Below are 118,599 nucleotides of genomic sequence, written 5' to 3'. Positions count from 1 at the left end.
CACCAGTTTTTTTCAAACAACCCATTTGCAACAATGTTCGAACCCAGCTCAAACTCAACATGGCAAATGCATGTGACAAGCTCTCGACCAATCAAAATACAGATTCTGTGTGTGAGGCGTTGTAAACCTAATAAAACAGCGCCGCGTGATCGACGACCCACCGATGTCATGACAGAAATATATTCAGCTTTGCATAAAGTTCATTAAGTTCGGCCATGCGCAAGAAGACATCGACACAGCTGCTGATGCCATGTGACAAGCTCTTGGCCAATCAAGAATCTGAGGGTGGGCGTGTTTTTAAGTATTGCAAAGCGTGTGCGGAATTTGTATACTTTCTATAGGCTGCCAAAATGAATAAAAGCTGTGGACGGTGCGCTTTTTCTCATTTAAGGCGCTCTAACGCATCAACATTGAGTGGTATTACATCCCTGCGAAAACGTGAGTATAGGGATGGATGTATTAATGATTCATTCGCCATGACAGCACTCAACACGGGTGGACAGTTTTCTTCACTGAAGCAAAGCCTCCAGTTGTAAAGAGCCTCATAACGCCAAACCCCTTTTCATCCTTTTTATGGGATGTCAAACTTTTGGCTTCGCTAATCTACACGTCACCGGTGGAATAACCAGCTTTTACCCTTTTTTTGTCGTTGGCTTGACACAGTTTCAGATGAAGACCACGATGAAGGCCTGCCTGGTTCTTGTCGTCAGCTTGGCTTGTCTTGGCTTGACCCTTGGTGAATTCGGTAATCAACAACTTGTCTTAAGCTATGTTAGGCCTATAACCCTAAAACAGCAGGGGACACCCGGGAATCCGCCCCTCGATATTTTTTTTATATCGCAGCAGTGTATGTTTTCAGGAGTTGAGCTTTTAGAAAGTGTTAGAATAACCTCTTGCGGTCATTTGGACACCATTTGTGCAAAAATCAAACATACCGTTCTCGTACAGCGCGCATTTTCCCGAGACGGGTTAGCCAAAATGTATACTTTTTTCCCCACTGCCGTGCTCCATGCAAGCATACTGTCACGCATGTAGCCTTGAACTTGAAATGAGCGCAACAATGAACTGTCTGTCCAATTTAATTTGAATTTAATCTTTATAGTGATAAAGAATGTTTGACCATGCATGCCACGTTTCATAAGAATTGGGCATGGCACGGTTGAGTTCTTGGGGGTGAAGCACGCCCCCCCCCCACCGGCAGTGAGATGGGCCAAAATTACCCAGCTCCTTTAGGGTTAAAAGACAAGCTTTGGGGTGGCCAAATGGGTTTGTGGTAGCACAATGCAAAATGTCTCTCTTTTGGTTATGTGTGGTTCTGATAAGACCGGAGGGTATACCCAACGTTTTGAACAGTATGCTGTGTCTATCGTCAGGCGACTGCCTGGCAGTCCCCTCCGGTTCTTACCAGAACCACACATGGGGCCTACTTATGGTGCTACTGCAAACCTATTAGTCTTGGCTTGCCACCTTGACCATGAAAAACTTCCAAATCTCATAGGTTATGGATGTTTTTAACGCCCCACTTTCAGCTAAGTGTTGCCTATGTTATCGGCTGCTTGTGCTCGACAATAAACACGGGAAACAGCTGAACATCCCTCTCTGGCCAGCAAATGTCTTCACAAATATCTTGAAACCAAACCAAGCTGGCTCAATAGGCGACACTCAACATCCCAGTGAATTTCGTACGTTGTTTCGCCAGTATGTTCTCTGTTTCGATTTTAACTTCCAGATGAGAAGCGGAAACTGGCCGAACTTCTTGAAGAATTAATTGCAAGGAAGGAGGCCACAGGTACGCATTGCTGCTCGTGTTGTTAAAATTTGAGATACGTTTCTTTTACCAAGGTGCATTTAACCATGTTTCACCCACCATGACATTGTTTTTCTCATTTTGGACCCTCGTAATTCGTTTCGTTCCTTTGAAATATGTGGGTCATATCATTTTTTTTGCATTGTGACTATTTTAGATGAGTGGGCTGGACATCTTGCGCGTGAAGACACCCGTAATGGAGGTAAGGAAATTTAGTCGTTACGGTGTAAGGTGTTGAAGGACAAATTAAATTGAGTGTTGGTTGGCCAGTTTATCTGTTTTCAATTTTGCGCAATGGGTCTATGGTATGGTGGCCCTGGAGGGACATCGCAAATCGTCAATACTGACGCCAATAAACTCGCCCTCCGGTCGCCAATACTGCCCTAAATATTCACGACCAAATTCCTGACTCGTATCTCTGGTTGCAAATATTGCTGCATTTTTTTTCCCAGCAAGCCAGGTAGACTATGCCTACCCATCTTTCCGTAGCCATGGTCGCCGGTGGCGATAATAGCACGGACACTCAACTCAACCACTATTAAACTACTGACCACGAGTCGCCGACATTACACTATCGCGCCAAACATGTATCTAAATCTTTTAGACCTGGTGCCAAAACTGCCCACCCGAACGACTTGAGATCAAGCTGAAAAAATGTAGGTCATTGTGCATGCCCGTGAACACACTCCATTTCCGCCTAGCTTGCTGGAAACATATTTCTCGGCAATATTTGCGACCGGAGATACAACGCATCGTGAATTTGGGTGTAAATAGTGACGGCAAAATTTCCAACTGAAGAGCGAGTCATGAATTTTACTTGCGAATATTGGCGGCAATATTTGTGACCGGACAGCGTGTCGGGAATTTTGGTCAGGAATATATTGGCGGCAATATTCGCGACCAGAGAGCGGGCCTTGGAGCTTGGTCGTTAATATTGGCATCAATAATGACGGTTGGCGATATCCCCCCAGGGCCACCATACCATGGGCTTGAACGGTCTGGTTTCAACCATATTCCTCTATGTCCCAACTCATTCCATCTTAAAACCCCTCTACGTTCTTCCGGAAATGCTGAAAGGTTTTCAACAGCTAGGTCTACCGAAGCGAGAGAATCAAGCAATCTTGCTCTTTATTTATTTGCCTCTCCAGGAGGACTGCACCCATACGTAGATGCGCAGGGCAATTGGCACTACCCGTGAGTACCAAACCGAATCGTCATGAGTGGTCACTGGCGATTCTTTTCCCCGTCTCATGACAACAGTGTTCTTGTTTATTGTGCCCAAGCTGCGGTGTTGGGCTCTAAATGTACATCCTTGTGGGTTTAATAGCATTAAGTGTCTATGACGGACACTGAAGTCTTGCACAGATGACGAGAATAAGTGAACAGTAAAACTGAATTTACTGTCGTTCTTTTCTTCTTTAGAGCTGACCAGAATAGAGGCAGAGGTAAGCATCTTTATAATTATCACCAGTTTAATCATTCCCCTCCCTCTCATCAATCTACACACCCCGTTTCTGCGCATTTCCTCCTTATTTTTGTAGTGTACCTTCACAGTACGCCTATTTACGCCTGATGTTTACTATTAACAGCTAATTACTAACATTCTGAACCAATCAATCTCCCAGTCTGAGCAGCCTATCACGGAAGCTGTGGGAACAAATCATTCAACGTATCTTGTGAATCGGTAATCGTTAGCTCAGAGTATTGTTCTGTTAACCCAAAAGAAATGATTAGGCCTATCTGTCTGCCTGTTATGTTCTTTTGAGGTTTGTATACATTGTTTCTTTCGGTTGGCATGGTTTAATTAAGATGCCAATCATAATTTGATGTGTTTGTTGGTTGCCATATTGGTTTGTTGGCTTCAGTATTATAATTTCCATTTGTTATCTTTTTCAGCCCTGGAAACTGAAGAGAAAACACGCAATGGAGGTAAGATTACACCAGCATTTAATTATTTGTTCATTGTCTCTTTCTGGTAATGACACAAAGGATTCCTGAAAAGTATCCAAGGCACTGTAGCTTGCAAGCTTGAAGCAACTTTTAGAGAGGAGACAATGAGAAGTAGTGACAGTTGTAGAGGTGGGAAGAAAATCCCACAGGAATATTTTAGGTAAAATCCAGGGAGTCAGGTAGGGACTGGAAAACCTAATTCACGCGTTGGCCAGGTCGGGCATCAGACCCAGATCACACAGGTGGAAGGCGAGGAAAGAACCACTATACACCAACCTGACTCCCATGAGAATAAAGGTTGCTTCCATGTACACCATGACAGAGTAAGCCTGTGTGTAGGGGTAAATACCTTAGGTGTTGTATAAAAGAGTATTTGCCAGTTATTAAGTCAGATTATTCAATCTAAATGACGTCAGAAAACGCGGCTGCATCGTTGTCAATTTGATTTCAGAGGTAAGATGTTGCAAGTGCCCTCTGCTGTAAGGTTCAGGAGTGAGCTTTTTTTACTGAAAAAGAGGAAAAATAATTGAATGCTCGTGTTTCCTGGGACAAACGTTTTATCCGTATCGTCAGAAGCAATTGAAATTTTAAAAAGTGTTTTCGAAACGAAAGCGTCTCCCTTTAACCTAAAGTTTTGAATACTGCAAGTTTATATTTTGCATGCAACATTTTGTTAAAACCGTATAATATACGTTTCTGCACCTTTGCTCGAAAGACATGGTCACTATGGGACATCCTGATTTTTTTTTCACATTTATTTAACACTCCAGGAGGACTGCACCCGTACATGGATGCACAGGGGAATTGGCACTACCCGTAAGTACTACACCAAATCATCACGAGTGGTCATTAAATGACATACATGTGCATATACAATTGTTAATTCATGGACTCCTTTTGCCCGTCTCATGCCAATAGCGTTAGTCTTGATTGCATCCAGGCTACGGTGTTCAGCTCTTGCTAATTCACTATTCCATATGTGTGGGTTTAAAAGTCAACACAAACTGCCTGTGGCGTAAACAGAAGTCTTGCGCAGATAACGAGAACAAGTTGACAGTAAAACTGAATTTACTCTCGTTCTTTTCTTTTTCAGAGCTGACCAGAATAGAGGCAGAGGTAAGCATCTTTACAATTATGCATCAGTTTTACCATTTTCCTCCCTCTCAGTCTGCACTCCCCGCCTCTGCTTCTTTCCTACTTACTTTTGTCGTGTGCCTTCACGGTAGGCCTGTTTGGGTCTGATGTTTTGCTAAAATCATCTCTACCGTTTGACCTTTCAGGTAACAATCTAATCCAATCAATCTCCCATTCGGAGCAGGCTATCACCGAAGATGTGGGATCCTAATTCTTAAACCCATTCAGCTTCGGTTGTTGTTAGCTCGGAATTTTGTTCTGTTGACCCAAAAGAAATTATAGCCTGTCTGGCCGACGTGTCCTTTTAAGGCTTGTGTACGTTGTTTGTTTGGGTTGGTATGACTTATTGAGATTTTATTTTTGATTATGATTTGATGTGTTTGTTGGCTGCCATATTGGTTTGTTGGCTTCAGTATTATAATTGCCATTTGTTATCTTTTTCAGCCCTGGAAACTGAAGAGAAGACACGCAATGGAGGTAAGATTACACCAGCATTTAATTATTTTTCCACTGTTTCTCTCTGGTAATGACACCAAGGATTCCTGAAAAGTGTCCAAGGCACTGTAGCTTGCAAGCCTGAAGCCACTTTTAGTGAGCAGAAAATGAGAAGTAGTTACAGTTGTAGAGGTGGGAAGAAAATCCCAGAGCAATATTTTAGGTAAAGTCCAGGGAGTCAGGTAGGGACTGGAAAACCTAATTCACGCGTTGGCCAGGTCGGGAATCCGGCAGAGCCAGATCACACAGGTGGAAGGCGAGGAAAGAACCACTACGCCAATCTGACTGCCATGAGAATAAAGGTTGCTTCCACGTACACCATGACAGAGTAAGCCTGTGTGTAGGGGTAAACACCTTAGGTGTTGTATAAAAGAGTATTTGCCAGTTATTAAGTCAGATTATTCAATCTAAATGACGTCAGAAAACGCGGCTGCATCGTTGTCAATTTGATTTCAGAGGTAAGATGTTGCAAGTGCCCTCTGCTGTAAGGTTCAGGAGTGAGCTTTTTTTACTGAAAAAGAGGAAAAATAATTGAATGCTCGTGTTTCCTGGGACAAACGTTTTATCCGTATCGTCAGAAGCAATTGAAATTTTAAAAAGTGTTTTCGAAACGAAAGCGTCTCCCTTTAACCTAAAGTTTTGAATACTGCAAGTTTATATTTTGCATGCAACATTTTGTTAAAACCGTGTAAAATACATTTCTGCACCTTTGCTCGAAAGACATGGTCACTATGGGACATCCTGATTTTTTTTTTTTCAAATTTATTTACCACTCCAGGAGGACTGCACCCGTACATGGATGCACAGGGGAATTGGCACTACCCGTAAGTACTACACCAAATCATCACGAGTGGTCATCAAATGACATACATGTGATTATACAATTGTTAACTCGTCGACTCCTTTTGCCCGTCTCATTCCAATAACGTTTTTCTTGATTGCATTCAGGTTACGGTGTTCAGCTCTTGCTAATTCACTATTCCATATGTGTGGGTTTAAAAGTCAACACAAACTGTCTGTGGCGTAAACGGAAGTCTTCCGCAGATGACGAGAACAAGTTGACAATAAAACTGAATTTACTGTCGTTCTTTTTCAGAGCTGACCAGAATAGAGGCAGAGGTAAGTATCTTTACAATTATGCATCAGTTTTATCATTTTCCTCCCTCTCAGTCTACACACCCCGCCTCTGCTTCTTTCCTACTTACTTTTGTCGTGGGCCTTCACAGTAGGTCTGTTTACGTCTGATGTTATTGCTAAAATCATCTCTACCGTTCGGCCTGTCAGTAGTAACAATCTAATCCAATCAATCTCCCATTCGGAGCAGGCTATCACCGAAGATGTGGGATCCTAATTCTTAAACCCATCTAGCTTATCGATTGTTGTTAGCTCGGAGTTTTGTTCTGTTGACCCAAAAGAAATTATTGTCTGTCTGGCCGACGCGTCCTTTTAAGGTTCGTGTAAGTTGTTCGTTTGGGTTGGTATGACTTATTGAGATTTTATTTATGATTATGATTTGACGTGTTTGTTGGTTGCCATATTGATTTGTTGGCTTCAGCATTATAATTGCGATTTGTTATTTTCAGCCCTGGAAACTGAAGAGAAGACACGCAATGGAGGTAAGATTAGACCATTTATAGCATTTTTTTAGCATTTAATTATTTTTTCATTGTCTCTTTCTGGTAATGACACTAAGGATTCCTCAAAAGTGTCTTAGGCACTGTAACTCACAAGCTTGGAGCAACTTTTAGAGAGGAGACAATGAGAAGTAGTTACAGTTGTAGAGGTGGGAAGAAAATCCCACAGGAATATTTTAGGTAAAATCCAGGGACTCAGGTAGGGACTGGAAAACCTAACTCACGCGTTGGCCAGGTCGGGCATCAGAGCCAGATCACACAGGTGGAAGGCGAGGAAAGAACCACTACGCCAATCTGACTGCCATGAGAATAAAGGTTGCTTCCACGTACACCATGACAGAGTAAGCCTGTGTGTAGGGGTAAACACCTTAGGTGTTGTATAAAAGAGTATTTGCCAGTTATTAAGTCAGATTATTCAATCTAAATGACGTCAGAAAACGCGGCTGCATCGTTGTCAATTTGATTTCAGAGGTAAGATGTTGCAAGTGCCCTCTGCTGTAAGGTTCAGGAGTGAGCTTTTTTTTCTGAAATGGACAAATAATGGAGTGCTCGTGTTTCCTGGAACATAGGTTATATCTGTATCGTCAGAAGCAATAAAGATAATTTTTAAAAAGGGTTTTCGAACCGAAAGCGTCTCCCTTTAACCTAAAGTTTTGAATACTGCAAGTTTAAATTTTGCATGCAACATTTTGTTAAAACCGTATAATATACGTTTCTGCACCTTTGCTCGAAAGACATGGTCACTATGGGACATCCTGATTTTTTTTTCACATTTATTTAACACTCCAGGAGGACTGCACCCGTACATGGATGCACAGGGGAATTGGCACTACCCGTAAGTACTACACCAAATCATCACGAGTGGTCATCAATGACATACATGTGAATATACAATGGTTAACTCGTGGACTCCTTTTGCCTGTCTCATGCCAATAGCGTTAGTCTTGATTGCATCCATGCTACGGTGTTCAGCTCTTGCTAATTCACTATTCCATATGTGTGGGTTTAAAAGTCAACACAAACTGTCTGTGGCGTAAACTGAAGTCTTGCGCAGATGACGAGCATTAAGCATCTTCAATTTGAAATCCAGACCAGTTCGATATTACATTGGAGCCAAAAATCCTACACTGTAAACAAAAATTAATCATTTTGACTAATCAAAGTTAACCCATCTCTAGGCCTATGTCTAAAATGACCAATTGAAATTAGTCAGACAAGCCAATGACTAACATTTATTTGTCAAAGGTAAATCAAATCAGATTTGACCATTTAAAGTCAGTTACTATTATATTAGTCCTATCTTGATTTAATAAGTCATCGACACCCGACTAACCTAGAGTTGTCATTTTGAGTACAAAACGACTCATTTTTGTTTACAATGTAGTAAATCCAAACAAGCTAGTACATTATCCAAGCCAACACATTAGAGTTCAATAACAGTGAAATCAACATAGGCCTATTTAATAACCCAATTAATCTGTTGGTGGGTATATTCTTCTCAACAATAGTTTCTGCGTTTGCTGATTTTGGGATGATCGTTCAAGCAATGTTTTTAATAGTAGGTAGGGCTCGTGCATGCCTTTGAAGAATTGTTTATTAGAGACAGTGTCAAGAGAAAAACTCAACTGGAAGATTTTGCTTTTGGTACTTTGGTCGTAAAACAATGTGTTAAATTGTAAAACAATGTGTTTTTTCTTCACTCCTTTACCATTGTAGGGCGGATGAGAACAGAGGTGAGAGCGCATTTAATCTCGACAGGACTTTCTTATTCATGTAAAGCTCGACTTATAAGCCCAGAATGCTGCATTTTGGCTTCGGAGAACAACCAACATCGCCACAAAACTAGTTTGTTCATGAAATTACATTATCTCCTTTTCACTTCGAATTCTAATACAAGAGTAATCACTTTAAATATTTTAAATGTAATGAGGAATCACTCTTTTTTCCATAACTTCAGGGAGGAAGTAATTCGAACTGTGCAGTGGACCAGCCAATAAATCAACTGTAAGTGACTTTAACAGGCCTGATAACATTTATAAGAGAATTGTCGCAATATTGGCAATTTTTGATGGCTTTTATATCAGTATTGGTTAGTTAATTTGGGGAATAGTTTTGATTGAAATGTATTTCTTCTTTTCTTTGTCCTTTTCTTTTAGCGTGGCCTGATTTGAGAATGACTCATGGAATCTAACGAACGCTTGATGTCTTAGAATAATTACCGACATTTAAAACTGGAAGATTACAAATAAATGACACAATTTTTATAAAGATAATCATTTTTGAATTTTGTAAAGACAATCCAGGATGCAAAGTTGACTGCTTTCCTGCATACTTGCATTGGGTGCGTTACAAACGGGAAGCTTTCTCATCATGATTCGTGGATATTTTTTGGCATTTCATCATGCGTGCGTTCATGTTTATCACTCAGTCGTTACTTTATTATAACTCTTGGTGTGTTTCCATGGTTGTTTCTTGTACGTCACTCATTTCCTAAGGTAGATTGTTTTAAGCCGATTCTGAAGAGAAAATCCTTATCTTTCTGCACTTAATATTTGTAAACACCCTATTCAGCAAAAGTTCTAAGCTGGACTTTTGTACTGTATGAAGTTTAATAGTTCGAACAATAATTATCACTTTGATAGCACTTTTGATCTGAACCTAACTTGGTAAATGCAAATAAGCTGGCTTATTCTAAACGGACACATTAACATATTGAATTTCAGTTTATACAATGAAATTAACATATACTTACTGTCTTACTGATATTTTCTTATGTTACATGACTTGTGTCTGATCTTTAGACGGATGTTGAAACTGATATTTTGTAGGTGAGGTTCTTGGCCTTTGATCTCTGTGTATTTCTCTTGGATTATGGTCCATTAAAGGGTAATTTCAATGGAAAGTTGTTTGTGAGATAAAGGTTTATGTGCATTATTTTCTTGAAGTTTGGTTCGGAAGGCCAAATTGACTTCTTTGCTAAAAGTGTCCATAAATAATTGTTGGCTTTTCCTTGGTTTAAATGGTGTAACTCAAAGAACCTTGAGCTTGGTGCTTTGCCTATAGGGTTTGGAGCGTTTACAAAAAAGAAAAGAAAAAAAAAGCACTCTTTTGAGAACAAATACAGCCATCACTCGACTGATCCGTCCGTTAGCTGACAAATGCAAACTGTACTGTGGGTCTGCAACCATCAAGTTTCAGAATAACGGGGTAACAAATGTAAGAGGAAAAAGTCGTTGTGCTTCGCAAGGAGACCAGAATCAGAAAATGACCTCGTCATTCAATAAAGTTGTTTGGCCATTTTCGTTCGTTTGGAAGCTGTGATTACTGTGCGTGCCTGATGTCGATATTAACCTAACAATAACTTATTGACGGTATGACAAATTGTCAGTTTGGTATCCGAGGCCGCTGCGACTACTTTTGGCGATTCAGTCACGACTGTTTATGACAATAAGGTCATTCTTTTTTAAGTGATCAATAAAAAATGAATGCCAGTTTGGTTGCTCCCCTAATATCTTATAAAAAAGAAGGAACTTCAAGCCTATCAACATTTCTTCATATTGGAGAATCGACGGTTTATAGCTTAAGTTTGCAGAAAATTTCTCTTTCTGTCCCTAAACGTACAAACGCCTACAGTCCCCTAATGTGGCGCATTTCAACTTTCGCTTGACGTTCCTTTCACAGCATTTGCCAAATCGTTTTGTTGAAAAACTCAAAAGTCATTTGGTTAAATACTTGTATTTTATATATCCCTCGTGATACATGGTGTTGAACCTCTGTGAACAATTCCAGTGTCATGACATTTTGTCTGAAATCCCAAAATGTCGGCGTCCGGAAATTGGGGGTCAAATTCAGCTGAGTGTTCCCTAACGTGGCGCACTTGAAGAAATCCCAGAATATCCTAGATAAACATTTCGAAATTCTTTAGAGTAGAGTTTGTACGAAACAAATTATTTTTCGAATCGTATTTCGAATCCTTAAAAGGATCAGTAATTCACATTCATTGTAAATTCTAAACGTTGTTGTGCCGGAGAACGGTATAGCTGTAACTTAGGCAAACTTCGCCTTTGTGAAGGCGCTTGTTGTTGGAAATAAAAAAGATGAAGAGGCGAGATCTCCGTGACGTGAGGAGGTTTTGGGTGTTGCCATGCAATGACTTTACTGGTTTATTGCCATCGATTGCCAAGTATAAAAAAAACAAAAACGTTTGGACAATTAATCAAATTAATCTTTTTAAGAAATTGCACATAAGGATCCTTCCATTCTGAAAACTGATTGTACATTATACCTAAATTCAAACGTGCGGGACAATAGGTCCGACAAGCACATGCACACGAATGTGCATGTTGTTTATGTTTCATATACTAGTAACCGTGTCACCTCTGGTACAATGTGCAACGCGTTATGTTGACATTATGATTCACAATTTCTCTCCACAAAACAAGACATGTAATAAATAACGTTTCATACCAGCCAGTGCCCAAAGGTCTCCCAGAAGCTTCTCAAGTCGCTGACGGAAGTCTCTCCCTTTAGAGCCCCCACAAACCCCGCAAAAGACGCCAACAATGTAGCTCGACTGGTGACAGCTTGGGGCTCGGCAATGTGACTCCGCGAAACCCCAGGAAACCCCCTCACAACACTTCTTGTTAGTATTACATCGCGCATAATTTCTAATGATTCTCCAAAATGAACGCTTACAAACTCAATACATATAATCAAAAATACACCTTGTTAACTGCTACACTTGCTTTGATTACCGAAAACTCTATAATATAATTATTATAGCCTATTATTTAATTATGCATGAACTATTTCCCTTGACGGATGACGGATTCATAAGGTGGCGGAGGGAAGACCAGTAAAATGGAACAGCGCCCCCACATGTAAACAACTTCCTTTGCCTTGGTGTGAAACAGATAATTAAGATACTGTACATTGCGATATTTGGGATCTGGACTTTGTTTTTGGTCTTTTCCCTACAGAAGTGCCCTGTACGAGCTTTATCTGCCCAGTTCTTATTGTCCCCGTTCGTCGAGGCTGAAACTGGGTGTGGTTGCCGCGAAGTGGTGAGCTACGGGCCAGGCGGTAAACTGCCGTCAAAACGGATCGGCGTCACCGGCCTTCTAAAGCTAGACCGCTCGAGCTCGCTGACGGACGTGGGCAGCCCTGACCGGATAGCAGACTCAGAAGAAGAAGACCAGACCGCCACATTAGTTTGATGAAGTTTCATTAAATGTGTACTGTCCTCCTTGCAGTGTTTAAATTATGCGAACCGGAATATGACAGCCAGTCAAACTCCAATTCCCAATGAACACTAGCGTCAGGGATTAGCTACTTTATTAAGCTGAGCTCCGGTTTATTGTGTGTTGTTACTGAGCACGGAGTGAAACTGAAATAAAAAGAGAGAAAAACTGACTAAATTAGACTGTGTCCTGAAGTTGAATACATACATATGTAAACGCATGCATTCACATAATATGTTGCTAAACGACATGTGAAAGATTTCCATACATGTATCTCGCGTACGCGCAGGTACATAAACCGTGGGAGAAATATCACAGAAATTGTTCACAAAATAATATGGATCTAAACTGTGAGAAACATGAATACATTAGAGAGGAAAATACATGTACCTCGATATAAGTACATGAAAGTCTCCTTACCAGTTGTCAAATGTTACGGTTACAATACAGAAAGTTTCCGAGAAACTATAAGGCCCAAAATCTCTTATAAATCCTAATTTATATAAAGAACAAGATTCCAAGAAGAGCTATTTACTTACAGGCAACTTGTTACTGTAGTATTTTTGTTGAGTCCAGGGACGGACTGGAGGCTTTACACCATGTTTGGGTTGCTCGCACTGATCGCCGAAGTTTATTCCTTGTTCTACATGCAGTGGTCACGGTCAATGACGGTGGCTTATTTTACATGTTAAAAAGAAACCTATGGCAAAAGAAATAAATTCAACCACATCAATTGCTGTTGCAGAATTAAGCCCACAATAGTTTTCAGTTTATACAGGGTTTAACCCCAAATTTAACCTATGACTGATAAAGATAAACCCTTACTAACTGATCCTCTTCGTAAATCTTCAAAAGACAGTCGGCCAGCCGTTCATTCTACGGAAACATCTGTAGATGTGACCAAACGTGGAGGGAAATCCTAACAAAATGTAGACGCAGCCCGAGCACTGAGGCACTCTTACTCCGTCCCTTCTGTATGACCTTGCTTAAAATAACTGAATTGCCCCATAACATTGGACAAATATTTAATTAAAGATTACTAACTTTTTTCTTATCCTCCCCCCCTTCCATCTGTTATAAAAAGGAACTTTTTATTTAATATACTAATGCAAAACGTGCGCCCTAATACAAACTGAAATTATGTATACTTGCGCGCCTGGACCTGCAACACCGTAAAAATGAAAGAGCGCCCTCTAACGACCAAAAAAATTATTCAACAACGACACTACTACTCCCTTCATGAAACTATAATCCTAATTCACCACAATCTCCCCTACATGCTCGATCAACACCTGAGGATCAATTGAATTTTTTTTTTGGCTACTGTCAGGCTAAATCTAAAATATCCTTTGATCTCTCCAGGTCTGTGCTTAATCAGTAGTCATACAAGGTTATTTTCCTCATAGCCACATTAGTTTGATGAAGTTTCATTAAATGTGTACTGTCCTCCTTGCAGTGTTTACATTATGCGAGCCGCAATTTGATAGCCAGTCAAACTCCAATTCCCAATGAACACTAGCGTCAGGGATTAGCTTCTTTATTAAGCTGAGCTCCGGTTTATTGTGTGTTGTAATTGAGCACGGAGTGAAACTGAAATATAAAGAGAGAACAAACGGACTAAATTAGACTGTGTCCTGAAGTTAAATACATGCGTATGTAAACGCATGCATTCACATAATATGTTGCTAAACGACATGTGAAAGATTTCCATACATGTATCTCGGTACGCGCAGGTACATAAACCGTGGGAGAAATATCACAGAGAATGTTCACAAAATAATAGGGATCTAAACTGTGAGAAACATGAATACATTAGAGAGGAAAATACATGTACCTCGATATAAATACGTGAAAGTCTCCTTACCAGTTGTCAAATGTTACGGTTACAATACAGAAAGTTTCCGAGAAACTATAAGGCCCAAAATCTCTTATAAATCCTAATTTATATAAAGAACAAGATTCCAAGAAGAGCTATTTACTTACAGGCAACTTGTTACTGTAGTATTTTTGTTGAGTCCAGGGACGGACTGGAGGCTTTACACCATGTTTGGGTTGCTCGCACTGATCGCCGAAGTTTATTCCTTGTTCTACATGCAGTGGTCACGGTCAATGACGGTGGCTTATTTTACATGTTAAAAAGAAACCTATGGCAAAAGAAATAAATTCAACCACATCAATTGCTGTTGCAGAATTAAGCCCACAATAGTTTTCAGTTTATACAGGGTTTAACCCCAAATTTAACCTATGACTGATAAAGATAAACCCTTACTAACTGATCCTCTTCGTAAATCTTCAAAAGACAGTCGGCCAGCCGTTCATTCTACGGAAACATCTGTAGATGTGACCAAACGTGGAGGGAAATCCTAACAAAATGTAGGCGCAGCCCGAGCACTGAGGCACTCTTACTCCGTCCCTTCTGTATGACCTTGCTTAAAATAACTGAATTGCCCCATAACATTGGACAAATATTTAATTAAAAATTACTAACTTTTTTCTTATCCCCCCCTTCTATCTGTTATAAAAAGGAACCTTTTATTTAATATACTAATGCAAAACGTGTGCCCTAATACAAACTGAAATTATGTATACTTGCGCGCCTGGACCTGCAACACCGTAAAAATGAAAGAGCGCCCTCTAACGACCAAAAAATTATTCAACACCGACACTACTGCTCCCTCCATGAAACTATAATCCTAATTCAGCACAATCTCCCCTACATGCTCGATCAACACCTGAGGATCAATTGAATTTTTTTTTGGCTACTGTCAGGCTAAATCTAAAATATCCTTTCATCTCTCCAGGTCTGTGCTTAATCAGTAGTCATACAAGGTTATTTTCCTCATAGCCACATTAGTTTGATGAAGTTTCATTAAATGTGTACTGTCCTCCTTGCAATGTTTACATTATGCGAGCCGCAATTTGATAGCCAGTCAAACTCCAATTCCCAATGAACACTAGCGTCAGGGATTAGCTTCTTTATTAAGCTGAGCTCCGGTTTATTGTGTGTTGTTACTGAGCACGGAGTGAAACTGAAATATAAAGAGAGAACAAACGGACTAAATTAGACTGTGTCCTGAAGTTAAATACATGCGTATGTAAACGCATGCATTCACATAATATGTTGCTAAACTACATGTGAAAGATTTCCATACATGTATCTCGGTACGCGCAGGCACATAAACCGTGGGAAAATATCACAGAGAATGTTCACAAAATAATAGGGATCTAAACTGTGAGAAACATGAATACATTAGAGAGGAAAATACATGTACCTCGATATAAGTACGTGAAAGTCTCCTTAACCAGTTGTCAAATGTTACGGTTACAATACAGAAGGTTTCCGAGAAACTATAAGGCCCAAAATCTCTTATAAATCCTAATTTATATAGAGAACAAGATTCCAAGAAGAGCTATTTACTTACAGGCAACTTGTTACTGTAGTATTTTTGTTGAGTCCGGGGATGGACTGGAGGCTTTACACCATGTTTGGGTTGCTCGCACTGATCGCCGAAGTTTATTCCTTGTTCTACATGCAGTGGTCACGGTCAATGACGGTGGCTTATTTTACTTGTTAAAAAGAAACCTATGGCAGAAGAAATAAATTCAACCACATCAATTGCTGTTGCAGAATTAAGCCCACAATAGTTTTCAGTTTATACAGGGTTTTACCCCAAATTTAACCTATGACTGATAAAGATAAACCCTTACTAACTGATCTTCTTCGTAAATCTTCAAAATACAGGCGGCCAGCCGTTCATTCTACGGAAACATCTGTAGATGTGACCAAACGTGGAGGGAAATCCTAACAAAATGTAGGCGCAGCCCGAGCACTGAGGCACTCTTACTCCGCCCCTTCTGTATCACCTTGCTTAAAATAACTGAATTACCCCATAACATTGGACAAATATTTAATTAAAGGTTACTAACTTATCCCTTATCCCCCCTTCTCTCTGTCTTAGAAAGGAACTTTTTATTTAATATACTAATGCAAAAAATGTGCCCTAATACAAACTGAAATTATGTATACTTGCGCGCCTGGACCTGCAACACCGTAAAAATGAAAGAGCGCCCTCTAACGACCAAAAAAATTATTCAACACCGACACTACTACTCCCTTCATGAAACTATAATCCTAATTCAGCACAATCTCCCCTACATGCTCGATCAACACCTGAGGATCAATTGAATTTTTTTTGGCTACTGTCAGGCTAAGTCTAAAATATCCTTTTATCTCTCCAGGTCTGTGCTTAATCAGTAGTCATACAAGGTTATTTTCCTCATAGCCACATTAGTTTGATGAAGTTTCATTAAATGTGTACTGTCCTCCTTGCAGTGTTTACATTATGCGAGCCACAATTTGATAGCCAGTCAAACTCCAATTCCCAATGAACACTAGCGTCAGGGATTAGCTTCTTTATTAAGCTGAGCTCCGGTTTATTGTGTGTTGTTACTGAGCACGGAGTGAAACTGAAATATAAAGAGAGAACAAACGGACTAAATTAGACTGTGTCCTGAAGTTAAATACATACGTATGTAAACGCATGCATTCACATAATATGTTGCTAAACTACATGTGAAAGATTTCCATACATGTATCGCGGTACGCGCAGGTACATAAACTGTGGGGGAAATATCACAGAGAATGTTCACAAAATAATAGGGATCTAAACTGTGAGAAACATGAATACGTTAGAGAGGAAAAAACATGTACCTCGATATAAATATGTGAAAACCAGTTGTCAAATGTTACGGTTACACTACAGAAAGTTTCCGAGAAACTATAAGGCCCAAAATCTCTTATAAATCCTAATTTATACAAAGAACAAGATTCCAAGAAGAGTTATTTACTTACAGGCAACTTGTTACTGCAGTATTTTTGTTGAGTCCAGGGATGGACTGGAGGCTTTACACCATGTTTGGGTTGCTTGCACTGATCGCCGAAGTTTATTCCCTGTTCTACATGCAGTGGTCACGGTGGCTTATTTTACATGTTAAAAAGAAACCTATGGCAGAAGAAATAAATTCAACCACATCAATTACTGTTGCAGAATTAAGCCCACAAAGGTTTTCAGTTTATACAGGGTTTAACCCCAAATTTAACCTATGATTGATAAAGATAAACCCTTACTAACTGATCCTCTTCGTAAAGCTTCAAAATACAGTCGGCCAGCCGTTCATTCTACGGAAACATCTGTAGATGTGACCAAACGTGGAGGGAAATCCTAACAAAATGTAGGCGCAGCCCGAGCACTGAGGCACTCTTACTCCGCCCCTTCTGTATCACCTTGCTTAAAATAACTGAATTACCCCATAACATTGGACAAATATTTAATTAAAGATTACTAACTTTTTTCTTATCCCCCCCCTTCTATCTGTTATAAAAAGGAACCTTTTATTTAATATACTAATGCAAAACGTGCGCCCTAATACAAACTGAAATTATGTATACTTGCGCGCCTGGACCTGCAACACCGTAAAAATGAAAGAGCGCCCTCTAACGACCAAAAAAATTATTCAACACCGACACTACTACTCCCTTCATGAAACTATAATCCTAATTCACCACAATCTCCCCTACATGCTCGATCAGCACCTGAGGATCAATTGAATTTTTTTTTTGGCTACTGTCAGGCTAAGTCTAAAATATCCTTTAATCTCTCCAGGTCTGTGCTCAATCAGTAGTCATACAAGATTATTTTCCTGATGATGTACTCACCTTACAACCCATTTTTTTGTTTTACAAACAAGTTTAACTTTAAAAAAATTAACAACTTGCCTTTTTCACCATGTATGGTGAGAAAAATGCAACTGCACTGATTTCATACATCACTGTGTGTAAAAGACACATCCAAGCATCCATACGTATACGGATGTCAAAAATTCACATCCAAATACGAGACTCAAAGAACTTAACCAGCTGGCGCAAAGTTCTCTTTTACTGCACCATCCCGGCTGCAGTAAGGTGGACTCCATCAAGGTTATAGTGAGGACTCCTCAGCCCCCTGTGTTCCCACAGCCACCATCGATCCTTAACAAATGTTGCCCGCTGGATAAGATCATTGAACCTCCTAACCCGATCATTAAATTCTTGAAGTGAAGCCTGACCTTCCCGCAAACCTCCCGTTCGAGGCACAACATGCAAAAACACTATGACTTCTGGATTGATGCCTCTCTTAGGTAACTCATGCAAAAATTCACAAAGTAATGAGTAGATTCGATCAGAATCCATATCTTTGGAACATAAATCGTTTGTTCCTTAATCCAAAATCAAAACTGAAGGACTGGCTTGTTGCAAAGACTCAAAATACTTCCTTGGCCTTGTCTGCATTCTGGAGAAAGTGAGGCCACCCTCACCAACACACGTTACAGGGATTACTTGACGCTGCAATTTGATTTCAAAGACAAAACCATGCTTCTTCTGCAAGCGTTTTACAAAACTATGCCCAAATAGGGCATCCCTTTTTTGTCTTTCTACATTACAACAAGTGGGAGGGACACTAAGTGTCAAATCCACACCTTCTAAACCAACAAACAATGGAATAAGCAAACCTTCCTTGCAGGAATAACCAAACTGTTTAATTCCACAGGTGGCTGTGCTGTTCAGGGATCATGCTCTCGGGTCAGAGGTGCCGTTGTGGAAACTGGATGCCCCGAGTCTTTCCAGCAAAGCACCTTCCTGACCGTCTGCGATACTCTGGACAACCTTTAACCCTGAAACCAAGCAAAGAATAAACCAATCACTTAACAGTCGACTTTGGCAATCTGAACGGATTACTATGTTTGCCTTTCATTTTTTTGTAGCCCAATTGAGACCTCCTCAGATTCAAGGAAGTGGAATTATCACCAGTTTGCTTCAAATAACTGAATTGCCCCACAACATTGGACAAATATATCATTAAAGATTACTAACTTTTTGCTTACCCCCCCCCTTCTATCTGTCACAGAAAGGGACTTTTTATTTTATATACTAATGCAAAACGTGTGCCCTAATACAAACTTAAATGTGTACTTGCGCGCCTGGACCTGCAACACCGTAAAGATGAAAGAGCGCCCTCTGATGAACAAACAAAATTATTCAACACCAGACACTACTACCCCCTCCGTGAAACTAAAATCCTAATTTACCACCTTACGTTATAAAAACTATATGGATCTGAGCAAAAACGTGAGTAAAGTGGTCTATAAAATAATAAGAGTATAAACAATTTTACAATCAAGTGAGGGTGCCATACAAAAAACTTTGACAGGCGTTCCTTTATTAATAAACTGGAATTTGAAGTAAAAATATTGCTCTGGTAAGACACGAGAGGCGAAAAATGAAAGTGCGCCACGTTGGAGGTTGCGCCACGTTATAATTAGGATAGGGCCTACATCAACTATTGTTAGCACATATTGATCAGGTAAAGTGTACAGCAACTAAAATAGATTCTTGACGTGGTTTTGGAAGGAAAATTAAGGATGTTGATGTTCAAAGCCAGTTTGAATGCTTCAAAATTTCAGGAACACAGCGGATGTCATGATGAAGTTAACTTTCGTCGGGTATATTTACAACGATCGAAAGCAGTCGTTAGTTGTGGTAATACAGTAAACGTCGGAGTTTCTTACCCGAAAAGCTGGGTGGGGTTTTCCCCCAAATTCCTCAACCTTGCAATTTATTTATGAAGCCTATTATTCGGCGGGGCACAGCTTTTAAGTTTAGGCTTCAGTATTTTCATTCTTTTACTCGTTTTACCATTTGCCTTGTTAGCAATTTTGTTTGTGTCCACACATCAACCGGTTCGCATACAATTTACAAGAGATGCATAGCGAACGCAGGCGTCACCGGCGGCCATGTGCGTTTTTTGCCACTTGCTTGATACCAAGGAGTTACTACTTGGGATTTTGTGACCTTATCTCTTTTGTAAGTGTGGTTTCGCGCCCCAGCAAGTCGGCGTACTCAAACAAAGGAAGCCTTTAATCTCTCTTTTGTGTAAGGTCTGAGATTCCCAGTTCAAGTCTGATTACCCAAGAAAGGCAGTTCCGTTTTATTGTTGAATTGAGTGGGTTCACCCAGTAGGTCTGCGAGTAGGATTGTCTTCCTCACTTTGACCCAGCCAGGCACGACGGAACTGAAAACAAGAAATTCTTCAAAAAAAAAAGTGTACACATAATTCGTGAATAAGGAATAAGGAAAACCGTGTGTGTTTACACGTAATCCGGCGTGGTCCCTAGTCTGATAGAAGCCAATGGCGCTGTTCGCGTTATCTGTTACATTTCTGCAAGGGTTTCTTTGAATCTGTCTTGAGCGGAAGCACCCCCTCGTATATGTCGAAAGAACCATACGTTGGCGGGTTGTGTTCATTACATTACAATTTTTGGATACTCACCCTGCAGATTCCTCCCTTGTGGCGCAATCTGATCCACTCTTTACAGTTCATTCATATGCAAATTCTTCACAAAGAGACGCCCACGAAGCCCAGCATAACCTGGTAGTTGTCGCCTTTTGTTTATTGTGTGCAAGCTGATCCGTTTGCTTTTTCTGTGCTCCGTTTCTGTTGACAGTTTTGCTGGGGTTTTACTCTTTTTGTATTTGCACAATGCCTAAGAATTCTACGGGAAGTCGTGTTCGTTCTACAGCTCCCTCAGGGGTCTCCAGACCTCCAGAAGACGAAGCTATCGACATTTTGGCCATTACAACCAAAGAGATTGTGCGGCAGCTGAATAGACTTCATTCGCGGGGCCGGCCATGTTGAATTTTACTCTTCATTTTTGAATGTTGAGAATACAAATGAAGCAATAAAATGAAATTTCATGATAAATTTCCACCTGTTTACTCAAATGAATAATTTGAAATTTATGATTGAATACAGAGAATTCTAGATTGCCAGATTATGAAAATTATTGAAAAGGAGGCTTGGAACGTACATGTAGGTCAGTCGGCCGTACCCTGGCCCAACTCAAGACCTACCAATGGCAACCTCCTCCAACCCTTCGTCGACGGCATCTTCTGTCACTGCACCAGGGCTCCCAGGTAACTCGGTTGGTTCCCTCACGCCGTCTTCGGCTGGAACACTAATCCACCGGTTTTTCAGACTCTTTCTCTGCCTCCGCTGGCTCAGAGGGGTGCGCCTTATAATTTCTGGGGCCAAGGGGCGTGGAATTCTGTTTCCCCGTATCTCTCGACTGCAGCTGGTCAGCCTGTGCCACCTATGCCTTCAGGGCCTGTTCCTCCCTACATGTTTAATCCTTGGGGGGTTTCCTATGGTTCAGCCTCCGTCTGTGGGTCCGCAAGGTGCGAACTTTAAATTTCCCGCCACTCCATCCAGCGCAAATGTTGGTACATCCGGGAACTTTCGTAATAGTTCAACACCGCTACCGATTCAGCTGCAAAGGACGAAATCCCTCTTGGTGAGCCACCGGTCGCTCATCCCCAGTTCCCGCCACTCCATCCAGCGCAAATCTTGGTACATCCGGGAACTTCGACGTTCGTAACAGTTCAACACCGCTACCGATTCAGCTGCAGCCGTTTTGACGTATACCAGCAATCATGACGACGAAGCGTCGTCCAAATTTCAGATGTGTCATCACATGCAGTGTCTGACATATCAAGTGGTGTAAAGTTTCGCAACCCTTATCAGAAGGATTCAGTTATTCCTCTTTCTGATAATGTTATTTCTTGGTGGGAGGATCTCAGATCTCATAAATTGTCTAGTGACGAGCTGAGAGACGATCTGAGTGTTTTTGCAGTTTCGGAGGGGCAAGACAGATATTTCGCTCCCCCTGAGCTTCCGATTAGAAGGTTGTCAAACAGGCTAATCATCTCTAGTATCTATTGATGATAAGATGAAGATTTCTCATAGTCATTCTTTAAAGTCAGCTCTAGCCTTTGGTTCGCCTTTATTATGACGCTGTTGTTGATCCTGAGTGCCCAGATAACATTTTTAGGGATATGGTTATCGATCATCTTGCTGCTGGTCTTATTATGTTGGGTTCGGCTAGTCACAGTTTAGCCTCGTCGAGACAGCATACCTTTGGCGAGGTGGTTGACAAGTAGTTTGACATGCTTAACAAGAATTTTCCTTCCAGGGGCGAACTTTTTGGTGATTCTCTCATGAAGAATATTGAGGATACTGAAAAGGCCAGCACTTTAGCTGCCAAGATCACGTCCAAGGGTACCTCTTCTTTCCATAAGAAGAGGTTTAGTCCCTGTCTCAATGCTTCGCGTCCAACAAGGTTTCGGTCCTCGGGGCAGCGAGTTTCGTTTCGCTCTGGGCCGTTGAGAAGCTCCAGTCGTACATCGAAGTTAAACCCAGGGTTTACAGATCAGAGCAGGCCCGGGGCTCCGAAGCATCCAACCACTAATGCTGGTAGGCCTAATCCCTAAAAAACGTGAATTAGTGGGTATGGTATTTCTGGTTCCCCGGGTTCAGTTTTTCCGGGTGTTTGGCAGGACGCCTTCAATATTTTATATATAATTGGTTGCGTATTACTCAGGATTCAGGCCGTTTCTGGTTTAATGATTGAATTTTTGTCTGAACCTATATAGTCAGTTTTCTGTTCCGTCCACTCTCGTTCGGTTTCATCAAGAAAGTGTTAGACAAGGGAGCGATCACTATTGAACCCCCGGTTCAAGAACAGTTTATTTCTTCACTGTTTATGATCCCAAAGAAGTCTGGGGATCTCCGTCCGGTGGTACATTTATGGCTCTTGAACAAGTTCATAGCCTACGAACATTTCAAGATGGAAAACATATCTCAGGTGAGAGACCTTTTGTCTCCAAATGACGGGATGACGTCCATAGACTTGAAGGACGCCTATTTCACAGTTCCTATCAACGCAGCTCATCGAAAAATTTTTCGTTTCATACTTTCTTTCCTTCCTTTTGGCCTGTGTTGTGCACCTCAGGCTTTCACAAAGATTTTGAAGCCTGTAGCGACAACTTCGCGGGAACAAGGAGTCAGGTGTGTATTTTATCTGGACGACATCCTTATTCTAGCGGCATCGCAGCAGGAGTGTTAGGACAACACACTTCGGGCGATCAACCTCCTTCAGAAACTGGGTTTCGTTCTCAACAGGGACAGGTCTCAGCTGGTTCCTACGCAGAAAATCATATTTCTGGGTTCGTTGTAGACTCTGTTCTCATGTCGCTGTCTTTAGACTAGGGAAAAGATCGACAAGATTGCCAATTATTGCCAGCTTGTCTCACAGATGGAAATGTGTGAGTACGCGAGCTAGCAAGTCTTCTCGGTAGACTTTCGTCGACAATCCAGGTTGTTTTTTTAGCACCCCTCTTTTATCGCAGTCTTCAGTTAGACAATATTTCCCTCTCTTCGTCGAGATCTCAACTACGACAGCTTAGTCCCGCAGTCCCAAGAGGCAATAAGCGAGCTCAGCATGTTGATTGCCTATCTCCACGCATAGAACGGCAACAATATTCTCCTTCGTTGTCCAGACAGAGAGAGTGATTCAGATGGATGCTTCTTCTTCGGGTTGGGGCGCTTGAATGGGGTAGCTGACGACAGGAGGTCAATGGTCGATTCAAGAGCAACAAAATCATTAACTACCTGTAGTTGGCAGTGTTTTATGCTCTCCAGTCCCAGTTACTAGCGCAGAGAGGTCTTCATGTTCATCTTCAGGTGGACATTTCCACAGCGGTAGCATATATAAATCACAAAGGGGTGACACGTTCCAGGGAACTCACTCAACTCACAGTAAAGATCTCGTCATGGTGCCTGGAGAGGAATATCACCATTTCGGTAGAACATCTGGCAGGCTCGCATAACGTCACGGCAAACAATCTTTCGAGAATCTTCAAAGACCGGACAGAGTGGCGTCCTCTTCCGAGAATTTTTCGCAAGGTCATGCTCAGTTTGAAGTTACCCAAGTGGTAGCTTGTTTGCAACCTGGTCTGAATGCTCAGTTAGAGAAATTCGTGTCCCGGCATCCGGACCTCCTAAAGTGGAAGGTAGACGCATTTTTTCTCAACTAGAAGGCATTGAAGGTTATGTTTTTCCACTATTTCTTCTGATTTTCAAATGTCTCCGAAAGATGCAGAAGGAAAGGGCAACAGTGGTTTTGATCGCGTCAGTTTTGCCAACTCAAGCCTGGTACCCCAAACGTATGAGTCTTGCCATTGCCAGTCCGGTTCTCCTTCCCAAGAGACAAGACAAATACCACACAATCAACACAAAGTTCACCCACTGTTCCCATCTCTTCAGCTAGCCGCCTGGAAAGTATCCGGGAAAGTCTGCACACAGAAAGTGTCAAACACAATTGTTGCATCATGGAGACAGCGGTCTAATAACCAGTAGAACTCCAGTTGAAAGAAATGGGCTTGCTGGTGTTTTTCAAGGCAAATCGGTCCAGTTCAGTCATCTGTAGCAGATGTTTTTGCCTTTTTGCAGCAGCTGTGTAATGATGGCTTAGTGTATAAAACGTGTATCGTTCATCCATCTCTTCTGCCCACCAATTTGTAGGTGGCCTTCCCATTGGTCAGTACATGGTCAGTATCATCTTGTTAAGCGTTTTTTTTCAAGGGTGTTCTTAACTTAAGGCCACCCCGACCTAAGTACAACGTCACATGGGATTTTCTGTTGTACTGAACTGTATTTAAAATTGCCTGATGACTGTCGCGTGTCTATCAAACAGCTGACCTTGAAGTTAACTACGTTAGTTGCCCTAGTTTCGGCTGGTAGATGTTCTTCACTTACTGCTCTAGACATTGGTAAGATGTCTAAATGGAAGTTATATTTTTTGGCTGACGAAACCATCTTAACGAGTGTTAGTTGTAAAGCCTTTCCATGAGATCAAGTTGCCTCGTTTTTCTGGTAACGGAAATCTTTGTGTTGTTCAGGCCCTTGAACAGTACCTGGACAGGACACGTCACTACAGCGGTAGCGGACCATCTAGATGGTCTCAGCGTTTATTGTCTCATTCTAAATGTTATCATCCAGTGGTTTCATCCACAATTTCGAGATGGCTTAGAGATATTATGTCACTTGCAGGGATAGATACTTCCATCTTCAAGACACATTCTACAGGGGTTGCACATCAGCAGCAGTTAATGCATGTGTCTCTGTTGCTGATATCCTCAAAATAACTGCTTGGTCTTCGGCTTCAACTTTTACCAGATTCTACCATAGAAAGTATTCTTCAAGCGAGTTTGGACAGGCAGTGACGGCGTACACACTGTAAGCTTTGAAATCTGCAGGGTGAGTCTATCCGAAATTGTGTATTATAATTCCCTGAATACATCATGGGCACTTACTTGCAATATAACTGTGATTATTATTAACAATGAAGGATAAAATCACGCTCCCTCCCTATATTAATGTATTCTTGTATTTTACAATTTTCTACAGGTTTAACCTGCCATGCCCTCCCGTCTTACTGGTGTCTCCGAATCAGATATTTTTTCTCAAGCTTCCAATAGACCACTACTACCAGATTGTGCTGGGCTTCGTGGGAATCTTTGTGAAGAATTTGCGTATAAATGAACTTTAAAGAACGGATCAGATTGCACCACAAGGGACGAATCTGCAGGGTGAGCCGATCCTTCATTGTTAATATAATTCCAATTATATTGCAGGTAAGTACCCTTATGTAATTGTGGAATTCTGTTGGTAGCGACGCGACCGCATCGTGTCGCCTGCATTTCATGGTCCGTCGTGAACCGGCAAAATGCAATCTCAATCAATGAAGCCAATTCTAGGCTAAGAACTCACATGTCGAAATTTAGTTCATCAATCTTGAAGAGTGTTGCGATTCAACACTTCATGTGATTACGTCATTATGAAGTGGAATTATTTGGTTCCAAGTGAAATATGCTGCAAGTTTCCACTGCAAACAGAACATTTAAACATTGATTCTGTAGCAGTTACCTGAGCAAGATAACGTGGTTTGCTTACGATAATGGTGATCCTCAGAACTCTGTGATCTGCAAGGGAAATTGTTGCAGGCAAAACACCGGCATGTAACTTGACTTCAAGTGCATGGTTACGAAACGACAAGCACCTTCAATTTGTGCTGAGGCATAGGCTACACTAAACGACGGATGTTCGGATTTGGCTTTAATGGGTATCCCATGATGACCATTCTTATTTTGTGTCCAAAGGTGGATAAAGAGGGCCAACGGGGACCATGCCCCCTCCCCAAAAATAAAAATTGAAAAGTAGGGGCCTAGAGAAATGAGAGAAAAGGCGAGTGTTTGGCCTGTTTTATACCTCTTCCCTCAAACAACGTGTAAAAAACCAAAATTGTAGCCTCACCCCCCATCAGGTTGCTTGATCGTGCTGGATTAGTCCTTCTTCGTATCCATACAGGTCTGCATGTTAAAATTGGTGTTGGAAGATCATCCTGACTATGGGAAATTCAGACTGATGAAAATGTCTTTCTGGAATGCACCCCTCTAAGTGCCTTGTACGTGCGGTGCGGATAAACAAACGGTGGTTCTGCAATCGTGTCTTTCTTCTCCTTTTTGATTACATTTAAAAAGTGAACTCTTTTCCATTTAATACAAGGAGTAATATTCTTTGTCCTTGGATAATTCTCACCCACATTTGTTTTGTCATCTCTTGTAAACGACTTTCGTGAAGCATTAACATAGGTTTAAAATAAAAGTAAAAATGTATCGAATTCCTTGCGCAAAGGACGAAATCCCTCTTGGTGAGCCACCGGTCGCTCATCCCCAGTTCCCGCCACTCCATCCAGCGCAAATCTTGGTACATCCGGGAACTTCGACGTTCGTAACAGTTCAACACCGCTACCGATTCAGCTGCAGCCGTTTTGACGTATACCAGCAATCATGACGACGAAGCGTCGTCCGAATTTCAGATGTGTCATCACATGCAGTGTCTGACATATCAAGTGGTGTGAAGTTTCGCAACCCCTACCAGAGAGGATTCAGTTATTCCTCTTTCTGATAATGTTATTTCTTGATGGGAGGATCTCAGATCTCATAAATTGTCTAGTGACGAGCTGAGAGACGATCTGAGTGTTTTTGCAGTTTCGGAGGGGCAAGACAGATATTTCGCTCCCCCTGAGCTTCCGATTAGAAGGTTGTCAAACAGGCTAATTCATCTCTAGTATCTATTGATGATAAGATGAAGATTTCTCATAGTCATTATTTAAAGTCAGCTCTAGCCTTTGGTTCGCCTTTATTATGACGCTGTTGTTGATCCTGAGTGCCCAGATAACATTTTTAGGGATATGGTTATCGATCATCTTGCTGCTGGTCTTATTATGTTGGGTTCGGCTAGTCACAGTTTAGCCTCGTCGAGACATCATACCTTTGACGAGGTGGTTGACAAGAAGTTTGACATGCTTAACAAGAATTTTCCTTCCAGGGGCGAACCTCTTGGTGATTCTCTCATGAAGAATATTGAGGATACTGAAAAGGCCAACACTTTAGCTGCCAAGATCACTTCCAAGGGTACCTCTTCTTTCCACAAGAAGAGGTTTAGTCCCTGTCTTAATGCTTCGCGTCCAACAAGGTTTCGGTCCTCGGGGCAGCGAGTTCCGTTTCGCTCTGGGCCGTTGAGAAGCTCCAGTCGTACATCGAAGTTAAACCCAGGGTTTACAGATCAGAGCAGGCCCGGGGCTCCGAAGCATCCAACCACTAATGCTGGTAGGCCTAATCCCTAAAAAACTTGAATTAGTGGGTATGGTATTTCTGGTTCCCCGGGTTCAGTTTTTCCGGGTGTTTGTCAGGACGCCTTCAATATTTTTTATATGATTGGTGGCGTATTACTCAGGATTCAGGCCGTTTCTGGTTTAATGATTGAATTTTTGTCTGAACCAATGTAGTCAGTTTTCTGTTCCGTTCACTCTCGTTCGGTTTCATCAAGAAAGTGTTAGACAAGGGAGCGATCACTATTGAACCCCCGGTTCAAGAACAGTTTATTTCTTCACTGTTTATGATCCCAAAGAAGTCTGGGGATCTCCGTCCGGTGGTACATTTATGGCCCTTGAACAAGTTCATAGCCTACGAACATTTCAAGATGGAAAACATATCTCAGGTGAGAGACCTTTTGTCTCCAAATGACGGGATGACGTCCATAGACTTGAAGGACGCCTATTTCACAGTTCCTATCAACGCAGCTCATCGAAAAATTTTTCGTTTCATACTTTCTTTCCTTCTTTTTGGCCTGTGTTGTGCACCTCAGGCTTTCACAAAGATTTTGAAGCCTGTAGCGACAACTTCGAGGGAACAAGGAGTCAGATGTGTATTTTATCTGGACGACATCCTTATTCTAGCAACATCGCAGCAGGAGTGTTAGGACAACACACATCGGGCGATCAACCTCCTTCAGAAACTGGGTTTCGTTCTCAACAAGGACAGGTCTCAGCTGGTTCCTACACAGAAAATCATGTTTCTGGGTTCGTTGTAGATTCTGTTCTTGTGTCTCTGTCTTTAGACTAGGGAAAAGATCGACAAGATTGTCAATCATTGCCAGCTTGTCTCACAGATGAACAAGGTGTGAGTACGCGAGCTAGCGAGTCTTCTCGGGAGACTTTCGTCGACAATCCAGGTTGTTTTCTTAGCACCCCTCTTTTATCGCAGTCTTCAGTTAGACAATATTTCCCTCTCTTCGTCGAGACCTCAACTACGACAGCTTAGTCCCGCAGTCCCAAGAGGCAATAAGCGAGCTCAGCGTGTTGATTGCCTATATGGAACGGCAACAATATTCTCCTTCGTTCTTCAGACAGAGAGAGTGGTTCAGACGGATGCTTCTACTTCGGGTTGGGGCGCTTGAATGGGGTAGCTGACGACAGGAGGTCAATGGTCGATTCAAGAGCAACAAAATCATAAACTACCTGGAGTTGTTGGCAGTGTTTTATGCCCTCCAGTCCCAGTTACTAGCGCAGAGAGGTCTTCATGTTCATCTTCAGGTGGACATTTCCACAGCGGTAGCATATATAAATCACAAAGGGGTGACACGTTCCAGGGAACTCACTCAACTCACAGTAAAGATCTCGTCATGGTGCCTGGAGAGGAATATCACCATTTTGGTAGAACATCTGGCAGGCTCGCATAACGTCACGGCAGACAATCTTTCGAGAATCTTCAAAGACCGGACAGAGTAGCGTCCTCTTCCGAGAATTTTTCGCAAGGTCATGCTCAGTTTGAAGTTACCCAAGTGGTAGCTTGTTTGCAACCTGGTCTGAATGCTCAGAGAAATTCGTGTCCTGGCATCCGGACCTCCTAACGTGGAAAGTAGACGCATTTTTTTCTCAACTAGAAGGCATTGAAGGGTTATGTTTTTCCACTCTTTCTTCTGATTTTCAAATGTCTCCGAAAGATGCAGAAGGAAAAAGCAACAGTGGTTTTGATCGCTTCAGTTTGGCCAACTCAAGCCTGGTACCCCAAACGTATGAGTCTTGCCATTGCCAGTCCGGTTCTCCTTCCCAAGAGACAAGACAAATACCACACAATCAACACAAAGTTCACCCACTGTTCCCATCTCTTCAGCTAGCCGCCTGGAAACTATCCGGGAAAGTCTGCACACAGAAAGTGTCAAACACAGTTGTTGCATCATGGAGACAGCGGTCTAATAACCAGTAGAACTCCAATTGAAAGAAATGGGCTTGCTGGTGTTTTTCAAGGCAAATTGGTCCAGTTCAGTCATCTGTAGCAGATGTTTTTGCCTTTTTGCAGCAGCTGTGTAATGATGGCTAAGTGTATAAAACGTGTATCGTTCATCCATCTCTTCTGCCCACCAATTTGTAGGTGGCCTTCCCATTGGTCAGTATCATCTTGTTAAGCGTTTTTTCAAGGGTGTTCTTCAAGGGTGGCCACCCCGACCTAAGTACAACGTCACATGGGATTTTCTGTTGTACTGAACTGTATTTAAAATCGCCTGATGACTGTCGCGTGTCTATCAAACAGCTGACCTTGAAATTAACTACGTTAGTTGCCCTAGTTTCGGCTGGTAGATGTTCTTCACTTACTGCTCTAGACATAGGTAATATGTCTAAATGAAAGTTACATTTTTTGGCTGACGAAACCATTTTAACGAGTGTTAGTTGTAAAGCCTTTCCATGATATCGAGTTGCCTCGTTTTTCTGGTAACGGAAATCTTTGTGTTGTTCAGGCCCTTGAATAGTACCTGGACAGGACACGTCACTACAGCGGTAGCGGACCATCTAGATGGTCTCAGCGTTTATTGTCTCATTCTAAACCTCATCATCCAGTGGTTTCATCCACAATTTCGAGATGGCTTAGAGATATTATGTCACTTGCAGGGATAGATACTTCTATCTTCAAGACACATTCTACAGGGGTTGCACATCAGCAGCAGTTAATGCAGGTGTCTCTGTTGCTGATATCCTCAAAATAGCTGCTTGGTCTTCGGCTTCAACTTTTACCAGATTCTACCATAGAAAGTATTCTTCAAGCGAGTTTGGACAGGCAGTGTCGGCGTACACACTGTAAGCTTTGAAATCTGCAGGGTGAGTCTATCCGAAATTGTGTATTATAATTCCCTGAATACATCATGGGCACTTACTTGCAATATAATTGTGATTATTATTAACAATGAAGGATAAACTCACGCTCCCTCCCTATATTAATGTATTCTTGTATTTTACAATTTTCTACAGGTTTAACCTGCCATGCCCTCCCGTCTTACTGGTGTCTCCGAATCAGATATTTTTTCTCAAGCTTCCAATAGACCACTACTACCAGATTGTGCTGGGCTTCGTGGGAATCTTTGTAAAGAATTTGCATATAAATGAACTTTAAAGAACGGATCAGATTGCACCACAAGGGACGAATCTGCAGGGTGAGCCGATCCTTCTTTGTTAATATAATTCCAATTATATTGCAGGTAAGTACCCTTATGTAATTGTGGAATTCTGTTGGTAGCGACCCGACCGCATCGTGTCGCCTGCATTTCATGGTCCGTCGTGAACCGGCAAAATGCAATCTCAATCAATGAAGCCTTCTAGGCTAAGAACTCACAAGTCGAAATTTAGTTCATCAATCTTGAAGAGTGTTGCGATTCAACACTTCATGTGATTACGTCATTATGAAGTGGAATTATTTGGTTCCAAGTGAAATATGCTGCAAATTTCCACTGCAAACAGAACATTTAAACATTGATTCTGTAGCGGTTACCTGAGCAAGATAACGTGGTTTGCTTACGATAATGGTGATCCTCAGAACTCTGTGGTCTGCAAGGGAAATTGTTGCAGGCAAAACACTGGCATGTAACTTGACTTCAAGTTTGTGCTGAGGCATAGCCTACACTAAACGACGGATGTTCGGATTTCGCTTTAATGGGTATCTCATGATGACCATTCTTATTTTGTATCCAAAGGTGGATAAAGAGGGCCAACGGGGACCATGCCCCCTCCCCAAAAATAAAAATTGAAAAATAGAGAAATGAGAGAAAAGGCGAGTGTTTGGCCTGTTTTATACCTCTTCCCTCAAACAACGTGTAAAAAAACAAAATTGTAGCCTCACCCCCCATCGGGTTGCTTGATCGTGCTGGATTAGTCCTTCTTCGTATCCATACAGGTCTGCATGTTAAAATTGGTGTTGGAAGATCATCCTGACTATGGGAAATTCAGACTGATGAAAATGTCTTTCTGGAATGCACCCCTCTAAGTGCCTTGTACGTGCGGTGCGGATAAACAAACGGTGGTTCTGCAATCGTGTCTTTCTTCTCCTTTTTGATTACATTTAAAAAGTGAACTCTTTTCCATTTAATACAAGGAGTAATATTCTTTGTCCTTGGATAATTCTCACCCACATTTGTTTTGTGATCTCTAGTAAACGACTTTCGTGAAGCATTAACATAGGTTTAAAATAAAAGTAAAAATGTATCAAATTCCTTGCGCAAAGGACGAAATCCCTCTTGGTGAGCCACCGGTCGCTCATCCCCAGTTCCCGCCACTCCATCCAGCGCAAATCTTGGTACATCCGGGAACTTCGACGTTCGTAACAGTTCAACACCGCTACCGATTCAGCTGCAGCCGTTTTGACGTATACCAGCAATCATGACGACGAAGCGTCGTCTGAATTTCAGATGTGTCATCACATGCAGTGTCTGACATATCAAGTGGTGTGAAGTTTCGCAACCCTTACCAGAAGGATTCAGTTATTCCTCTTTCTGATAATGTTATTTCTTGGTGGGAGGATCTCAGATCTCATAAATTGTCTAGTGACGAGCTGAGAGACGATCTGAGTGTTTTTGCAGTTTCGGAGGGGCAAGACAGATATTTCGCTCCCCCTGAGCTTCCGATTAGAAGGTTGTCAAACAGGCTAATTCATCTCTAGTATCTATTGATGATAAGATGAAGATTTCTCATAGTCATTCTTTAAAGTCAGCTCTAGCCTTTGGTTCGCCTTTATTATGACGCTGTTGTTGATCCTGAGTGCCCAGATAACATTTTTAGGGATATGGTTATCGATCATCTTGCTGCTGGTCTTATTATGTTGGGTTCGGCTAGTCACAGTTTAGCCTCGTCGAGACAGCATACCTTTGACGAGGTGGTTGACAAGAAGTTTGACATGCTTAACAAAAATTTTCCTTCCAGGGGCGAACTTATTGGTGATTCTCTCATGAAGAATATTGAGGATACTGAAAAGGCCAACACTTTAGCTGCCAAGATCACTTCCAATGGTACCTCTTCTTTCCATAGGAAGAGGTTTAGTCCCTGTCTTAATGCTTCGCGTCCAACAAGGTTTCGGTCCTCGGGGCAGCGAGTTTCGTTTCGCTCTGGGCTGTGGAGAAGCTCCAGTCGTACATCGAAGTTAAACCCAGAGTTTACAGATCAGAGCAGGCCCGGGGCTCCGAAGCATCCAACCACTAATGCTGGTAGGCCTAATTCCTAAAAAAAACTTGAATTAGTGGGTATGGTATTTCTGGTTCCCTGGGTTCAGTTTTTCCGGGTGTTTGGCAGGACGCCTTCAATATTTTATACATAATTGGTTGCGTATTACTCAGGATTCAGGCCGTTTCTGGTTTAATGATTGAATTTTTGTCTGAACCTATATAGTCAGTTTTCTGTTCCGTCCACTCTCGTTCGGTTTCATCAAGAAAGTGTTAGACAAGGGAGCGATCACTATTGAACCCCCGGTTCAAGAACAGTTTATTTCTTCACTGTTTATGATCCCAAAGAAGTCTGGGGATCTCCGTCCGGTGGTACATTTATGGCCCTTGAACAAGTTCATAGCCTACGAACATTTCAAGATGGAAAACATATCTCAGGTGAGAGACCTTTTGTCTCCAAATGACGGGATGACGTCCATAGACTTGAAGGACGCCTATTTCACAGTTCCTATCAACGCAGCTCATCGAAAAATTTTTCGTTTCATACTTTCTTTCCTTCGTTTTGGCCTGTGTTGTGCACCTCAGGCTTTCACAAAGATTTTGAAGCCTGTAGCGACAACTTTGAGGGAACAAGGAGTCAGATGTGTATTTTATCTGGACGACATCCTTATTCTAGCAACATCGCAGCAGGAGTGTTAGGACAACACACATCGGGCGATCAACCTCCTTCAGAAACTGGGTTTCGTTCTCAACAAGGACAGGTCTCAGCTGGTTCCTACACAGAAAATCATGTTTCTGGGTTCGTTGTAGATTCTGTTCTCGTGTCTCTGTCTTTAGACTAGGGAAAAGATCGACAAGATTGTCAATCATTGCCAGCTTGTCTCACAGATGAACAAGGTGTGAGTACGCGAGCTAGCGAGTCTTCTCGGGAGACTTTCGTCGACAATCCAGGTTGTTTTCTTAGCACCCCTCTTTTATCGCAGTCTTCAGTTAGACAATATTTCCCTCTCTTCGTCGAGACCTCAACTACGACAGCTTAGTCCCGCAGTCCCAAGAGGCAATAAGCGAGCTCAGCGTGTTGATTGCCTGTATGGAACGGCAACAATATTCTCCTTCGTTCTTCAGACAGAGAGAGTGGTTCAGACGGATGCTTCTACTTCGGGTTGGGGCGCTTGAATGGGGTAGCTGACGACAGGAGGTCAATGGTCGATTCAAGAGCAACAAAATCATAAACTACCTGGAGTTGTTGGCAGTGTTTTATGCCCTCCAGTCCCAGTTACTAGCGCAGAGAGGTCTTCATGTTCATCTTCAGGTGGACATTTCCACAGCGGTAGCATATATAAATCACAAAGGGGTGACACGTTCCAGGGAACTCACTCAACTCACAGTAAAGATCTCGTCATGGTGCCTGGAGAGGAATATCACCATTTTGGTAGAACATCTGGCAGGCTCGCATAACGTCACGGCAGACAATCTTTCGAGAATCTTCAAAGACCGGACAGAGTAGCGTCCTCTTCCGAGAATTTTTCGCAAGGTCATGCTCAGTTTGAAGTTACCCAAGTGGTAGCTTGTTTGAAACCTAGTCTGAATGCTCAGAGAAATTCGTGTCCTGGCATCCGGACCTCCTAACGTGGAAAGTAGACGCATTTTTTTCTCAACTAGAAGGCATTGAAGGGTTATGTTTTTCCACTCTTTCTTCTGATTTTCAAGTGTCTCCGAAAGATGCAGAAGGAAAGGGCAACAGTGGTTTTGATCGCTTCAGTTTGGCCAACTCAAGCCTGGTACCCCAAACGTATGAGTCTTGCCATTGCCAGTCCGGTTCTCCTTCCCAAGAGACAAGACAAATACCACACAATCAACACAAAGTTCACCCACTGTTCCCATCTCTTCAGCTAGCCGCCTGGAAACTATCCGGGAAAGTCTGCACACAGAAAGTGTCAAACACAATTGTTGCATCATGGAGACAGTGGTCTAATAACCAGTAGAACTCCAATTGAAAGAAATGGGCTTGCTGGTGTTTTTCAAGGCAAATTGGTCCAGTTCAGTCATCTGTAGCAGATGTTTTTGCCTTTTTGCAGCAGCTGTGTAATGATGGCTAAGTGTATAAAACGTGTATCGTTCATCCATCTCTTCTGCCCACCAATTTGTAGGTGGCCTTCCCATTGGTCCGTATCATCTTGTTAAGCGTTTTTTTTAAGGGTGTTCTTAACTTTAGGCCACCCCGACCTAAGTACAACGTCACATGGGATTTCCTGTTGTACTGAACTGCATTTAAAATTGCCTGATGACTGTCGCGTGTCTATCAAACAGCTGACCTTGAAGTTAACTACGTTAGTTGCCCTAGTTTCGGCTGGTAGATGTTCTTCACTTACTGCTCTAGACATTGGTAATAATTATGTCTAAACGGAAGTTATATTTTTTGGCTGACGAAACCATCTTAACGAGTGTTAGTTGTAAAGCCTTTCCATGATATCGAGTTGCCTCGTTTTTCTGGTAACGGAAATCTTTGTGTTGTTCAGGCCCTTGAATAGAACCTGGACAGGACACGTCACTACAGCGGTAGCGGACCATCTAGATGGTCTCAGCGTTTATTGTCTCATTCTAAACCTCATCATCCAGTGGTTTCATCCACAATTTTGAGATGGCTTAGAGATATTATGTCACTTGCAGGGATAGATACTTCTATCTTCAAGACACATTCTACAGGGGTTGCACATCAGCAGCAGTTAATGCGGGTGTCTCTGTTGCTGATATCCTCAAAATGGCTGATTGGTCTTCGGCTTCAACCTTTACCAGATTCTACCATAGAAAGTATTCTTCAAGCGAGTTTGGACAGGCAGTGTCGGCGTACACACTGTAAGCTTTGAAATCTGCAGGGTGAGTCTATCCGAAATTGTGTATTATAATTCCCTGAATACATCATGGGCACTTACTTGCAATATAATTGTGATTATTATTAACAATGAAGGATAAACTCACGCTCCCTCCCTATATTAATGTATTCTTGTATTTTACAATTTTCTACAGGTTTAACCTGCCATGCCCTCCCGTCTTACTGGTGTCTCCGAATCAGATATTTTTTCTCAAGCTTCCAATAGACCACTACTACCAGACTGTGCTGGGCTTCGTGGGAATCTTTGTAAAGAATTTGCATATAAATGAACTTTAAAGAACGGATCAGATTGCACCACAAGGGACGAATCTGCAGGGTGAGCCGATCCTTCATTGTTAATATAATTCCAATTATATTGCAGGTAAGTACCCTTATGTAATTGTGGAATTCTGTTGGTAGCGACGCGACCGCATCGTGTCGCCTGCATTTCATGGTCCGTTGTGAACCGGCAAAATGCAATCTCAATCAATGAAGCCTTCTAGGCTAAGAACTCACAAGTCGAAATTTAGTTCATCAATCTTGAAGAGTGTTGCGATTCAACACTTCATGTGATTACGTCATTATGAAGTGGAATTATTTGGTTCCAAGTGAAATATGCTGCAAATTTCCACTGCAAACAGAACATTTAAACATTGATTCTGTAGCGGTTACCTGAGCAAGATAACGTGGTTTGCTTACGATAATGGTAATCCTCAGAACTCTGTGGTCTGCAAGGGAAATTGTTGCAGGCAAAACACTGGCATGTAACTTGACTTCAAGTGCATGGTTACGAAACGACAAGCACCTTCAATTTGTGCTGAGGCATAGGCTACACTAAACGACGGATGTTCGGATTTCGCTTTAATGGGTATCCCGTGATGACCATTCTTATTTTGTGTCCAAAGGTGGATAAAGAGGGCCAACGGGGACCATGCCCCCTCCCCAAAAATAAAAATTGAAAAATAGAGAAATGAGAGAAAAGGCGAGTGTTTGGCCTGTTTTATACCTCTTCCCTCAAACAACGTGTAAAAAACCAAAATTGTAGCCTCACCCCTCATCGGGTTGCTTGATCGTGCTGGATTAGTCCTTGTTCGTATCCATACAGGTCTGCATGTTAAAATTGGTGTTGGAAGATCATCCTGACTATGGGAAATTCAGACTGATGAAAATGTCTTTCTGGAATGCACCCCTCTAAGTGCCTTGTACGTGCGGTGCGGATAAACAAACGGTGGTTCTGCAATCGTGTCTTTCTTCTCCTTTTTGATTACATTTAAAAAGTGAACTCTTTTCCATTTAATACAAGGAGTAATATTCTTTGTCCTTGGATAATTCTCACCCACATTTGTTTTGTCATCTCTGGTAATTTACCAGAGATGAATTTACCAGTGGTAAACGACTTTCGTGAAGCATTAACATAGGTTTAAAATAAAAGTAAAAATGTATCAAATTCCTTGCGCAAAAGGCGAAATCCCTCTTGGTGAGCCACCGGTCGCTCATCCCCAGAAGGTGATGCGCTACATTTAAAGTCGCGCTAGCATTGTAATCGACGCGTATAACATTCATCTACGTGTACGGCAATGCATCATACCACGGAGCGCACACGGTTTCGTCCCATCCAGTGAGACCTCGAAGATACATCACGTGTCTGTCAAGGGACCAAGCGATGAAGTTTTCTCTCCTTCAACCTTTAACTGTGACGTAGACAAAAGTGGAATACCGTGGCACAAATTTGAGTCAGGAACTAGGGAAAGGGGATGGGGCATTGTGGAAGAGATGCTAGGCCATGGACATTTGATAAGCGTTGTGTGTGGGGGGGGAGGGGTTACACCATAATAAAAATCTCGCATGAAATGATATGGTCACTATTTTTCCATGGTGTTTGCGTGTACTGTAGGCCCTACTGATGTTTCTATAGTGTGCTTCAATATCGTATGTTACCTTTCAGTGCTTTTCTTCTCAGCTATATACCTATTGGTTTGATAAATAAACTTAAATTGTATTTGGTTAAATTACCGCATATTGGAACTGGTCTTTGGTCAGTTTTGTGAATAAATAATGTGCTTGGCCGATTTTAAACGCGCGTTCAAGTGACCGGCTCAGGAGAATAATGGACGAGACTATAATGCTTGCCCGAGCCGTGGGCGGTGGCATAAACCCTCAGGCGGTTGGCGAGTTAGTATGGAGGGATGTGAAGGATGATCCGAACATTGCCCAGAAACTAGGAAAGAAAAAATAACAAGCGGCAAGGACAAGGGACGGGCATCTGCACACACCTGCCTAATCTGCTATAAATGTTCAACTTGTACTGAAAACTTGCACTTCACATCAAAAAGGTTAATTTATCGGTGGGTGCTGTTTATGAATGGCCATTTCATTCAGTAATTTATTACCTGCAATAAACGTCTGCAATTTGTATGCCCATCGAAGACGTATTATAGTTTGAAAGTAACCTTCTACACTTAAAGACGTTAACACTGAGCGGGGTACATAGCATCATCTGTAAATCTTCGCATAATGCTTGCGAATTTCAACAGGAAAGATTTTTTTATGGACTTTAAATCAGTATGTAAACTAGTTCAGTACAGACGGGCCATAATAACTGGCTCACTGCAGATGTTGTGTGTACCCCAGGTTCACAGATCATGCACCTTGCTACAATGGTTATTAATCATAGATCACCGTAGTAACCATCTATAATTACCCAAGTCTTTCCAGTGCGCACCACCCACAATGCAATCTCTGCGTTAGTTGAGTCTCATGGGAATGTGGTAAGCCAGCCGGCCGGCTGGCCGTACAAGTATGCCTAATATAAATTCATTAAAAAAAACAACGCATCTGAAGGCTGAACTGTCTCGCTGAATACCCGTTAAAGATGTTGTCCACACCTTGAACGCACCTCGAATTTCGTTGAAGCATGGATGGTTGAAGTCAGGCGTGAAGACAGACCGGTGTTATCTTTATTTCTCAAATAAAATGTGAGTGCTGAAATCAAGTTATTGTTTGGAGGTAACGCGACGACATGCCGCATGCACATTCCAACAAGTAAAAATGATGGGGTTCGATCACTCAGACACAATAGGCCGACGTCCAGCGCAGGCCTACATTGTACATAATACATGTATACGGTCGTAAACCTTGGAGCATGGTAAATCATACTAAATCATGGTTGAGCATGCATGTGCTGCAGCAATGGGGAGGATCATGCCGTTTTTTACGCTCCTTTTTTTTATTATTTTTTTTAATTATTATTTTTTTTAGCTTATAAAACTGTTTAATAGAACCATTAGTACTTCTGCATGATATCTGGAGATGGAGTGTTGCCTCAACTCAAGCTTAACCCTGCATGGTTCTTAGGCCTACTACATGTACATCATACATGTACATGTAAGCATGCAGTTATAAAAAAGCTCCATGATGTAAGACACCAGTCTTCATTTACGTCGTTAGTATTGCCGTACTACTGCCGCTGGACTCAGAACTCAGGCTAAACTTTATCTCTATTTCAATGTTTTTTGATTGAGGGTTTCTTTTTTTTTTTTTACTTTTACTGGGTAAATTTCAAATGCCATAGGCCTACCAATGTACAGTTTGTGCGCCATGTACCTGTACACGTAATCTGATAAATTCTGACCGATGCAGTGCACGCTTAGGCCTACATACATGTACATGTAGGTGGTGACTGGCCAGCATTGGACATGTATGCAAGTTTGGAACTTACAAATGTCAGCTAGTGGCTTAAACATCAGTACATGTATATCAATAGTTACCGGTAAGTCGTGGTTACATTTATACGAAGTGAACATTTGTGCCAATTGTACAGTGTGCCATGAAATGGTCATCATTTCCATTCCCCCCCCCCCGCATGTTTCTGGGTCAGCGTATTGTAGTCGGATCATGAACAACACCCTCAATAAACCCTTGCACAACCGAGAACTAAGCATTCTGCAGTATGATCTCTACATTGTGACCAATGTTCAGGTACAAGACTTGTTCCTCTGTTTAGAGAGATGGAAGGACAAGCCCCCGTTGTACTGCTCTCAGGGTAGTTAAAAAAATGTAAACTGTCTAAAACCTTAGGTGTAAGAATCACAAGTGTATCGTCATTGTAATGGTAAATAGCAAAATATAAGAGTTTCACATGATGCTGGGATGGAGCGGGTTATAATAAATTGTGCTGGAAAACAATAATAATACTAGAAGTGAAAGGTCACGAGTTTAGATTTCTTTTTTACCCATAGCCAGAAAATTCCCAGCCCCACTTGAAAAGTTGGTTCTGGATCCGCCCTTCAGGCATACTGACAGAGCACAGGGGCCTACTGACAGGATTTATGGCTTTCTCACACAAGACAAATATTGGGATTGACTCGGGTTGTTGGAGGGTTGATGGAAAACTGTTGATGATTCACACTTGAAAAATTTCAACCCTATGCCAACCCTGCATCAACCCCAAGACTGATTTCAACTGGGTTGAATTCAACCCGCTCTGGAGCATGGTTGAGACTTTTCAACCCAAGTTGAAAATTTTTCGTGCTCATTTCTGGGTTGAATTAACCCTGAAAAGCTCAGTTCGCACGAAACAAGTGTGAAACAACACCCCATTGATGTGGGGTTGAAGAATCAAATTTTCAACCCAGGGTTGTCATGGGCTCACCTAGGGTTGAGTCCAACTCTGGTTAAGAGGCTGCACATGTAGTGTGAAAGGCTATATTGTAATTGGTAGGAAGCCTAGCCATATACAATGTAAGCCTGCCCGACTACACCATGGCAACTTTATCTGCATGCACAAGTGCAATAGAAGGACCAGCAGGTACATGTATGTTTGTGTACATACCGTTACATGTAATGTAGGCAGTGATTAGTTAGCCTTTGAACTGTTGAAGTACAATGCAGAAGGCTACGAAAGCCCTGAAGTGTCATGTATATATTTTCAAAAAGTGAAGTACATTCTTTCGAAGTTTGTATTTGTTGCGTATGTTTTTTCAACATCATTTTTTGTGAGACATTGAGCATTTTCGAAACGATTGGATTCGGCTTAGACTTTGGTTTTGCTGGTTCCAGCCATTTTGAAGCAGCGTTCAAAACTACATGTACATGTTCAAGCTCTGACTGGAACCAGCAAAACTGAAGCCAAGGCAAATCCATTTGTTTCCAAAATGCTCTATGTATTTTTTCAAAGTTTGTTTGTGGGAGATACTGTATATCCTCCAGTTTGTTTTGAGGAGATTTGCTTTTAGAAACATTGTTTCTGTATTTGGAAACAAATTGTTTTTACGAGATGTAATTTTTCAAAGTGGTTTTATGAGATACATTTTTGGAAGTTTGACAAGATGTAAAAATCCAACTTGAAATTATGCATCTATTGAACATATGGACATACGTACATAGACAGGTGTACGCTGTTCATTTACTGTACATTGACTCAGTCTTGAACTCAGTTACAAATTTAAGCAATTCATTATGCATGTGCACAGGGCAATGGCATGCAGAAAATGTTTACTGGTATGGTACACTCTACATGTTCCAGTACTGTACACGTACATTGTTTTCACAAAGATCTACTGGTATCATTGGGCAGCTCGTACAGTACAATTTGATGTGCATATGTGTGAGACATACATGTACATATGTATCGGCAACATGTTGTACATATGTGACGATTATTCGAATACCTGGATATTAAATAAATTGTATAATATGTGAATATGTACGGTATTTTTGAAAGTGAATATTTGGAGGTGAAAATCAGTAATATAAAACCGGAAAAATCAATTAATTGGTTACATAATTGCATTCCAAAAGCATCTAGGGGAAGTGATGGAAAGAGAAGACCCATGTGTACATGTACTCGTAGATGACGGAAGGCTTATGCCCAACAATAATACCAAGGCCAAAAAGTGATTTTCCTTTCATTTTTTTTTTCTTTTTGTAAAAATGTATATATGTTATTCATGCCTTTGTAGAAATGTCACAGTGTGGTACAACCAAATTTGAATATTGGATCAAATGGAAGACTGGCTATTTGATTATTCAATTATTCAAAATGACTCAGCCTTGCACAGCCTATGCCCATGTTGTGTATAGGATGACAGCTGATGTTGTTACTGTTAAAAGCAGTCGGCGGATCGAGGTGCATTAAAATAAATGAATGCTGTGAAACACTATGCCCCCTTCCCTGCACTTTTAGTAATCAGATCCATTTAAATAGGTGCAGGATTCATTATTGAATCCAGTAGGCTCAACTGTGGTGTGCAGTTTCCATCACTCCTGTATGTGAAATGCATGCTATATTTTGTGGTACTTACAGTACCTGTTTGTGGTATTAAGCTATTAGTATTTAAGTTTCTTGTGCATATTGTTTTATGGTAGATGAAATATTGGTATTCTGATGGGCTGTTCTCAGCGAGGCAATGTCTACCTCGGCAAGTGCAGTGAGTCTTAAGACTCAAGCTCATGTTGTGAAGAAGCATCGGAGGCGTCGACTGTCAGAGGGTGACTTAGCCAGTGCAGCCCTTGTAAGTAAATTTTGCATTTAACATGACTTACCAGTACATGTACAGGCCACTGTTGATTTGTTGTTGGTCATTACACAACCTTACAGCTCTTATCTTTGAAAAAATGGGAAATTGGGGGGGGGAGCCGAAAGGCTGAACATCTACTGTAAGTTGCAGCGTGTGCAGTAAAGGCCGGTTTGTACTGCAGGCAAATGTGACAGTGAAGCAAATTTGACGTCACAAAAAATTGCCGCAAAATTTTGCTCAAGATGAAATGTGTTCAAATGTTACGAATTGCCAATGTGAATATTTGATCATACGTCAGCAATTCATGCTCATACATGTAATTGCTTGCACACAAAGTACGAACCAGCCTTGTATGGGCTTGACGCACCAAGCATTCTGGTTTACATGCATATATGCTACTTATTACATGCATGTACCAGTATTCTCCTGGGTGGAGAAATTATGCACTTGAGTTGGGACAAAGTGGCTTGCCCAACAAGGGCAAGCAGCTTTACGGCCATACTTCCAACAGCTGGATCTGAACCCCTGACTCTCTGATCGTAAGTCACAAACTGTAACCACTCATAGCCATGGGCCACCCCCACTATGCATGCACAACAATAACTCATTGGCCATTATGATCCAACAAGTAAAGCCACTCTACATGTACATGTTCATACCAGTTTCGTATCAAACTCTCAGACCACTGAAGTGTACACAGAGAGCCAATCTCTGCCACTCCTCATTTGCAAAATTGATTTGGCGTTTAAAAATGGAATGATGAGGACAGTGACTGACTTCAGCACTCGAATCTCATCACGGCCACAGCGGTCGGTGCCCAATTTGCGGCGTTGCCCTGAAAATTTCCACTTTGTCCACGGCCAAAGCTGGCCATGTGCCCCATTTTTCCTGGTACTGGTACCCTTGAAACAAGACCCTATACCGGTAGATATTTCCTGTAAGTTTCTGACTTCACATTCAAGTGAATGTATTTCGTGTTGCGGACTACCGGTATACTGGGTACTATACTGATTACTGGGTTATAAAATATTTAAATTATATGATAGCTCGAGTACATAAAGAACCCCATTTTTTGTTTTTCCAGTTTCTAAACTCGTTTTGCAGAATATTTTACAGCTTGGCCTTGTTACCCCTGTTATTGGTCGCAGTGCCGTTAAAATGTCCCATTTCTTAAGATCAAAATGGCGGTGCCCCCAAAAGTCAAAATTCGATTTCTGTGACTTGAACCTATGCGTACATGTGCGTGTAATTAAGAGAGTACCCCTAAATGTGTTAGCCATATGGTACAAAATAACATGTAAATTTTGAATCTTACTTTACAGTTGTATGATCAGGGCCCAAATTGAGCTACTTAATATTTTAATGAGCATTGTTACACTTGTGTTAGCACAGCAAATATTTGCTTGTAGGAGCTACAGTAAAGCAGTTGGTTACCAGACGATCCAAAATGGTATTACATTGTAGTTCACTAGAGTACTTTTGCCAGTCATGTAAAATTACTGTGGAGTGTGCTCTGCTAGATTGCAGTGATGTTACAGGGTAGCATAGTACATGAACATGCACATGAACATGTACATGTGGCGAGAGTTCTGTTTACCAGTTGTCATGGTACTGTTAGTGTGTGGGGCGGGGCAGGACTTTCATGTGTATGCATGTATCTCATGTCAAATTCATACAACCTGCCCTCACTTCCACTGGAACCCATCTCGGTTGAACTCTGCAGTCAACCTTTCAGACATCGTTGTTGCAATGATTGTAGTTTGTACATGTGTCATGGGATTGCAGGACTACACCAAACCACACATTATTTGCATAAACTTTTTGGAGAAGTGTACCATCAATGAATAATTTTCTTCAGAATTTTTCTTAAATACCGGTACTTGTACATGTAACGCCTGCTCATCAAATCCTCAATGGATGGCAACTTAAACAATGAATACTTCTTAAGTATTATTATTTTGTTTGTTTCTTAGTTATAATTTTTAAAAGGTACCAGTCACTACATGCTGACACATGATTGCTCAGTGGGGGAATGAATGAACTCAAGTTCAAAGTTGATTATGATTGGCTAGTACTACCGGTAGCTCATTGACATTCATGAGCATAGTCCCAGACAGAAACTGATCAATGTTCATGAGAGGGACCCCAAAATCTTCTCTTTCTAGTAAATACAAAATTTGCAGTCCATTTTATTCCAAATGCTCTGTGTGAAAATAGCATGACCCGATTTCACGTTTTCAGTTAGAGGAAACCTGCTTGATTTTCAAGCATTTGGCTGGCACTCTTCTTCCATAGAATAATCATGCATAAAGTGTTTGTTATCCCATCCCTTGATGCATTGCAGATGTCGCAAAAGTAGTAGACTACATGTAGTTCAAGCAGGTGTCCATTCAGTGACAAGAGGTTGTGATGACAAGCAACTACCTGCAATAATTACATTTGTAAGAAAAAATGCAAACAGGTACTAATTGATCTGGCAAATGATACATAATGTACACGTAAATGTACGTGAATACTGGTAATTTATCCCTTGCTAGACTTTTTGAAAGTATTGACTTGCAATACTTTTGGGGAATTACATGTACATGCAACCTTTACATGTACCTTTGGGGCATTCGACCGTGAAGCCGTCTTTGTTTGGTTTTTGTTTGCTGGCCTTGGCTTGAATAGTCTGTTGTGAGAAAGGTGGTGCCAGTAGCTTGCATGCATTGTGATGTAGTCGCCCACTGATTTCCCTGGATTGGTAAAGTCTGCACTTGTCGTTGTGCCAAAATGTCCCGGTTACGGGAGGCAAGACTGAGTCGTCACGCGGCTACAGCTAGTCTCATCGCCAAGAGGCGTTCATTCCACGAGGCGCTTAATCGCACCCTGGAAGCTGATGCTGAGGAGGAACTTATTGCAAACTTGGTTCATGAAGAGCAGGTAACATGTACATGAAAAACAAATTGGGTGGAGTGTCCGTTACTGGTATGGACACGTGACCCAATACAATTATGTCAGGGAGATCACTCAGTGTACTTCGAACGAGACTTTCGGTTCTTCAGTGCTACCTTTTCAAAGCATTAACAGTACAGTCATGTATTGCATTCTCGTTTACTTCCTTGTACATGTACTGTACTTGCACTATACATGCAAGTAGTGCAGCCAGTTGCTGAAAGAGTTTGGGTCTCATACCAGCACATGAGCGTTGTTCACTCGCTGATCATACGGTTACATGTACATGTTTTTGCAAGCACCCAATTTAACCATGGCAGGGACTTTATGTTCAGTATTTGTAAACAGATCACAACATCACTTTTTACATTATTTGTTTGTAAGGGTGAACTGACGTAAGGGGGTTTCCCAGTGTGATCATTATGGCCCCCCTGCAAAACCAGTACCTTGTTATGCTGTTTATACTGTATGGGTCTCGCTTGGAAAGGGGAAGTGAAGGAATGACACCTTTTAAGTGGGGTCATGGCTCTAGTATTCCTATGGTTCAAGGCCTGTTGAAGATTTGATCTCATACTCCCAAGGCCATCTCAGAGAAGTACGACCTCTAAGTTACAGGCCCTCTGGTTCAAGTTGTTAACTCCAGTACTACATGGCAGAAACAACCACGCTGACCACTCAAAAGAAATTTACAGCATTGTATGGGGGGAAGGGAAATGTCATGAGTCAGATACTGTATGTTCTTTTAGCCACAGAAGCATGTGGACCCCTTTGATAAGAACCGTGGGCAATATTCACACCTAGGCTAGACAGTACAGTACCAGTAGCGCACCATCCATGATTGCATACACATATGGGGTACTAGTGCACCAGCATAAATTTATACAGAAGTGCACACTGGCAGTACCTGGTAATACAGTATTTGCAGACTTACATGTGCGGCTGAAGGGGAGACTAGTAACTACTGCTCCACAAGTTGCCTTTCAAACCAATGGAACCTGTTTGAATTTCCTATCAGTACATACATGTACATGTACCAGCAAACAAAATGACAACCAAATTGTAATCAATATCCACTCTAGGGGCATTTTTGTGTTAGTTTCCTTGTTCCAGTTTTCTTTTCCTTCCTCTATGACTATATTATAAACACACTCTCCACAACCAATTTCAGATTTTCAGATTCACTAATTTCAGATTTATAAAAGCAGTGCTGTTACCACATACATGCAGATAAGATCAGGATGTCCTGGTACACATTTACAGGAGTACACAAACAACACACAGCTGTCTGTAATGAGAGCCCACCTCAATACAGTCTAAAGTGCCCTTCCAAATTCTTGACAAGGGTTGTTAACCTCTGGGAAAGGTGATAGATGATTGTATCTTACCCTGAAATTTGATGCCCTGTACTCATGCAGTGACTTAGTACACCCACTGAAGTAGCCCCTCTAGTAGTCCGGTAATGTGGTACATGTACATGTGTATAGTTTAGGTATAGTTTAGGGAGTGCCACTTGGTGGTTTCAGCATCTGTGCATGGATCAAGTAACCGGTTGTGGATGGTTTGGAAATACCCATTTCCTCTTTCACTTTCCACCCATAAAGTCATTTGATTTATCACGTGCTGGGCAAAGCAGGAAATTGAACCTCTGCTGCATGTACTAAGTACCTGCCCCTGTTACTTTGTGTACTGGTATGATACACAAATGCTTAGTCTGTTGAAAACTTGTGAACGCTGAGCAGAATGTCATTCAAGGACTCGTTGACTTCACCAACTTTGACCAAGTGGGATTCGGACGAGTATCTGCAGCAACTTCTCTATGATGAAGAGTTTGAGGTACATCATTAAATGCTTGATTACTTCTGATTATGAGGATGTAACTAACTAGTGAACTGTTGTACTACATGTACATGTACATTGTACATGTACATGCAGCAACTGCTGTTTCTCTTGTGGCCGGTCAATTTTGGCTTAGTAGTAGTGCATATAGCATTGCTTAGGCTAGTTTCTGTTGAGAGTGACGATTTGTAATTTGGTCGAGTTGCATTAGGCCAAGCTGTTTTTTCTTGTACATACAGGACATGGCAACCATCATGCACACACAACACATGTTAAGAGAGTCCAATAGTGCTATCTGCTTATTGATCCTCGACCGTGTACATTTGTTGTGGCTCAATATTTGCACAACCTAAAATGTTATTAGTAATTGTACTGTACTTCAACACATGATCACTTTGATGGATTTTAGTTTTTTGAAAACTTTTGACTTACCGGGTACAGCATGTGGTGGAGACATTGTAGGCCTGTTCTTTTAGTTGTGCTTTTGTTGATGTGAATTTGTTTGAAACTCTTTAGTTGAATGGTGCAGAGTGCTGCTAAAAATTGTGTCCTGTACATGCATGCTCATGAGGCTTGTTTGTTCTGGTTGGCTAATCAAGGACGAAAAGGTAGATGTTCTCAACCAATAACTCTTGTATTCTCAATACCTGGTGGCTGTGTCTTCAGATATTCACAAGGTCAAACTGAGAGGTGAGAGTGAATGACTGCAGATTTTCACTCTTTCATTTTCGATTCAAGTTTCCAATCATCTTTTAATAATTTCGTCATAATTTCGTCATAATTTGTGATACTCGCCGCTGTAGACATGACGGAGCAATATGTGCTACATGTAGCTTCAACATGCGCCAAGAGCAGCACTGTCCAGGTTCAACAATACATGTATGTTCTTTCTACACTGATTTCCCAGACCTTCTGAGCAAATATGCAACACAAATTATGGAATGAGACGTACAGTTTATCATCATATCAAGGATGTGAGAACTCAGCCTTTTCATTTCAGCATTTTTTAGGTTCAGATTTGACCAAACATTTCAACCTTTTTTGGACTTCTCTATACAGATTTAGTGAAACTTTTTATACATATATTTCAGCTCTTTGTAGTTTTTAGCTTTTTGTTGTACGTGGCTGCTCAGCCACTCACACCCTTTTTACATGTTTCCCATTGACAGCTGTGAGAATGACATGTACATGCAATGGTTGGTGTATTATCCTGTCAACCTACATGTACACGGATGAATGAAGATTGCTCGACAGGTTTCAGCTTCCTGTATGAACTGGTTTTAAGTTCCATAAGTTCCCGAAACAGTGATAACTTAATTATACTTGAATGAACTTGTACATGTACAAATACATGTACGTACTTGAATCTACATGTACATGTACATGTACGTACCGGTACATGTACCCGTACATGTACATGTATGTTAAACAAAACCAGTTTCATGAATGTTTGAATACAGATGTAGTAAGCTATGTTGCACATGTAACTGTAAATGTACATGTACATTGTACATGTAGATTGTTGCCAATTACAAAGTCCATTCATTTGATAGGTATTTAATCTGTCGATCCACTGACTCAGTACATACTTGTTTGAACGTGCTACAAAGAGACAGTGGTAAATCATATCAGGGGTTCGTGTACAAACATACATGTGCATGTACCTGTACCTGTGTACATGTACGTTTCTACAACAGGTACATGTACATATTGTACACTGTATATGTATACTGCCCATGCGTGGTGTACATGACTGTGGACTTGTGTTTCCCCAGGGAAAATTTCCATTAGACTTTGGCATGCCAAAGGAAACAAAGTTATTAAAGTTCAGCTTGATACATATATCATGACATAACAGCTGCTTGTGCAGTTTTCCTGTTATGACTGGCAATGTATGGGTGCTGTATTAATTTTTGGCACCTGTGAATGCTTATTTGGAACTAGAAGTGCGTCAATGAAGGCGGCTGTTTTTTTTTTAAGCGTTGTGTAGTGGGGGGGGTTAGGAATGCTGAAACCTGTGATGTACATGTACAGTTGGCTACATGTACGATACATGTAATTTATGCTCATATTTTTATATTCTGTTATTCGAAATTGCTTGCATTTTCAAATATGGAAGTCCCAGTAATTGCGTACCAATTAATAATAACTACAGAATTTAGCAGACTTTTAAACCTGTACCATTTTTATACAAATTCAAAAAGATATGAAATGAAATATGCACATGTTCACATTTATATTTTGTGAAGGATGGCATGGGTCCAAGCTTGTTCAGGTTTCTTCTGTACTGTACATTTACCATGTACCTACCAGTATAGTGCCTACATGTGGGTATATTTTCCAAAGCAGTATGAGCTACATGTACATGTAGTACATGTACTTGAGTTTAGTGGCTTATCAGAGTGAACACAAGTTAGCTTTTCCGCATTCTTTATGGAAGTGGTATTCTTTTTGGTTTGTTTTGTTTTGTTGCTTTTTTTTATTGTGTCCATGTATGGTACTGGGTACGTGTATTGCTCCTCTTCATACCAGTACAAGTTCACGTCGTTTAGTCTGGTTAGCGGTCCCTGCATTACATTACAACCTGCAGGGAAGGATGGGAATGAGTCTGTTATACAAGCGCGACCATTGATGGAATTATGCACAAGTCATATCATGGGTACCATGCAAACTGATGAAGATAAATCAGCGACAGTAGTCACTCTCGAACTTCCCAAAGCTGTTTTCTCTCTTGTGCTTGTGCGTGTTATCAGTAGAATGAGATTTCTCATGGTGAATGTGATATGTGGATATATTGCCCTGTCATGTGATCATTATGGACCAATGAACACATAGTGTCCAAGATCATTGAAGACAGAGGTTCATGTTTGACAATTTGAAATATTGCATCTGCATTAAAACTTCAAGCTACAAAAAGCCTATAGGCCTACACAGGAAAGATCTTATAGCATACACAGACACATGTACATGTAGATACTGGTATTTCTAGAACAATGATAATATCAATGGGCAGCACATGACATGCCTAAACGTACAAAGTTGAATTCTTTGCGGGAGAATATCTTTAGAACCATACATGTAAATCCGACAGGGATGAAACTTACACACATTTGTACCATAGACCCGAACCAAGACATGGTACTGGTAAATGGTAGTGGTACATAATTGCTTATGATTTGCTTTTTAATTTTTTTCATTAATTTTGATACCTCCAGACCCGAATATACATGTACGTGAAAGGCAAGTGAAAGGCAAAGTACTCATATTTTCAAAATTGTTCAAGGGTCGATTTACATGTACATACTTGTACATGTACTGACCTGGAATGATACGTACATGTATAATGTACATGTACATGTACATATGTACCCGTACATAAACATCACATCTGCAGTACTCTACAGAGGATACATGGATATGTATTTAGGTACCGGTACATGTCCTATTCCGTGATGCCATGATGATTTCATTTAATCATCTGTTACACCTTGTACTTATTTCCTGATGGTTAATTTAGTTTACCATCACACTAATAGAATAAAATCCTGTGAAAGCAAGCAGCCCTCAAAAAAATCTCACACAGAAGAGCCAGTTACTTACATGTATTCTCTCCAGGGATTGACAATGTGTCTATGTGTAATTTTCCTCCTGCTTGTTTCTGAAAGAAATTCTTCTCTGTCTTTGTCCGCGTTTGTTTTTGACGACTTTTGCCAAAACTGATTCAGGAATCCAGTGAAACAGGTACATGCACGTGTACATACCGGGTATTCATGGTACAAGTGTGTGTACACGTAATTTTAGACTTGTTTGTGTCAATGGCTGTCAGATTTTGGGAAACATTTGTTATGCACAGTACATGAGTACATGTACATGTACAGCTCAACATGATTTGTTTCTCAAATCTAATATTACTCAACCTCTGTCAAAAGTGTCATTATCACAAATGCAAAAACTAGCCTGAATTGTTAAGATGAAGTTTGCGTTTTTTGTACGGTGCACATAACATTTTTGTGGTGGCATGCTGTGGTAATTATTCCTCAATGGTGGCCCATGTTACATGTAATGCAGACATCTTCATCTGTTTCAACATTTCTGAAATCAACGAGCTACATGATGGCCTTATTTTGGTACTTCAACATTCCCTCGGGCCCCAATTTCACCATACAGATTACCGTTAAGCAAATTTTTTAGCTAACCATATGCCTGTAGCATTAAAATTTGCTCAGTGGTAAGCATACCGGTAATTCACAGCGAACATTTCATGGTTGCTGGGCTTAGCACAAAAACTGCATGGGTGCACATAGAGATACATGTATATCCACTAGGTTAAGCAAATTTTTCCGCTGGAGTTAGCCATGTTAGCATGCCCTTTCCTGTGCTTCCTGCTTATGTCTCCCTGAAATACATGTACATGTACATGGTGGCTCTTTCAGTGTGAAAATGTGTGCTGAGCAGTGCCCCGAAATTGGGCCCTGTGAACATGGTGAACTGGTAAGAACACACGGGTTGAATACCGGTCGGCCTTATGCGAACTTTTTCAAATTTGTAACTTAGACTGGAAGCAATGTTAGTTTAAAAATACCATCAAAGTATACATGTCAGTTTATGATATCACACACTAAATACTAAAATACACATCTTCATGCACATGTATACCGGTAGCTGGTATTTTATCAACCTCTTAGAGTATATTTGGGTCATCCCATGAGGTTGGGGCTCAATTTGTGATGGTGTCAATTGTTAGGTGGGTTCCGTAAAAATGAACAGCTATTTCCCTGCATGTGGATTCCAAACTGACATTGTTATACATCTTGCAAGGCTGAATACAGAGGTGTGTGTTATTTTTACAGAGTAAAGGATCTTCTCTACAGGTCACGACAGGTGGTAAAAATTACCTACAGTGTGTAACAGGGACACTGTCACAAATTGTGCCCCAACCTCATGGAATGACCCATTTGTAAAACTAAAGTAATCTTGGTGACAGAAATTGGTATGAGCTGAGAGCTTAAATCATGTACTTGTTCATGCAGGACAGCTCATATTTTTATGTTAGGCTTAAAAATGTACATGTACCGCCATATATTTTTTTACCCTTGACTTTTTAATGTTGTTACTCTGCATGTGTGTTGTTTATGAGCTTCGTGGTGATTAATAGATAAAGACTAAGGCTTGATTAAAACTCACTACACTATTAAAGATGAATTTGTTAAGTGGTTTTGGTTTCACCGCATAATGCCCAGCATTTTTAATCTCAATGAAAAGACAGAGTGAGAGTAAAGAACGGTTGAGTACACTGAAGCATGTGTTATATTTCATTTCTTGATACAGTGTACCAGTACTTAACTTAAAGGTGAATGCTTCAAATCAAGTGAAAGGAAATCATGATTGTAAATCATTTTATTCCTACCGGTACATCGATCCCGAAAAGCTGTTTCAAATCAAAACCAGTAGCTTCAATTGAAGAGAACCCAAAACAAACATTTCCTGAACCTTGTTTTCTCTGGAATCAGATTGAAGCTTAGGAAGTTACATGTACATGTATCTTTTCAAAACTGAAGACCTAATGATGCATGCATGTATACATATAACAGCCGTTCCCACTTGATCCACCAATTGGGGGATCTGATCCACCTTTTGCCAAATTGCCGGATCAGATCCCCCAATTGTGTGTAGTGGGAACGCTAATCGTTATAAGGTGGATCAGGATCAGATCCACCTTTCTTGATCCTCCTCTGGAGCAGGATACAGATCCCCCAATTGGTGGATCAGATCTTGCAATTGGCGGATCACAATCAGATGGGAATGCAAAAGGTGGATCTGATCTGGCAATTTGACCTGTCAACATCCATCCGTGCACAAGTGGCGCGAAACTTTTGCGGTCTGATGAACAAAGAAATATGTTTTTTGGCATGTAGCTCATGTGAAATTTTTAACGGACACAGCATGCACAATAAACAACTGCTGAACTACGGGCTAGCAAAATGTATCACCACACATGCGCAATGCATGCATGCCGCGATGCGTGCCTTGCCCTTTCACAATTTTCGTTGTGCATTCGTCTGTTTCTTAACCTTTTTCATTTGTGTTATTTCTTGCTTTCCATCAAAAACTAATTCCATGTTAGCGTATAGCCCGCAGCATGTGACAGAGTATCAAAAACAGAAGCAAAGTTTGAAGAGACAACATACGAGGCTGAACATTCGGTCCAATTCAAGTTCGTCACGTCAATAGAACTCCGCACCCAGAACACTGCAGGGTCACAGGCATGCCACCCCAGCACGCCACACTGCCACAGAGCACGCGCTTAGCAAGCTAGCACATGCGCAATACCGAACTCAGTGACCTTTCGGGCTCAACATTCCCGTCTGAAAAGGTGGATCAAGCGCAAGTGGGAACGCGACTTGCGGTTTCGTTGCGGTAAGATAACGATCACACCAAAATGCTGGATCATGATCCACCTTTTCCCCATTCAAGTGGGAACGCGCTGTTAGACACCAATGGGATTATCCACATCAACATCAGAGTGTGCCCCCAGCTGCTGGAGCATATGGTGCATGACAATTCCTACTAGGGTTAAATCAGAATGCTGTTTAAGCCAATTAACACCTTTTAACACTTGAGATCACTGGAAAGGCTTACAGAATAAGGATACCTGAACTAAGCAGGGTTCTGATGAGTTGATTTTAAACCTCTTATTTTCCATCAAACGGAAGCTTGAATTGGTTCATTGGTTAATGTCACAGAAATAAGATCAGCACCTTGTTACAAATTGACTGAGATAAATTACACAAGTTCAACCCCCCAAAAAAATTTTCTGAGACAAACTTTAATTATTAAACTCTGAAAAAGGACAATTCAAACAACCATTGCCTTCCAAAATGAACGTCAGTCCCCTCAATTTTAGAACCACGTGTACCTGAACTGGTACATGTACACAGAAATTTCAAAGAAGCTCATGTAAACAAACAAAACAATCATTTGATAATTTAGGATTTGAATTGAGTGATTGCATTTGCTGGAAAGATAAACTGTGTGAAATTTTCCACTGGACAGAAACCAAAATAATCAGTTGCATTTTGCATGTGAAAATATCTCCGCAGTGTACACAAAATGAACTTGAAATGAAATTTTAAGTATGAGTAGAAAAGACTGTCAGCTTTAATTCAGTTACCCCAAAAAACTAAAGTGTGACAGTTATTTGTGTAGAAAATAAATATTACTTTTGCTACATGTAGGTTACTTTTTTTAGAGGGGAACCCTGTACATGCAGATGACTTGTGACATGAGTGCATTTATAATTCTTAGTGCATTTACAGTTGTAGGGTACACTGTAGGTACTGAATGGTTCAGAGAAGTAATTTGCCATTTAAAATATTATGTAACCATGCAGTGACCCAAATTGTATAAATGTAAAATTTGCATTTTTAGTACGGTGTACATACCAGCAACACGTACGATGATGACCTCAAGATGATGGCTTCACCTCTATGGTTGCAGAGAACCAGTTTTGAACTAAGAACAAAGGAGCTGAATTGGTACTGGTATTATGTGAACGTTCGGTTGTTGAAACAGGAAGCAAATGAGCCGTTGTCTGATATTATAATGATGTGCAATATGGCTTTTGTTGGTTTTGAAACTCACTGGAGATAATGTTACCAAAACCAGGAACTCTGCCAGCTCAGTGGGGCTGAATCATTAATTTCCTGCTGCCAAGTAAGGCACTACTACCCTGTTGGAAAACTTTGGAGGTTGAAGTCACACAAGCAACTGGTGCATATGCATATCACCTGTAGGCACATCATGCTTGTTTTTCTTACTCTCAGGGGGTACACGTCGACGAGTGGCCCCATCTTTCGGTGCAGCTTTAGGAGCCGTAAGTCTTCACAACCACTTGCTGATCTTAGAATTTGTGGCAAATTGCAAGAGCCATAACTGAGGAAAAGTTTTATCATGCACTTATTATAGACGGTATGTTTTGGAGAGCAACATACGTGTATCAGTGGAAGGCTAGGGTGTGGTTCACTGTGGAAAGTTTATTCCTTTGGTGTCAAGACTATTGGAGGAACTCTTGACTTGTTTTTCTTATGGAATCCAGCAAAATGGCTGACATTGATAATGTGCTGGTCTGTCAGGCAAGTGTACAGATGAGGACTTTGAAATCTCCTTCGTCGATTCATCAAAGGCGGGCAAGTTCTCAGAAAGGTTTTCTGAGGTCAGCCACATGCGAAGACTGTGACTTGGAGTTGGAGGCCTGCGTACGTACCGGTACATGTATATATGCAACACATGCACGTTCCATGGGTGGTAGGAAATTTATAATTAGTTTGTAAAGCTGTCCATGTTTTTTTATGGAGTGACTCACTGAGCAAGGTGGTTATGTTTATGGACTGACTTTCTTTTTTCATTGATGCACATTACATGTACCATACATGTACATGTACGTACATTACACGTAAATGTACATGCTTGAAACATGTAACATTTATCACAACGAGGAAACGCAATTGCCGGTAGACATGGTAGAATGATTGTTTTGTAAACAGTGCATTGTGTCACTACCAAGGTAAGGGGGAGGAGTTCAAATCCTCCTGCTTCTTGGCATTTTTTTATGTAATTTGTTTTTCTCAAGCCCTGAAACTAAATCAACGTTGTTCTTTAAAGGTTTCATGTAATGATTTCCATCTTATTAAGACACACATTTGTACACCGTTCTGATCCCTTTTCAGTGTTTGGAAACTACATGTGTTTGACATCTCTTTTCGCTTAAGATGCTTAGAACATTTGTTAACGTTAAAAAACATTTTCCTTGCTTTTGCAGACAAGTGAGGCTGCTGTTGCTATGATGTCATTTCAGGAAGACATTGTTCATTATCATTGGATTTCTTCTCAAATTATGAGCCCAGATTTACTGAGAATATTTATAAAAGATTGTTACTGGCCTGCAGTTAAACTAATTTAAGAAATGAAGCAATAAAAGTTGCCCCCAAATTTCAGGCAGCCAAATATCTAAAAATTTGGGCAAGTTGTCATATTTCCAAGAATGATATCACACATGCTGTACTTTTACTCATAAATATGCAAATTTGCATCCGTTTAAAAGACCTCAAATGCTGTAAAATATCCTTTCAAATTTGGGCAAAACAAAACCTGGGTCAATGGGTCACAAAAATGCATTATTAAGGGTTAATTTTAACATAACATGTACATGTAGCATGCATCAGTTATCAGTATGTTTGCTTGGATGCCATATGATGAGATGGCTAGTACACATGCACATGTACATGTGGTGTGAAATACAAAAACCAAATCAAAAACAGTAATGAAGCTGGTCAATGTCCTTGCATTCAAACTAAAATTCACACAAAATAATGCATCTGTTCTAATTTTCTTTTCATTGCTTTAACTTTAGCACAACCCATCATGGATCCGGAACAACATTCGCATGAGAGAATGCATCCGGTTCACTCCAGCTCCTGTCGACCCCCAAAAACCGGACCCGTTGTAAGTAATGCCCACTATTTTTCGTACATTTAACTTTCCCAATCCGCAGTGTACTGTTGTTTACAAGTTAACAGAGTCAAATTAAGCAAGAAATGAAAAAAACGGTGAGATATGAGGGATCTGTCAGGTAGTCGGCCTGCATCACTGACCGGGATAATCTGAAATTTACACAAATACAGCAGTTGGTCGTTGTCTTTGTGTCACCTCCTAGAAGAATCTTGCAAACATTGCCATGTGCTGAGTGGGGGGAAAAAGTGATTTGGGGAGCTTTCTCAGTTATTTTCCCACCTTCCAAAAGCAAACAAAAATCCCTCAACCCTAACCCCCTTGGGACCAGTGAAATCCTGCATTTACCTTGTTGGGTTCAGCATGGTTAGGGTTAATTACTCCTTAGAGAGATCACAAAAGATCAGCGCTGGTACGTGCAAATTTTCTAGCCCCCCCCCAAAAAAAAGATTATTATTTTATTTTGTTTTATTTTTATTTTATTTATTAACCAATTCCAACAGCAGGAAAGGTACATGTACCTTGAAACAAATATATACCATTGAAGATAAATATGTATACAAACACAAATATGAAAGTATATCCATGTATAAAAATGAAAATGAACAAAATACGTAGGCTATGTATATTTGAAATTTATAAATATTCAGTAATCTGAATTACATGTATGTACTGTACAAGACAAAAAAGACAGACCAACAGGACAGATAAGAATTATGTTTGAAACAATGGGTGATATTAACTTCAACCCCCCCCCCATAACAAGAAACTCTTTGTCTGCCTTTCAGTCCGGATGATCCCAAGTGCCAGTGTGGCAATCGCAAGTCGGACCACGATGATCGCTTCCTTAACAACCCAGACCCTAAGGCCAAGTGGAAGGTGGAGACGCACACCCACACCAGTGCCACCAACGCCTATGGGGAGATTGAGTTCATTGGGGCAGCCGGAGCAGGCTTGGGGCTCAAGCTGCGCAAGGTAGAGTCCGTGAATGGGGCAGGCAGATAGGTTTGGCTCGTTGCACTATCTTGTTCCTAAATCTCCCCCTAATCTTTCTCAGTGTGTGAGCCAGTCTGATCCCGCAATATGAACCGGGGAGGGACTGGAAGGAGAGGTGCGGCTTCGGCACTGAAAAGCCAAGTAAAGCTTCAACCTTTGGGCCTATGATCTTCCTTTTGTTTAACCATGAACTACTTCACAATTCAGATGTTACGGTAAAGAGTCAGGCCTCTGCCCCAGGTACATGGCCTGGCCAGATTGAAGTCCTGCCCGCCTTAACCACTTGCTGCTGGGGAACCCCTTTTCGAGCACCCTGGGTTTTATGCACAGAGCCGGGCTGCCCGAAATTGGACGAAAGAGCTGGTCCGTGTAACAAAAGGCCGTACTCAGAACATAAGACCTGCTGCTGGGAATTGCCATCATTTTTGGGCTTGCATTTTTCGAAGGTAATCCGTCACTGTTTCTAAACAGTATGCCACGGGAGATAGCGCACCCGTGGATTAGCACTGCGGACAAAAGTGCTCCAGGGCCCCATTGATGAGCGACACAGCACCGCTGCATGCTAATCCAGCAATGTTTGAAAAGACGCCATTCGCGTTCACTGGGCACAAAGGAACTTACGCAACACCTCACAATTCTGGGCTCTCTTTAGAGGGCAGCAGGCCTGGCTGAAATACTCCGGAGTCAATGAAGATTACCTGTCAGCTTAGAGTAGCCACCAAACAGTCATTCGTGTGGGTGTAAATGTCCATCACATGAAATGATGAATTTTTGAAGAATTTTGAAAACTGAAAATCTTGAAAATATCCCATATGTGCACAGCATTTTTCAAAGCACCCGGCAGCAAGTGGTTAAGCCAGTCTATATGGTTATTCCTCAGTTCCATTTGTCAGTGTGCAGGTAACTTGCACAATGGAACAATGGGCAAAACCTGAACAGCTGAATAGATAGACACACGCCCTTCTTCCCTTTGTTAACTGGGAAGGAAGAACTTTTGTCTGAATAATGGTAACTGCTGCAGTTAATTCAGTGGGAACAATGCCCAGGACAGATCTGAGACGGGTAGACGAAAGTCCATCGTTCAAAGCAAGGCATTAAACAAAGGCCAAAGGCCCTGCTTTGACTGAGTGTGGCCTGACTTTTTAATGCCAAAACTAGATGCTGGTTCTGCTTTCCTCTCTTGGTTTTCCCCATCAATGGAATGAGCCGTTGAGTGGGTTGTTTTTCATGTGCCACAGAGTTTGGCCGTTAAAAAGCTCGACATTATGAGTGACAAATTTTAAGAGTTCCTTTTGAGCTAGTGTACCAGGAGCAAGATTTTAACTTGAGTGGGGTCTGGCACTGGATGAATGCATCCTCAAACCTTCCAGACCAAGGTTTTGTCCTGGTCACCAGCTAAATTAAATGTACAGTAAAATCTCGATAACTCAAAGTCAGTTAACTCAAAACTCTGTTTAACTTGAAGAATAATTAGTTCCCGCTGAAAGAATAGGCTTTTATGTACAAAAACATATCCATAAGTCGAACTGCTCACGTTGCTGGATTCGTTTACCTCAAAGTTTTTGTGAAGCAGATCCAAATGAAACGGCCGCCAAAATACTTCCAGAAAGTGTAAACACAATGCTGGTCTAGTTTGAATCATTTCTGACACACACACTTCATCTCTTCACACCAGAACACTTCCAAGTGCGCTACAATGATGATCGATCTAAACACGTAACCACACTGTGACAGCAAAATTCGACTTGCAGGAATTGGCCCAATTGTTATCGTGGGCCCATTGTAGCCCATGCATATGCAGGCCAACTTATGGCTCTTTGCGGTGGCTGTGGCAATGCACTGGAAATTTTTGTGTATGCCGCACGCGCAACACATACGGAAGTTAAGTCTGGCCCAACTGCTTGTGCTCGCCCGTGCGATGACTGCCCAATTAGAGCCACAAACCACAGCATGCTCATGTGCAGTGGACCAACCACGTGACTGCAATGCAGAGCTTTTGCCTAGCAAAATCTCACTTAAAAAAATAAACAAAAGTTTGAAAATAACGAACGAAGGACAAAACATAAAAACAGACACACTAGCATTTTTGTTTTTACGAAATTTTATTGAAGCGCAAAAAGGTGCGCCCTCATGTGATGAAAAAAGTCGTCTGACTCATCGGGAAACCACGCCCGAGTACGTATGTGGAAGGTGCTGCATTACGGTGCGGGATCAGAAATGGGACCACCACAATGCGTCACACATGTACAACACAAAAGAAAGATTTGCCACACAAAGGTACATAGTTTAAATGATTTACAGTACATGTAATGTTATTTATCAGGCGATTGACAACAAAAATCCTCCACAAAAATGTCTTTCTATGCACAAAAACTTGTGGCACCAAAGTATAAAATAACCACAATGTCATTTCAAAAGTCATTGTTGTGAGATTTACAGTAATTGTGAATCAGCGTATAGGTACGTGTTATGATACACATCGTAACAATGACTTAACTTCAAAAGAAATGGGGACCTTCTTTTAACTTGAATTTCGGATAACTCCAATTTTTTTGTCCAATCCCTAGAGATTTGAGGTACCAAGATTTTATTGTTAATGTTATCACAGAAGCACAACTTACAGTACTTTGCACTTCCTGAGGGTCTGTGGCCAAGAGATTAAAGAATGACAACCTTACATGGATGGGACTGGAACCAACAACCTTGAGTCCAGCAGTGAAATAGCATAGGATATCTCACTGGTTGTCTGCAGGATCAAGTGGCAAGACTTACAATAATGATCTGGGGCTTATTTCACCAGAGCTGCTTAAGCACAAAATTTGCTTAAACCTTGCTCGACGAATCAGGTAACCAGCCAAAGCTCCATGTGATGTACAATTTATATTGTTTTGGGATTGTATTTAGCTGTCTTTTGGTTAGCATGACAATCAGAGTTTGAGCTGGTACCTTTGTTTTTTTTCTAAGCAAGGTCTTTCATGCTTAAGCAAATTTTATCCTTAAGCATCTCTGTGAAATTGGCCCCAGGTTTCAGCATTATAAAGTTTGGTGGGTTTAATCTTTGGAATTGAAACCAGTGTTTGCTCATGCTAATAACAACTCTTTACTATTTCCCATCCTCTTTTTTTTCCCCACCGACATTCAGTACATTCGAGTGGACCACAGCATCCACCCAAACCGCCTGATGCAGCTGCTGAATGCTCAGTGGAACCTCGGCACGCCCAAGCTCCTCATCTCAGTCACGGGAGGAGCCAGAAACTTCCACATGAACACCAAGCTCAAGAACGTCTTCAGGAAGGGACTGATCAAGGCTGCTCTGAGCACAGGTAGCCAGCATGAAACGAAGAGGAAGAGTCTAATTCCATTGCCTTATTTTCCCACACATTTAAGTGGAAAGCAAATTCTGTTGAAACTTGGACCATGTGCATTATAAGGCAATATCTGTGAAGCGTTGCAGATTTACAGAGCAATGCATTCAGGCCCCAGCACTTGATCGCATCTCATGAAGGTTAATTTATACATTCTTCTGTGATCGGAACTACGTTATGTGCGTATAGATATGTTTTGTGCAGTTCTTTGTGTTTGACACTCTCTTCATGCTGCCCCGCTAGCTGTGCTTGCTGCTAAGGTACTTATTACCAGTATGTCATACATGGCATACGTCCATAAGTGTTGGATAAGTAGCCACCTCTCTAGCTGGAAGAGAGGGCTGGACAGTACCCTCCTAGCTTTGGCCAGAGCAGTTGTCTGATATATCGTCATCCCATTGGTCTAGTTTGTATACTATGTTACTTACCACTCAAGGTGCCTGGATCATCACTGGCGGTACTCACGCCGGTGTCATGAAGTACGTCGGAGATGCTATCAAGGACTACTCCCTAGCCAGTAGCATCACAGGCAGATCCAATGTTGTAGCCATCGGCTTTGCATCGTGGGGCGTGATCGACCAGCGGGAGAAGCTTATGAGTGACAAGGTGAGATTGTTAAGTCGCTGTGATGCATTGACCACCATATCAACGGCTGACCCCATGTATTCACTTTAATCATGATAGTATAGCTTTCTTCAGGCAAAAGCGAAACAGTTTCATTAACACTTCACATCTGTCGCTTGGTTATTCCATCAGGGGACAGTTTCATAGAGCTGCTTAAGCACAAAATTTGCTTAAGCACGAAAAACCCTTGCTTAATTAATGAACAAAGGTTACCAGCTCAAACTCTGGGTGATTGTCATGCTCACCAAAAGACGGGTAGATACCATTCCAAAACAATACACATCACAAGAAGTTTTGGCTGGTAACCTGATTTGTCAAGCAAGGTTTTTTACACCTATTTTTCTTAAGCAGCACTATGAAATTGGCCCCAGGTTGGGTTGTTTCACTTATTTGTGCATACCTATGCATTCAAAGCTCATGTTGGCTTATGTAGTATGGAAGTGGTGTTTTTATTTTAAACTATTTGTAAATTGAGAAGTTTACCCCTTCTTGGCGGGAATTTCTTTCCGAAAGCCGACTCCAAGAATTCCAGCCTCGCTTGGCCACGAAGGCCACCTGCCAAACCGCAAATTTTTGGTTTGTGGCCCAGCGTGCTCTGCACTCTTTGAATTACACGGTGAAAAGGCTGATTGTTCGGTGGCATGCGGCTCTACTCAAGCTTCCACATTCCCGTTGCCTCTTTTCAAAGTGGGGACTATTGTGAAGCTGGTGATTATGATGCAAATTCAGTCTTTTCATTTCTGGGCTACACACAAAGACCAATTACCATATACACAAGAGCCAGGGTCTGCCTTCTTTCACCGTGTTTGCTCGAGCGTGGGCCGAGAATAATAGCTGAAAAGCGGGCTGAGGACCTCAATTTTTACAGCGTTTCTTAACGCGTCCCACCAATTTTTTTTTTCAAAATCACTGTGAGTGTTTATGATTTGTGCTATTTTTCTGTGGTGTCCACAGTTTTACCAAATCCTGTGTTATATTTTTAATGGATTAAATGTACATGTAATAACGGGAGTGAATGGCGCATTATGAAGATGATAACGTCTATGGCTCTTCGACCTGAATAAAGTTTTCACACAAAATTACTTATTTTGAGCAAAACCACTGCACTGACAAAACACAATCCATTAATTCTATACAAGCGACAAGTGTGGTGTCCCACTGTGTAGATCGTGTTGCATCAGTAGATCTGCTTTTATTTGGAACATTCCGATACAGTTGTAATTTTTTTTTTCAATACAAACACGTGTTGGTGCTTGTTTTATTCATAAACAACATCTTAAAGCTGTGAAATATGCAGCGTGTTTGCAAAGAAACTCATTTTAAAAGTCTGATATGTACGCAGTGTCCTTCATGGTTTTTTTGCGTAGGTAACATGTGCCCATCTATTTTTACCTATCCCCCACTTTATTAAATGACTCTGGCCCAAAAATTTATCACTTACCATACCACATTGGGAAGGTCACAGGGATATTATTCTGGGATATATCAGTACATTTCCTGTAAAAGCTGTTTTTCATCTGGTGTCCTTGTTACCGCACGTGGGTTTTGTGCACTAAATGGAGTTGTGGCACCAGCCTGCTTACAGAGCTACAAAGCTCAAGCATGTCAAGTGGGCCAATGTAGCATCCTTCAAAAGAAGCTTCCCCCATGCCTACATTTGGTTGTAAACAGACATAACAGGGTATGAAGTAACTGGTTTTTAGCAGGAAATATAAACTAACTGTTTAGATTGATTTGGATCATGTTTGTCAAATGTACAGGAATCACACACTAGGCCTAGGCCTTTACGTTAGGCCTAATATCCTGGGGTGATCAGGTGGTCATGGGCTCTGGTGGTGAACACAGGATCTAACATACGGTTAGGTAGGACAGTGTTGGCCTAGTCCAAAACTCGCTTTTGAAGTGCAGGGTTGTGTCTTATAATTTCTCCCCCAAAATAGTGCAATTTTTAAAAAGAATTCAAACCGAATTTTGTTTTGTTTTGTTTTTTTCGACGGATTAACACATGGCTCCTAGAGGAGCACAGCTACATGTACATGTACCTTCATCCACTGGCTGACGTCAAGAACAAAAAACAATACTCCTGAGCTGTTGATAGGCTCAAGAGTTGTTTATTTTATTTTAAGAACTAAACACAATGTAATTACAAAACTTATTATTCCCCAAATTTGTAAATGCCCGTTTTGGATTTATTTTGAAAATAATGGAAGCTATCCACTTCATTTACAGTGTGTTTGAAAATTGTCAATTGTACATGTACTTGAATGTATGGGTTTATTTCAATTTCCAACCTAAGATATCTGAGTAGCTGATATGCACATCTGAGCAACATTTGTTTCCAATAAAAGCCTTTACTGTGGTGCCAATGTTCGGTACTTCATTGTTGAATTTAACTCCACTGCAGCCGCTTTGACATTGTGAACTGCATGAACGGCCAGAATATCTCATTTCAATAATGAACTGCACAGGTTCTGGTGAAATGGAATTGTTTTCCTATGAATGCATTATTTATTATAAGTAAACTGTTTACATTCTAATGTTGTAGGTAAGTGAACAAAACTCCTGATAAAAAGCAAATGGCATGATGCAGACTCACATTTCTGGCTGCCTAAAACCTTGTTTCAATACCGATAGTCTTGAAGTAGCATCCATGTTACGTACATGTACAGTGTTTTGTATGCCAAAATTTCAGTCCGCCCCACCAAATTTCAGGCCACCCCGCCAAATTTCAGGCCACCCCGCCAAATTTCTGCATATTCTGAAAGTCATTGTGTTTCATTTTTTTCATTTATATTCGAGTTCAGCGACTTTCTACCGGAGAATCTTCTATGTACTACACCAGTTGTAATTACAGGAGATTTGAATGTTATATTGATGACAATGATAATTCTGAGTCAGTGTCATTCAGAAACTTTGTTGAGTCTTTTGGTTGTACTTGTAAGAGTAATCTCGGCGGTAATTTGCCAGATAATCGAAACGATCTAGTTACTCTGTACAATGACACACTTTGTCTGTTTTGGACAAGCATGCACCTTTGATAACGAAACGTGTTAATGCATGTACGAAAGCGCCACGGATTACTGATGAAATCAGGAAAGAAAAGAGGGAAAGGAGAAAAGCAGAAAAACGGTGGGTCCAAACAAAGTTGCGTTGTGATCATGAAAGGTATAAACTGGCTCGTAACAAAACAATTTTCATGATGCACAATGCTCGGCGCAGGTATTATTCAAACATAATACACGATAATGGCAATGATCAAAAGAAATCGTTTAATGTTACAAAAACAGTTGTTGAACATGTCAACACAGCATTTCGACTTGCTTTCAAACTTGGTCAAATCTAATTTTGTTGATGACCTTGGCAAGTTTTTTCAAGACAAAATTGTAAATATTCATTCAACTATTGAATTGACTCCAATTGACAAGGACACATATGCAGCTACACAAGGGGGGTTCAATACTGAGGGCCTACACCTCACAGAGTTTAAACCATTGTCTGAATGTGATGTAAAAAGCTTGTGTTAAAATCAAGCAAAAAATCATGTCTTCTCTATCCTGTTCCAACAAGGCTTGTTTTAGAGTGCATAGACACCCTGATACCTGTTCTCACAAAAATGATCAATTTGTCTCGAGATAATGGTGAGTTTTCATCCAACTGGAAAGTGGCTGCAGTTCGTCCTCTGCTCAAGAAACCAGGACTTGAGCCGAACGTTGTTAATTCCAGGCCCGTCAGCAATCTGCAGTACATTTCTAAACTTGTTGAAAGTGCTGCTGCAGAACAAAGCTCTCAACACCTTCATTCTAATCTGTTGCTACCTGCCACTCAGTCTGCATACAGACGCTTTCATAGCACAGAAACTGCACTGCTGAGAATCAAGAGTGATCTCCTCATGGCTATGGACCAGCAAAAGGTGACTCTGCTCGTCCTTTTAGATTTAAGTGCCGCTTTTGACACTCTTGATCCTAACATTTTATTGCATACACTGCAAACCCACTTTGGTATTGGCAGAACTGTCCTACACTGGATTGAGTCTTATCTTAGTGGCAGACAGCAACAGATAGTCATTGGTGATGTACATGTAATTTCCAGAAAATTTGGTATTTCATCTGGTGTCCCACAAGGTTCCTGTTTGGGTCCTCTTCATTTTACTCTTTACACAAGTAACCTGATACACATGATTAATATACACTATCCTCAAGTCTCTTGTCACTGTTATGCTGATGATACACAACTTTACATTTCCTTCAACCCAGCTATTGATCAACAGACCCTAGGTCTATTGACACTACAACAATGTATTGTTCACATTAGCTGCATGGATGCTTGGTAAGAAACTAATGCTAAACGATAATTAAACAGAGTTTTTGCTTGCCGGAACCCCCAAGCAGCTTACTGAGATGAATATTGACAGCATAACAGTTGGAACCGCTGAAGTTCAGCCATCCACAGCTGTGAAAAACCTGGGTGTGCAGTTAGATTTCCACCTTAATATGGATCGACATATAACTAATATTTGTAGGGGTGCATTTTACCTTCTGTATAACCTACATGTATGTCACATTCGGAAATACTTCAGTCAGACTTGTACTGAAACCTTGGTACGAGCATTCATTATGTGTAAGGTTGACTATTGTAAGGGTTTGGTATATGGACTTCCCGATTCTCAGATATCAAAGCTACAAAAAATGCGGAATGCTTGTGCCAGACTAGTGTGTAACTCTGCTAAATACTGCCACATTTTCCCTTTGTTGGTTAAATGACTCTGGTTGCCTATTCGACAAAGAATTACATTAAACATACTTTTGATAACATATAAGGCTTTGCACGGCTTTGCACCAGGTTATATCTCAGAATTACTAACACCTAAATGCCAGTCACATACCGGTAGGTACAGTCTTCGTAGCTCACAGGACAGGTTGATCCTTAGTCATCCCTATCGTAGAACTAAGGCAACTTTGGAGACCGTGCACTGCTCCTAGGCTTTGGAACAACCTGCCCTTTCATGTAAGAAATGCTATATTTTTCGACACATTCAAGATTGTTCTAAAACCTCATCTCTTTCATGAAGCTTTTTTCCAACACCTGATTTTCATCTCTGCTAGTGATGGGTATTGTTATGCGCTGTTGAGCATATTTGTATAGTATTTGCACAATATAAATGTTCCTTGGTATTATTATTATTATAACTTTTAAACAGATACACAAAGTATAAAAGTCATCGATAGTATTCTGAAGAAAAAAGACTGTATTTCAAGACTACAGTTTGACAATGTACATGTGCATTGTACCTTGTATTATGTTCGCAGACTAATGAAATTTCACCTGATATTTAGTTGGTTTTTTTTTCGGAATTCTCTTTTTTGGATGAGGCTTTGGTTTTTCTCTATGGTAATGAACGAAAGGTTTACAAAACTTTCATCGCATGTCTCTGCTATTCACAATTTTTTTTATTCATCAGAAGAAATTGCAGGTTTTTTTTATTTTGTTTCCAACAGGGTCGTTTCCCAGCCTATTTCCGCATGGACACCAAGAATCGCAAGGGGGTCCTCCTGGACCCCAACCACACCCACTTCATCCTGGCAGATGATGGGACAGTGGGCAACTTCGGTGTGGAGATCAAACTCCGAGCCAAGATGGAGAAGGAAATCTCTGAGCAGAAGGTGTATGGAAACACAAGTGAGTTGCTTGATGCAAAAGAATAAGCCAGAAATGCTGGTCAATGCAACAGTGAAAGAGGATGTTTTTCCACTGTTTGAAATGTTTTTACTTTTAGCCTTCCTGCATCCTTCAAAAATGTAGGTTTTCTTCTCTTTTTCCGAAGGTTTTTAGAATTGAGGAACTTAAACACACTGCTACTTTCACATGACGGTGAACGACCTTTATCTACAAAGTACATGTATGCAAAACATGCCAATACTGACATTGAGAGATGAATGAAATATACCCGTTGGAAATTAACATGTCTACCTTTTTGGTTGCCTCAGATGTGTCGGTACCGGTAGTGTGTGTGGTGGTGGAGGGAGGACCCAACACCATAGCTACGGTCTACGAGGCTGTCATGAACGGCACACCGGCTGTCATTATCGCAGGGTCGGGGAGAGCCGCCGACATTCTGGCATTTGCTTTCCAGAGAGCACCAGAGGTGGAAAAGCTGGTCAAGGACAGTGTGGGAAACATCCGGAAAGAGTGAGTGACCAAACCAAAGCCTGTTGGTCTGTCAGGCTGTCTGTCAAGGCCAAACGTCAGTGTGTCAGGCTGTCAATAGTTTTCTGGATTTCCTGGTTTTGTGTAAAATGTACTCAGGATATGGATTTTCTATTTGGCACGGCTTTGCCAAAACTTGAAGTATTTTGCAAAGGAGAGACTGTTGGAGATTTAGATAGAGCATGCCTTCTTTTGTTGTTACTCGCTCTGGTGTGTGATGAAATGAACCATGGGTATTCCGGTATTTTGTTGAACTCTTAAGGCGTACACCTACATGTAGTTTTTAGCTGTGTAAATGTGCCATACATGCACTTACATATACTGTCCATGCACTCGAGAGCCAATGTTAAAGCTTTTGGAGCGTTAAAGGTACACAATAATTCTAGCATTTAGCAATCAGTTTCTTCTCCATGGAGTGTTTCGCAGATTTCACTGCATGTCATTTATCACATGTCGGCTTTGATTGATCTGAATGGCTCATTAAGTATTGGACTGCATATCAAAAGTTGGCCACTGTATCTTGCCTTTTTCCAAAGTCAATCTTTTTGGCCAAAGTAATAGCATCTGCACATGAGTTAAACAGACAAAACTAGCAAAGCCAGCTCCCTTCCTCTGTCGACACCTTTCCTCCAGGAAAAAGACAATCATCAGCGATTCCCTCTTGGTTCGCCTCGCCAACATGCTCTGCAAGGAGTTTGGGGAGAAGGAACTAGACATTCACCTGACGCGCATCAAGGAGATATTGCTGAGAAGACATCTGGTCATAGTCTACGAGCTTGGCTCGGGCGACATTGACAGTGCCATACTGCACGCCCTCCTGACAGGTAAATGCCATTAATACTCGGCACCTTCTCAGCCACTGTTTCCAGTCAGGCGTGCTGATTTCTCACATTTTACTTTTTGTGTATGCCATTACAAATCAAAGAGCGGCGAATGAATTCTTCCCAGCTCTTGTAATTCCCGTGCTTTTTGCCGATCGAAACCGTTCTTTGTCCTCGACAGCAAGGCTTCGTGAAAATGTACACAGCAATTTCTTGCCAACCTCGACACATCAAAAAAGTATGTTCTGTCCTGTTGAGTGTTACTTTTTGCCAAATTTAGTTTTTTTGTGGGTTGACATTGATGATAGTTGTACTGAATTTGTGCTCACCAGCCAACAAGGGCCAGGTTCAAGACCAGTTGCAGCTTGCTCAGATGTGGAACAGAGTGGATGTTGCCAAGCGAGAAATCTTCACAGAAGACCTGGAATGGAAGGTTAGGTGTTACATTTTTCTGTCACAGTGATGAGTTTGTGATTCTGTCTGATGACTTTGCAACAAAAATACTTTTCAAGTTGTTGGGATTAAGATCTTAGATTTGTTTGCATTTACAGTCATTTGCAAAAGTTTAGGACCACCCATAGAAAATGCATTAATCTGAAGGAAAACCAAACTTAAATCAATCAATTATGGCAGCTTAAGTTTATTTTCAATGTGTGTTTGGTACCTTTGTTGAACATTTTTGACTTGATTTCCACGATTTGACATGTTAACAGTCTATAAGTCTTGAAGGTTTGCATGGTGAAGAGGTATAATAGAAAGAAGGTTTGCGGTAGCACCATGGACGTATCTCTTTTACGTCCAAACCTACTTTCTATTATGTTAACAGTCTAATATTCAGTGTGCCCTCCCTTATTTATGATTGCTTAGACTGGCTTTTTTTTCCATGCTGCCTTGCAGACAAAATATCATACAAGACCTGCCTTTGCAAAAAATTTCATTCAAATGGGTATATAGCACTACGCTGGTGTTATGCACCACTGTAAAACATGTTAAGTAATCATTCAGTGAGACAGTGTAATGCAGGCCCAGTGACAGAAATAAAATTCAAGGTGGTCTTAAACTTTTGCAAATGGCTGTAACACAGCTTGGGCACACAGGTGCTTTCGCGTAAACAAGATGCAAGGCTAAATACAAGCAAATATGGTGGTCAGATTAGTGGCAAGTGGAAAGATGCTCATTGCTCACTTGTGTGCATGTCCAATGCCATGTTGATAAATAAAGTACCTAGACCTTGCCAATATTCACCCTGGTCTCAAGTGGGAGAGCATACATGTGTACATGTACACATACATACGCTTCAGCAAGGAATTCCAAACCTGGTACCTATATGACATTTCAACATATAAATTGGATGCCAACTGGTAAAGAACCTTCAGAAAACTTTTAGGAGTGAATTTATAAACCATCCATATGGAGCATGTACAACACAAAATCAGTCTGGCAAATATTTGATCCTTAGCTTACTTGGAAAGAGTTCCCCAAGGTATTAGTTCACTAACCATCTGTCATTCTGTCAACAGAAAGGTGAGCTGGACGACGCTCTTCACTACGCCCTGGTCAACAACCAGACGGACTTTGTCAGGCTGTTTATGGAGAACGGCATCAGTTTGAAGGACTACCTGACAATCAGAGAGCTCACCCTGCTCTACAACGAGGTGCATAAATTACAAGCCTTCAATGACATATTGATACTTGAGAAGCATTGGTGGAGTCACGGTGGCCAAATATTAAACAAAGGTCCATTGGGAATGAGTAAGAAAACCAAGAACAAAGTCTATGACTTCTGACAACTGTGCATTGTTGTGTTAATTTTAATCCAGCTATTTTACTCTCAGCAATATAGTTTTTAGGCTGGTCACTTGAAATACCTAAGACAGTCGGTGCACTGTGATTGGTCCAGAGCCTGTCATATGTGAGGTGTTTGACAGTTGTCATCAAGAGAGGCATTTATTGAATGGGAGTAGAAGTCTTCAAGAAGGAATGATTGAAATGTGTAGATTTAGAACCAGACAGGATTGGCCAGACTAAAACGCATTTCTTTCCGTTAGAACCTACTGAAGTGAATGCCAGCCTCTACTTGGACTCATATTTAGGTTATTTATGATTTTGCCCTGTTTCATGTTTTTGTTTTCATTTTTTGTGTCAGGTGAAGAAGAACACGCTGCTGTATGAACTACTTGACAAGCACAGGGGTAAGGTGAGTGAAACAGTCACAGACCATGGCAAACTGCCGTCCTCCTTCTACAGGTAGTGAAATCATTGGACCCGTAGGTGCAATGAGTATTGAGAGTTTTAACCTCTTGGTGCGACCTCGGCTTTTGTATGCATAGCTGGGGTGTGCGAAATCAGACAAAAGAGCTTGGCCTTGTAACTCAAGACCATACTTGGAACAAAAGACTGAGCTGCTGGGAATTGCCAATCAATGTTCATATGCTGGCAGCGGAGTGCTGGCGTTAGCAGAGGTAATCCGTCATTGCTTTGAAATAGCATTTAGTGCCTGCGGATTATCAGCGAGGACAAAAGCGCTCCAGCACTCCAGCTGCAGTATGACCTATAAAATACTGCTGCACGCCAATCTGGCAGCATTTGTAAAGACACCACCGCCATTGAGCAACGCACTGGGCCAGTTTCGGGAACAAAGGAAATTACGCAGCACCGCACATTGTGGGCTCTCTTTACTGGGCAGCAGGCCTGGCTGCAATACTCGGGTGTCAGTGGAGGTTGCCTGTCAGATTAGAGTAGCCACCAGACAGTTATTTTTTGTGGGTGTAAGCGTCCAGTAAATGAAGATATGAAGTTTTGAAGAATTTTGAAAACGGAAAATCTTGAAAATTGCTGGCAACTTGTCCCGTTGTGCAAATTCCACCCGGCAGGAACTGGTTAATGGCTTACAGGATCTGTGGGTTTTGTGAATGTGCAAGGAGACACCTCATCACCCGGCAAGACATCCCACGGATGCTAGTACGTACATCACATGCATGTTTTCCCGGGGGAGGGGAGACAAGTGGATTGTGCAGAGCTGCCAAGTGGTACCAATTTTCCGTAATTGGCACGCAAATTGATCGTGATTACGGGAGTATGGACTGCCGGCCAAAAATTACGGAAAACCCTCTGGCGGTCATGCGTAATATCATGATGCACAAACCACGCAAAATGGTTCGGTTGATACTCGACTCGGCCTGTGCTCAGACCATGTGCGGTGGTGTAACCTGTCCTGCGCTCGCATGCGGGGGGGGGTAACGTGTGAAGACCGACTCCCCAGCGATCTGGACGTTTTGTATATGCCACATGGTAACATGTACATATACATGTAAATTGTGTGATACGGTAACCAGTGAAACATACACAGGACTACCTGTGGCACGCTGGTGCCCGACGACACACACACCATATAGTGTGTATTTGCCTGCAACTGGGGACCCCCTATTGTTCCTCTTTTGTTTGTACTTTAACTTTTTTACAAGACCATCCATATGTTTTGTACACAGTTGCCAATTGGGGACCCTCTGTCAATCAGGGACCTTATTGTTCTCTATTGTTCAAGGTGCCCAATTGAATGCAGAAACAAACTCACCCACACACAAAACACTGTTGTTACATGGGACAACTCGACATGCAAAATATCGACCAATAACACAACTCGAATGCACGGACAACTCGGCATCGTAGTGTAATATTGTGTGTGCACATTGGTGTGGGTCTGAGTTGGTATGGGTGCGAGCTATATTTGGTCCGAATTGGTGATACCCATTTTCGCAACAATCACGGCGTGAGTGTGACACGTTGTGCATGACAACACCCCGCCACCGTACTCGCTTGGATATTTCTACGATGGCACGGACTTCGTCATTCTTTCTTGGAAACGAAATGGCTTCTAAGGCTAAACGAGTGAAAAAGCTGCAGACATTTCGAATACCACAAGAGTACCACAAGAAATGGCCATGTATCACGGCATCTTCAAAAGGTGAAAATTTTGCACGATGTATGCTGTGCTCCAACAATTTCTTGATCGGATACGGAGGATCAAATGACGTCAAAGTACATGTCAAGTCAGTGAAACATCGGGCAGGTGAGGATGATAGGGAAGGGAATCAGGACATAGCAACATTTTTCCACCCTAAAGACAATGGTACCATTCGAGCTGAGGTGTTGATGGTGCAGTTTTTTACCGAGCATAATATTGCAGTAACTTTATTTAATTTGAAGCTACATGAAACGGTATGCACGTTATAATAAAAATTTGGATTACCTGTATTGCTAACATTGGTTTCCATGCTTATGCTGCAGGTGCCCTGTGGAAGTACACACATCATCAAAGGCTGTCCATTTGATTTATAATTTGGCATGCAAAGCAGATATAATTCAAAACTGTTTTTTATTAAAATTTATTACTTTCCGCATACTGAAAACTCCCATACTACATGAACAATGTAAACATGCTGTGTTGAACACTGCGCATCAAATAAAAATAGTATTTTCGTAGCCAATCGGCTCTGCGAAAGAAATGACTGATTTCCTCTGAAAATTACTTATTTTTAGAGTTGAGATTACTGAAATGCTCCAAAAGAACCTGGCAGCTATACTTGCATATAGTTTCACCTGAAAATGCACTGTGAAACCTGTTGGGTCCTCATGTCTGCCACCATTTGTATGGTGCTAGCAGAGCTTAGGTGTCTGCCAATTTATCCCTATTGAGGGGGAACTGAATTCTGCAGGCAGACCTTAGTTGAGCACAAGCTTGCGTAAACTCAACAATCAGCCGCACCTGTATCCAAGCTTCCATTTAAGCCTAGCAGTCCAGGGCTCTTTTCCAGACAAAATTATCTTTAAATCTTTCGAAAATCTCAGTAAAATGAAAAGTGCCACTTCAATTCGTGTTCATGATGATCAGTTTTTGCGACTTTCTTTGTTTTGTAACTTGTTCTGGGCACTGGGCCTGGGATCAGGATTTGTTCATTTACGAAATCGGTCTTGAAACTGAGCCCCACATGCAAAGGATATCCAGTGCTTCGGATAGTGGTGGACAAAAACTGTGCTCCTAAGTATTAGCTTTCACAGAAGTGGCACTATGGGCATGATAAAAGACAGCCTACACATACTGTCACATTATGGAAAATAGTGTCATATGTTTTGTTCATGGCTAGTACTGATGTTTACAATCTCTGTCTGTCAGTGACAAAAGGATTTGCACCGGAATCCTACATGACATGTATGTAGCTTTGAAGTCTCATGTCTGTTTTATGTGATTGTTTTTAATCAGTCGTCCAGGAAGTTCACCCTTGTGGATGTCGGCAAAGTGATCCAGGAGCTGACCATGGACACCTACGAGCCCCTGTACCTGCGGGAGAGGAGCAAGTACTTTCTATCGGAGAATGACATCTGCAGAGGGCTGGATAGGCCCACAGAGGAGTTAGGGGAGATAAGACGCGAACACACCCTGATGGAGGGTCTCCGAGCTGTGTCCAATAACATGGCTCGACCTGGTAAGGAACAGGACATCATAAGCAGAGAAAGAGTGTGGCAGTTAGTGGGCCATTAGGGTCCTATACTGACACCAGATCAGAAGCCAGATCGACAGAGATGCCAGGTCGGCAAGAACATCACCTGGCATGTAAATAAGTTTTGCTGAGGCAAGGCTGGTCAACAGGAATTAATTTCACATTAAAAGAGGAAAAATTAGATTTGAATTATCAGTGATTCAGTAACTGCTGGTAGAAAGGTGAGTTCAGTTGAACTCTTTAATTATTTAGAGTTCAGTTGAACTCTTTTAATTATGTAGTGTATTTATTTTTTTGGGTTTTTTTTCATTACTGCTTAAGACTCTCCGGAGAAGAACCGAGACTTCCGCAGTCCAGTGCGAGAGCTCTTCCTCTATGCTGTCCTGCAGAATCGGGAGCAGATGGCGCGAATGTTCTGGGAGGAAGGGAAGGAAGCCATTCCTAGCGCCCTGACTGCAAGCAAAATATTGACATCCTTGGCTGCGAAGGAACCTGACCCTGACCAGAGCACTTTCATGGAGTCGCATGCCACGTAAGTTGACATGTTGAAAGCAAGGATGTCACTTTTCCGTTTATGCAGAATGAAATTGTGTCCAATTCAATTAGTTTGTTTGTTTGATATTTGAATGTCAGGAATTCCCTGAAATTGTCGTATCCCGTAGGAGCTATGAAGATTTGGCCCTGGGTGTGCTGAACGAGTGCTACAACGATGACCCTGACCGCACCTCCCTCCTGCTGGTGAGGGAACAGGAGAACTGGGGTAGGACCACCAGCCTGAGCCTTGCCAAGCAGGCCGACAACAAGAACTTCATCGCGCACTCCGGAGTCCAGAACCTGCTGACAGAGATCTGGAGTGGGAAGCTGTCGGACGAGAACAATTACTGGCTGGTGAGCCGATGAACGCACCATTTTCCTTTTTATGTTTTATCCCCGATGGTCTGGAGGATTGTTGCATTTTGTAGTGTCCCCTCAGATACCCCTTCCCTTCTCTTTGCACAAGAGCCCTGCATTGGTGAAACTTAGAGGAATAGTTACCCATGGGTAGGAGGTCAAGATCCCCGTGGTGAGACGTTAACAAGTGTGAGGGGTCAACATCAGCATGTAACGTAAAAACAAGGACGAGATTTACCCAATGTTACCATTCCACTGTGCCACTAAGCACTCCATCTTTGGTGTTCTTCCCAGCTCTGGGCCTGCACCTTCTTGCCACCCTTGATTCCTTGCATCATCAAGTTCCGAGAAGATGAGAAGCCCGATGACGAGACTGTCACCGTGCAGAGAAAAATCTCCAAGAAACAGGTTGGTGACTGGACTGGCAGAGGTTAACTAGTGCATTTGATTGCAATCTCAACTGAAAAAAGAAATATATAGCAGAGTGAGTTACAAGTTACAGCTGATGCAGCCCATCCTGGTGATTAGTGGGAGTTTTGAATGAAGGAGTGTTGAAGTTTTGTGCCCATCAGTGGAAAGTCAGTTTTATTCATTGAGCATGGCTTGCACATTAGGCTGAATATTTGATGCTGGTTGTAATGACCCCTGGCGTATATCTTGTGAGACTGCATGGCTTCCTAATGGGCATGAGCAGTGCACGGAAGCCATGGCGAACCTACACAAATTCAGCTTTACGTGTATATCGGCTACTGGCATTTTGGTGAAATTTGGCAGTGTTTCCTTGCTTCAGACAGTTGACAGTTCCGGTGTCCTTGATAATGACAACACTGGTCATTTACAGTGGCCCCCTGTAATGGCGGTAAGCAGGGTAAATGCTACGGAGCCACTGTTCCATGACAGTCGTTCCATACAAAACCCAAATGCATGCTTATCGCCATTCAAAGGGGTCCACCAGGAGTGGTCAGTGAAACGTCAGTGACTTCGTCTATGTCTCAAGTGTCAAGATCCTGTGACACTGACTCATTTGAATTCTGGTCACTACACAGTCAAAAACCTATGAGGTGGCTGAAGTCCAGAATGCTGCACTGGTCGGTGGGCAGAATGGCCTCCACAATGAAGTCTTTGAGCTGTCAGGGGTACAGGATGCCGCGGCAGGGGATAACCTGGAGGAAAACGGAGGTCCACACGCCAACAACACTAAGTAGGTCTATTACCATTTGTCAGCATGGACAATAAAGGGAATGCTTGATTACGTCATCATATCCAGATGTTCAAGGTGTCATCATTAACGTTGTAATTTGTTCTTCTAGGAATTTTTTAAATGAAACAAAGTTAATAAGATGGATTCCAGCCTCTTGAATTTAAACAGTAAAGAAGCTGTACCTCCCGACTGTAAATTTCCATGTATGCAGCATTTACCACTGGACAAAGCACAGGCTGATCGAAAGACTGCCAGCGTAGGAATTGAATTGGTACAGCGCACATTCCAGAATTTGGAGGTTTAAAAATCCCTGCTTTAGTCAGGTTTCTGTTTTCAGCAGTCCAGTTTGTGCTATTACAGTGATGCTGACAAGAACGAGAACGAAGATCCTGATAAGTACCACGAGACGGCAGACATTGACATCACCAACAGCGGCAAGAAGCTCGCGTGGTGGCAACGCTTCTCCCTCTTCTATGATGCCCCAATCATCACCTTCAGACACAACGTGGTAAGAAAGCTTAGAGGGCTCAGATCACGTCTCTACTGCCTTTTGGAATGACTGGGGCACATATGGTTGTTGGGTTAATGATAGCTCTTTTGGGTGGAAACTGGAACTGGTGGTCAGGCTTCACCAGTGAAGTGCCAGGCAAAGCTAGGGTCTAACCAATCGTTTTAGCCAGGCCTCTAGATGGGCCTGGACAGATCGAAATCCTACCCACCTCAGGTGAGTCTCTGATTGCTCCTCAGCTCCATTCATTGTGCAGGCAGACATGCATTGGCTGCAGCACAAACAGTTGCATACCCTTGTTTCCCTTTGTTTGCTTGGAAGGAAATCCTTTCGCACAATCATAGCTGACTGGAATTGTCATTCAAGTCAGAGGGAGCAGTGGCCAATGGCGGAGCAGTGGCCAATGGCAGAGCAGCGGCTGGTAGTGAAGAGCCTGTTGTTCAGAGCAAGGGACTGAATATAAACCCAAAGGCCACTGCATAGCCCTGTGGCAAAGCCAGACTGCTGATTTTGGTTTCCCGTCTTAGGTTGTTTGTCAGCTTTTCATCGTTCTAGCATCGTGTTGATTTGGCAAGCTACCATAACCTTCAGCACTCCTTATAGTTTTGACATTTGAACCAATTTTTGAACCAACAAATGTCAAATCATACCTTCAAGTGATCCCATATGCAAGCATTTCCCTGTGACAATGACGTCTGTCAAACCTTACACTTTTATTGCAAAGACCGCAGAACGCCAATACAAAGCAAGTTTCCCATCGTGCTAGTATGCTTAAAGTATTTTTCATTCCCTGTGTTCAGACTACGCACCTTAAGTCACCTAAACTAAATTCCTATTAGATGAATACACTCGTCAAAATTCTTGCAGGGTTAAATTTTCTCTTAAGCTGCAGCTTCAAAACAACATTCACTGTCAACATTATATTGTTGGCAAGTCCATTGATTGCAGACTCTAGGAATGATTTACTCATTGAGATTCTTTGTCTTGTAGACCTGTTGTTTCTTCATAGCATCTTGTGCAATGTCTTAAAACTCTGACGTTTGATTTTGTGAACAGCTTTCGTACTTGGTGTTCCTGGTGCTGTTCAGCTACATCATCCTGGCCAATTTCACGCCCACCATCTCGATCTTTGAGATTGTGCTGATTTGCTGGGTGGGGTCTCTCTACATGGAGGAGTTGAGACAGGTACGAGGAGAGAACCGCAGCCTAATCACTGATAACATATGCGCTCATGACCAATCTCTGCGGAGTGCCGAGGCTGATTTCAAGAGCCCTTGTAACAATTACATCAGTTACCTCCTTCGACTTTTCTGATAGTCACAGACAATGTACATTTGTATACTTCAACTGCTGCCCATGTATACTTAACAAAATTGGTGTCAAAACGATTGCAAAACATCACCGAAAAACTCCTGACACCGTGGCACAATAACAAATATACAGCAACGATATCTGAGAAAAGTTGAAGGTTGCATCCAGACTTTTAATGTCACATAGTTTTACTTGCTTTCCTTTCTGTTATGATAATTGATTGTTTTAACATTTTTATTCATTTGTTTCTCACCAGATTGCTCAAGGCGAATCCAACAGCTGGCGAGTCCGTTTCTGGTTCTGGATCACGGACTACTGGAACATGGTGGACATTGCCACCCTGGTCCTCTTTGCCGTGGGCGTGGCCCTGAGGTTCTTTGACCACCTCTTGGACTACGCCCGCATCATCCTAGCCCTAGACCTGGCTATCTTCTACATCCGCATCCTGCAGATCTTCTCCGTCAGCAAGAACCTGGGACCCAAGCTGATCATGATTGCCAAGATGGTGAGCCACTCCTCAACTCACAGTTCAGGTTCATTATGTCAAAATCATATTGGAGGTTTTTGCATAATTATTTGACACAGGCTGCATTCATGGGTGCAACTTTGTATAAAACATAGGCCTAACATATCTCTGGCCAAATTATATCTGAAATACATATTTTGTGGCGAGATCTGTAGTTTCCCTTCAAGGTGGATATCTTTTAGCTAGAGGTTTCAGTATATCCTGAACACCCGCTGTTGATCAAGGGCTTTTGTATTTGAATATTAGTATCCTGCTTTCCAGCAGCAAATTATGCAACAATGAAAACAGGTTTTTTTTAATTTTAATCCCAACCAAACCAGCCTCAGAGAAGTTTATACTTCAGGCAAATAAGAAGGTGAATGAATTTGACGTCATGAAATGTTTGCAGGAAAATTCCCTTAAGTCAACATGTGTGTGGATTGTTGACTTGTGCAAATTCACAGTACAGTATTTAATCTGATGTCACAAAATTGTGTTTGCTTTGCATTCATGCCGAGTATGAACTGGCCTTCAGGCAGGTTTACCATTTGTAAACCATCTTAAGACTTAGACTGCTTCATTGCAGCGGTCTAACTCAGAGACAGACTGACAGTAAATCCTTCAAGACCGGATAATTTGTTATAGACAGCTTCAAGACAAGTTAACACAATTCACCCCCATTTTGATAATACTTTGGCCTTTGCTTTCACAGATGGTCGATCTTGCATTTTTTGTGGCCATTCTGTGCGTGTTCCTGATCGCTTATGGCGTAGCCTCTCAGGCAATACTCTACCCTAATGGCACAAGCTTCCAAGAGGTCATCGTCGGGGTGTTCTTCAAAGCGTACTTCCAGATGTATGGCGAGCTATTCCTGGAGGAGATTCAAGGTGAATAAGAAACAATAGCACTCTGACTCATAATAAGCACCCTTATTGATGCCTTAGGAAGGCATTCCCATCGACCCATGTACAAACCTTGAATGCCCTTACTCTCTTAAATGACAAAACTTAAACCCAATCAAACTTCACACATTTTTTTGTTTGAGTAGAAACTTTCAAACTACCCACGTAAAAAAAACAGAAAAAGTTTGATTGTTTGTGGTGCATGTACCAGAATTATTTGGGGGGGCTTCAAGGTGACTCTAGGCTAATGTTGAATGTTTCGTCGCATTTTGTTGTTTGCTACAATATGTCTTCCGAAATGCACTTTATTTAGCGTAAAAATGGATATTTATAAATCACAAACATATCCACCATGACTAGTGCTCAAGGCACTATACCATTATTCCAGCTCATCATCACGGGGCCCGTAAACATCCTAAAACCAGCTCAGCTCCCTCAGGAGTATACATTTTGGTACAGCTATGCCAGGTGCAAACAGCTGATCAATCAAAATATCTACCTCTTCCCCTAGCGAGTACCCTATTATACCCCTGGATGCAGAGAGAGAGAGAGAGAGACCAGTTGGGATAAAGTGGCTTGCCTTATCACATCCTACTTAGTTATTACACTGAGTAAATGTTGTGGTTGTAAACACATATTGTGTGTTAAGCACTGAACCGTTGGTCCTGCATTTCATGATTCATAGAGCTGCCTAAGCACAAAATTTGCTTAAGTGCAAAAAATCCTTGCTTAAAAACCAAACGTTACCAGCTCAAAATCTACGTGATTGTCATGCTTACCAAACGACAGGTGAATACCATTCTAAAACAATATACATCACATGGAGTTGTGGCTGGTAACCTGCTTTGTCAAGCAAGGTTTTCTCATGCTTAAGCAAATTTTGTGCTTAAGCAGCTCGATGAAATTGGCCCCTGTTCATTTGCAGGTGAAAACGGCTGTTCCAACAATGAAACCTTGATTGAGACTGGCGTCCCGCGATGTCCAGAATATTCCACCATTGGCGTCATCTTGCTGGCCATGTACATGATGCTGAGTAACGTACTGCTGCTGAACCTCCTCATCGCCATGTTCAGGTGAGACCCAGTCAGTGACGCTCGACTTCAGAGTGGCAGTGATTGTTGGTATTTGTGGCCCCTATTGAAACAATGACTCTATATGTTATATTCAGTAATGTAACTAGTGTGGAGCTTCTGAGGGGGCAGTCATTTTCAAACTATTTCAAACTTTCACTTGGTGGGCACGGGAGCAAGGCACAGAGTTCCATTGTTATGTTATGCTACAATAAACAGCAACAGAACATTGGAAAAGCGGTTCAATTTAGATGCACTCCATAAAGAGATCACCAGGCTATTAACCACTTGCTGGCGGGTGGTTTGAAAAATGCAGTGCACATAATTTGGACTTTTTCAAGATTTTCAGTTTTCAAAATTCTTCAAAAATTCATCATTTCAGTTAATGGACGTTTACACCCACATGAATTACTGTCTGGTGGCCACTCTAGTCTAACAGATAAAATCTACTGACGCCTGAGTATTTCAGCCAGGCCTGCAGCCTTGTAAAAAGAGCCCGGTTTTTGCGGTGTTATGTAACATTCTTTTGTTCACGAACCTGGCACAGTGCGCTGCTGACCTCTTTTCAATAGGGGCCAGATTAGCGTGCAGCTAGCGGTGCTGTGTGGCCCATTGCTGCAGTGGTGGAGGGCTTTTGTCCCCGCTGGTAATCTTCTCACACAAAATTCCCCCTAACCGTGGTATACTGTTTCAAAACAAGGCTTGATTATCTCCACTATTGAGAGTGAAGAAATGTTGGTAATGCCCAGCAGCCTGGTTTTTTGTTTAAAGTGCGGTCTTTTGTTACAAGGCCCAGTTCCTTTTGTCCGATTTTAGAGACCCCAGCCATGCGTATAAACACATGGTGCCCGAAACCAGATTCCCCAGCGGCAAGTGGTTAAACTCATTGTTTCTCATTGCAGCTACACCTTCTCGGCTGTCCAGGAGAACACAGATGTTTTCTGGCGGTTCCAGCGCTACGACCTGATAAAGGAGTACTTCAATCGTCCAGCCCTAGTCCCACCCTTCATCATTGTGGCTCATGTCTTCTTCCTGATTCGCTTCCTGATCCAGAAGATCTGTGGGTCCTGTCTGAAGTACCGCACCGGGGAAATGAGTAAGGGACTTCGTGTTTATTAACCAAGCCTAACTTATGGTTGGTTGATGGCTAGGGTGGGGTGGGTTGGGTTGGGATGGTGGTTGCTAACATTACACCAAATAATTATCATTCTGGCCCTCTAGGCAACCCTTGCTCATTAACAGGCCACTGACTCTCTCGCAAATGGCAAAGATTTTCAAGGGTGCACAAGAGCAGCGGTTGATAGTGCAGGTTGGAGTATTCATCAAATTACATGTAGTTAAAGGATTCCTTCATGAGTAGATATCAAATTCCTGTACATTGCAGCACCACTAGATAACAAACATGAGGGGTCCACCAAAAAAATTTTCAGTGTAGCAACTGTTCAGTACTGAAAGCAATTGTCCGCACACGATGCACCTTTTCCCAGCAGTGTTTGGTAAAGGGGTGTTGTACCCTACATGTACATGCATACATGCCCCTCTCACAAGAATCTCTTCATCAGTGGATTCTTCTGACGAAAAAGCTTTCAAGGAAAACTGTTGAAAAAGCATGTTTGACACCCCTTTCTATTTGATTGCCAAAATAGCAGTTTCCATTAACTTTCTCAAAGATTGTGATTAATACATTCCAGTTTGGGTTGGGCAAGGGACCTCTGTATTCAGAGTATTGAACTTGATTGATCTATCGCTAATCATAGGATGTTTCTTTAACCCTCCTATGCTTTGATGCATTCTTGACACAGTTGTCATATCAGTCAAAATCAGTCAAATTTCCCATAGGAGTCTGTGTACTGGGGAAAATTGATTGGAAGGCATTTTTTACTGTTTTTGACGGTTAAAACACTAGGATGGTTCATTTTGCATCAAATTGCAAACCTTGTGGCATCAGTACGTAATACTAAAAAAAGGGACAATTTTGTGGCAGTCAAGCCCCCTAGGGGCCTGGGTCAAGCAAAGGGTGTACTCCTAAATACAAGAAGATATCAAACTGCTCATCATGGTTCTACAAAGGGTGTTGATGCCATGAAATGTCACTCTGCTTTCACTTTCAAGTGATGTTCCAATCAGCCTGCAGAAGGTATTCTCAGGGTACTAAGCACTTGGATGTTTGAATCAGGAAGGGCAAACCATTTATTTTGTCATTTACATCCTTGTCTTTTTCAAATTCCATCCGCTACAAGCATACTTCGTCTAGTGATGTGCTTTGTCATTAGGCCATGCGTAAGCCATTTCTCATAACACATGTCCCTCGCTGTTCATCGTCATGTTGCCTTTCCCGGAATCTAGCCAGCGACAGGCGAACTCAGGCGTCTTACAGGAGAGTGACCAGTATATTGGACGAGATGAGAAAGAGCACTCGTGGAGCTTTTGCCGGGAGAAGACACTTTCGAGTACAGAGTATGCACTCCAGAATGCCTTTGTGCACTGGTGAACGATACCCCTGAGCCCGGTTTGAGGCTCTCTCCCTAATCAATGCATGCCGTGACCCTGAAGTGAATGAAACCGGGCCAGACATGGTTTGTTGGAAGTTCCTGACCCCCCCCATTAATCCACACCCTTTGCACGACGTGTGATGTACATTGTAAGATCTACAGCCTGCAATTTTAAGCATTTACCTGCTCTGAAAAAGACAGGTGTAAAGTTGATACCGACACATTTGCCATACTGATAGTGGGGCTCGTCTTAAAAACACTGGGACACCAAATACCCAAGCCCAAAAGGCGGACACCCAAAAATTCCAACAGCCTCCATAAAAGTGCAGCTTTTCATAAGTTGGTTGCCTACAAGGATAACTTGGAAACGTTGTGTTTGCATCCAAAGAATTCCTCAACAGATAACTTTGGATTCTTTTTGTTGGAGTGCAGCACTGCAGAGCATGGCATAGCAGTTTGCAGGGGAATCATGCACTGGCGGAATGCTGATATCATGTTTCTCATCGGCAATTTCATGGTTTAGGGTGCTCGTATTGACCCTTGTGACCCAATTTAAATCCACCGTCGTTGTGGGCAAGCTTTTCAAGTTTCACTAATGTTATGAAGCATAAAAAAAACAGTGGAGCTAGTACCCAACCACACCATTATTGTGATGGCAGAATGCATGGCTTATGTAAAAAATGAGCCCCACTCTCAAGTTTACAACATATGTATGGTTACTAACCAAACCCCTACCTGCTGTAATGGTGGCGGATCTTAGGGTACTGGTGGTCGTCTGGTGTCTAATGTATTGTGAGCACCATGAGAAACAGGTGCACATTTCCATTCAAACCCTACAAATCACAACCCTGGCAGATGGTCATTGTAATGTTTAAGTGATATGGTGGTGGCATCCTTCACTACAAACATCTACATGTAACAAACGAAGCATTTTGCAATAACAATGGATGTTCATTGTTAGTCCGCTGTGTTTCTTTTGTTAGATGTTCATAGTGTTTCCTACTTTTTAAACATCGGGAAGGACCCTTTGGAGACCTCCCCAAACCCTTTTTTCTCTTCATAGCATGCGTTGCCTTCTTGCCTGTCTTTTATCATAAGTTTGAGGTTGTGGTATCCTGTGTGTTTGACTCCTAACAATGGTAACATCTTGAGACTGAGAACTTACTAACAGTTTGCATTCCTCAACCATTGACTGACCTTGCAGCTGTCTGATTTCAAGTTTACAGTGATGGACCCCCAATTGCATCTTCTGTGGTACATGTAAAAGTGAAATCTGGTATTGTCCAAATGTTGTAGCTGGAAGAATCTTGTGCACTTAAGGAAGTCATTGGCCACGTTGTAGTTCCTACTATGAAGAATGTCTGGGAACTATGGCTGCATGCGAATCTGTTGTCCAGGTCTTCGAAATACACTGAGACGCACTGACGATGGACTTAGCAGTAGCTCTGAAAACCTGGTTTGGACACGGTCTGAGACTGAAAAAAAATCTGAAAATTGGCCCCCCTGGCTTTAAATGGTCTTCCTTCAGCCAGATATAACTGTTTTGTGTGTAAAACAGGAAGGGTTTTTGGCCAGACTGTAGAAAGTTCAGCCTCAGTGAATTTGCTGAGTTCGATAAGTGCACTGTCAACTCCCCCAGTGGTTTAGTAAACTCTTCAATTATGAGTCATGTTTTCCCCTCACAGAGCAACGCCTCTCCAAGTCTCAGGCCAAGCAGTTGATTCTGTGGGAAGCCTTCAAGAGCGATGACTACGTCGTCAAGGAGAAGAGCCGCCTCCAAAGCGACATCAACGAGCAAGTCCGCACCACAAGCGAGAGGTTAGGCTCTTCAGTTGCTTCAGAACGGACCTGAACTCTCAGGATTTTTCCAGATTTTTAGGATTTTGACCTCATAAGTCTAGATGTTAGAGGCTGAATTTATGCCATCTAGGAGGACAGTTGCCTTGTTAGCTATCAAAAGGTCTTAGAATTCACAGTATTTTATTGTTGTCATTACTTTCTTTGCATACTTCTTGTTTCTTGGATTTCTCAAGACCTTCCAATCTCAACCTTGTGCAATTCTTCCTCACAGGGTGGAAGACCTCCTGGGTAAGATGGAGGAACTCTTTGCTGATCCAGAGACTGGGGTTCCTTCCAAAGCCTTAGGACTGCTTGGAGAAAAGGCCTTGGAAGACAGGCTCAACAGACTGGAAGATCAGGTATGTTACAAATGGGTTTCCTATGTTTTGATAAACAAAAATCTAAACAAGAATTATTAAGCTGAACAATTTCAAAAGGGCTTGTAATATCTTCATGATAGGTCAGTTCATTTATTCAGTTGAACAGTATGTCAGATTAAGGTCATCACTTTGCTGTTCCCTTATCAAATTCAAGACCGTTTAATATGAAGTTGTATACTTGCTTTGGTTACACGGTTTATGATTTTAGGGATTCCATGTTCTGATTTTCAAATTATCTGTACTGAAATATCGATTGTGTTTGAATGCCATGCCCTGAAATAAGAAAGTAGACATTACAGCGATGCATGATGGACTAAAGTTCATTGAGGTGGTTTGTGTAGTCCTGGACAAGACACGACAAAACAAACGTATGTGACATGGACATTGTTCCTTGCGTGGGTTGAGACTGAGTTTGCGACTGTAGCCTGACCAGTGTGACATTTAACCTTTGATCCTAGGTGGAAAGGATCAATCAGGCAGTTGACTGGGTCATTACAGCCCTGAACGACAATCAGCTTGGATCTAAAGATGGCCCACCCTCCCTGAAAGAGATCAAGCCCAGGGAAGGTAAATGCTTACGTAAAATTCAGTCAAAAGTGTCGCAGGGTCTATGCTCCACAATTAGGAGCATCGTGTGGAACACTTGTGCCCAAGGCTTACACAACATCTTCTCCTGCCCTTGGCTTGGCAGCAGCCCTGCACTTTCCATTGGGACATGTACCACTGCTGTGATTCAGATATGGCCTAGTGGCCAACATCAAGCATCCACACGATCAGTGCCATAGAGTACCGAAGTGTTACGTCACTGTGAACCAGAAAGTACAGTGCAAACGAATGGAGTACGCGCGCGTGTTGGTTCATGCGCTGGTTCTCGCGCTAATGCCTTTTACACACTAATTGTGGTGCGTGACATATTCACTTCGGTACTCTATTCTCCAAGAATATTGCTATTCAATTGGCCTTGGTTTTGTGGGTTTTTCAGAGAGTGATGCCTTTGCAGAGTCTGGTGAGGATCACAAAGTCCCCACGACGCTGGAGGAACTTGGCATGGCATTGCACCAGAAGTCTCGCTCCAGCCCCTACCCCAGCACTGCTATCAAACGGTTCCCTGTACCTGATGAGAAGGTGCCATGGGAGGTGAGTACTGCAACCACACCCATGCCACACCCATAGTGTGCTCATACCTACCCCTTCCATCACCCCTATGTCAAACTCCTGTCAACTGCCATTATGCATGCCACTCAACCTGAGAAAGCCCCATGGAAGTGGGTGCCCCAACTAAACCCCTACCTTATCCCCCGACATGCCCCATATCCTACTCCAGGCAGTATCTGATGCAAACTGTATCAAGTGAGTAGTTGCTAGTCCACCTACTGTAGTTGCGGCTTTCAGCGGAGTGTCCATTAGTGCTGTGCACATCGGCACTGGTTAGTTATGGAAGGTGATGCCTATTTGACCCCCCGATTGTAAACAATCAGTAGACACTTTATGGGCTTTGGATGCAGTAAGCTGAGTGATGTAAAGGAAAACATGGCACCCATGAATAAAGCTTCTCCCAGTGTATAGGGCCTACCATGCCGACTGGTTAAGTGACACCAATGTGTGTGTGGTTGGCCAGAACTTTCTTTGTATTTCAGTGTGTACATGCCATCCAAAATTATAGAAAGGATCATTTCCCGAGCTTTAAACTTGAGGTCAGCTTCCAGTTACCTGACAAAGTAGGGTCAGCTTATACTTTTCAACCAATCAACAGCCTCCTGCAGATTTCTGCTCAAAATGATATCACGAAGTCTAAATTTGCCTCTTGACTAGTGCTCAGGGTCCCATCAAATTGTGTATGCTCACATATAAGAGACGTTCCAGAACTACACCTCCATTGAACAATAGATGACACTTCAAATGGTGTTAGCTAGTCATTCACTATGTCTACATTGAGTACGGCATACGGGTCACGGGTTTTTGATATGTAAAGCTCTCAATTTGGGCATACTGTCAGGCAACATGTTGAACCAAACAATCTAGATTCCACATTTTTATGTTGTTCTCCATTCCCCACAATAGTGCGCCACCAAGAGTTTGCAACATGTTGGCCAATCACAATGCGCGAAATTTGTCGACCCAATGCGCGTTTGGAAAGGGTCGACAAATTTCGCGTGTTATAATTGGCCAACGCGTTGCAAACTCTTGGTGGCGCACTATTGTGAATTGCCCGTATTGAGACTCGTCTGTTGATGGTATTACTGCAGTCTATTACTACCGATACGGTAAAACAATGTCTTAGATTGATTTGAGTGACTGTCCTGCTTGTAAGTTGTTTAGTTGGTAACCTCCATCTGGTAACCACAGATGAGCTTCCGCAGCTACAAGCCAGTCCGCTACACCCATCCCAGCATCTTAGCCATGCCTCACTTCGCTGATGTGGACTTGCTGAAGTATGAGAAACATGAGCGGCCCATGCTGAACTTCAACACGCTGGACAAGTCTGTCAACTACGACCGGCAGAGCTTCATGGGCACGTACAACGTTGTGGATGGTATTCCTCAGTGAGTTACTCTTTGAGAATTTCCAAGCAATTATCAGGAATAGATGTACTGTGGTAAAGTAAGATTTGGGGACTTGATGAAAAATTTCAAGTGCTTTGTGGCAGTGTACATTCTACAGAAACAGTAATACATGTATTGTGAAAAAAACCTACAGTAAAATCACCTCGAATCTCTGGGGAATGGACAAAAAATTTGAGTTATCCAAAAGTCGAGTTAAAAGAAGGTCCCGATTTCTTTTGAAGTTAGGTCATTATTACAGTGTGTATCATAACATGTACCTATACGCTGATGCACAGTTACCGTAAATTTCCCTACGATGACTTTTGAAATGACATTGTGGTTATTTTATACTTTGGTGCTACAGGTTTTTGTTCATAGAAAGAGATTTATGCGGATAATTTTTGTTGTCAATCGGCTGATAAATAACGCATTACATGTACTGTAAATCATTTAAACTGTGTAACTTTGTGTGGCAAATTTTTCTTTTGTGTTGTACATGTGTGACGCATTGTGGTGGTCCCATTTCTGATCCCGCACCGTAATGCAGCACCCTCCACATACGTACTCGGGCGTGGTTTCCCGATGAGTCAGACGACTTTTTTCATCACATGAGGGCGCACCTTTTTGCGCTTCAATAAAATTTCATAAAAGCAAAAATGCTAGTGTGTCTGTTTTTATGTTTTATTCTTCGTTCGTTATTTTCAAACTTTTGTTTGTTTTTTTTTTGGAGTGAGATTTTTCAAATATTTTCAAATAGAAGCAACCTCCAGGAAACCTAGTGGAACATTGAAATTACTTTTTTTAGTCTTTGCTTGTCTCATCCAGAAACCCACGAGGTCGTACTGGAATGGTGGGACGTGGGCTGCTTGGACGATTTGGACCCAATCACGCTGCCGATCCTATTGTTACCAGGTACAGAAATTTATAGTTGGTTGAAGTGAAAACTTTTCTACCAGTTGCTGGACTTAAATTCCCTGAAATGACAGGGAAGTGGCAGATGTTATGTTACTTGAGCTGGCATGTGCAGAGTATCACGTTTCTCTGTATCTTTACATTATTTACGCAAAGTATGTCCAAACAGTTTCCATTCAAATACGTTGGTCTTATTCAAAAGTCGACTGTACTGAATGGAAGTGAGGTTAACTTTTAGTTTGGTAACCTGAAAATAAAAATTGCTTTTTTATGACTTCACATATCTGCGTCTGTATCGTAAAATGATGCGTAAACAAAGCCAATATGCCAAAACCTAGACACACATTATTCGTTTGGCGTGACCAATGCAAATGCTGCTGACGAATTTTGCCGAGGTTTGTAAGTGCATTGCACTGCTGATAGAAAATGTGCTATATGTTAATTTGCAGGAGTTGTAAGTTTGCATTGCATTTTAGGATGTATCGTTTGGAATTCGTTCCATCCTATTTCATCCTGCATTACAAAGGCTTCCAAATGTTGCCACTCAGTACCTATTTCGTGGTTACTTTGAGCACTGACTTGGCCATGTTCTTCAACAGATGGAAGAAAAATCTGGATGGCTCCCAGATGGAGGATGGCGGACTGAAGGTGCTGGAGTTTATTGCCATACAGAGGAAGGACAACCAGCAGTGGGCGATACCAGGGGTATGTAGGGGACCCACAGGGATACTGGGAGGGGTGTGGTGGGGTACAGATGTCAAGGTGCATATTGCCAGACAGAGGAAGGACAGCCAGCAGATGACAATAATACCAGGGGTTATGTAGGGGGACCCACAGGGATACTGGGCGAGGTCGGTATGAGATCTACTGGGTACAGGTGACGAGGTGTTTAGTGGGCAATGCCAGGAATATGTTAGTGGACCCAGAGGGTTATGGGGAATGGATGGGTGTGGGGTGTAGACAAAAATATAATATATAATCAGTGTTCTGAGTTATGTACTTGCTGAGCTTTCGGTAACTGGGTACCTTCGTCAGGGAAGGCAGATCCAGTTTTGAATGAAGGCAGAAAAATCCACATAATTTTTGTATCACCGGTACATTAATGGCCGGATGCCCTGATACTTGGTCAGCATCTGCTCCTCGATGTGGCCAACAAACAGACAGGCATAACTTGGTCCCCCGCGTGCCCATAGCCACCCTACTGGTCTGAATGTAGTGGTCACCGTTGAACGTGAGCACCAATTCAGCCAGACAGAGCAGAGTGCTGGTGGGAGGATCCCGATTCTGGCCGAGATCTAGATAGTGTTTGAGCGCAGCCAAACCACCTGCGTGGGGAATGGATGTGTCAAGCGATTTCACATCCATGGTAAAAAGAAAGTTGAACTGGGAATTCAAGTTCATCGAACAGATGTAGAGCGTGGTTAGAATCCTTGACATAGCTGGGGAGCATTTTGACAATGGGTTTTAGAATGGTGTCAAGGAAGTTGGATATCAATTCAGTGGAACAACTACAAGCAGACACGATTGGGCGGCCTGGATTTCCGGATTTGTGAATTTTGGGTAGCAAGTAGAAGACTGCCATGCGTGAGTTGGGAATGACCAGTTTGATTGCGTTGGGGGGAGGTCACCAGAGTCAATGAAACCTCGGACAGTGGTAGCAACAATATCTTGATGCTCTAGTGTAAGGTTGCGGTCAGACAGTTGACATACAAGTCCTTACGCCAGACCACCGTAGCGCCACCCTTGTCCGCTCGCTTAATGATGATAATATCATTGTTCTTAAGAGACCTCAGTGCTTCTTGTTCAGCCAATGAAATGTTGATGCGCCAGAGGCTCTATTTGAAATGAAGACATTTGATTTCCTCAAGGCAGTTTTTAATGACGCGATCAAGGGTTTTGTTAAGATCAGAGGCTGGACACCAGGTGGACTTTGTGGGGGCAAGCTTAGCAATGACCTTAGACAAGTCTTCATTCTGAGTAGACATACCCGAATCAGAGCGAACTGACCTGGAGTCCTTGTCGTGGAAGAAAGCTCGCAGACGCATACGGCAGAAGAACTTCTCGACATCCTGATGGGTGGTGAACTCGTCCCATCAGTTCTTCAGCGTGATGAAATTCAGTCCATGCTTGAGGACAGAAAGTTTGCCATCAGTTAGGGGAAGATCTGGTGGGATGGTAACTACCAAACTCTTTTGGTTAGCGTTGTTCGTTGACGTGGGCGTACAATGAGATTTTTCTGATTTGAGCTTGGGGTACTGAGATTTGTGTTTCTTGATTTTAGTTGCTTCGAGAGCGGCATGAAGTTCGTGATTTAGGTTGTGAATTGTGCCCCTGATGATGTAAGCCCTACAGCCATCGGCGACATCATAAAGATGTCGTCGGCACCAGTCAGTGGTGTTACTCAAGTTATCAATGCACTCACACAGTTTGAACCTACACCTCATGATCTTACGTGAGGTGGAGTGTAAAATGCGGTGAATAGTATCACGATAAGAACTCTCACCCGGGTTGAGATGAGAAGGCTGGATTTACCAGATCTTGACTGCGTATGGGGTGTGGTGGGTACAGGTGACAAGGTGTTGATTGCCAAATAGATAAAGAGGAAGTGAAAGATTTGGGGGAATATACAATTACTCTGTGTTTTTTAGGGCATGGTTGAGCCGGGGGCCGTCGTCAATGAGACACTGAGGAGAGAATTTGGCGAGGAAGCCATGGGATCGCTGGACAAGTCTCCTGAGGAGAAAGTCGCCATCCAGAAGAAGATTGAAGACCTCTTCAAGCACGGTGTGGAGGTAAGACCATTTTTTTGTAGTTCTCATAATTACTGCAGATATTTTACTAGTTGTTGACTGCAGGAATTTTCTCTTTTATCCTCATCAGTTGTATTATCTGATTAGTGTACCCTGAATTTGACGAAACTCCAAAACTAGACAGTCATTGTATTAAAGCAGATGTCTTGGATTCATATCCCATGCTCTTTTTAGTTCACTTTAAAGGTTTTGTCATTTTATTTGGAGATGGTAGTTTTGGAAAACGTGAGTTATACTCATGTAAAGGAGTTCATACAATAGACTGGTTTGAATATAAGATAACATAATTAGCAAAAGATGTACATGTACACTTTTCTTGGACACTTGAAATCTCTGTTAAAAATGTTACTGTGGACCATTTGCAGCCTTGCTACTCAAAAAGTATCATGTGGGAGAACTTTCCGTAGTATAGGGCAGATCCTCAAAAAAAATTTTGAGAGGGGGAGTAACCGAAGGGGGGGGAATTGGGGAACTTTCGTTTGAAATCTTTCAAGGTCTTTCAGAGGAATTAGACTAAACATTGTCAGGACTTCTATAATGGTTTTGAATCCTGAGAAATGAATTCGTCCCCCTCCCATTTTTCCTGATTAATTCAAAACAAAACAACCCCCCCACAAAATCATGTTGCACCTCTTTATTTTATTTTTTTGGGGGGGGACATGGCTTCTGTTGGGCCCCCTGAATTTCTCAGTGTCATCACTGAGCTACTTTTTGACATTTTGCTTTGCATTTCCACTGATCATCAACACTGCTGTCACTGAAATTAAAAAACCCCTGATAAATGAAACTTCAAATGTTGGCACTTCATCGCAGGTGTACAAGGGTTATGTGGATGATCCAAGGAACACAGATGATGCCTGGATGGAAACCGTAGCCATGAACTTCCATGATGAGGAGGGTACATCAGTAGGTCTGCTTGAACTTGAGGTTAGCTCTTTTTCATTAGTCATTGAGGTGACCAGCAGAATTTCAACCTCTCACCAGTTTTATTTCTGTCTTCACACCATGTGATGTGAAAATATGCCGGGATTTCCTGTATTGTAATATGAAGTACATTTTAAGTGTGGTTTGGCAAATTCTGCATGTAATGCCATGTCGCGTCTATACTGGCACCCATGTTGTGTTTGTACCCAGAGGCTTGTAAACCTGTCCATGGAAGTTGAACATGCATGGAGCCTTTAAGTGGCTGTGGGCCACGGATAGGTGTTAGGGCCATCACTCCACAACATTTGTCTCAGATTCCTAAAAATGTGGCAATGTAGTAAGAAATGCTACTCAAATCTGGAGCCGACAACCACCTTAGATCTGCATTTTAAAAAATAACTCTTGCAGAAAAGTGACTTTTGTGCAGGGCTCCACTAAAACGAGTGGTTTCTTGTACAGAGCTCTGTTCACTTCTTTTAAAGTCTCTGTTGGTTGCATGTAAAGTCCAGTGTTTAGAGAAATCTAGAGTGTCTTTGGAGAAAAGGGAAGTTTCCTTGCTGGAAACTTGCACTGCATCCTGACAAAAGCGGCGATGCTTGACTTTAATTGCCTCCTCTCTACTGCGGTTATGTTTGTAGCTACATGTACCTGTAGAGTTTCAACAGCAGATATTGTGTCATTTCTACCTTTCGTTGAGCAGGCCGGTGACGATGCACAGGGTGTGCGATGGCAGCGTGTCAGCTCCAAGATTCCTCTCTTTGCCAGCCATCAGGCCATGCTCAGGAAGGTAGCTGAGCTGCACAGCGCCGCCTTCTAGACGGAGGAAGGGCCATTTGGAGCTGGGTACGTGCAGCAGAGAGTCTTAGGTGGCAGAGAGTCAGTTGTTTTCTGTCCTAGCTAGCTTACAAGCAGTGGCTCATCAGAGGGTGTAGCTTCGCATCACTTGTGTTGTGACATCAGAGCAAATATCAGATTGGAGCTGTTTCACACCAGACTGATATGCAAATGGAAGTTTTACTGGTCAGTACTACTAACAGCAATTGTTTCTTGGGTTAAACAACTCCTTGTTAAGTAGAATTTCCCATGTGAACCAAGAAAGTTCTCTAAAAATAAAATCTCGTCATTTGTCTGGAGTACTTTAGCAGGGCTTTCCAACATACACAGACTACACAAGAATCTGAAATTTAAAGCAGTTATTTGAAAAATCAATCAGTCTTGCCACGATTAGATTTGCCAGAATGTGTGAAAAGAGAATGAACACGTCAGCCAAGAAAAGCCAGGAGATTTATTTAATAATATAATTTGCATTAAATGCATGTCAAATGTGCCATGCCTGCAGGGTTAATCCGGAAGCCGTACAGATTCTATGTTGTTTCTATGGGGGAAAAAATAGATATTTACTCTTAGCACCATAGGGAAAGTATTTTACGTCAAGTTATGTTGAGGGAAATTTCTAGATTTATAGAAGATATTTTCACAGGATATCTGTTATTTTTTACCTGTAAACTTAAATTGCTCCTGTTTGCAATGTTCATCTCTATTCAAAAATGAAATTTGAAAATGGAAATTTTAGAATATTTGTGAGCTGTAAATGAATATTTGTCAAAGCATAAGTGTGACCAGCATCTTGACAGCGAGTAAGGTGTTGCAAGTGTGTTCATTTCTGCTGCCTGTTTGATTTTTACTCATGAATATCCCGCCAATTCATCTTTGAGCAAAAGTTGAGAGTGACCCTAAATTTGGCAAACAAAATTCCACCTGCAGGACTTATTACAGTTCTCAGCCCAGGGTTTGTTATATCTGTTCAGAGCTCTTCGCAGATTGGGAAATGCTCTCGTCCACTTACTGTAACGACACAGACAAGGAAGACAAATGCAGTATGATGAACAATATTATTGGCTGTAATTTGTCCTTCACTCCATCTGAGTTTATCGGTCCAGTAAAACTTGTCAAGAAAGTTTATAAGCAGTCAGAATGCTTTGTAGCAGGTAGCATGCAATATGAGCACAAGTACTTAGCATATATCGCTGTGTCATTTTGATTCGATTGCTTATAAGGTGCACGCTCACTAATGAGTGATCATATATAAATAAGTTGAACCATATATAATGCTTTAATTAATGTTTACAAATTAAAAATATCATTTATTGGGTAGCTGAATGGTACAGTTGAAATCTTGTAATTGAATTAATATTCAAGACTGGAATATTTGAACTCCAAACCACTTTTTTATTGTATCTTTGAAATGGTAGTAACATTTTGGTTTAGCTTAACCGATCCCAGTGGTGCAATTTTAAAATAAGTCATAATTAGTGCTGCGATTTCCAGTCAACAGGCGATATTGAACTTTATGTTTGTGAAAAATAGTGGATTCTATCAAATACACTGGCCCAAATCTTATAGCTTTATTTGGACAGTGACAGACTATGTTTGTGGGATTCTGGCAAGTTAAATTTTGGAGTACAGATTAATGTCAGTCCAAATCAAAATATGTAAACGTTTCACAACGATGAGAAGGATACTTCGAAGTGCCTTTGAAGTTTTTAAGTGTTAGTTTGAAGTTTAGAAACCAAAATATACTGTTGTATATTTTGATTCATGCTACTACTTCCTAGTTAAAGATTTACAAGACATTTTTACAAGTCATTTTTATCCAATGCCATACATAGTGCTCACATAGTTTTATTAGTAAAACTGTATAGAAAATTATAATGTTTGGAAGGAAATAAGCTTTTTAAGTGTAATCAAATATGTATATGCAACAGAAGTTAGTGAAGTTATCATTCGTACAAATTGTTTGATAAAACATTTTCAATGACCAAACCTGGAAAGATCAAATCAGAAATTTTGTACATGTGGATACACTGTGTCCTGAGTTTTTTAAATAGAAGATGATTATCCTGCACATTTTATGCCACACATTAAGTTTTAAAGGGCAGATACAATTAATTATATGTCATCTTTGTTTAAGACTGTAAAATGCCAATACATGAATAACAGTACGCTTTTAAGATACAGATCTGACATGAATTTTTATCATGGGTAGGGGTATATTACTGTTGATATTGCCTAAGTCATTGAATATCTCAGATTAAATGAAAGAATTACCAATCTTCCTCCTTGTTGGAGTGTTTCATGAGCATGCCACATTTATCTTATTCTGCAACTGCTAGTTCCATTTCCGTACATTGTCTAATTTGGAAATTATTTTTTCATTACAAACTCTGCAATGAAAAATCGCCCGGTGCCTTCACATGTTCCCGCTTTACCGCTGTGCACCTGTGTGCGCATGACGGTGTCTTCCCGCCAAATAGACGTCGGTTCTAAGGATAACAACTATAAGGAGCTGGGGCTTACAATCCCGACTAAATATGTCTGGGCCTTTTTCCGGTGTTTTATTCCAGAAATTTGCAGCGGTTGACGAAATGTTGTCTTTAAAAAATAAGCTAAATTGTTTAAAACTTGGTTGCCAAAGGCGTGTAAAAGACCCTAAAATGTACACGTAGCCTTAACCCTCAGAAAAGGTCATAAAAAGTTACATTAAAAATTCCATTTGGACCCCCTAAAGACGCACCTCCCCAAGAAACATAGTTCTGGATCCGCCCTTCGTCCTACTTTACTTTTTTTCCAAGTTTTGTTTTGCCTTTAAAGGTACATTCTTATTTTTATGCAAATGAAAATGGCTATATTTATGAGCAAAACTGTGATGTCATTCTGGGCAGACATTGCTATTTCGTAAAGGTGGGCCTATATTTTAGTGCAAAATAGATCTCTAAAATCTCGGACAATCTTCGTCACTTTTGGTGTGGAAGTACATAACAGCGAGCGACTCTGTCTCACGTAATTGGGTCGACAATATCATACAGAATCTCTGAACTAAACAATGTCTTCTCAGAATCACGTCATATCAATGACTTCTGTTGTTTTCACGAAAGACATTGAAACTTTGTTAGGAAGGAGTGCATTTTTTGTAATCAAAAGCGATGCCAAATATTTTGGATACATTAAAGCTTTATGATTGTGAAGTTGCCCAAAAAGTTTTCTCTTGAAAAAAATTCAAGGCATAGTGCCATTAATCTCTGCATGGTTTAGTTGGTTAAATCATGAGCTTTCTCTTCGTGGACACCGTGACTTCCTTTACCAGCTGGTGTCATAAGGCGGGTCTGGGGCCAAGGGGCATGCTCCTGCCAGAAGGCTTTTTTTTTTCAAATAAAAAGCGATCTTTTAGTCTGTTCCCTTTCCCATTCTTCTAAAATGAGTGTTAAAAGCACCAATTAATTATGCACCCCGCAGGTTCATTAATGTGCTTTGCGCGGACAGAGCCTCAACATCCACGGCAACAAATAGTCTGTCGCGGGATCGGAATCCACATTTCATTAGGCCTACTTTAGTGGAGTTATACGAAGAAGCACGCTAATTTATTCACATCAACCATGCATCAACATTTAACACAACTGAAAACACGACAAGAGAAGGTGTACAATGTTGAAAATAGATTATTATAGTACGACAGAAAAACTGCTTGTTCAACCACATCTTTATAAAGAAGGACAATGTGTCTGAAGAGCTATACACCACACATCAGATCTACCACATTGCGCATGTTATTTAGCAGAACTATTGGGTTCCTGAATAGGTTGTCATTTTATGCTACATGTACATGTAGTAAAAGAAACAAGAGAAAACTTACCCCCCCCCCAAAAAAAGCGGGGAAAATGTCGTGTCATTCACTTAATACTATGGAAGAGTGGAGACATCTAGACAGGTGTAGGCCTATCTGGTTCGTAACTGTGAGGTCACTCCAGTTTAAACATAGACCTGGAAGAGAAAAAATAAACAAGGTTTATGGTTTAAACCAGGCCCACTGTACATATGCACAATGCACTCCACGCAGAGTTACATGCCGTCGTTTACAGGGAACCGGAAGTTTACGCACATCTTCAGCGATCATCCACAAATCGCGGCGCGTCCGCGTGTATGACAAAGTTACGAACCGGATAGACGTGGTCCAGGGACTTGCCCATATTGATTCGCGTTAAAAGTAAACAGAAGTCGTCAGGGAGAGCATTTAATGTTGACGACGATTGTTTGTGTTAATGTGTAGTTTTGCTATGTAATGCACTATTATAACGTTGTAATCACACAGTATAACAGCAACATTTTGTGTAGTGATGTTAATGACTTTGTTATCTCCTTAATATGAACAGTGACAATCAATATCTTTGAGATGGCCGAGTGGTTAAGCTCGCGGTTATCAGATCGTCAGACCGTGGGTTCGAATCCAAGCGTAGGTTTTTATTTTCCCAACGCTTGCTGTCAGTCAGTAGCTATAAGAGACTCTAATTCACCCCGTCAAATACCAACAGTACCTTAGCCTACTGGATAAGCTCTTCTGCTGGGACTGTCCGCGAAGTCCAGGTGAGCACCTTAGAACAGGTTCGAGACGTATGGCCGACTCGGCGGCCAGGGCTTAGGGGCTTGTCTCGTTTCCTCCCTTGCATGGTCGCTCGACCCTTTTTGGGTTAAATGGATGGGCAGGGAGGAAGTGCGTTGGGCCGGGAACCCCGAGATCCCAGAAGAGTCCTATATGGAAGCCGGTAACTGCGATTTGTAGCGAATCTCAGGAGTCCGTGCGCCTGAATGCTTGGTCAACACCGCATAACTTTTGCATTTTCCCTCACCACATCTTTTTTTTTTCCATTTCCTTTGGTACAAAACCCACAAGACATTTTTCTAGGTTAAATACAATGAGTTAAGGGACTGATGACGATATATGCTTATTTATATTCTTAATTTCCTAAAGTTTCGACAACAATAAGACCGATCCCATTTGAAACTGTGTTCGGGTTCATTTCTTTTAAAGTGATCTCAAAAAGAAAGCAGTGGTGCATCTCTTGAATGTTCCCTAATTGATGGTTAAACAGTAACAGATTCAGGGGTGGCACAGTCGAGCGGCATTCGCCTCCTTATTTATTGATGAGAATACATTTTTACCTGTCTTAATTACAAATTTCGTTTGCCTCCAACTGCAATATGCTGCTATTTTCAAAAATTCTCACAAAACTATAATATCCCACTTCTATGTTGGATTAATCTTCTTGAGTCACCCCTGTCCTAAATGCATTGCAACTGCCGCTCTTTTTGTGAATGGTTGATCCATCACTGGCCGGACCGGTCTGCCTCAAAATACAAGCACGAAAAAGATGAAACAAATTACAGAAAGCAAACGAACGTTCCCCAGGACCTAGAATTTCAATAGAAAATGACATCGAAAATCCCATGCATGTCAAATCAGTAAAGCCTTTGGTTTTACCCAATTCTCGAAGCAAACGCTACATACGGGTCTTTATCATGGCACATAATCATTTACATATAGTTTTTCCCAACGGTAACCCACGTTCCATTTAATTCTGATCTGACCGAAACTGAATGTCATTTTGATGAATGTGTGCCCCATTGGCAATCAGTTTAATATCGGTAATTGATTCAGAAAAATGGCACGGCAAAAATTAGTTAAGTATTTCACTTTTGGAACTCGACTAGAATACTGCTAAAATGTACTATGCCATATCTCAAAAAGTTCATAAATCAAATACATTTGCCTTTAGTTGCTGGTCGTCACGGTGAAAATAGCATTATGCAACCCAACAATACCGTCATTGGAGTGGTCGTAAAACCCCTCAAAAACATCATTTCACTTACCAAACCCAAGATCATATTCCTTCGGATTTCTACTCATAACCAGTATATAGGGTGAGTTCATACACAATCGTGAACGAAAGCCCAAGAATTGATAGGTATCCATTCAAAACCAAGGAGGTTTAGGGCTAGGGTTAAGGGGTTAGGGTTGGTTAGGGTTACGGGGTTAGGGTTAGTTATAACTATTTTCAAGTGGAGTTTGGGTCCGGGGGTAGGGTTAGGGCTGAGGTTAAGGTGTTGGGTTTAGAGCTAGGGTAGGGGCTACGGGGTTAGGGTTGGTTACGGTTAGTTAGTTCTATATTTTCAAAATGGAGTTAGGGTTGGGGTAGGGTTAGGGTTAAGGTTAGGGTTATGGCTAGGGTTAGGGCTAGGGTTCAAAATGGAGTTAGGGTTAGGGGTTAGGCTAGAGTTAGGGTTACGGGTTAGGGGTAGGGTTACGCTTGAGCTAGGGCTAGGGTTAGTTTTTCTGTATTTTCAAAAGGAAGTTTGGGGTAGGGTTAGGGTGGGGGCTAGGGTTAGGGTGTTATTGCTATGGTTAAGGTTACGGAGTTAGGTTTTGGGCTAGGGATAGGGTTATTGGTAGTTATTTCTGTATTTTCAAAATGGAGTTTATGGTTATGGTAAGGGCAAGGGTTACGGTTGGGCTAAGGTTAGGGTTAGCTTTTCTGTATTTTCAAAACGAAGTTTGGGGTAGGGTTAGGGTGTTATTGTCATGGTTAAGGTTCCGGGGTTAGGTTTGGGGCTAGGGTTAGGGTTATTGGTAGTTATTTCTGTATTTTCAAAATGGAGTTTATGGTTTGGGGCACTGTTAGGGTAAGGGCTAGGGTTACGGTTGAGCTAGGGTTAGGGTTAGCTTTTCTGTATTTTCAAAACGAAGTTTGGGGTAGGGTTAGGGTGTTATTGTTATGGTTAGGGTTACGGGGTTAGGTTTGGGGCTAGGGATAGGGTTATTGGTAGTTATTACTGTATTTTCAAATGGGAGTTTATGGTTTGGGGCACTGTTAGGGTAAGGGCAAGGGTTACGGTTGGGCTAAGGTTAGGGTTAGCTTTTCTGTATTTTCAAAACGAAGTTTGTGGTAGGGTTAGGGTGTTATTGTCATGGTTAGGGTTACGGGGTTTGGTTTGGGGCTAGGGTTAGGGTTATTGGTATTTATTTCTGTATTTTCAAAATGGAGTTTATGGTTTGGGGCACTGTTAGGGTAAGGGCAAGGGTTACGGTTGAGCTAGGGTTAGGGTTAGCTTTTCTGTATTTTCAAAACGAAGTTTGCGGTAGGGTTAGGGTGTTATTGTTATGGTTAGGGTTACGGGGTTAGGTTTGGGGCTAGGGATAGGGTTATTGGTAGTTATTACTGTATTTTCAAATGGGAGTTTATGGTTTGGGGCACTGTTAGGGTAAGTGCAAGGGTTACGGTTGGGCTAAGGTTAGGGTTAGCTTTTCTGTATTTTCAAAACGAAGTTTGGGGTAGGGTTAGGGTGTTATTGTCATGGTTAGGGTTACGGGGTTTGGTTTGGGGCTAGGGTTAGGGTTATTGGTAGTTATTTCTGTATTTTCAAAATAGAGTTTATGGTTTGGGGCACTGTTAGGGTAAGGGCAAGGGTTACGGTTGAGCTAGGGTTAGGGTTAGCTTTTCTGTATTTTCAAAACGAAGTTTGGGGTAGGGTTAGGGTGTTATTGTCATGGTTAGGGTTACGGGGTTAGGTTTGGGGCTAGGGATAGGGTTATTGGTAGTTATTACTGTATTTTCAAATGGGAGTTTATGGTTTGGGGCACTGTTAGGGTAAGGGCAAGGGTTACGGTGGGGCTAGGGTTAGGGTTAGCTTTTCTGTATTTTCAAAACGAAGTTTGGGGTAGGGTTAGGGTATTATTGTTATGGTTAGGGTTAGGTTTGGGGCTAGGGTTAGGGTTATTGGTAGTTATTTCTGTATTTTCCAAATGGAGTTTATCGTTTGGGGCACTGTTAGGGTAAGGGTTAGGGTTACGGTCTGGCTAGGGTTAGGGTTAGCTTTTCTGTATTTTCAAAACGAAGTTTGGGGTAGGGTTAGGGTGTTATTGTTATGGTTAGGGTTACAGGGTTAGGTTTGGGGCTAGGGATAGGGTTATTGGTAGTTATTACTGTATTTTCAAATGGGAGTTTATGGTTTGGGGCACTGTTAGGGTAAGGGCAAGGGTTACGGTGGGGCTAGGGTTAGGGTTAGCTTTTCTGTATTTTCAAAACGAAGTTTGGGGTAGGGTTAGGGTATTATTGTTATAGTTAGGGTTAGGTTTGGGGCTAGGGTTAGGGTTATTGGTAGTTATTTCTGTATTTTCCAAATGGAGTTTATGGTTTGGGGCACTGTTAGGGTAAGGGCTAGGGTTACGGTCTGGCTAGGGTTAGGGTTAGCTTTTCTGTATTTTCAAAACGAAGTTTGGGGTAGGATTAGGGTGGGGGCTAGGGTCAGGGTGTTAGTGTTATGGTTAGGGTTACGGGGTTACGTTTGGGGCTAGGGATAGGGTTATTGGTAGTTATTACTGTATTTTCAAAATGGAGTTTATGGTTTGGGGCACTGTTAGGGTAAGGGCAAGGGTTACGGTTGGGCTAGGGTTAGGGTGAGTTTTTCTGTATTTTCAAAACGAAGCTTGGGGTAGGGTTAGGGTGGGGGCTAGGGTTAGGGTGTTATTGTTATGGTTAGGATTACGGGGTTAGGTTTGGGGCTAGGGTTAGGGTTATTGGTAGTTATTTCTGTATTTTCAAAATGAAGTTTATGGTTTGGGGCACTGTTAGGGTAAGGGCTAGGGTTACGGGGTTAGGTTTAGGGCTAGGGATAGGGTTATTGGTAGTTATTTCTGTATTTTCAAAATGGAGTTTATGGTTTGGGGCACTGTTAGGGTAAGGGCTAGGGTTATGGGGTTAGGTTTGGGGCTAGGGTTAGGGTTAGGGGTAGTTATTACTGTATTTTCAAAATGGAGTTTTTGGTTTAGGGCACTGTTAGGGTAAGGGCTAGGGTTACGGGGTTAGGTTTGGGGCTAGGGATAGGGTTATTGTAGTTATTACTGTATTTTCAAATGGGAGGTTATGGTTTGGGGCACTGTTAGGGTAAGGGCAAGGGTTACGGTGGGGCTAGGGTTAGGGTTAGCTTTTTTGTATTTTCAAAACGAAGTTTGGTGTAGGGTTAAGGTATTATTGTTATGGTTAGGGTTACGTTTGGGGCTAGGGTTAGGGTTATTGGTAGTTATTTTTGTATTTTCAAAATGGAGTTTATGGTTTGGGGCACTGTTAGGGTAAGGGCTAGGGTTACGGTTGAGCTAGGGTTAGGGTTAGCTTTTCTATATTTTCAAAACGAAGTTTGGGGTAGGATTAGGGTGGGGGCTAGGGTCAGGGTGTTATTGTTATGGTTAGGGTAACGGGGTTAGGTTTGGAGCTAGGGATAAGGTTAATGGTAGTTATTACTGTATTTTCAAAATGGTGTTTATGGTTTGGGGTACTGTTAGGGTAAGGGCTAGGGTTACGGGGTTAGGTTTGGGCCTAGGGATAGGGTTATTGGTAGTTATTTCTGTATTTTCAAAATGGAGTTTATGGATTGGGGCACTGTTAGGGTAAGGGCTAGGGTTACGGGGTTAGGCTTGGGGTTAGGGATAGGGTTATTGGTAGTTTTTACTGTATTTTCAAAATGGAGTTTATGGTTTGGGGCACTGTTAGGGTAAGGGCTAGGGTTACGGGGTTAGGTTTGGGGCTAGGGATAGGGTTATTGGTAGTTATTTCTGTATTTTCAAAATGGAGTTTATGGTTTGGGGCACTGTTAGGGTAAGGGCTAGGGTTACGGTTGGGCTAGGGTTAGGGTTAGTTTTTCTGTATTTTCAAAACAAAGTCTGGGGTTGGATTAGGGTGGGGGCTAGGGTTAGGGTGTAATTGTTATGGTTAGGATTACGGGGTTAGGTTTTGGGCTAGGGATAGGGTTATTGGTAGTTATTACTGTATTTTCAAAATGGAGTTTATGGTTTGGGGCACTGTTTAAGGGTAAGGGCTAGGGTTACAGTTGGGCTAGGGTTAGGGTTAGCTTTTCTGTATTTTCAAAACGAAGTTTGGGGTTGGGTTAGGGTTGGGGGGCAAGGGTTAGGGTGTTATTGTTATGGTTAGGGTTACGGGGTTAGGTTTTGGGCTAGGGATAGGGTTATTGGTAGTTATTACTGTATATTCAAAATGGAGTTTATGGTTTGGGGCACTGTTAGGGTAAGGGCAAGGGTTACGGTTGGGCTAGGGTTAGAGTTAGTTTTTCTGTATTTTCAAAACGAAGTTTTGGGTAAGGTTAGGGTGGGGGCTAGGGTTAGGGTGTTATTGTTATGGTTAGGGTTACGGGGTTAAGTTTGGGGCTAGGGTTAGGGTTATTGGTAGTTATTTCTGTATTTTCAAAATGGAGTTTATGGTTTGGGGTACTGGTAGGGTTGCCTAAGGACTAGGGTTACGGTTGGGCTACGGTTAATTTTTCTGTATTTTCAAAACGAAGTTTGGGGTAGGGTTAGGGTGGGGGCTCGGGTTAGGGTGTTATTGCTATGGCTAGGAATATTGGGTTAGATTTGGGGCTAGGGTTAGGGTTATTGGTAGTTAATACTGTATTTTCAAAATGGAGTTTGGATTAGGGTTAGGAGATAAGGGTTTTGGTTACGGGTTAGGGTCGGTTAGGGTTAGGGTTAGAGTTAGGGGTGGGGGTTAGGGTGAGGGTCGGTTGGGGCTAGGGTTAGGGGTAGCTACTGTATTTTCAAAATGGAGTAGGGGTTAGGGTTATGTTTAGGATTAGGGTTATATGGCCAGGGTTAGGTTAGGGTTAGTTATTACTGTATTTTCAAAATGGAGTTTGGGTTTGGGTTAGGGTTAGAGTTATGCATAGTGTTAGGGTTGGGGCTAGAGTTTGGGTTACGAAGTATAGGGTTAGTTAGGGTGAGGGTTAGAGTTAGTGTTAATGTATTTTCAACATGAAGTGTGGGTTTGGGTTATGGTTAGTGTCAGGGGGTTAGTTTTGATTAGGGTTAGGGCGAAGGTTAGGGTTAGTATTTCCAGAATGGAGTTTGTGTTTAGGTTAGGGTTAGTAGTAACTGTATTTTCAAAAGCTACTTGTTTATAGTTTAAACGTGGTTTTAAATGCGTTTCTTTTCGACCCTAATAAACTGCCAGAAAGTAATAATACCGCAATAATAGTACATGTATATCGATTAGAAGATTATGAAATGGCCCTCGGTGTGGTTGAAAAGTGTACAACGGCTTAAAATGAAGCCAATTCTCAAAACTTTGACAACACCCCTCCCCGTCTCCCCTCGTTGTGTCTCATGGGTTATGGTCTTTGCAACGTAGGGAGGGTATGGCTTTTGACGCATCCCAACAATTTTTGCCAGGATGTCCGAGTTTATACGTGCCCACTTCCGCGTATGCGAGGAGGGTCTTAAACCTGGTGTCAACGGCGCGGGGATTGAGATCGACAGATATCACCAGTCATAACTGTTTTTTCAATAGGCCAACTTGGCAAAGATTTTTGTAACCCTCACCCCAGGCATGCACCACAAGCCTGTAAACTCCCATTTGCTAGACCCCAACCGCTGCCAAGTTAAAATTCTTGAAAGATCAGTCACCCCAAGGAGCCCATATGGTCTCTACCAGGAACTGGATCTCCTTGTTGACAGACATGCTGACTGGTCGGCTGTTTGGGTTGTGACCTGGTATTACGTATACTTCCGCAGCAGCATAGTGAAATGTAGTTAAAGGGGACCTCAGGGCTGTATTAGCTACCATAAGACAGCTGTTTACGTTTAGGCATGACTGGGAACTGACCTAGATACAATCACCTCATGACGGAAGGGTGTAATTTAGGGGCTGAGTCTGCTCGAAGGGTTCAAGAGAATCGAAGGACTCTAGAATCTCAACTTTGTTAACCAACATTGTCAACTAGCTGAAAAAGTTACACCGAGCTCACAATGCATAACATATTTGTTGTAAATTATCTTAGACAACAATAATTATTATCAGACAAAATTGCAGTTCTTCACCTTTGCCAAAGAGAGCGTGGCACATGTCCTCAAATAAATACGGCGCGCGCGATGTATAAGGCCCACAGGACGAAATAACTAGAGACGTTAAGTTACGCGTTTTCCCAGAACACCAACGTCTAAAGCCCGCGTGGTCACGGTGTCGTGGACAAGCGCGTACAAGTAGCTAAAATCTAGTAGCTAGTCTGCCGTTTGCAAGGTCAAAGACAAGTTGTGCTGTTTGCAGAAACGCGAAGAAAAGTATGGAAAACGTATTTGTAAGTACATTCTGCACAGAACAAGTGATGATGTTTTATTGTAGGTAACTATATATTACATAGTATAGAGGAAGATATCGATTTTCAAATTTAGTTTTATCCTTCCTGTATTTATGATGTGATAGTGGTGTAAACGAGACAACTTTATTTTGAAATGTGTGTAATTTCTAAGGATCAGACCGATTTCAAATTGTTTCATCAGATTTAGGGGGATTTGGTTACTCTTGCGTTTCGTTTGCTAATAAACGAACATGATGCCTCAGTTATCCAAAGAAAACAAAAGGCCTACCCATGATGACATCATATTACTGAGAGAGGTCATAGCAAATGATCCATGTGCTTCTCATGAGCCTGGAAAGAAGTGGGATGCAATTGCATTTGCAACAGGACTTGAGGGGCCTTACGAGCCGACGTTGCAGGGAAAGAACATCGCTTCTACTGGCCTGTTATGAGAAAGAAGACACGGATGCGCTGAAGAGGTGCCATACATTCAATATTTATTATGCAAGACTGGGTAACAAAATTAAATGGACATGACTTTTAATAGATGTTTAGAAATAATTACTGAATTCGAGGACGGTGGAGTTGTATTCTTTTTCTGTTTTTGCAGATCTGGCACCGAAGAGGAGGTAGAGAACCACCAGCTCCTTCAGGAAATTAAAGACCTTCATATGGAGCAGGTGACGAGACTAGGAAATGAAAACAAGAAAAAAGAGCAACAAAGGCAAATTGGAGTGGAAACCAGGAAGGCAGCCTCGGAAACATGACGAAAGACTTATGAGAGATAATTACCATTCAAAGTCCGAGACAGAAATGTCATTGAAGGACCAGGAAATCCAGTTGAAGAGTGAACAGCTGGCATTTTGAGAAAGAAAAGTTTGAGCTTGAGAAAAAGGAAAGGGAGAAGAAGGTGGAAGCGGAAGGCGAGGAAAGAAAGGTGATTTTGGAATTCTTGAGACGACAACTTATGAAGTAAATCCAAGACACGTAGACTTGACAAGAATATCAAATTTATTCACATATTTAAGTATATTCATATATTTCACTTGGCTGACATTTCCCAAATGGTTTGATGACTGATTAAGTTGAATCTTATTATTATTTACTATATAGTTATTGCTTACTCCGTGTATATAAGATGATAAACACCAGGACCTTGCAGAGGACACCAATATAACACTCTGAATTTGAACACTGAGTTAAAAGCTTTGACTCAAATGCTTGTGGAAATCTATAAGTTCAACACTATGCCAAATACTCTTCCAGTGGTGGGTGGCTTGACACCAAAGAAATCTGAAATTTTGGAATTCTGAGAGACATGTGGCAGTTGGTCATCAAAACGGCAACTTTGTACGTTTTGCCCACGGATTGTGAGAAAAGTGTCTGGTTTTTCTTGAAGTCCACAAAGGGAAACAAAGACACAACCTTCCCAAAGGCCCTCTCGACACATCAACGAACATTGCTCATTTTCTTATTGAACATTTGCTGATCCTCTGTCAGATGAGCTCCCATGAATGGCCCCATATCTGGATGGATAAGATAAGCTGTATCACTGTAAAAGCAGAATGACTCGCTTAAGGAATGATTAGGGAACATCTCAATCTTAGGAAACATCTTGCTAACCATTGATCTGCATTATATAGAGATCAATGAGAGCAACCCTAAGGTTGCACTTCACCAAATACGCGCCCTCAGAAAACAGTGCAAAATCGGACCGAAATAGCGCCGCCTGTTGACTTTTGTGAAGAGGTTGGCCTCCGTTTGGAATTGCAAGATTATTGCCAGAAGATCACCTTTCGTTTCAATTTCATGTGAGTTAGACACGAAAATCTTTTTTATTCGCCTTTCGAAAAAGATACCCCAAAACAGCAGTAAAACTAAGCGCTCATCATTTCTAAATGTAGCCACCCGCTACTATCCAATTAGCCCGCAATTTGGGGCTTTTTGTGAAAGAAATACCCCGAACTGGAAACTATCAGTCCCAATATAGCATGTGTCATTGTAAAAACCCTGTGGGATCACAAAATATCAATGAGCTCGCGCGCAGAAATACAACCATTGCGGAATTCACCCCTAAGGGCGCGTATTAGTGCAACCTGTAAAGACAAGATGGCGGCGCCTAAGGCAACAGACCAAAAGGGAGCGTCCTGGTTTTTTGGGGGGTTGGGGGGGTGTTTGTTTGTTTGTTTGTTTGTTTGTTTGTGTGTTTTTTTTTGTCTTTTTTTTCTTTACGGTTGGAGAAAATGAGCAGTATTGTCTTTGGAAGTTGTCAAAACAGTAACAATTAAAGCCAAAGGCCAGAAGATGTACACCGTGCCTCTCGGAGGGGCTTATTGACTATTCTGTCCTATAATAACTGGAAGAGGGCCTGGAAGTCCCCCATTTTTTTTCAAAAAAAAAACTCCCCCCGGACGCCAGGGAAACAGAAAAATCCAATCAGCAATTCCATCTGCTCGTCTTCTTTCTGGTAATTTTTCTTCTCTGTGTCCCGCAGTTTTGCAGAAGATGTTTGATTTCTCCGTTTGTTTACTCAATAAGATTCTCATTGCGCACAAAACACCGCCGCATTCAGTGGCAACAGACAAACTGTATTATCCTTCTTCAGAAAAACAAGAAAGCGTATTCAACTGTTGGAATGGTTTCTATATTTCGGATAGATTTTCTTCATTTCGATCCATTTTTACTGCGAAACTGGCCCTCGGGGTGATATTAAAGGGTGAATTCCATCAAATCGTTGCATTTCTGCGCGCGAGCTCATAAATATTTTGTGATTTTGTGATTTTCGGGATTTTTACAATAAGACAGACCTTAATCAGGAGGGATCATAGAAATATTTCGATAAATCCCGAATATGGGACTGACAGTTTCCAGTTCGGGGTATTTCCTTCACAAAATGCCCAATATTCCGGGCCTATTTTGGACAGAGGCGGGCAGCTACATTTAGAAATGAACACTTAGTTTTACTGCAATTTTGGGGGTATCTTCGTTCAAAGGCGATAATTTTTTTTTTCGTGGCTAACCCCCATGCAACTGAAACGAAAAGTGATCTTCTGGACATAATCTTGAATGTCCAGAGAAAAAACGGAGGCAAACCTCTTCGCGAGAGTCAACAGGCGGCCCTGTTTTGGTCCGATTTTGCACTGTTTTCTAAGGGCGCGTAGTTGGTGTAGTGCAACCATACATGGAACCATGGAACAGGAAGTTAACATGCGAACCTGATGGACACGGTCCAGGGACTTATTGATTCGCGATCATTTAAAACAAAAAAGTAAAGAGAAGCTGTCAGGGAGAGCTTGTAAAATGTTGATGACCATTGTTTGTGTGAATATGTATTTTTGAAACGTGATGCTCTATTGTAACGTTATAATCACTGAGTGTTTACACAGCAACATTCTTTCTGTTAAGGTTAATATGAGCAGTGAAAATCAGTATCTCAGATGGCCGAATGGTTAAGCTCACCGTCTCGAATGTGGACTATCTTGATTGGATAAGGTTGCAAATCAATCTCCACCGATAGAATATTTGCCGGGTTCTAAGCTTGGTCATAAACTTCTCCAAAAACACAATGAAGTGGGTTGTGATCAGTATAAATGATCGTTTGTCCAGCACTCGTAATGTAAACTTCAAACTGTTCCAAGGCAAGGATTATGCCTTCTTTTCAATTGTGGAACATTTTGCTGGGTGTTTATTCAACTTCTTCGAGAAGTAACTGATCGGTCGTTCGACGCCTGACTCGTCATCTTGGAGCAAAACTGCACCGACACCAACGTCAATGGCTATTTTGAAGGCCTTGTCAAACTTGGGCCCAGCCAGAAATGCTTCCTTTGTTAACATTGTCTTCAATTTCTCAACTGCATTTTGGCATGAGTCAGACCAAACAAACTTTACATTCTTCTGCAAGAGTCAGGGGAGTAGCAATGGTGCTGAAAACTAGCCAACTGTGGTAAATATCTGAACTTCAAAAAAAGCGGGAAAATACGAGTTTCCCAGGCGTTTGTGACGCACGTCAAATTAAAGCCCATTTAATGATTGTTCATTTTCTTTTCAAATTGCCATTCATTAACCGATGACTTTTGAAGACTTTTTTTCCCACGGAAGGTCACCCCTAAACCGCAGTTGTGAAGCTCCTAGCCTCCCAGTAAGGTTAATGACTTTGTTATCTCCTTAATATGAACAGCGAAAGCAATGTCTGAGAGACGGCCGAGTGGTTAAGCTCGCGGTCGTCAGATCGTGAGGCGGTGGGTTCGAATCCCAGTGATGGTTTTTTATTTTCCCAACGCTTGCTGTCAGTCAGTGGCTATAAGAGACTCTAATTCACCCCGTCAAATACCAGCAGTACCTTAGCCTACTGGATAAGCTCTGCGGCTGGCACTGTCCGCGAAGTCCAGGTGAGCGCCTTAGTACAGGTTCGAGACGTATGGCCGACTCGGCGGCCAGGGCTTAGGGGCCTGTCTCGTTTCCTCCCTTGCATGGTTGCTCGAACCCTTTTTGGGGTTAAATGGATGGGCAGGGAGGAAGTGCGTTGGGCCGGGAACCCCGAGATCCCAGAAGAGTCCTATATGGAAGCCGGTAACTGCGATTCGTAGCGAATTTCAGGAGTCCGTGCGCCTGAATGCTTGGTCAACACCGCATAACTTTTGTTTTTTTTTCCCCCCTCACCACATTTTTTTCATGTCCCCTGGGCGCAGAACCCACAAGGCAACTTTCTAGGATCGAATACAGTGAGCTAAAGGATTGGATGCTGATGTCTTTTCATTTATAATATTAATTTCCTAAATTTTCGATAGGCCTAGTGATCCCAACCACATTGGGTCGATTTCTTCTCAGTGATCTCAGTAGAAAAGCTGTGTGGTGTATAATGTCTGTTACTGATGATTCAAGAGTAAAAGATCCAGGGGTGGCACGGTCGGGCGGCTCTCGCCGCCTTATATTTTATTTATGGAAATACATTTCCATTGGCTATTACAACAAATTTCGTTCGCTTTCAACTGCAGAATAATTTGATATTTTTTAATTAAAGAGAAATTCTTACAAACGATACGTCTCATATCTTCTTGGGTTACCCCAAAGCTGCGACAAAATGCGTTGCATCTGCCGTTCTTTCTTGTAAATAGTTGATCCATCACTGGCCAGACAGGTCTGCTCGAAAAACACAAGCAGGAAAATGATGACATCAACTCAAAAGAAACGAACATTCCTTAGTTGCTGGAGTTTCAACAAAAGAAAAGACAGCGAGAATGCAATGAGTGTCAAATCAGTAAGTTTTTGGTTTTACGCCATTGTCGCCGGAAAACGGGCATTGCCCATTCAGTTTTCCCCCACAAAAGTAACTGATGTTAGATTTAATTTTGATCTGACTGAAACTTAATTTTGTCATTTAGTTAATCCGTGCCTCATTGGCCGTTAGTTAATTTTAAGGCGAGGGTTAGGGTTACGGGGTTAGGGTTTAGGGGTTAGAGTTATTATTAGGGGTTCGGGTTGGTTAGAATTAGGGTTAGTTGTGATAGTATTTTTCACATTTGAGTTTGGGTTTGGGGTAGAGTTAGGTTACGGTTAGGGTTACGGTGTTATTGTTATGGCTAAGGTTGGGGTAGGGTTATGGCTAAGGGTCAAAATGGAGTTTGGGTTAGGTCTGGGGTTAGGGTAGGGCTAAGGTTAGTGTAGTATGTTGAGGGGGCTCCGCGTAGAGCCGGGGTATCAATTGTCTCTTGACAGACGAACAGATGCCCTGAGACACGGCTGTCTGATTTTGATGATTCTGGCATTTATTCCAGCTCTCCCAAAATTTGAGTAGACTTCCAGTCAGTCACAGCAGGTACAGGTAATAAATGATGTGAAAGTGATGAGTATCCCCCCTGATTCAAGAATTATCCCCTGGCAAACATATAGTGGTGAGTCTTCCCTCGTGACACTCAGGGCGCCATGTCGTTTTCAGTGTTAGCAACACGTAACAACAACCCAACTCCCCAAAACGACAACTTTTTACGTACGTTCCAACGGAAGACCCCAATTCTATTGTTCTCCCTGACCCGAGGTCACACACCGTCTTCCCAGATACAAGGTCTATTTTTAGTACATACATACGGATACCAGGTACTCAATTTAGAACAACGGAGCGCCCTCTCGTGATATAAATACCATTATACCAACGAGTTCAATAGTCAAATGTGTACGTGCTTAATACTGAAACTTATTTGTTGCTGAAACCCTTCCGCTACATCCTCCCCTACTTTAACGATCTGCGCCTGAAGATCGCAAGGATTACTAATCAATACAAACTATGATTTTTTTAACAATTTCAGTTAAATAAACAGCAAAACAGACCATGTAACACAATGTGTCCATTTGTACAATGATAACTCCTGCTACTCTTAGCAAAGCAGAATACTGACATACATCAAGTTAGAAAGTAGACCCAGAGGGGTTTTTTTGGTCAATTTACAAAACTCAAAATTCAAAAAACTTAACAAGCCGGCTGAGTGTCTTCTCGTAATGCATCATACCCAACTGGTTTAAGTGTACCCCGTCAAGGATAAAGCTAGGATTTCTCAGGGACCTGTGTCGCCACAGCCACCATCTATCCTCTGTGAATGCTGAACACTCTAGCAACTCATTGAAACATTGTACTCTTTCATTGAACTCTTCTAATGAAACTTGGTAACTTCTCATGCCACTTGTTCGTGGTAAAACGGGTAAGAATACAACAACATCTGGCGTAATACCCCAACTTGAAAACTCTTTAACTAATTTACACATAGAGACATGTACCGCCTCCGGACTATTCTCCCTAGAACACAGATCATTGGTTCCCAGATCAGATCCACGCTGGTGGCGAAGGCGTTTAACAAAACTATGTCCAAACAATACAAACATGTGAACTACTTCCATTGGTAGTGGGACTCACCAACACACATTGCCCGCTTGATTACACCCAATGATTAACCACAAACCTGACTACGGTGGCTGTAGACACTGCGCTGCTATCCAGTTGGGGCGCCCGCAAGGAAGCTGGATACCCCAGTCCTTCCCAACAGTCGGCCTTTAAACCAACATTCAGCCATACACAGGGAACTACCAACCAACCCTTGGTATTAAATACTCAGCGCACCGCTGACCTTGGCAAATGAAATGGGTTCTTATGCTTCCCACGGGTACTCCGCTTGGATCTCCAAAGAGGCTTTACATCCCTACTAGACCCCGTGGCTGGCTCCCCTACTTTCTGTTGGTCAACCAGCTTCGCACCCGAACTCAGAGTCTGCTCTGCAGCATTACCACTGGTTTCAATAAAACCCCAATCAGAGTCATCTGACTCAGTTTCACTACTACTGCTTGACTCCCCAAATTCTGGCGGACAAACCCGTAACAACCTTCTGTGAACACTCTTTTGTTCCCCTCCCAGTAATGGTCGGATGTGATACACATCACCATGGTCATTAACTCCAACAACTACATAGGGTGTGCTCTCATATGCATTTGCCAATTTGTGTCGCCCCCGAAATGCACATTTCTTCAACAACACTTGTGTACCAGTTCCAATAGGTTTTGCAGTAGCTTTCACATCGTAAGCAGCCTTGTTACGGTTACAAACCTTAGCTACTCTATCACTGACTAGTTCGTTAGCTCTATCAATTAACTGTGACTGCTCTTTTACAAAGTCTTGGCCCCAATCACTGTCAGTTTTCCCAAGAAGCTGATCTAAAGGAATAGTTGGTTCTCTCCCAAACATGAGAGTATACGGTGCCTCCCCAGTCACACAATGTGGCGTGGCATTATATACAAACACTAAATGAGCCAAGAACTCAGGCCACTTGCGTCTATCCCGCTCACTAAGGGACTTAATTAATCCGAACAATGTTCTATTGAACCGTTCTGCCTGTGAATTTCCTTCAGGGTGATAGGGTGTTGTTCTAGATTTAGTTATCCCATACAAAGCACAAAGTTCCCGGATTACTTCCCCTTCGAAATTCCTTCCCTGATCGCTATGTATTCTACTAGGGATCCCGAAACGAGTGAACCAATGCTGTATAAGAGCTTTGGCTACCGTAACAGCAAGTTGATCTTTGCAAGGTACCGCCTGCACAAATCTGGTATAAACATCTGTAATGACAAGAACATCTTCATAACCACCCTTTCCCTTGTCAAGCTTCACAAAGTCAATCGCCACAACCTCGAGCGGTCTAAACGCAAGTAGGTGACGCATAGGCGTCCTGGGTTTAGGTTCCATGGCCTTCGCGGTTATACACTGCCTACACTGACTAATATAACGGCGTACCATGGTAGCCATGTTGGGCCAATAGACTCGCCTCCTTAAGAGTGAGCAAGTCCTGGTAACACCCTGATGTCCCCATCCATCATGACAACCCTGCATAACCCGAGGGATGAGACATTTCGGCAGTAAAATCTGAAACAACTCTCCATGCAATGGATCGTTGACCTGACGGCAGAGAACCCCGTCACGTTCAACAAAACGCGGCCACTGCCACACCCACGCTTTCAACTCGGGTGACTCAGAACCCAAATCCGCCACTGGCTCCCCTGGACGCCAACCTGCCTCCCAACGCCTCCAAACAATTCCTAACTCCGGATCGTCCTTTTGCAAGGCCGACAACTGGTCTGAAGTCCATGATGGAAACACACTCGGCGGGTTTCCGCTTGGAGAGTGATCCTGCACATTTGACTCACGAACGGCAGCCCGTGAGACATCTACCCGAAGTGGAACTGAAGTGGAGTGTACCATTGACTGGAACACCTGTTCAACCTCACTGGCTGAACAATAACAATGGCCAGGATACCGGCTAAGAGCATCTGCACACTTATTACTAACCCCTGACCTGAACTGAACGCCAAAGTTAAATGCAGCAAGTTGAGCAACCCATCTCATCTCACACGCCCCTAACTTTGCAGTTTTTAGATGTGCAAGAGGGTTATGATCTGTCAACACTGTAAATCTCGCCCCCACAAGGTAATCACGAAATTTATCGACAATCGCCCACTTTAACGCTAACAACTCTAGTTTAAACGAACTATAGTCGGGATAATTACGCTCAGCACCCCTAAGCCCCCTGCTAGCGTAAGCAACTGGATGTCGCCTCCCTTGCTCATCTTCTTGGGCGAGGCATGCCCCTAAGCCTTTCAATGAGGCATCGACCTCCAGCACAAACGGCTTAGTGAAATCTGGGTACTTAAGCACCGGAGCCTCCGTGAGCACCTGTTTCAACCTACAGAATGCCTCATCGGCCTCCGCTGTCCACTCAAACTTCTTTTGATTCACAACTGGCTTTCCCTTGACCAATGAGGGCAATAACTCATGAAGAGGTGCTGCAATCTTAGAAAACCCGGCAATAAACCTCCTATAATATCCTGCCAATCCTAAGAACGACCTCAGCTCCCCAGATCTTGTGGGAACCGGCCAGTCTTTGACCCTTTGGACCTTGTCGGCATCGACAGAAATGCCTTCAGAACTCACAACATGTCCTAAGTAAGTTACTTGTGACTGGAAGAAATGACACTTCCCCCCTTTTACCTTCAATCCAAAGTCAGCAATTCTGGTGAACACTTTACCTAGCCTACTAATGTGTTCCTCTACATCGCCAGAAAATACAAGGATATCGTCCAGATATATAAGAAGCTCGGTGAGGTTCATATCACCTAAACACATTTCCATTGTGCGTTGAAAAGTGCCCGGTGCATTTACAAGCCCGAAAGGCATCCGGGTGTACTCGAATAACCCAAAAGGAACACGAAAAGCAGTCTTTGGAATGGACTCCGTATCCATTACAACCTGATGATACCCGTGCGCAAGATCGAGAGATGAAAAGTAGCGCGCACCACGCAGAGCCTCCAACGATTCATCGATACGCGGCAGCGGGAACGCGTCGCGTACCGTCTTCGCGTTTAGCCTCCGATAATCAACACATATGCGAACAGCACCATCCCGTTTCTTAACGAGAACAATGGGACTCGCATACGGACTGCCACTCCTCTGGATGATACCCTGCTCCAAAAACCTCTGAAGCAACTCCTTAACCTCTCCAATATACTGTGGAGGTATCCTACGATACGGTTGACTCACTGGCACCTCATCAACAGTGTGTATCTTGTGTGGAACTTTGTCACATGTACCCAAGTCAAGTGAATACTTAGAAAATACAGCATCGTGTTTCTGAATCAAATGTACAACACGATCTAGCTCTTCACTACTCAAATCACATGAACCTAAGTCCACTCCTGGTGGTAACTGATAATAACTTCCATCCTTATATACATGTATCTCAGACTTCTGTGGTTCATCGCTCCCCAATACTGAATCTGACTCTGGAGGACTCTGCTCCTCCGGACCCGTGTCGTAATAACTATCACCTGTCAGGGTCATTATCCTATTGACAGAAACGTTCACTTGACTACCCTCCAAATCACAATCAACCTGAACGGCTGGGGACACCTCACTGAGGAATGCCACCTGAGAATGTGGGGGAATAGCTAACATTTGTGCACCCATATTAGCTACAAGAACATTTACCTTGTTCCCACGCACAACTTCACATGCATCATAGACCCTTAAGCCACTGCTTAACCCTGGATCCAACTGAGCTGATGCTGTTCCCCCTCCCGAAATTCTATCCCGAATTCCCTCTAGCACCACAGTCTTCCCTTCCCACACATTTGAAGGTACACGCACATTACACTTTACGGAACGCACTTCCCTTGGGGGAATAAATGTCGTGCAACGCCCCGTACGGACAACTACAGGCTTCTTTTGCTCTACCGAAACCCTACCCGGCTCCCTTTTAGTCAGATTATACCACTGTAATGTCACATTCCATGCTTCTGCATCTCGGTGTGAGGGATCTACCACCATGTTTCTTAACTGGTGCAAAACATTGCAACCCAAAAGAACGGGGCCACGCCCACTCCCCAAACCAACCTCGGGGCTCTCTTTTACTACAAGGAAATGTGCCTCAACCGTCTGGTTGAAAACCCTCAGGGGAATCTGGACATATCCTTCAACTGGTACCTCACAAGGTCCTACGCCAAACACGCGTAAATAGGTACCCACGGGCTCCACTCCGGTCACATGTGCGGCCAATTTACTCCTATAAAATGCTGCACTTATAAGGGAGGTTTCCGCCCCAGTGTCAAGAACAACGCTAACTGGGACACCTGCCAATTCTACCTGCGCCCTTGGACTGGTGGCGTACCAGTTTATCAAGGACTTCATCTACTGACCTAACATTGGAACCCATTCCCTTATCAGTCTGAAGTTTGGGCGGGGCCTCTTTCTCAAATCCCTCAACCACTTGGCCCACAGTGGTGAGGGGAGTCAGTTTAACTCTCCCCTACTTTGTGGCTGCAACACCCCCTGACTGAACAGTAACCGGGTTTGTAGCCTTAGGGCTTGGCGTGCCACTATTACTAGTGCTTGCACTCCTGTCTCGGTTCGGACAACTACTCTTAAAATGGCCTGGTTGCTTGCACGAGAAACAAACAAGTTGTTTCCTCCCAAAAGGTTTCACAACTTCACCCTTGTCTACAACCTTAGACTCCTGACTACGAAGCAAATGCTTCATAAGATCAAGTACTTGATCCTGTTGCTTCTGCAACTGGGCCTGCTGTTCCTGCAGGCACTTAATAATCTGATGCTGCTGTTGCAACATCTGTTGCAACTCTGTCCTATGCTTGGGATCGTTGCTCCCCATTGCACTATTAACAAACACATCAGATCTCTGATCATGTGTTTCCTCATCGCAATCTGCGACGACTTGCCTTGTCTGAGCACGCTTTGCCTTTGGAGCTCTCTCAAGGTCACGAAAAATCTCCAGCGCAGCATCACGCAATTCAGGAAATGTTTGTTGAGACTTGGACAACTCTAATCTCCTTAACTCAAGTCTGACACCCCTGACTCTTAGCCCCCGCCACAAACTGTCCTATTAGAACTTTGTCGCGGAGACCTTGCAGCGAAACCTTCTCACTGTCAGAGGCCACTTCCAGTATCCGATCATACATTCTGATCAGAAACCCTGGAAAAATCCATAAGTGTTTCATCTTCTAATTGTACACGCTCATACAATGCCTTATGCAATGACTGAACCGTTTCCCAGCCCCCAAAGTGCTTATGAAGAAGTTTCTTGAGAGACTCAAAATTTAACCCTGCCTCTCCATGGCATTTGATCTCATCCCGCGCCGTACTCTTCAGATGGTTCAACACAATTTGCGCTTTTTCCGAACCAGGTATCTTGCACTGTTGACAATATATTTCAACTTCCTCGAGCCATTCTTTGACTGTCGGATCCCCTGGTTTTACTGGCCTACCGGAAAAACATGACAACTTAACTGGCCTCTGTACAGTGGGTCGGCTCTGCTTCAAAGCATCCGTTAGCCCTTTAACTAACTGCTCGACCAGAGCAGACTCCGAGGTCGCCATTACACCACCATACAACAAGTACACTAACGTTACTCAGTAACTTTACAAAATTACAAAACCAAATCACAATTACAACTGCAATTAATAGGTCAACAAGTTTTACCTGCAACTGACTGGAATCCCACGTATATGTACAGCAATTGGGCAACAACCCGCTACATGAACCAAACTTCAAGCAAGTTACTACTACTTAAGTCCAGTCCAGTCCACTTGGTCTTGGAGATGGACAGCTTCCTGGCGGTAGAAACCCTCGACGAACTCCGTCCTCCGTTGCCACACACCAGACCGCTCCGCGTCCTTGGCCCCGCACGCCGACAGGTACAGCACGCTCTACGCCGGTCCAGCTCACGAACCTCCGCCTGGCTCAGCACACCCGCGTCGGCCCGGCCAACGCACCGCCGCCCTGGCTGTTGGTTGGCAACCCCGTACACCGCCGCAGTACCTCGGCGTAGCACACTACCGCACAGCTTGAAGTCTCCCGGCCCGCAATTGGAAAATCACCCGTCAAAATCAACAGCACCAGCGTCCAACCTGCATCAACACCACCCCATCCGTGTTACCAAAAACTGTAGTATGTTGAGGGGGCTCCGCGTAGAGCCGGGGTATCAATTGTCTCTTGACAGACGAACAGATGCCCTGAGACACGGCTGTCTGATTTTGATGATTCTGGCATTTATTCCAGCTCTCCCAAAATTTGAGTAGACTTCCAGTCAGTCACAGCAGGTACAGG

General features: G+C 42.1%; 2 protein-coding genes and 2 long non-coding RNA genes across 13 annotated transcripts; 3 read left to right on the top strand and 1 right to left on the bottom strand.

Annotated features, from left to right (window-relative positions):
* The first annotated feature begins 358 nt into the window (after nt 1-358).
* LOC147798366 (uncharacterized) lies at nt 359-9,922 on the top strand. 2 transcript variants are annotated; one of them, XR_015426178.1, is made up of 17 exons: nt 359-438; nt 664-745; nt 1,730-1,789; nt 1,965-2,009; nt 2,956-3,001; nt 3,230-3,252; nt 3,704-3,736; nt 4,528-4,573; nt 4,851-4,873; nt 5,336-5,368; nt 6,165-6,210; nt 6,483-6,505; nt 6,970-7,002; nt 7,810-7,902; nt 8,737-8,753; nt 8,978-9,024; nt 9,177-9,922. XR_015426178.1 is itself a non-coding variant. In XM_087140187.1 (17 exons), the coding sequence occupies exons 2-16, from the start codon at nt 670-672 to the stop codon at nt 8,986-8,988; spliced, it is 561 nt and encodes a 186-aa protein (XP_086996313.1). In that variant the 5' UTR covers nt 359-438; nt 664-669; the 3' UTR covers nt 8,989-9,024; nt 9,177-9,922. The 2 variants fall into 2 exon arrangements, 1 of the variants encoding a protein (XP_086996313.1); XM_087140187.1 differs by having other exon boundaries at nt 7,810-7,855.
* Nucleotides 9,923-11,133: 1,211 nt separating this feature from the next.
* On the bottom strand, nt 11,134-54,756 carry LOC147798365 (uncharacterized). 5 transcript variants are annotated; one of them, XR_015426181.1, is made up of 10 exons: nt 54,619-54,756; nt 18,810-18,971; nt 17,113-17,263; nt 16,601-16,727; nt 15,683-15,843; nt 15,163-15,289; nt 14,244-14,404; nt 13,724-13,850; nt 12,800-12,960; nt 11,134-12,406 (listed from the first exon to the last, which is right to left on the bottom strand). It is a non-coding gene; the product is annotated as an uncharacterized LOC147798365 (long non-coding RNA). The 5 variants fall into 5 exon arrangements; XR_015426180.1 differs by lacking the exon at nt 54,619-54,756 and adding an exon at nt 46,726-46,864 and having other exon boundaries at nt 13,086-13,850; XR_015426179.1 differs by lacking the exon at nt 54,619-54,756 and adding an exon at nt 46,726-46,864.
* Nucleotides 38,653-95,590, top strand: LOC110990132 (transient receptor potential cation channel subfamily M member-like 2). Of its 5 annotated transcripts, XM_087140181.1 has the most exons (34): nt 38,653-38,863; nt 42,255-42,400; nt 56,586-56,677; nt 57,472-57,658; nt 60,822-61,002; nt 61,481-61,650; nt 67,164-67,344; nt 67,653-67,854; nt 68,506-68,696; nt 69,026-69,126; nt 70,214-70,348; nt 70,840-70,890; nt 73,954-74,176; nt 74,513-74,723; nt 74,854-75,079; nt 75,377-75,490; nt 76,129-76,283; nt 76,644-76,791; nt 77,848-77,976; nt 78,359-78,607; nt 79,320-79,494; nt 80,435-80,582; nt 81,482-81,675; nt 82,926-83,036; nt 84,757-84,889; nt 85,143-85,269; nt 85,749-85,857; nt 86,273-86,427; nt 87,637-87,833; nt 88,659-88,745; nt 89,345-89,450; nt 91,394-91,537; nt 92,369-92,482; nt 93,180-95,590. In XM_087140181.1, exons 2-34 carry the CDS (start codon nt 42,296-42,298, stop codon nt 93,294-93,296), a joined length of 4,968 nt encoding a protein of 1,655 aa, XP_086996307.1. In that variant the 5' UTR covers nt 38,653-38,863; nt 42,255-42,295; the 3' UTR covers nt 93,297-95,590. The 5 variants fall into 5 exon arrangements, with proteins under 5 accessions (XP_086996307.1, XP_086996306.1, XP_086996308.1 ...); XM_087140180.1 differs by lacking the exons at nt 38,653-38,863; nt 42,255-42,400 and adding an exon at nt 45,107-45,328; XM_087140182.1 differs by lacking the exons at nt 38,653-38,863; nt 42,255-42,400 and adding an exon at nt 46,878-47,173.
* A 9,771-nt stretch (nt 95,591-105,361) lies between these two features.
* Nucleotides 105,362-106,926, top strand: LOC110990136 (uncharacterized). The gene is made up of 3 exons (XR_002599768.2): nt 105,362-105,448; nt 105,651-105,927; nt 106,059-106,926. It is a non-coding gene; the product is annotated as an uncharacterized LOC110990136 (long non-coding RNA).
* The last annotated feature ends 11,673 nt before the right edge of the window (nt 106,927-118,599 follow it).

Source organism: Acanthaster planci, linkage group LG08 (assembly GCF_054643075.1).
Source record: "Acanthaster planci isolate LZ-2023a linkage group LG08, COTS_SCS, whole genome shotgun sequence".
Lineage (NCBI taxonomy): Eukaryota > Metazoa > Echinodermata > Asteroidea > Valvatida > Acanthasteridae > Acanthaster > Acanthaster planci.
The sequence above is the reverse complement of the archived record's forward strand: the minus strand, read 5'-3'. Positions and strand labels throughout refer to the sequence as shown.

Bases quoted from the DNA above. Each gene is read 5' to 3' on its own strand.
- LOC147798366 (XM_087140187.1), top strand. From the start codon at position 670: ATGAAGACCACGATGAAGGCCTGCCTGGTTCTTGTCGTCAGCTTGGCT. The intron at 5,369-6,164 runs GTAAGATTACAC...TTACCACTCCAG, and splicing joins AGAGAAGACACGCAATGGAG to GAGGACTGCACCCGTACATG. The intron at 7,003-7,809 runs GTAAGATTAGAC...TTAACACTCCAG, and splicing joins AGAGAAGACACGCAATGGAG to GAGGACTGCACCCGTACATG.
- LOC110990132 (XM_087140179.1), top strand. From the start codon at position 55,261: ATGGAATCCAGCAAAATGGCTGACATTGATAATGTGCTGGTCTGTCAG. The intron at 77,977-78,358 runs GTACGAGGAGAG...GTTTCTCACCAG, and splicing joins ACATGGAGGAGTTGAGACAG to ATTGCTCAAGGCGAATCCAA. The intron at 86,428-87,636 runs GTGAGTACTGCA...TGGTAACCACAG, and splicing joins ATGAGAAGGTGCCATGGGAG to ATGAGCTTCCGCAGCTACAA.